We start from the raw sequence: 110,994 nt of genomic DNA on the forward strand, positions 1-110,994 counted from the left end.
ATGATTATTTCCCGCCTGCTCCGAAGCGAAGCAGGGTCCAGAAAAAGCTCCCCGCTTCTGCTGAAATAATAGAACAAGCTAAGACGGAGGCGCGAGAGCAGGCATCTATCGTGTCTCAAGAGGTGTCACGGGAATATGGAGTGCAAGCCGTCCATCATTTGGTGTCGGCATTGGGCAAAGACCACCCCGCCCTTGACGCCATACTCGGGGGAGGAGTGGAAGGTTTGAGGAACCTCCTTCCTCCTCTTCCTCCTCTTCTCCCGCGAAAGAGCACCCCGCTGAAGAGCAGCGTCGCCTCCGACACACGTATGGACGGCGAAGACACCTACACCCGAGGTTACAGCCCGGCTCCTAGCATGGACAACCCCCCCGCTAGCCAACCGGACCCAAGTGAGGGCATCCGGGATAACGATCCGGGTCCGAGCGACAACATCCTTGTAAGCATACTTTTCATACTCCTTTTCACTCCTTACCTTCATGAATAAAGATCTTACACACATATGCCTTCTTCTTGTTACGCGCAGGCACCGATGAAGTGTCGCATCCACGTTGACAAGCCTGGGAAGCCTGTAGACGCCATTGGCCGCCTGATGCCCAGACAATCACCGCCACTGGTACACGGCATTCTTATGAACGACGCACAAGTGAGGGTGATGGTGGACTCCGTCGTCAAGGAGCATCGGGATTATGCTATCCCGCTACCTCCGGAGGAAGGCGTGGATATCCTAGGCGGTTGTCCAAACTACCGCATTATGTGGCCTAGGAGCTTGGTATCTCTCTACAACCAGTGCCGGTCCTCTATGACTCCATCTCCCTCTGCCCACAAAGGTACTTCTCATTCGCCGCTCGGCCTTTCCCCTAGGATACTTTCTCCTGTCGATGCCGGCGGCGATGAAGAGCGGGCAATGTCGATGCCTGCACAGCTCAAAGATAGCTAGACCACACGGTCGGCACAGGCTGGAAGCGTCCCTCCTACCTTCTCTCTCTTGGGTGCCGCTGAGTCCATGGGTGGCCGCAAGATCGATGACAAGTACAAGGCAGAGGAGCAGAAGGCATGGGACAATAAGAGGAGGCATAAAAAGAGGGGGCGCGGCGGCAAGACCATCAAGGAGTCCTCCAATGTGACTCAAGATGAGATGCACTATGTGCCTGACATAACTGGAGTCTGGGAGGACAATAGGCCTGACATTGTCATGAAGAACCCCCGTCAAGGCCAGAGATTCGAGGACGGATCCTATTTCGTGGCTAGGGAGTTTGACCGGGTGCTTATTTACTATCCTGGAAGACCGATGGTCACCGAAGATTCCCTGCGTGCCGTGTCCAGAGAGATGCAAGAGCTTCATCAGTTCTACATGCAAGCATCAGCTGGTTCTCAACAGCATGCCCAACAGATCAATGTTCAAATCTCAAAAGACTATGGCTTCTTTGACCAAGAAACCGAGAACATTCAGGAACGTCCTATCACCTATGGTGTGGAGTTCAACGAACTGTTCCACCTCTTCAACCGCCAAAAGTTTGATATCAACCTCTTAAAGCTGTGGTCTGCCTACCAAATAAGAGAACTGCGGCGAATGGAGGTCAAAAAAGTAGCAATTCTAGACCCCGCGATGTTCAACTACGGTGACATCGGTTTTGAGCCAGAAAAGGATGCCTCTAGAACCCTTGCATCTATATACTTGGTGGCATGTCTCGAGAAATACGCGGACCACGACTTTATCCTCTTCTTCCTTAATTTAGAGTAAGTTCAATTTTATATATGGAACCGTCTGTTTTTTCTAATTCAGTCTTTCTTATACATCCTTAGATACTAAAGTTTGTTTCTTTTGAAAACAGAAACCATTGGGTCACACTACTCATTTGTTTGCCTTGATCCGTAGTGTATTACTTCGATTCACTACTTCCGAAGAAGGGTGTTCGAGGTAGGTTCTGAAAACCCATCAAATCACTCATTAACACTGCCTGGAAAGTGGTAACCAGAGGAAAACTAGCTGGTAAAGGCTATAAAGACGAGCCTCACCACAACCACAGGTTCCCTTGCCAGCAACATCCGCACGGCAGTGTGTTCTGTGGCTACTACTGCTGTCACATCCTTATAAAGAATGCCAGCATGTTCAAGCCTGAGTGGAAGGGGTCAGTCGCGGCGATGGAACAGTACTGACGGCTCCGAATGACAATGGGACACCGACCTAAATGGGTCATGTATAACATTCAAAGGGAGTTCGCCCATCTCATCAACAATGAGGTCATCAAGCCTAGTAGAGACTTCTACGAACGCGTGAAACAAGTGGTGTGTCTAGCGTTCACCCACAACATTAGGACCTAGCTTGAAATGAGATATATTTGTATTCTTTATATGCTCCTATGAAATTTTGACATTTTGTAATTATGCTTTTATGAAATTTTGACACTTTGTAATCAATGTCGTGAAGTGAGATACTTTTGTATTCTTTATATGCTTTAAATGATGCGGCTTTATATACATTTGTATGGTTTAAATGATGTGATGTGATGTGTTGTGCTGTGATGTGATGCGGCTTTATATGTATTTTTATGTGCTGTGCTGTATATACAATTCTATGTATTTTCTGTGGTTTTAATTATTTTTTTAAATACCGAAAATGTATCAGTGTCGGTCGCTCGACCGACACTAATGTGGCAACGTGACCGTTATTGATGATATATACATCAGTAACGGTTAATGCGACCGTTACTGATGATGGCACATCAGTAATGATCGTAGCAACCGTTACTGATGATACCCATCAGCAATAACACGAAGTTAGCAACGGCGGCCCCGACCGTTACTGATGTTGTTTTTCGACCGTTACAGATAAGACTTTCTGTAGTAGTGGAGGGAAAACTCACATGCCAGAAACGTGTCATGCACGTAAGGGTTAGGATCTTTAAACGCCAACTCAACGATGTGCAGTATATATATGCGGCTGCTGATTTTGTGTCGTCATCTGTCAACGGAAACAAAGCATCATGTCTTGCAAAATACTTACTCCGATGAGAGTCAAGCACGTCCGATGCAGAAGAAATGAAAGTTAAGCACGTAGATTTGGCTAGAAAAGTACTAGTTTTCTGGATCATGTATATACTGACTTCAACTCATCAGCTGTATCTTCAGGAAATAGCTAGCATGCAAGGAGTGCAGGTCCTAAAATATTCATACAAAATGCATGCACTAGCTTTAATTTATTTTGGACAAAAAAAGGTAAGTTAAAAGCCTACTGTACATTTTAATAAATAAAAGAGTTATTTAAGGCAAAACAAGGAAATGTACAATACAATTGGGAGGGGACTATCTAAAGGAGTCAATAGTCTCATTTTAGTTCTGATACCATGGAAATATTTATTTACTTGTAAGACTGGAATACGCAAAAAAGAAAATAGTATTACTTCCTCCGTCCAACAAAGAATGTCTCAACTTTGCTAAATTTGAATGCATTTATACACTAAGTCATGTCTAGATATATCTAAATTTTGACAAACTTGAGACATCTTTTGTTGGATGAAGGGAGTAGAACTAATTTGGCTTCCCCTTAAAATACTCCTAGAACCTCGAGAGTGCAGTGATACCGCAGTTTCAACAGAGCATAGTGATCATATACTTTTTCCGTCCAACAAAAAATGTCTCAACTTTGACTAAATTTGAATGCATTATGGATTAAGTCATGTCTGAATACATTTAATTTGGACAAACTTTAAACATTTTTTGTTGGACGGATGAAGTATCACATTAGTTGACGCGGATCCGTGTGTCGGAGTGTACTGGAGTTGCGCAGCTAAGTGGAGGGTCACAGGACGAGGCCGGCTAAGTGGCACGATCGAGCTGTACCACCCAACGACTATGCATAGCCAACCTAAGGATAGCACGATGTACGGGATAGATTAATAGTGGCTCGCCAACGGAGCCAACGACACACTGTACTTGTGTGTGCAATGTTTCAAATGTCGCAGGCACGATTTTCCAAATATTATATGGTTTTATGAGTGGAGGAAATGATTGGTACGTGTATTATGGGTGCATGGACCGAGTTTACACGAGACGGGACGGAAGGGTGTGTCTGCAGGTGAGGCTTCCTCGAGACAAAAAGGCCAGTAGGGTTCTAGACAACTTCGACCAAAGTGTGAGCCTCTGAGATGCCCTCTGTGACAGCCTGACAGGAGTGGAGCGAAAAAAGTTATACTATGTGCATCTCTCGGTGAAAAGTGAAAACCCTTCCAAGACGTTCGATCGGTGCACACTCGCACATCCCACGGTATAGACTCCAAATTCTTTTCGCCTGTTAGCTTAATTTATTCTGATCAGCGTCTGACGGCATTGGTACTGGCTAGCTGTTGGCTTGTTGTTGGTGCAGTGCAGGGTAAAAGATAGTCCGTATTAGCCCGCGTCCATTGGCTGGACAGTGCGTGGATCCGATCCCCTGCTCAGCGCAAAATTTCAGGTTAGTTTTCATTTTTCTCTTAACTTTTTTGTTGTTGCAAAAGGACAAAAATCTATTACAGAGGTTCGTTGGAAATACAAAGCACCTCAAACATAATAGAAGTTACGTAGAGGTCGCTAAACCACCGGACGAGACTATCACTGCCAGAACAAGCCGACACGCCGCTGTCACTGTTTCCTTACTGAAACAGGACTAACTTTGTCGATGACAACCAAAAAGTCACGGTGCATGTGTTCCTAAGGATCAGCGTCCTAGGGTCGCAATCTCCGTTGTTGAACCCTAGAATCGATCGGAAGACCTGACACCAGATCTCACCGGCGTGCACGCACAGCGAGGAACCCTAATCTCGCGACCTTGAGGGTACGATAGGAATTTACATCGGTGCTCTGCCGATCTCAACTTGGTGGACGAAATCGAGGGGAATCAGTGTCCAAAAGACCATCTCGACAACGAAGCGCCACCTCCGCGAGGACCACGCCATCTTCCACACGCCTCCGGATGGTACAAAGCACCACCGGAACGAGAGCTAGGTGGGGAGACATTATTCTATGCCGACGGCGCCGCATCGTCTCGCCGCCACCGATTCTTGACCATCGATGAATTATCAAAGCCGCTGCACGAGGAAACTACAGGTTCCATGGGTAGTCGGAGCCTTCTAACACACCCCACCGTGGAGCCAACGGGCAGGTGGGTTTTCTAGGGGAGGAGGCAACATCTATTTTTTGCGCATAATATGAGATTATGCACCACAAAATTATATACTCCCTCCGTTCAATAAAAGATGTCTCAAGTTTGTCAAAGTTTGGATGTATCTGGACATGACTTAGTGTATAAATGCATTCAAATTTAGTCAAAGTTGAGACATCCTTTGTTGGACAGAGAGAGTAATTAATTTGCATTTGAAAAAAAAAGATCAATACTATAATTTTTGGTATACTCCTGCGAGAGAGAGATTGAAACATACAACGATATGAAGTTACTATATATGCAGGTAGATACTCAAGAGCGATTTTTTGAGTCGGCTCTACAAGTCAAATAGTGCAACCACACGTTGAACTTAGTCCGGCCTTTAAAATGAAAGAAAATTTTATCCTAGCCGGCGAATCCAAGTTTTCACCAGCCGAAGAGCGCAACCACAAGTCCACAAGTCGAACTGATAGTCCGGCCTTTAAAAGAAAGAAAAAATTAGCCCAGCCGGCGAAGCGAATAATGCACAAGAAAAGAGTGGCCTTTATTTGACTTTTTTGGGAACACTGGGCAGTATAGTGGTGCGCGTGCCCCGGCTTGAATGGAGAGAAAAAGGTCGGGGAGAAAACAGCACCGAGAAAGAGAAAGATAAGACAGTGTCCGAAGCGCACACGTCTGGATGGAAGTTACTAGCAGAGCAGTAGCAGCAGCAGCAAAAGGTATAGATACATTGTCAGCCTGGGCATTCGGTCTAACCGAACCGAACGTTGTCGGTTTTTCGGTTTTTAGAAAGTTCGGTTCCTCAAAAATCGGGACCGATCGGTACCTAGAAATATTGAGGACCGAAATATTTTGGAACCGAAAATTCGGTTCAGTTCTCGGTTATACCGAACAGAACCGAATTAATGACTGACAGCACAAGAAAAACATAATTGTAAAGAAAAATCACCATATCTCTTCCGTCCTGAGGCTGGCGCCCTGAATCGAGAGAGAAGCGCTGGCTTAGACGGTAGCTGTATGGGCAGATCGATCACGATTTGGTAGGAGGCGTTTCCTTTATGGGCTTATGGCCTATTGGGCTTTGGCTAGTGGGCTGGACGGCTGGTACTGGGAAGAGGAAGAGGACGTATTTCTTTCCGGGAATCATGAATCGGGAGTCTCAGTTGAGGTGTCGATCGAGATAATCGGTTCTTCGGTTTTTTTATTGGTTAACCGAGGGTTGTGACAGAATTAACCGAACAAAGTTCGGTTCTTCAAATTTGCCGACCGAAATTTTAAACGGTTCTTCGGTTTTGGTCCAATCGGCTCCGGTTTTCGGTTTTTCGGTCATCGGCTTCGGTTCCTCGGTTGTTATGCCCACCCTGAGATACAAGTTCCTTATGGCAAACAAGCTAAGAGGAGTGAGACGTGTTTATGACCATTCGGGTCCTCATCTTTGGCATACCTACCTGACCGAAAATAATTCCAAATAATTAAGCTAAATGCATGGCAAAATGAAACAGTGAGAGTGAGTGGTGGGGAGCAGGGTCCCCTTGCGTACGTCACGTGAAGTGGTCGCTGAAATGTAGGCCCAGTCCTCTATGAGACCCACATGTTAGTGACCCTACGTCACCGTGACGTACGTCGGAGGATTCAATCCCAAGTGCTGGAATTTGTCAGGCAAGTTTCACGGTTTCGATTCCTTTCCACTAACAAAGAGTGAGCCAATAATAGTTAAAGGCGAGGAGTGATATATAAATCCCCGAGGGGCCAAAAGATGATGTATAGCTAGGTAGCTTAGCATGTCACCAAGACAACAATAGTGTGTTCGGATATATTCTTCGGCTCGACATATGCGCTTGGGAGCTGCTACCTTCTCGGGATCGATGTGATGCTTGGTATCATCGGTGGCATGACCGGATAAATCCTAGTCATATCGTCGGCATTGGTTTTTGTTGAGATGGTGGGTTCATGGCAACACGGGAAGGCGGGAAGATGTAGTGACCTCGGTGTTGGTGTACTTGACGATCAGAGACATGATCGAGTGTCACCGACATGGAGGAAGCGATAGGGTTTCGGCTGCAATAGTCCGGATTTTTAGTAGTGGCAAACCACCGGCGTGTTGCTAGGACACAACCGCTGTGGTGGTGTGAGCAAAATCCAGACCCTCTGACTTTAGGGTTCAAAAAGAGAGAAATGGACAAATGGAGAGACAAATTAGGATTCCTATTGGATAGACGGTAATTTAGTTCATCCCAATTTGTCCGGATACCCTGAATTAAGTGAACAAATTGAGATGACAAATGGGGGCTCTCCCTTTCATATGCCCATAAATAGGTGAGAATGTACGTACTATCTGAGATGCATCGGTACAAGCTAATACCCGTAAAATTGTTACAGGTAATTAAATTAGATTATCCTAACATGACTATCATAATTACTTTGATTATACCATGTCTTCTGATAGTTGTACAAATGGTAATACTATAAGAAAATAGAAGAAATAAATAAATGGTGGACCGAGATAAGCCAAAAGCGTTAACATCATGTTTTCTTTGATTTATGATTATTGTGATTTGTGACAAAGGACAAATGTCAATGTAAAATGCCTTAGATATATGACATGCACGGCTGCTTGATGTATAAATACACATGGTTTTACCATTACAGGGGAAGAGGCTGACAGTACAAGTTAAATCAAGACAAGCGGACACACACGCATGTACGAGTAATTGGCAGTCATCAAGGAGGAGTATATTGAGGAAAATCAAAGAGTATATGCTTATATAAAGACAAACTTGGCTGATCGCTGTAGTTCAAACTTGCTGCTGTGCAGTAGTGCTAGGGATTCATTAACTGCATCTCCCGGAGTGTAGATTCCAGACATTGATGCCAATGCTGTAGATTCCAGATCGCACTTCCAGGTCGGATCCCTTCAAGCCAAGAGATGTCTTGAACTTTGGCTGATTGATGTGATCTGGTCGAAAAGATCAGCGTGTTGTTCAGTTTCCGACAAAATTTAAGGGTCATGCGTGGTCAGTTCTTGAGCTTAATTGGCTCTTCACCATGTTACCCATCTGGCAAAAAAGGGGGCATTTTCATCGGCTTTGCCAGAGCTAAATGGCCAGCCTCAACAGTGTCAGGAATAACAACGAAGTGTTAATGTCAGGATATAAATGGTCAAGAGACTGAAGCGGGCATTATAAAACAACAGGTGGCGGGATGGAGAAATGGGCCGGTATACTGATGAAGTGTCGCCATGGTCGACATATGTACGTTTGTCATTTCGTCATTGTTTGACGATATTTTGTAACAAAATTCGGCACAAAATTAAATCAGCCAAGAGAAAAAAGGGTCAGCTGCATGTATGTAGCGACCAGTTGCACATGAAAGAAAAAAGATCAAGATGTGCTACATGCACGTAGTATATTATTAATCCTTTGTTCATTAGTTTGTTGTGGGTACAGGCAGGATCATCTAGGGGCTTCATCAATCGCATGCAGACATGTATGCTGCACGAGGTCAACCAGATACGTGCATCTCGATCGATCGGGTTAGCTGGCGCGCCCTCGGTGCAGCCGCGCGCCAAGTTTGTAGACGCACATACGCGTAGCCAGATAAGCACAAAGGTTAAAGGATAATGACGGTGGTGTGGAGTTTAAACGCCCAAGGCAAACAGGTCGATGGACATCAAGGGCATGCGGCCGCCCTGACCGCGGCCGGCCACGACGACACGTGCTCGTCCAAGGAGGACGTCGTATAGGAAGATGACGTTCTTCTTTCACCATGGTGCCATGGAGGTGCATGCAAGAGGCATGCCATTGTCTCCAGAGCTTAGCACCTGTCCAATACGGGGCGCCATCTTCATCAACAACCCGTCGACGTCCGCCTGAACGCCGACGTGCGTGATGGTGCGGATGTGGGCGACGTCTACATAGTGCCCACTCCACGCGGAGCGCTACCTCGATGAACAGGATGAGTTGGCACATATGTTGTCTTACCACGAGAGGCGTTCACTTGAACGCCGTCGTCATCAGCAACAGGTTGTTCGCGTCAGCGGGAGGCACCCGTTGTCCCGCAGGTCTCGTACAACTGTCAAACTTCGTTGCTAGCGGCATCCTTCTACTTGGTGTCCACTGAGTGCGTGCGCCAACTGTCTTGGCACTTCCTTCACTGACCCGGTGTCGTGCCGCCGCCGCGCATGGCGGCTTTCTACGTGGTGTTCGTTGAGACACCACCGTACATGGCGCTTGCCTTGGCGCAGTCTTCATAAACTTGGCACCAATATACTGATGCTCGTGGCGGCCTTCTACGAGGTGTCCATTGAGACACTGCCATACACGGCGCCCTGCTTGGCGCACTCTTCACCAACTTGGCACCAATATACCACCGCTCGTGGCGGCCTTCTACGTGGTGTCCGCTGAGACACCACCATCACGGCACCCGCCTTGGCGCGGTCTTCACCAACTTGGCATCAATATGCCGCCGCTCGTGGCGGCCTTCCATGTGGTGTCCGCTGAGACACTGCCACGCATGGCGCCCGCCTTGGCGCACTTTTCACAGGAATCATAGGTATGAACACAACCGCTCATGGCTGCCTTCTACGTGGTGTCCGCTGAGACACCGCCATACACGGCACCGGCCTTGGTGCGCTCTTCATCAACTTGTCATCAGCATGCCGCTGCTCGTGGCGGCCTTCCACGTGGTTGTCCGTCGAGACACCGCTAGACACGACACCCATATTGGCGCATCCTTCATCGACTCGGCATTGTGCTAGACGCCACCGCTCATGGCGGCCTTCCACGTGGTGTCGTTGAGATACCGCCACCAATGGCGCCCGACTTGATGCATCCTTCACAGGTTAGCATGGTGCCACTCCATATCATGGCGGCCTTCTAACTGGTGTCCGTCGAGACACCGCCATACAGAGCGCCTGTCTTGGTGCATTCTTCACCGACTTAGTGTCGTGCTAGACGCCGCCGCTCATGGCGGCCTTCTACGTGGTGTCGCTGAGACACAGCCTCCGATGACGCCCTCCCTAGCACATTCTTCACAGGTTGGCATCGATACACCACCGCTCGTGGCGACCTTCTACGGTGTCTGCTGAGACACCACCAAACAGGGCGCCTGTCTTGGCGCACTCTTCACCAACTCGCAGTACGTCGTCGCCCGTGGCGGCCTTCTACGTGATGTCCGTCAGGACACTGCCATACATGCGCCCGCTTGGGCGCTTCCTTCACCAACTCCCGACAAGGTCTCTTGCACCTCCGGCAACACCTACATCATCGTCTTCAACATCAAGTCTACTCCCTCATCCACATTGCCGATGGCATTCCGGCATCCAAACATCTTCTCCAACACCAATCAAGCACCGGCGACGCGAAGTCACTCCACCAACATGTCCGTGTACCGATGAAGTACATCACCAACATCACATGCTCTTGCTGGGTACCGATGAGGCAAAGGCAAGGCATTCTGTCCGGTCCGACGAGGCGGACATTTTACAGGCTAGGTACCGACGAGGCGAAGGCCACTTCATCAACTTATCTAGCTGACAAGGCGCGTGTCAGCTGGACAATTCATCATACATCAACAAGACGGCGGAGCACGCTGTTCGGCACCTGCACGGTCGAACGGTCGTGGCTTAGCATCGACGGAGCGGGATCATACCACCCCTCTCTTCCGCTTCATCACCACCATCTTCTACACCAAGCATAGGGAGAAGGCAAGACTTGAAGACGACACCATTGCAGCAGCTTAATCGGAGGTGGTCTGCAGGCTTGACCTGCGGACGTAATTAAGCGGGAGCTTTCCGAGGCCCCGTGAACCAAGAAACCGCAATCGCCTATGTCATGTTGGCCGTGCTAGTAGGCCACACGGAGCGCATTATTTATAAGGGAACTTGTAATTTGTTTCTCCATGGTGAGATTAATAAAATACATGTTTTCCTACTTTGTTTTATTTATTTGTGTACATTAGTACACTAGCACGCCCGCACCTTTTTCTTTCCCCTGGAGCGTTTGAGAAAATACACTATGCCTTAGAGTTTTGTTATTTTTCTCGCCAAACAGTCATGTTCATAATTAGCCGGGGCATTCTCCACGCACCAGAGATTTCTTTGGGCACGTTGACAATGGCAAAAATATTTTGCTGCCAGGACAATTGCGACCATGAAGTCATGAACAGACTGGGGGAACTAAAGGGTAAATGTTTTCTTTTATTACATTTCTTTGTTATAAAATATTGAAAGAAGAGAAAGAAAACAGATGGTGATACTATGACGATAATTGCCTAGCTAGAGATGGTATTAGTGTATTACTACACGTTCAGAGAAATACCCTGATATGAAAAATAAAAACGAGAAGGTACATTGCTTTGAACGCATATTTTTTTTTCAGGGAAGTTTATAAAAATTTCTGAACACATATTTAACTTTCATGTGATCTCTAGGAAAAGAAATGAATAAATTCTTCTCATATTCGTGCTGTGAATTGCTTATAGTGATGTGATCACCCAATTCGTGGGTGACATCATCATCATTGGACTAATAAAACTACGCCTTATCTAATGTGCATGATTAGTTTAGTCACTACTTGGAGCTTGGATTAGATATCTTAATGGCATGATTAAGGGCTCATTTGACCTCACCGGCAAGTTGGAGGCTTGGAAATCCGGAGCAGTTAGTTACCCCGCTCCCCGCACATAAACAACGGCATCCCAGAAACAAATGAATCGATGATGGCCGACAGAGAGCAGCCTGGGATCTCCCATGCAAGCCAGCGATCTGCTAATTTGTGTTCGGCACTTGTCAAAACAGCACTGGATGGCTATCGAAAGACAGGAGGTGACATGTTGGCCTACTTTCTTCAGCTTTTTTTACCCGCGTGGATTTTTTTCCGTAACTTTATCGGCACCGGAAGGTTCCTTAGTAAATAGACAAGAAATTAAAGGGTGGAACTAACTTCCTGCGATTCAATAGAATAAATATAGTTTTAAACTTCGAAAGAAATACTACGTGACGTATCAACTATCTCTGTCAGATCGTTGTACCTCCAGCTCAGAATGTCTTCTTCTGTGAAAAAAAAAAGATGTGGACTTTGAAGATCCCCGAAAGATCAGAATCTTTTTGTGGCTAGTGATCAAAAATAGAATCCTTGCCAAGGATAACCTGCTCAACACAAGGGTGGATTGGAAATTTCCACTGTCATTTCTGTCCTGCTGATGAATCTGTTGATCGCCGCTCTTCCCCTGCCCCTTGGCGCGCTTTGTTTGGGGAGTGGTGATGTGTGCTTTTGGCCCGTCAACAGCTCCTAAATCTGCAGCTGACCTGATGGGGAATTGGACTGCCTCCTTCCCTTCATCACAGCGGCGGCTGGTGTTATGTGGCAGTGCAGTTGTGATTTGGACGGCGTGGAAAGTCAGGAACAATGTGTGCTTTAAGCACAAATTCCCTGATGATCCCTCGTCTGTCATTTTCTTGATGTGCAACCATCTCACATCTTGGGCTCATCTGCTGAAAAAAGCAAACAGAGGAAGGCTCGAGAAGGCGGCGCTGATGCTTAAGGTGGTGATCTCTGAAGCTCTCGCGCGAGGATTTGGATGGGCGCCGACTACAAAATGACTAACCTGAAGATCAGTGGTCTATGTCTGTAGTTCTGTGTTGTTCTCCTCTTTTGGGACCCGTTGGCCCTGTTATGCAATGTGTTTGCCAGATTGCCTGCGCTGTAGGCGGTGCTAACTCGTTTCCTGTTTTTTCTTTCTTTTCTGCTTTGTACTGAACTTGGCGGTTTCTTTAATGTAAATCGGTGGAGAGAGCCCACTGATTCAAAAAATTTGGACAAATTTGAGACATTAAACATGGATCGGAAGGAGTACATCATGTACCGAGAAAAAAGGGAGTATGGTCTAATACCTTAGATCACCATACTTATAGAGTCATTTCGATAGTTATAAGATAGTTGTAGGTAACGACTGTCATTTAGGATATGTGACGACGATGTGGCATATAATAGATGAGGAGAAAGCAAGGTTGTTATTTAATTAACCAAGAGTTCCTCTACGTGTACGATAATTACCGTACCATACACACTGTATGGGTGCGATGGGCCTAGGTTTGTGCAGGGACATATACAATGGAAAAAAGATTGTAATTTTGTAGTACCGCTTTATCATACACACCTTACTTTCGTTTTACCAAGAACTCTGGCACAATCTCCAAGATGCAAAGAAAGAGAGCGACATTATATTTTCTCTTAGCTCTAGACAACTTAGACACATCTTGTTGAATGATGTGTTGCCGGTTGATGACTTAAACAATTTTACACAGAAGCTAACATCTATGCTATTGAAGATGCCCTGACAGGGGACCACCTGGCCATCTACAGCAAAAGGATATGGTGGTATGGCCCAGCCGCAGCCGGTTTATTTGGTGGTGTTTCTTCAAGACCGCTATCTCCTTGAAACGAAAACAAATAAATAAAGAGTAGCCCTGCCAAAAAGCACGAACAGAGCAAAGGCTGATGAACTGGTACAAGAGATTATTTACTTGACGTCAGTCGTTAGAGTGGGGAAAACAGAACTCGGGAAAGTGAACCACCTACGATCTACTCCGCCTATAGGGGCATAACCGAGGATATAGGGCTTCTTATTAAGCACAGAGTCACAGTACATGCACCCATGCACGCCAGGTTATTCTCTATTTGGTCGTTCCATGCCTTGCACATATAATAGGAGCTAGATCTCTTTAGACAGTAAGTACTCCTGTGCAAATAAAAAGTATGCTGTGCTAATAAGGTGCCATATAGAGATCGACGGATCAAGCGTCGAGATCAGGGCAGGAGAGTAGATTATGACTATTTGAAACGGTAATCCACCCCCAGGAAAGTAATACTAATCCGAAACTGACTCACGTACGACGTTTTTGTCGTCCGATAGTCCTACGATGCTGGGTTCGTTCGTGTCTCTGCGCTGAACCCTGTGCTCAAGACCCAGCCCATGTATGTTAATACCCAACCCATGTTTGCCACGTAGTGTCGTACGTGAGTCCGATGAAATTTCGTCGTATAGCACTTCTCATGCTAATCGATCCAATTCTCCGTGAGCGAGCAGAAAAGTGCAGAGTAGAGAGTAATAAATAAAATTGGGGTTATCTGTTCATAAATTGTTTGAATTTTTCTTAAATTCTCTGTCACATTTCTAAGCCTATGCATGGATCAAGGTCTAAACATCTCATCTGATTAACCAGAGAACAAATGTACCCAGGAAGAGTCAGCATGCATGCATGCAACAAGTAGTCAGCTAGCCAGTCAGTCAATCGAATCCAATGTCCGCGTGGCATGCTGGTACTACTACTCTGACAGGCGTTTCCCCCTAGATGGCGCTGCGAAACGCATTGCATGCATGTACGCGTGAAAGAGATCGAAGTGACTAAGCGCCCATGCGGTGTCGACTAAACAGTTGCCAGCAGGTCACAACCACCAGTACTAGCGGCCGGTATCAGAGTAAAGCAAAGCCGTCGTCGATCGGCTCATGGGCGCGCATGCGTGGCATGGCATGCACGCACTCTCAGAGATTCAGATCGATGAGACGGATCATGGATTGGATTGATGGAACCATCTGATCTGAGCGATGCCGGCCGGCTCATGCCACTCGATGGGGGCAAACCTGAAGGGTAGGCACGAGTAGCTAGCTTACACGCCTTTTCCAGCAGGGAAACATATGGCTTTAATTTATGACTTTAAACAACATACGAAGTACTGTATTTTGCAATGGTGCTTTGATCTGTCATTAGAGAGAGAGAGATGGTCCCTGATCAGTGAATTGGGTGTCGCGGCACAGCTCATTCAAGTCGGGCACAATTTGCGGTACACAGCAACCAATGCACTTGGCGGCAGTAGTTTCCTGCCGGCCGGAACCAAACCAACGTCCAACACCACAATGTTGTGTAGGAAGAAGAATTTCAAGGGCTTTACATGTCAAACTTTGTCTTATTTCCGAACAACAAAATTGCATCTGATGAGATCTGAGCTGATGTGAGGCGGCGGATCGGAACTATTTCTACAGTACAGTGTCACTTCAGAGATTCCAAATACAACAGAGTATTTTACCACAAATACTGTACACTAGGGGGCCACGTACGGGAAATAGGCCGCACAAGGATACAATCAACAATATATTAGTGTAGACGTACGTACATGGCCGGACCTCACATTCATTAATTTGCATCAACAGCAGCCAGATGGTAAGCATACAAATATACGGCCGGAACTGCACATGCCGCCTTCTAATTCCACACCTGACACATGCATCATGATGTTTTTAATCTTCACTCCGTATTTTGTTTTCTAGTCCTCTCTGCATGCATAGTGGCATACTGTTGGCAGGGTGGGCTGCCTGTACATGCATTCATGCACACACACAGAGGAAGAAGGAAGAGAGTGGCAGGGCAAGCATGCATGCTGTGGCATGGCGAAAGGACAGCTAAAACTGATGAAGGCCAAAGGAGAAGGCCGGTCGAGGCAGCCTTTTCGCTATCATATATGGAACTTGCAAGACAAAGGGCCGGCCGGGCCCTTCTTTCTCAGAGCATCAGAAGTAGGGTCTTTCCATTTCCATGTAGCCTAAAAGACTCCTGCAATCCCTTCTTTCCTGGACCAACCTTTCCTTTCCTCCCCTTCCCTTGCTCTCTTCCCCTATACGGCTATGCAAATCTTTGTGCTCAGATCATCACATGACACTGTTATTAGTTTATTACTATAGATCCATCCCTGTTGAATGATACATGCATGCGCTTATGAACAACAAGCTAAACCGGATGGAACTAGCATATATAGCATTACCGCAAAGTTGTGTGTTGCTTGCTAGAAATGGAACTCTAGCTAGACGTTGTGGGGATGTTTTTTACAAATATGTACTAATATTAAGGGTGTGGCTATTTCTCACTCTTATGATTTTTAAACAAAAGTACGTAAATTTCAGTTGATGTATCAGGGTTGTTGGGTTAAGATCTGAGGGTCATCCCCACTCTTCCATCTCCCACGTGGGATCGTTGGATTAAGATCCGATGGCCAAGTACGTCAACTGGTCTCTAATTAAAAAACAGACTACTTCTCAATAACAAAACTGTAATGTATGTTTGATAAGGTATAGTTGGACTTATATACAGTTGTAAGCTCATGGGTCTGTAGCACATGTTTGAATAATCCACATCGTTAATTGTTTTTTTTTTAGACAATCAAGTGGAGACCATCCCCACATGAATATATTTCTTTGAGAGCTATGATTACAATAGGGTGGATAGATAATCACGCCACAAACCAAATAAGCGGTCTATATGTTCTCTTTATTTTTATTAATGAGGAAAATTTATACCAGTTATAATACAAATGCGAGAAATATTGATGAGTAGTTTGAACCCACGAGGTATTTATATCCTATTTAATTTGCGAACTTAGATGTCACAAAAAAGAAGTGTCTTTTCGAGGATCTGATATTGTGGAATTGAGATTTCATGTCATACTTTGCAAACAAGGGATGAATAATCAATCTGGCTGATTAACTGATGATGGCCTAATTTTCCATGGAGTCCATCGGCGATAATTTGTCACTGAATACTGTAAAGCTGAAACAACGAGAGAGCAAAGTAACTAGCAACATGCCACATCTCTCGCTACGTAGTTATAATCACTATTAGTAGTGCTTAAGCACCGCTTGTAAGCCAACACTACACTATGTCTGCCTTCGGCCTGTGGGCTAAGGTAACCCTTGATCTTCCCAAAATAATTAATGCCATGAATGATCGACCCCTATCTATCGCTCTAATATTTAGTTTTGATAATTACTAAGCTCGAATACCTGAAAAGGTGAGAGCGCATTTCAATTTCTTCCATTCGTTTTCCTTTTTGTTGTAAGCCTTTCAATGTTCACGTTGCAAGGATTATAACTTATGCATCCTAAAGGTAGTTAGAAGCGGGCGGAAGTGGCCCTCGGGGACGGTCGACCGCTAGTTAACTAGCTAGTCTTTGCCCTTATCCCACTCGATCAGTTGATTCTTCCAAACAAAAAAAGAGAGAGCGAAAGGTCCATATGAGTAGTACGCACGCGCGGCACGGGAATATACATGGCATGCTGCACGTTGCACGACAAGACGGTATGTACACGCACGCCGGCCGGCCGGCCGGGCACACAGTCTCGATCGATTGGGCCGGGCGTGGGTGCATGCTACGACGACGCCGGCCCGTGCTATGGAGGAGGAGGAGGAGGACCACACGTACGCGTGCAACGACTCCATATATTATCTTGCTCCAAATCGAGCCTGCAGGCACGCACATGACGTGCATATATGGCCCCAACCCCCGTGGTTAGCAGCTAGCGGCTAAGGAGCTAGCTAGCATTTGCATATATACATATCTCTTCTCCCGATCGATCGTCTCTCTAGCTCGATTGATGAGCAGATACTAGGAGCCGTGCCGCGATCGAGACGCAGAGACCAGGTCAGGTCTGGTTGGTGTGTACGTACAAAGCTACTACATAGCTGGGGCGTGCTTCTACAACATGTCCTTGATGATGAGGGTTGGGACCTTATTGAGAGCCCATAATCTATCGCCGTGGTCCTCCTCCCGCATGCTGGCTGCAGCCTCTGCTCCTCTCTACACCCCCTTGCGGTTTCACTCTCCCTCCCCTGGATGTTCCGCTGTAGTACTATCTACGGTGCAAAATCTCTACCTTGGATAATAATCAGGGTACGTGTAATATAATTGGTGCAAAAACTGAGTACGTAGGGTTCAAACTAACGCAGGACGACATGTGGACATTTACTTCACTGCAGCTATAGCCTGCAGGTATGTGCTAAATGAGGTGGTTAATGCAGCATGCTACTTTTATGACGAAGATGCTCAAACAAAAACCTACGTACGTAGGTTGGATTAATGCTGATGGCAGGGACTATATAGTGCTATCAGCATAGATGGTCAATATATACGGGCAGAAAAAACTACAGGACCACTGGCCAATTAAGCTAGCTAGAGAGAGATCGATCGGCGGCAGCAAAATCTCTTCCATCCTTATTGTCTTGCCGTGTCGATCGATCCCCTCTCATCATGTAAATTAGGACATACGGAGTAGTAATTTACTACATCTTGCATCCCTGTTGGAGGTGAAGGACGTATATATATATAGTACCGTGCATACTCCTTAGTTGATTTGGCAGGTTGGACACCTTTTTGGCGATCATAAATTCATAACAGTAGCCTTTGTACGTATAGCATGCGCTGCAAGCATACTACTCCCTCGGATCATAAATTGTTGTCGAAATATTACATATATCTAGACGTTTTTTAAGAATAGATACATTCATATTTGGACAAATTTGAGTCAACAATTTAGGATCAGAAGGAGTAACAAGTAACAAGGAACAACAGTGACATATATATACGGCCCTGAGATTAACATGCAGCAGGGTGCAGCATGCATGCACATAAATAAACTCCTAAGTACCAACAAAACACACTCTCTCTCTCCTGAGAAGATAAATGGGTCGAGGAGGACACATTTTCCAGCAAGCAAGAACCCAGGCCTGCACTTGTGCCGCGGGATTCAATGCAGCAGATCTGATCTATTGATCCATTCGCATGAGAGGCAATGACAATGATATCTCTTCTCAAGTCGATGTCGATGTGTACGTACTCCTCTAGCCCGGCCTGTAGTACGTAGCTATAGCCCATCCCCACCACCACCATTGATCTCTTCCCCGGCCAGCCTCCCTTTTTCTCGAGATTAATTGTACTGCATGTGATCGAGATCCATGGAAACCCTCCAACCACATCCCAACAAGCTGCATTAAGGCTCCCTGCCCAGACAGTCCAGTGCAAAGCTCCATGGGAGAGAGAGAGAGAGATAGAGAGAGTCCAAATCCAATATGCATGCTGTGGCTTGGGTGAGAGAGTCCTGAGGAAGAGATGTATGTTGCTGGGTGATCCAGCTGGGTGTCCGGACCAAAGAAACAAAGCTGGTGGCCGGACTAGAACACAGGTGGTGCATGCATGCAGGGGAGGGTGGGAAGACCCAAATAATTCCTACCCATTTCGGGCAGAGAGATGGGCCAGGCGGGGGCCCACCGCCTCGATCGGGCCCGGCGGGGGCTGCCAGGGCAGCGAGGTCGGATGGAGGAGGGTCCCCTTCTACTCCTCTACTGCGCGCCCTGACGTAAACCGTTGAGCTCCGCCCCGTTGCGTCGCTTTCGCTTGCTTACCCCACGCCTAGGCCCATGTGCTTCCGAGAGCGAGAGAGCTCCTATCTGCCATTCCCTTGGGGTGAGAACTGATTTCGTTTTCCCCGTCCGTGACAATGACATGGGTGGGCGCACTGGGTCCGCGTGGGCCGGCCCGCTAGACTCTTGGACGTGGAAATGCTGTATATATCGACGGTGCATCTTTCTGCCTACTGCGGATGGGTACGGGAAGGGAAGACACGAACTGAGGTATATTCTGCATCAAAAATGGAGAATCGGAAGTGCGGAAGTAGATTAGGTCTCCTTGATCGTGCCCATTTGCGCGTGACATTAATTAAAATCTGTTGTTTAGGCCGGACAACAGTGTGCAGCAGTAATTTATAAAATTGTTGGTTGCTGTCAGTACTGGCCGGCGGACAGGTTCAATTATTGGCGTAATCAAACAGCATGCACTCTCAACTCCCAACACATCCACACCGTAAAAGAAATCATGTCCCTAAATCGATTTAACTGTCTGCTTGCCCTACACACATCATAAGGCTGCTCATAATGGAAATAACTTAGGTAGTAACATAAGATGCCAACTATGTATTTTGATGACATGGCATGGTATTAAATGAAGAAATAGAGGGAGACGGTAACTAGATATGTTACCATAACATCAGATAAATCAAAACAAGATGAATCTACAACCTAATAAATGACACAATGCATGACACTACGTATATGTTACTACCCACTATGAAGGTGATAACTCAGACTAGTAACATACACATGTTACTACTCTATGTTACTTCTCACTATGACCAGCCTAACCATGATAAGGAGTCAGTTGCGTGCGTAGGCCCTTTGTGATTAAAGCAAATATAAATTCTCACGGCTACTCATGCAGATGATGAGTTCCTAGCTGTGTTTTGATTACTACTCATGCAGATGAGTATACGTGGTTAGATGCGCCTTTTTCGCCATCAAGCTGCCTAGAGACAGAAAATAAATTATTTCTCCATCGGTTGGATCGGGATCAATGCATTCATGTTACTGCTCCACGCCTATTTTATGTGGCGGGCAGTGTTGTTGGGGTTTGTGAGACATTTTATTTAAGTAGGTTTACTTAAGCATTCCTCGTGGTGGAGGGTTTCCCGATTTCTTATTCAACCTTGGCAGCTGAGGCCTGAGGGAGGTTGTCAAGATAGACTATTCTGGTGGCACGCATACAGAACAAGTAGTCCACTTGGCATGAGCGGTTAGGCCGTTTGCACTTGTACAACTTGCGTTTGGTCAGCACCAGGCTACGTCGCAGGTGCGTGATTGTGATATTTTGTATATTCCTCTCCAAGTCATAACAACCCTATTTTGTTGAAGGTTTTTTATATTTAAATATCGATATGATTTTATTGACTCGATAAAATAAGGTACGACAAATCCATAGAGCGAAGCACAAACATCCTTAATGACTCATGAATAGTTAGTCCATTTTAAAGTTCTTGGAAGTCAACATCTTTAACTCTATCATTTGCATCTTAATATTACTACATATATTTCTCTAATGACGGAATCGTGGAACACAAAATGTGTACAAGTTGAACTAATATCATAGACTTTGCAGAGTGGCTTATGTTGCCCACCTAAAATGTGAGAAGAACTGTGGCCGAAGACATCCTCCACGCAAGAGAGGTTGCTAAATAACTGGTTCATCGCCGAACCGATGAAGAAAAACACATACAAAATTATGAGTTGTGAGAACCACAAGCTTCATGGAATAGACAGCTATGGACATACCTGGACAGAGATGTAGGACCTCAATTCCATGTTTCCATATGGCACCGCCAAACTTGGACCACTGCTGCAGAGAAAACTTGAACCTCGGAGAGAAGATATCGAAACTGAGAACCATATTGATCCATGTTTCGCTTGGCAGGAGAACCCACAGCAAAGGCGAAGATGGTGGACTTTTTGGTCTACCGGTGGCCAGGGTTTGTTCATGCAGGCAAAGATGCAAGTGGAATCCCACATGTTAATTTTTAAATTTTGAATCAAATTTCAAACCAAAACTTTAAACTAACAAGTCTCTAATATCCTAAAGAGGACATGAACCGAATACCGTTTGGATGCCCCACGCAGGACCGATGCCAATTTGTGGCCCTGTTCCCTTCTAGGTTTGTGGCTTATTTCTGATACACACAACGGGCCGACAAGGCTTATAACATGTCGGGCAAAAGGAGAGGGCCTTGTTTTGGAAGGCCAGGTCCATTCTCCTAGGCCGCACAGACCAATGAAGAAGCGTAGGGCCCGGTCCAGTGACGTGGTATTAATCACGGAGTAGTTCTCGCGTCTGCTCCCGTCTGGCCCAAAAGGCCACCAGCTAGCACCTTGCAGCCACATATCCACCGTACTCACCAAAGCGGCCCACGCCTGCGGCCTCTTCTTTAATAGGCAACACCTGTAGCCATGTACACGTGACATCCACAAAAGAACGTCCAACCTAAATCAAACACCATCGCATATTCTAAAAAAAAAACCTAAATCAAACCATCGCATGTTCTAAAAAAAAAACCCTAAATCAAACCATCGCAAAGTGCAGACGGGCACGCAGACCGCGTCCCATAACGCTCGTCGGTACCGGGCACTCCAACTACTCCAACTGCAACTAAACAAAACCACAGGCACGGGCCCTGAGTCCCGAATCCCTGATTTCCTCGTTTGATTGGTCAAAGCCGCCACCAACGACCGCTCCCGGTTTCGAAGCCCGCGACGCGAGACAAGATAACGCCATCGCGACAGAGCACGCAGGACACTGCCGCGAATCGCGAACACGAGTTCGCGGAACCGACGACACCCTTTCCGATCCATCCGCCGCCGCTGTTTTCTCCGACAGTATACCACAGCCGCAAATCCTGAGCCGCTTCCTTCTGTCCGTCAGACAGATTCTAGCGCATACCAGGAGCGCATCGCGGCACGGGCCGCCCACTCCGTCACATCCCAAACCAGCGTCCAGTGCCCACAGGACACGCCGCGATTCCAAACTCCGAAAGCCGGTCGGGTCCCCTTTTAAAAGCCCGTGCGCTGGACACCCCGCTCTCATCATCAGACGATAGCAAGTCCACATCCAAGTCCTGATTCTCCTCCTCCCAACTCGATCGAGCCAGCGAAAAATTCGATCCCCGATCCTTTTTACCCGCAGCTAGCGACGATGTTCCTCGTGGGGGTGGTGGCGGAGCTGCTGGAGGACTACACGGCGCTGGTGGCGCGGGTGCTGGAGCAGCTGCTCAACGACGCGCCCTTCCCCCGCCCGATGCGCACCCTCATGCTGCGGAGCCTCCCCTTCGCCGCGCCGCCGCCGCCTCCGCCCCCGCCGCCGCACGCGCTCCGCGTCACGGCCGCCCGAGGTTGATCGAGCCCCGTTGTCGTGCCCATGCTCCAATTGTGCTAGCTGATCTGATACGGAGTATGTCAATTCAGAGTATCAGACTCTGTTTCTCCTGTGTTTCGCTTCGTTTTGTTGATTCGTTTGGTGTACGGTTACTGTAAATATATTTTTTGTGAGATTAAGAGATTTTTTTCCCGCAAAAGAAAGAGATTAAGTAAAAAATTATTTCTCTGTCTGTGGATAATGCGTTGGTATTACTTTTTGGTGGATGGAACGTGACTTATTGACAAACTCATGCTTGGAAAGATCCAGAAATTTCATCCGTACAGTTTGGTGGCTGCTGACCTCTCGCGTTCAAATAGTTCGAAAGTTGAAGCGTTTTCCAAAATGTCAAAAGAAATACTGCATTCATGCACATTAATTGTCATTGATTTACTATAATTTTATACTAAATCAGCGACAACTAATATGAACCCGAGAGAGTAGTAAACTTTCATGAAAACTCAGTTTTTAAAACCGGTGGTTTCTACTAAAACCGGTAGTTTTTAAAAAAAGAATATTATTCTAGTAAAATGCATAAATGTGTGTTTTTGGAAAAGGCAATCACATTATCAATCCTTAAATATGAAAGAGCGCCACAATGTTTGCACAATAGAAAAACAAAGTGTTCACGAGAACCCAAGCAAGGGTTACACCATCGCCATCGAGTTTAGACTGTCTCCGGATTCATGCAAGGTTACAAGTGCTCACTCAGCAATCTCCTTGAGGATGAGGTGCATCACCTCAAACGCTTAAAACCCTATGTTTTGGAAGGATCATTTGTTTCTTTCCTTCCAAACTCATCATGCGGTGTGGATAAGGTGTCCATTGGCGGATTTTTTAGATTCTTCGGGAGCATGCCAATGAATTCTTCCGGAAAGGTGTTGGTATTGGCGGTTAGCAGTCATGGCCAAGTAGCTCATGCTACTCTATAAGCATATGGAAGGATACACATGTTTGATGAAGCTACAATCTCGGCGGACATGGTTGACCATCTCTGGCTGGATGTGTGTGTGCCATTGCAAATCTGCTTGTGCTGCCATCCATGAATGGCGTGGTTTTTCGTCATGAGGATCTTGTCTTGAGCGATGACAAAGCAAAGAATCAACATTTTGGCTCAATGTGTGGCTTCCAAATCTTGCCCAAATTGAAGGGGCAAAATGTACACCAAAATTTGGCTTGGTAAGCCAAAGCGGTTAAGTAGGACCCAACGGTTATCCATTGCCTAGAGATTTGGTCCTCGATTGTCATCAAGCACCATGCCCTGGATGAACCTCCAAAGGACGAAAAATTTGTGTACCTGATGGGTTGTGTCATATGCTTGAGGGAACGGCTCCACTTTTTGGTTGATGGACTCTTTTTGGACCATTATCATTCGCGTGGCAATGGGGAAATGACTTGGCATCCAATCCATGAGTGTCGGACCGCCATCCAGCTCCCACCAATCAAATCGGTAGTTACATCTTGTTTGATACCTCACAACGAAGTGTACTTTCGAAGAGATCCATGCCGGCGCCCAAGAAGGGGAGGCTAACGCCATGCAAAGGCCAATTAGGGTATGTCCAGGCAAACTGCGACCACTTGAGGCGGAGAGCACGACGAAAAAAGATTCAAGGGCAAGGGGCAATCGAGACAGGGAAGAGTGGATGATGTGTGTGTCAAGAGGGCAGGGTGCTCTTGCATTTCATTGAGAAGAATAGAGTGACTCCGTTTATTAAAAAAAACAAGACGAGAACCATACAATGCACGGCTTATTAAAGGGAAGCCACACGAAAACCTTGACTAGAAGCATTACAAAGCAAAGTCGACAAACAGGTTACAACCGCAAAAGCGAACTGCCGCCTGCTCAAACGACACCGGACATGGGACAACTCCTAACACCAAAAGAAGATAGGCAGAGCTGGACTTCTCCGGCGACCGAAGCAAAGAAGAGATCGTCCCGACAAGTACAACTCGCGCAATGGGGTGTTCCTTGCGAGTTTGGTTCTGATGTGTTTTTTTTCATGGTACAAACATACTTGAACATTTATATGCGTAGTCTTCAACTTTTTTTTGCTTATAAACTTTATTTTGAATTTCCAGTTTACACCATCAGTATATGCTCTCGGAAATAACTTTGTCTCTTCCATAGTAACCGTCTATATATATACATATGTGTGTGTGTGCGCGCGCGCGCGCTTTTCAGGAGCTGGAGCGATCGTTTCATTGGCAACACCAAGCTGCAAATTCTGGTGGCCACCGAGATCATTCTTCGGCTTGACGTGGCCATGGAGTCTCGGACGCTTTCCCCGGAGGAGAGGGGGCTGCGTAGGACTCTCAAGCGCAAGTTCCTCGGCCTTCCTCTTTGGAGCGGTCAATTGCCAGGCAACGTTCGCGGGCCCTTTGGTTGCGGGAGGGCGATGCTTGCACGAAGTTCTTTCACCTGCATGCGAGCCATCGGAGGAGGAAGAACTTTGTGTCCCACCTTTTGGTGGATGGGGTCTTGGTGGCGGGCCATGAGGAGAAGGCCTTGGCTGTGGACGACTGCCTTGATCAGCTTGAGGGAGATTTTTCGGAGGCCGAGATTTGGGCCGTGGTTAAGGACCAGGCGCTTGACAAAGCCCCTGGGCCAGATGGTTTTTCTGGGAGGTTAAGCACGATGTGGTGGAGGCCTTTGCCGCCTTGGCTCGTTTGGACGTGAGGGGGATGCAAGCCGTGAATGCGGCTTTCATTACCTTGCTGCCCAAGAAGCCGAATGCGCGGGAGGTGCGGGATTTTAGGCCGGTCAACCTGATCCACAGCGTGGCTAAGCTCTTCGCGAAGGTCTTGGCGACGAGGGTGGCACCGATCCTTCCCCGCTTGGTCGGCCTGCATCAGAGCGCCTTTGTTAAAGGGCGTTGCTTGCATGATAACTTCATGCTTGTTCAGGGCACGGCACGTAGCCTCCACCGTGCCAGGATTGATGCCGTCCTTCTTAAGCTGGATATCACTCAGGCCTTCGACACGGTGGATTGGGCCTTCCTTTTGGAGGTTCTGGAGCGGCGGGGTTTTGGCCCGAGGTTCCGGGCGTGGATTTGTGCGCTGCTTTCCACGGCTACCACGAGGGTCCTTCTCAATGGCATTCCAGGGGACTCTATCGAGCACCGCCGTGGCCTCCGGCAAGGAGACCCTCTGTCGCCAATGCTCTTCATTCTAGTGATGGACGTCCTTCACTTCATGTTGGAGAAGGCGACGGAGGTGGGGCTGCTGGCTCCTCTCGCGGCCCGAGGGTTCCGACACCGCACGTTCATCTTTGCCGACGATGTAGTCACGTTCCTTCGCCCTACTTGGAAGGACGTGGTGGGGTGCTCGTGGGTCATCGCTAATTTCGGGGCGGCCTCCGGGCTTTGCACGAACTTTGCCAAGAGCTTTGCACACCTTATCCGCTGCTTGGAGGAGCAACGCTTGTTGATTGAGGTCCTCCTTCAATGTGAGGTCCGGGCCTTCCACTGCGTATACCTTGGCCTCCCACTGGGGCTGCGGAAGCAGACGGCGAATCAGCTCCTGCCTTTGGTGGATAAGGTGGAGGGCCAGCTGGCCTCATGGAAGGCGCCTCTCCTTTCGAAGGGGGGCCGTCTCGTGCTCATTAAATCCTCCTTGACGGCAATGCCGGTCTACCCAATGATGTCCCTTGATCTGCCGGCCAAGATCATTAAGGGCGTGGACAAGATCTGCCGTGGGTTTCTGTGGAAGGGTCAGAAGGAGGCTAGAGGGGGGCATTGCCTTGTGGCGTGGCGGGCGGTCTGCTCTCCCAAGCCGCTCGGTGGCCTCGTTGTTCCCAACCTTCACATGCTGAATTGGGCCCTTAGGGTCCGCTGGAGGTGGCTGGAGCGGGCTGAGGACTCGCGTCCGTGGAGAGGGCTATCCTTGGAGAATTCCAATGAGGTCGATGTGATTTTCGAGGCAGCTACGTCCTCGCGTGTGGGAGATGGTAGGAGGACGCTTTTCTGGTCTGATCGGTGGCTGCGGGGTATTCGCATTCGTGATGCGTTTCCCAGGATTGTGAGCTTGGTCCGGCCCAAGTGGATCCGGGAGCGTACTGTCCGCGACGAGCTTCTAGGCGCTTGGCTTGAGGATGTGGGGCCAGACTTGGATGCTGCGGCTGGGGAGTTTCTCACGCTCTGGGAGTGGATCCAGGAGGTTCATTTGGAGGACGGGGTGGCCGACACGGTGGTTTGGAACTGGTCTAAGGATGGGAACTACTCGGCCAAAACCGCCTACGCAAACCTTTTTGCGGGGCGGGTGTGTGACCCGATGGCGTCCGTGGTCTGGCACACGAGGGCTCCGGCGCGGTGCCGGTTCTTTGCGTGGCTTGCCGCAAGGAACCGTTGCTGGACGGCGGACCGGCTTGTGAGACGGGGTCTTCCGCACCCGGCGAGGTGCCCTCTTTGTGATCGGGGGGAGGAGACCATCTCACATTTGCTGTTAGGTTGTGTCCTCTTGAGGCAAGTTTGGAGCCGCATCCTCACGCTTTGGGGCCATGGCGATTCGTGTCCGGATGCGAACTCCAACTTGCGTGGGTGGTGGACCTCGCTTCCCCTTCCACAGCGTGCTCGGCATGACGTCTTTTCGGCGATCCAATTGGTCTTTTAGACTATTTGGCGTCATCGAAACGATGTGGTCTTCAACGGCGCAACCCCTTCGGTGCACGTGGTCATTTCGACTATCGTGGATGAGTTGATGAGATGAATGCATGCCGGGCTGCTTAGGTGTAGTATCTTTGTGTCGCCCCATGGGGCGAGTAGGTGGCTTACTAGCACGTAGTCTCTTTTGTGTTTGGTGCCACTTGGTGGCGTTGTATGGCCTCTTCGGCGTTGTACTAGGTTTCTGAGTTTTTTTCTTTAATTGATGATGCACCTGCCGGGTTGCATTCTTAAAAAAAAAATACATATGCTTTTCTATCATGAAAAAACTTGTTCTTCTTTTGCTCCCGGTAGAGCAATCCAGGCATATGATAGAGCAATCCAGGCAATCTAATTCAACGAGCTCCCCTAAAAGGAAAACTAATTCCACGAGACAAGAACAGAGCACATTTATTCGATCTGGAACATGCTTCTGCTGTACAAAATGCTGCTAGCAACAACTTACGGAGCCATTCCTGCAACACACACACGAGCGCCGCCGTGGCAGAGTCATCGGCAAAAAACATTCGATTGAGCTCGCGGCCTTACAGCCGGATCATGGGGAAGAGCTTCTTCCACGACTTCCTACACCTGTACGCGGTGAACGCTCGCAGGTAGTGCTTAGGCGCGTCCCCGAACTTGTCGGCGTCGTCGCCGAGACCCGGCTGGTCCGCGCCCCAGAACTGCGCCGCTCGCCGCTTCCTCCGGACGGCGGCCAGCACGTCCTCCCGGTTGCATATCCCCCACACCGTCACCTTCTGCTGGTGGTAATCCACCTGAACAGAGTGTATTCCTGCAGCATAGCACGCCAATTAAGTTCACCTGTCTTCATGCCTTGCTCAAGTTCCCGTAAGCATTTACGGGATTGTATTCGTGTGTGTACCTTTCAGGTTGGACAGCGCCTTCTTGATCTTCTTCTCGCAGCCGTAGGAGTAGAGGGGCACCTTCATCTCCACGTACTGCGCCTCAATCTTGGCCCCTGCCAGCACGATTTGCAGGTCCCCCATCGGACTCTAGCTAGCTGCGGGAACTTGAACTCAGCTGAAGAATGGAGAGGGATATCAGTATAGAGGCTCAGATAAACAGCAAGAATGGCACGCACGGGGTTTATATAGACGAGCCGAAAGACGACGGTATCAATTGGATAATCCTTGCATATCCTGCCGCATGTGCGCAGGGGCCTAGTCATCGAAGGTTTTCCGATCAGGTGCAGAGATCGGTGAGTAGTGGAGGGATTACGTGGAGTCAGTGGCGGCATGTCGCCATGGACGGAGCTTTGGGCTGACGAAGTGACGAGGCGGGCTGTTTGCACTTTGCACCCATGTGAAGTGTCGTGGAAAGCGGGGAATTGGAGGGTGGGGTGGAGGCGACGGCGTTCTGTTGGGACTGGGGAGTACTTTGCTTTTGAGATTGCTGTGTCACCTGTTGCGCGTGTCACGCTTACATTGGCTCTTGGAGCTTGTTCGGTTCTATTTTTCATGTGGATCGTCTCTTTCTCATGGATCGTGCTTTGTTTCTTTCTCATGGATCGTTGGTTGGGAACATTTTCGGATCATGCTCGAACCTTTTTTTTTTCTGCTTTCAAGAATTTGCAACGGTATGTCCATACGCCATAGCACATTCGGCTCATTTCGAGTCCAAAATTTGTTCTTAGGACCCCGGCCTTTGAATTGATTTCCGCCTTAAGTCTGAAACAGTTTTTCTCCTACACCAACCACTCAAGTACTCCGTATTGTGTTAGCACTTAGCCGAGTAAGATTGCCTTAATTAAGCACATTGTGTTAGCACTATCTAGACTTCACATGCCTTGTCTGTCAACCTATTCCCCAATAATCGGACATACCCAGATACCCTGTGAAAAATCCAGGGAGAGGGATCCTGAACCCAGCCGAAGGAATTGGCACGCCGAATCACGAATCACTAGGCACCATCTTTTTGTCAGATTTCTTGTGCGGTTGTCTTTTTTTTTCTTTCGAAAAGAAGGATAAACCCTCGGCCTCTGCATCATCTGATGCACACAACCATTGTGCATTTGTCTCTACGTCAATTAATCATTTTCTAAGTATTCAAGTTTTTTTTCTAGAAAAAGTGAATACTACTCCTTACTTTACACAAAGTTTGGCGTATTTGGTTTCGATAAGCAAGACTTTGACCAAGAATTATTTTTTAATATGTATTTTATTAGCCTTATATGAATAGTTTTTTTTGGTTTCCTATCTTATAAATTACTTATTTTGTAAGACACGAAATATATCAATAGATCCGTCTTTAAAAGTTTTTCCAGATAGTTTTGGTGTCCTATGTTATATACTTCCTCCGTTCAAAAATAAATGACATGGATTTGGTCTATACAAATTCAAGTTACTAGAATTTATACAAATTCAAGTCGCTTGTTTTGGGACGGAGAGAGTATTGCAAATCAACAAAGCTATTATCAGTCAAAACATTGTCTTCACGAAACCAAATACGTCAGTCTTTACGAAAAAGGAGGAAGTACTGCGCATGAGTCTTTGTTTTCAGCCTAATTGTTTCAGGCCTTGTGGCAATTGGCAAAGTTTGCAACAGTAGCAGGAGTGTATCCCTAGACTTATGTATGTTGACTAGGCGACGTTCTGGCGTTCCTCTTGATACAAAAGATACCCAACATTGGTATTCCCTATCCCTATGTAACTATGTTGTACGTACGATGGCTCGTTGATGAGATGAGAGCAGCATGGAGGCATTTCGAACAAAACGAGTTCACGAAGAAGACGTGCGCAAAGATGTAAGCCCCAGTCTCGAGATTCGATAGAAACAATACGATGAGCCGTCAAGTCCTAGGAATTCGACCATCTATAAAGTCTCGAATGGGAAATATCTCATACCGTGCGATACCAATCGAACAGAAGAAAGAGGTAAACCGCGCCAGTCTTAACAGATACACTCCTATTATGGCCACGAAGGTGCTCGCCGCGGCGATGGCCATCACCGTCCTGGCCGCGGCCGCGGCGTGTGCCGCGGCGACGGGCGGGACAGGGCCGAGAAGCTACCTGACGTCCTGGGACGGGCCGGCGTGCACGACGAACAGCGGGCGCATGTCGAGCGTGGGGACTTGCGGGTGCAGCCCCGTCCGCTTCCACGGCGGCCACGAGTTCAACTACCGGGGCGAGACGGCGACGCTCTACAGCGAGCACGGCTGCGCCGGCACGCCGTACCAGGTGTTCGAGGACACCCAGGCGTGCGGCGACTTCGGCTGGCGCAGCATCCACATCGACTGCTGATCCTGACCACCGCGTTTCCCCAAGAACAATGAACGATCATGTAACGAGTAACGACCGTCTCATTGCACGGTGAGAAAGCTGTTTCCAGATTCAAAAGGAGAGAAACAAGGCAGCTGTTTCAATTCGCTCCACAGTCCAGCTGCACGACTACTGATAGCCAGGTTTTGTCCAGAATAAAAGTAAACGTTCTACGGGCGATCAGTCTTAGCAGAATAACAGCACGCTAAGCGTGCATCAAGCTTAGGTTCAACAAAATGTAGGCCATCACAGTTTTTTCTTCACCAGTGTCCGGGTGCCAAAAGCAACATCCTGAGTCTTGACACTAAGGTGCTACAAACTTCTCATAGACGGTAGTTGGGCCTGGATTTCTGCATATGCAACAAGAAAAGCATTACATAAGGCTTCTTGGCAAGAGCTTCTGTTGATTCTTTCTGATGAGATGTACTCCCTCCGTTCCATAATTCTTGTCTCAAATTTGCCCAAAATTGGATGTATCTATTCCTAAAAAGTGTTAGATACATGGAAGATTTCGACAAGAATTATGGAACGGAGGAAGTACATAAGATGGACCCAAAGAATCTAATAGGACCGTAGAACAGCGATTGAAGGCTTTTGCAATATACCTGAAACCTTGGCCTGCTTATATGCAGTGAGTCCATTTTCACTAAATTATCAGCAGCATCAAGCTCAATAACAGCATTGATTACTGCATTTGACAGATCTTTGTCATCACTGGCATCAAAATAGCAGCCACGGTCATATGCATCCTTTACTATCTTCTGCCAAACAGACCTGCTGTTGGACAAAGTTGTTCCATTTCCTACTATCCATAAACAGTGCCTGACAACAACAACAATAAAAATAAGTTAATCCTTCTACTGATGTTCCAAGGATCCATCTTTTCTATTGGTGTTACTCCTTCCATAAACTTCGTTGTTTTTAACTAACCAGTAATCCAACAATATAAAAGTTTTACAGCACAAGAGTGATGTTGTTGAATTCGGATTCGGAAATACTTTCTTATGATTGCAAATTATAAGTTATGAACAGTCTGTTATAAACTAATTCACTACTCCCTCCGTCCCAAATTAACTGACGTGGATTTGTATAAGAATCTGTACAAATCCACGTCTGTTAATTCGGAACGGAGGGAGTATGAAAGTTAAATATTTTTTAAACCACGACAAGGAAAACATCTTAGAGAAATCAACAGAAGTATATTTTTTCCTCATTTTCCCATGTACCCTGGAATCAAACAACCAAGAAACTTACTTAGCCCTTGTTAGAGCCACATTGGTCGCTGCATGTTTGTGAGAAACCCAACAGAACCAGCTCCGTTGCTCCTCACTGTTGATATGATAGTAATATCTTCCTCCGTGCCTTGGAAACCATCCACAGATTTCACTTTCACGGAGAAACCGTCATAGTCATAGGTATTGTAGGATTTCCTGACCTGTTCATCAATAGCTCTAACTTGAGCATTATAAGGGGAGATAACACCAACAGATAACTTGCTTCGTGTAGAGACTGATTCTGCAAACAGAAAAAGGAAAAAAATATATTATTATACAGTGAGCCAAGGTCAGGCTTCTAACTATTATGACTTACTGTACACCATAGAAAGCCACTAATTATTCAAGAAAGAGTACTACAACTAAAGTAGTAATTTAAATACAAGCATTTCGTCCAGCTTTATATACTATAGCAGTAATATTGAGGGAGTACCTTTGAACAGTTCTCTGCACTATCCGCAAAACTGCAGCAACTTCTATTGTGTTTTTAAGGCTCCGGCTATGCTTCTCGTTCATTTCATGTCCACCATTGACATTTATGAATGAATATGACCCAAATATTTTGCTTGCTAAATACCTCCTGCCATAACTCTTACTAGTGACATTGGGACCATCGGATATCTTGCCATCATAAAATGTAGAGACTGGAAACTTGCTTATACTTGGATGCATCCTGTATCGGACATTTAGAAGGTGCTTGTTATAACCCAACAAACTTAGCCTCTCAAAAATACTTCGTCCGAAGTTAGCATTGCCAGATATCTACACAATCATATGACATGTCAATACATCAGTTTCAAGAAACAAAAAATAAAGAAAGAATAATGAATGCAGAGAGCTTACTTTACTTTTCACCATTGCAGGAAGTTGGTATTCATCTCCAATAAAAACAGCCTGCCTTATGCCAGGCAGCTGCAAAGGAATTAAGGTTTCACACTCTTTGAGCTGTGCAGCCTCGTCAATAATCAGCAAGTCAAGAAGATTTGTTTTTTCAGGCTTCTTTAGCAACCGGTATGTATCCGAAGGAGGATTGTCCATGGGAACATTGTACAACCTGAAAGAGCTGGATACTGTACAGAGAATGCATTTCGTTCTTTGCAGCAGATAGAGTTGAATCGCTCGTGTGCTGTAACAAATTGGGAGCTTCAGCTCACTGCAAAGATATCTTAATTCTTGCACACACAATGATCTGGCCAACCTGAGCTTGGATTTGTTGCATGTGTTAGTCTGCACTCTGGCTAGCTCCTCAAGCCACAAATTAGGGTTACCATCCTCTTCTATCTTTCTCTCAAGTTCTTCTGACCATATATCACCATCCCAGTTTATCAAAGCATGAAGAATTTTGATCAATTCAAGCACCTGCAGCATACACTGAAAAATCTGTCCTGTGTCTGAATTTCTTGGATGATCATCATACAATATCTCAATGCAACTGCACAAATCCCCCGAGAGTTTGTTGTAATAACATCTCAAAAAATCTTTGAATGACAGTACTTGGAATTCTTCCTCCGTAGCTTCAGAACCAGACCATCCCCCCTTATGGTCTTCTTCTTCCCCAGTTTCAGACCTGTCACGTATTGGCTTGCGGAACACCGAGAGAGGTGCAAGAAGATTATCTTTGGATTTTCGATTGGAACGCAAAGGATAACGTGAAGGCACAGAACCGCCCTCCTGGTCCCGGAGGGGCATTTTCCTGTCTGTTGCATGAGGTTTTGATACCAAAACACAAGGCCTATCACTATCCTTCTTAGGGCTATTGGTTTCTCTGTTCTTCATTTCTTGAATTATACCCTCAATGTGAGACGTGTACCTGGCCACAGGATTCTCGAGAAGATCTATCAGTGAGCACAAGCGTTGCCTCCAGCCTGTAGTAGGCATGAAACATGGCAATAACCGCTCGGCGAGAGATTCAAGGACTACCCTGGAAAGATCATGGCAATCATCAAATTTCATCTTTTCCTTGTTTCCAAACAGGACAATGTCAATCAGGAAGCACGCGCTGCCATCTGAAGACTCCCGAACAAGCCTGACAATTCGAGATGCGACTTCCAATACAGCGGTATTCGTAGGTGCACACGTAAGTGTCTTTAACCCCTTCATGAGCATTGCCCACAAGATAGTGCTGATGGTTTTCGTTTTACCTGTTCCAGGGGGGCCCGGGGCCCCATATTAGTTTAAGCGAAGTTGAGTGGTTCTCCATTGCTGAGACACAGTCTGCTACTGCATTCAGCTGTGAATCATTTAGATTAAACTTGTCAAGGCCAAGGCCGTCAATTGGTTTGCGAGAGAAGGATCGGGATAATTGGGAGCATGATGGGTTGTCATCTTCCACTACCTTCATGGAGAAATTGGGCAAGTAAATCAACCAAGTCGAGCAATGTAATGCAACACATAATAATGCATCAAAAATAATAGGGGCTATGTCATTCCAGAGGCAACAAGATATGATTAGCATTACCAACATATTCAATGCGCTGATAGCATTACCAAAAGTCATGCAGACATAGAAGATATTTTGCAATGAGCCGCAATCAACTTGAGCAATGTAATGTGATACATAATAATGCATCAAAAAACAACAGGAGGCTATGTCATTCCAGAGGCAGCAAGATGCGATTAACATTACCAACATATTCAATGTGCTGAAAACATTATCAAAACTGATGCAGACATAGAGGAGATTTTGCTATGAGCAGCATGTTCACTCTCAGATTAACGATACAGCGAGATCACATGCCTTTCCATGTACCAACTACCAAGTACTAACTTCTAGTACATATATAGATGCTGATAGTACAAAGCATGGTAGGGCATAAAAAGGGACTGAGGGACTATTTTTGCATGTAAAAGAGTGACCTACCTTTGGCTTGTACTGCCACACCAGATCAACAATACCAGCACTGGACCTTTCAGTATAATTTGCTTTCATACGAAGGCACTTCCATATACGGTTGAATGTCGTCATATTTATGAGAAACACAGCAAATAATGATTCCATAGGTACATTTGTTTCCGGATCTGCTTCAAAAGGTATAGAAGATGAAAACCGAACAATACAACAATTGGGTGGGAAATCTCCATCTTCTATATCTCCACATTTTAGTACTGAACCAAAAACATATGATGTCTTGTTTTGTGTCAAATCAGACACGTCCTTTGGTTTTCGCAGGGACGTGACTATTATGTCCCCCTCTTTGGGATCATACGTCTCCCTCGACCTCTCATCCTTTGATGGCTTGGAAACCTCAAAACCGAATATTGATTTCTTATCATCAAGCTTCGCCATCTGTATTACTTCTATAAAGTTGGCCTGAGCATAACCATCCAATGACGAAAAGACATCAGCATGTATTTCTTCAATCAGAGGGCAGGTGAATGAGGCCAAGTAAGTATGTAATGACGCGAAGGTATCTGGTATCCTCTTGACCTGCGATGAATAATCTGTTCTGAATTAAAGTGAAGTTTAGCAAGCAGTCAATGGTCAGTGTGAGAAGAACATTGCAATACGCAGTTGACGACAAAGATACAAACCATTGGATCTATACTGGGCCATATATAACAACAGCGGAATCAAAAACACGATCTAGGTAAGAAATCAGTACTCAACACCAGACTGATACTAGAAAAGAAAACCAAGTATACTAAATGAACAAACATATTCCCCTCTAATTATGTTATACCTTAGTTATTGCACTTCCATGGGTGGTTTCTTCAGCCAGGTAAAGAGATTTTACCCCCAGAAAAAGAAGGAAAAGGACGCGATCCGGTTAAAAGCTGCTCATATTCAGAGTTCAGAGAGAAAAGAAATGGGCTTTCAGCTTGGCAAAACAGCGAGCACCTAACAAGCAAGCTCCAATCATTACCCATCTGAAAGAGGTAATTGTTCAAGGGCCATTCCTATAAATGTAAAGAATGCTATTTGCCATGCAACCCAACCTAATTGGTCATTAGCCACTCCTCCGACTTTAAGGTCCATTATTTACAACAGAATAACAAACAGAGATACAAGTGATTATTCATCGAAGGCCAGACGAATATACTTCGACGGCGAGTAACGGCAGTGGTCCGCGTGCGGGATCTCAGCCCTGCGAGGGTAGGGTAGCATTAGCACTGGCAGAGCGTCCGCCATTGGAGGAGCTCGATCCATCTCCTGCGGGCTGCCGGCCTGCCGGGGCACGACGCCGCAAGGTAGAGACACAGAACAAGAAGGCAGTGAGGAAGGGTATACTGAGCAGGCTAGAGAATCCATCGGCCATAAGCCCATAACGCTTAAGCATGGGCCGTCAAGGCCTCTGCCCTTGAGATTATGTTCCCAGGCGTATTGGGCTTTTGTAAAAAGGAAAAAAGAGACTCTGTTCTTTACTAAACACTCCGGAAAAAACCATGTGACATTACTGAAACAAATACGGACGACAGATCAAGAGTTGCTTACTTCAAAGAATCTTGATTAGGGTTTTTTGTTGTTGGTTTTCGTTTCAATTTCAGTCACTTGTACTTTGTTTATTGAATCAATAAAGTCAGATGTTTCTAAAAAAAAAACTAAAACAAATCGCCTCTAAAAAAAGAGCTCTTTTACGGTATCTAGAGCTGCAAAATTGTGACCCTCAGGGTACCTTTTGACCCTATTTAGTTCAACCAAATGAACTAAAATTTTAAAATGACATAACTTTTTGAAAAACTAGTTCATTTGTTTGAACTACGGAGGGTCAAATGGTACCCTGAGGGTCACCATGTTGCACCCCTAACGGTACCCCGAATTTAATACGGACCGTTTATTTGCCATGATCTAATGGTAAGTATTATTTGGTACTTCATCGTTGATCCTTTGGAGTACCAAGTCGAAAACTACCGGAGTATCATGAATCGGTGGCCAAAATCGTAATCACCTGAGACCTGAGATCTTGCTTGTTAAAAAAGGGACAAAAATTTGGGTTTGCTTCACCGGAGCCCGGCGGAGCGGAAATGGCCACCGCGCCACGATTAGGTCAACAACCCGGTGAGACCTGAGCGGATGAGGCCGCTGAGCCAAAATTGAGAAGCCGCGAGGGCGGATAGGATGAACAGATGGCAAGCACCTGCCTGCCCGGATGAATTTCTCTCTCTCCCTTATTTTCTCTTCGTCAAGAGGGCTGCTGATTGATCTGACTAATTAATCACGCGATGATTAATGAGGCTGCATGTACAATTCAAGTGATTCAACGCATCTTATCTATGCACAAATCGAACGGGTCCATGCAAGTGATTCATTTTTTTTTCCTAAAAATGGAAGCTTTTATTGATACAATCAAAGAGTATCACACCCCCGAGCTCTGCGCCGAAGCACACACAGCCACACGAGTACAGAACAAAACTCAATTATTACAACGAAAGAAAAATAAAAACTCTAAGAGGGCTCAATTGATTCATGCATCTTGTCTTCCAAAGTGCCATTGATTAATCTGACTATACGCAGGCTCCAAGTGATTCATGCACCTTATGTGTACAAATCGATCCGGTCATGTATCTTCTCTTCAAAATGGCTGCTGATTAATTTGATTAATCACGGTACCTCCAAGTGATTCATTCATGCATCGATGAAGCCCCCACCCCCCAGATTGATCGGGAGGGTTGCCGCTGTCGCTAGACTGGGCCGGCCCAAATCGGTCGTTTTTCTTCTTGTTTTTGGAATCAATCATACAAATGTCTAATTTTCCCTTAGCATGGACGGTCAGATTTGTTCGATACTCCACTGTAAGTTTTTTAAGTACTGGGGTGCCGTAAAAAAATGTCAAAAAATAACCTAAAACAAATCGCTAAAAAACTGAAGAAAAAAACTACTCTATGTTGCTTTGTTCATATGTTCGTGCCTTATGGACACCCAAATAAATCAACGCGTATAACTTTCGTATAGTCAATCTACTAATTTCCATAAAAGTACTATCATGAATCAAAGCTAAATAGGGCGGCCCGCCCAATCGTCAACAACCAGGATGCGGGTTTACTAACCTCAAAATAAGGATGATATCTGTTGCAAGAATACGAGATCAAAACCCAAAACGAGCAAACAGTGTGGAACCACGGTCACCGAGTCGGAGTGTGTGTGAAGCCAGCAGAAAGATACTATAACACAAATGTCTTGTAAAGACATTTTCATTGAGGCAATATATTCTTTGTCTCTACCTAGAGGCAATTTTGAGACAGAGTTTCATGTAGAGGCAATCTATGAGGCGATATGAAAAATGTCTTAAATATAAAGACACTAGTTGAGACATTATGGTGTAGAGACATTTTTTGAGGCATTTAATATATTGTCACAAAAGTTTGTAGAGACATGATTTTGAGATACTTGATGAAATGACCTTAAGGTATGGTTAGAGACACTGTTTGAGACACGTTTTATGTTGTGTAGAGACATTTTTAGCAAGTTTGAGATATGTAGCAGACTACTCATAATAATTTAATTAGGAGTATAAGCACAAATTGGTATTAGGTTGAGATGGTTAGGTGAGTGTGGACTTTTCCTTAAGATCTTGAGTTTGATGATTGGTCTCGACATGATTTTCTTCAATGTATATTTTTTAACACATGTCTAAAAAATATAAAGACACAATACAATGTTTTTACGAAATGTCGTATTGAACGTAGAGCCAGTATAGTATAGTGTCTTTGTGAAATGTCTAAAACAATAGAAGCGTTTTATTAGTGTCTCATCACACATAGCGACACAATATTGTGACATTGTACCAATTATGTCTAAAGTTATGCAGAGACAATTATAATGTCTCTAAGAAACAAAAATAGTGTCTCCAGAGGCTATTTCTCTTGTAGCGGAGGCATTTTAGAAGCAGCAAGCAAAAAGGTGAAAATCGGCGGTCACATCAAGCCTGAGGAGGTCCTTGTTGAAGATTTCTTCTTTGGACCAAGACTCCAAGAGAATATCTTCCTCTCCAGGAAGCCAAGATCAAACTTGCTGAGCATTCGATCGTCGCTCTTCACCCTAGCCCACTAGCGAAGCACGGCTTCCATCTTGTCCATTGCATCGTCCTCGTCGTTGCCACCCATGGCGCCGGCGGTCTCCCTCCTGCCCATTCTAGAATCCTTCCTCATGGAGTACAGTACGGTCGAGAACTGCTAGTAAGCTAGTACTCCATGGTTTAGTACTACAGTACATGAGGTCGTTGAGCGTGTTTAGCTACTGGGCTAGGGTGATGCCCGTTGTCCGTTGGAGTTCCCGGAGCAAAGTAAATGCGGCTGCGAGCGTGCGCGCGTGGGGTGAATTGTCTCACTTCCCAATGGGGTGCATCCTGAAGAGCAAATCGAACGCAAGATTTCCCTGGAAGAGCGCGATCCTACTCTTGATTCACTGGACAAAGGCTTCACGCTTGAAACCAAACGCTAGATTTCCCAGCAATCGCGCGATCCTGTACCACTGCGTCAACATCTACATGTCTACTCCAGCTACCAGCAGGACTCCAATGCCCGCGTGGATGATGTGAGTACAATACATTCAGTACGAGTAACAGTCATGGATTACAACAGGTTTGATGTGCCACAGCCATCGATCATAGCATCGTACGTACAAAAATCGGATCAGAAAAGATCGTACGTAAGGTAATTCCGAATAATAAACTGATGTACTACCACACAATTGGCAGCAGCACACACGAGCACGACCAACGACAGGATGAACCTGCCGACAATTTTTTTCTTTTCCGTCCAGCCCAGAATAGTAGCACTGTACTCCATCGATGCAGTATTCACTTCAAACCTCAGAAATCGCCAACAATGCAGTGCAAGCACTAGCGTTTCATCAAAAACAGTTTGGACAACCAAACTCAAAAACATCCCCAAAGTTGACTAACCTTTGGGGATGCACCCCATTGATGGAGTGCCAACGACCTGGACCAGCCCAACGCTTCATCAAGGCAAGATGGGCTAACGTAGAGATTGTATAGATGCAAAATTGCATAGAGATGCAAAATTGCATGCAAGGAGTATAACAGAGCATGGTTTGGCCTACGAGCTTGTATAGGATGAAGTCATTCTGCTGCCTATGTTGCAGATGTAGGCATTCAGAAATAGACAATGACCTTAACTCATCTCCAAAAAGAGCTTAGCTTAAGAGTGAAGAATCTTCAGTGGAGTTTAAGATTACTTAGTGATATCCTCTGCTATATCCTTTGGGCAATGCAGCTCAGAACCAGAAATGGTATCCCTTGATTGGGCCCCAACATCAGATGAAAGACATTTCATAGAAGAGTGGTGACCTTTCAGATCCTTTCGAGATGGTGCCTGAACCTAAATGGACACAAAAATTATGAGTTATGACAAATTTCAACCAACACTTTCAAATATCATAATCACCTCATGTATTTCAATGATAAGAATTACAATCGAAGTAATATTTCGTAAAAAAAAATCCCACCAAATTATTGACCGTAAGCAATAGTACCAACTGGATAGTTGGACTAATCGTTCAGTCATTTTATCACAGCCTGCATTCTCTTGCTAACTTTCCAAATTTGAGCAAAAGGGAAACAGATTCCCCACTAGTGAAATAGCTTTCTTCTGTAACATTGAGTTTTCATGATTCCATAGCATACTATATATATTGACCAGTGTAGATACCATATCGATTTTTAGGGCCATTTACACAAGTCTACAACGTGTTCCTAATAATCTATTTAGCAACATGTCTTTCATTTTTCAGAAACAAGCACATTCATGTATAAATGCATCACCCAGCAAGTAGAACACGAGAAATGGTCTAAAACTAATTCTGGCAGTAGTGAAAAGGGTCCAGCAAGTGAATACACAAACCCTGTTCTTTGTAACTTTTAAAGGTCTGTCCCTTTTGTCTTCAACTTTGGTGAGCTCACAAACATGCTTAGTAATCACACGAGAAATAGCCCCATCTTTATTTGCATTGAAGAAACACTGCTGATCCTTTGCATTGCGAACTAGATCTGCCCAGATAGAACCACTGCTAGATAAGGTGGATGCATTTCCCAAAATCCAAAGGCAATGTCTGTAATTAAAATAAAATAAGTAAAGCGCCAAGGTGATAAGAGAAAAGTAATAAATTACAAAAGGAACACAAGACCGGTAATGTAAGATACCTCGCTCTTGTCAAAGATACATTTGTGCGCTGTCGATTTGAAAGAAACCCTACCAGCCCAGCAGAGTTGGACCTGACAGTTGATAAAATGATGATGTCTTCTTCACCACCTTGAAATCCATCAACAGAATTAATTTTTACTGCAAGCGGCTCAAACTTCATTCTCCTCATTTTTTCTTGAATTGCTACAACTTGAGCGGTGTATGGGCTTATGACCCCAACTGTGATCTTCTTTGCAGCTTTAGAACAAGCTGCACAGGAGAAATATTTACAGTAAGATGTGCTATCCATGCTATAAAAATCAAAAGAATAGAACATAATTTTTTTCTCAGAATCATAGACATTCATTTTGATGTATTGTTGCTGATGTGTGCTAAACTATACTGGCAACCTTCATAACAAGAATAAAACAACCTTAAACATAATAAACTAGTTGGACCATATTGAAATATGCATTGCTCATTTCTGTACAAAAAAATCTAAACAGGTGCTTGAAACCTATATTATTGCCTGCTTTGTTAATAAAAAAACTCTGTTTTACGTTCTGTCTTTTCCATAAAGCTAGTAAACCTATTCAAACATCAATCAAAGTCTAGCTGAAGCTACAAAGAAATGGTACATAAACTCTTGCGACCACATATGGCCAAAAAAATTTATAAAATTTTAAAATTTCACAGGAAATTAAATAGTACAGCATGACACTAGAACGCATGCCTCTCTGGAGATTTCGCAGTATTTCCTGGACGACGGTAACTTCAATCATGTTCTTCCTGCTGTGACCAAGTTCGTCGAAATCCTCCCAACCATCTTCAATGTTGATGAAAGAGTATGGACCAAACATAGAACCTGGAAGATACTTCTTCTGATGTTCTTTTTGCATGACATTATGGGCATCTAAGAGTATCCCATCATAAAATCTGGTGTTTGGAAAAATGCTTATGGATGGATGCATTCTGTATTGCACATTAAGCAGATGCTTTTCATGTCCCAGAGAAATCAACCTCTCAAAGAGGCTTCTCCCGAATAATGCATCCTCACAAACCTACAGAGATTAAAAAATGAGATGAAATGACGCAAATGGAACCAAACAAATGGGAAAATATTTGATTGTCACACCCAAAAACTAGCCTTACTTAAAACTGTTGCTGGCAGTTGGCACTCATCACCAATAAGAATAGCATGTCTCAAGGCAGGCAAACGCAGAGGGATCAATGTTTCACATTCTTTCAACTGAGCAGCCTCATCAACAACAAGCAACTCTAGTTTGTTATTACTTGTTACTTTGGAAGAGCTAGAAACAGTGCAGAAAATTACGCTGGCACTGCTCATACAGAATTCTCGAATGGCATGTTTGGAGGATGTTATAGGAAGTTTCAAGCTACTTAATAACATCTTTAGGAGCTCGAGGCATTTAATTCTGGTTTTCCCAAGAGTTATCACTGTTTTGGAAAAAATTGGCTTGTTGGATTTCCTGGGAACATCTTTATACATGAAAATTTCCTTTATTTCAGCCCCAGTAGTTTTCCTCCGGAATGTGTTGAAATCTTCAAGCAGTTCGAGAAGTGAAATGATATTGGTGTAATTCACTTCCAAAATACTAGATTTTGGAACATGAAATAGTAACTCTTTGAAACAACTTCGAAGATCAGGATAAATAGCAGAAAATCTTTCCCTAGTGTAATACAAAAAGGAAAGTTTATCCACCTCCTTTTGGTCTTCAGAATATTGAAGGTACTGGGAATAACCATTGTCAAGAAAATCGGACAGGGAAGACAGGCAATGTCTCCATCCAGTCAATGGTGCAAAGCAAACAAGAAGCTTCTTACACGAGCATGCACGTAAATCTCTTTGAGGTCGCCTTCAACACACATGCGGTGTTTATTGCCAAACAACAGAACATCTCCTAAGCATCTTGTGTCCAAACAATTCTCTTTGGTCAACCTCAAGAAACGTGAAGCAACTTGTTTGACAGCAAGATTTGTCGGTGCACATGTAAGTATACCATGTTTCATTTTTCTCAATAACCACAAGAGCACACTGATTGTTTTGGTCTTTCCTGTGCCAGGAGGTCCCCAGATAAGGCTTAAATTGCTGCTGCTGCTGCTGATCATTGCTGAAATACAATTCAGGATGGCGTCATTCTGAGAATTGTTACGATCCATTGTGGACAATTTACTCCATATTTCCATGGTGTCGATTGAAGTAATACCCTTTGCGTGAAAATTTGCAACCTGGAAAAGCAGAAAATGAAACTAATCAAATTACAAGTTTCTTTACAGCTGTCCAAAACCCGGAGAGTATCTGTTCTGATTATGATGTGAACATAGCTGGATCATTTCCTATGCAATAAACGACATTCTTTCTTTCGCTGCAAATATTCTTTAAGAAAACAGGAACATTGATGGTAATTTCAAAATTAGTTTCTCCCTTTGTCAATACATAACCGTTTGATTTTCATCTGACAAAGCAACAAGCTTACAACCTCATCATAATTTATCAGTATCAATCAGATCGTACATACCCGCGGATAATGTACCACCTCCTGTATGAGATTTTGGTTTCTTCTGACTGTTGTGTAGTCAAGGCAGCGCCATATGCGGATGTATGATATGATATTCAGTAAATAGGCAGCAAAAGGTGGGCTCATTTTCCTATTTCAACTGGTCTCATCTGCGGCATCAATTTTGCCTGATGCTGTCATCACATACTTGGTTGGAGGTAAGTCGTCATCTTCATCGCCTCCATCAGTGATGAAAGCAATACGGTATGGCCTTCCATCGCGAGTAATATCAGATGTATTTTCTGGCATCACATCAAACAGGATAATGATATCGCCTGGATCATACCTTTCAGGTCTGTTACTAGACTTCGTATTCTTAGAATCAACCTCAAGAGCAAATTCATAACTTGCACTATTTTGTTTTTGATCGATCCATCCTATTTTGACAAAAGGCATGGTGGAAATGGTTTCCAAGCTGGACGACATCTCCGATCTCAACTCCTCCAACAATGGAGAAGTATAGGAATCCAAGTAGCTCTTGATATCAATGTGTGTGGTATCCTTTTCACCTGCATTGTGAAACCTCATGGTTAGATATCAATGATAGAAACTAATGGATATAAAAACGTGAAGTAGTGCAAAACTCCTGGTGATTGATAAAAATAGATTGCATCCATTTGTTACATTATTGCTTGGCTTCTTTGGTTCATGGTGATAGAGATGTATTGGATATGAATTTTAGCATATTTGCATTACTTTAAATGTAATGCTTCCATGATTGTTTCTAGAAAAAATGTAACATCCTTTCATGATCAGGTCACAAATGGGGAACGAGCTCCCCTCGACAATAACACTCAGTCAGCCGCACTATGAACATGCGCTCTTAAGGCAGAGGTATAAAGACAAAAAATTGGTCAGACTCGTCGCAAATTCTTCTTTATCTTCAACATAGCGTCAAACCCCTTACTATCTATTTTCAAAAGGATTAATCATTCGTAAAGTTTCTATATTTTAGGTCAAATTTGACTTAGATAGGACAAAAAGATACCAAGAAATACCATTTCTCCGAGCAGATCCTTACTAGAACAACTCAAGTACAATTGAAGTTAAATTATTGGGAGAACTACCGAAGTAGCTGAAAAGAAAACTGGAACGATCAAAATAGCTGATGTTCCGCACAGCATCTCGTACGTGAACTAGATTGAACAAACCGTACGGCCGTACAACACAATGGACACGCAAAGAACAGATCAAGAAAATCAATGGAGCAGCAGTGCAGCACAAACCTCGTGCTTGAATAGACCCTCGTTCATGACATCCTCTAGACTCCAAGACATCACCACGTCCACGAGGTTCGGCCATTCCTCAATGGCGCCCACCTTCCTCCCCGAACGAGGGCCCCTCTTCCGCCTGGTCATGCCTCCAATGCGCTACGCCTCGGAATCGACCTTGCTTGTCCCGAGCGACGAAGGAGGCGACAGCGGCGAACTGCAAGGCGGCCTCCCTCGCAGCGTTGGTGAGCCAAAAGGGGAAGGCCCGGTAAACCGGGGAAGCAGGACTGCAGGAGAGAGAGGGAAAACCGTGAAAGGAAGGGGAAACAAGAAGGGAAAGTGAAAATCAAATCGGCGCCCTTGCGGCCTTGCCCATCCTTCCTTCCTTCGGAAGCTTTTCTGTGCTTTGCCTACCGGGTCGGTGGTAGCCCTTGTAGGCTTGTACCGCGAGTCACGAGCCGCGATGACCATTGCGACTTTGGTCGCCGTCTCGCCGACTCCTTTCGGAAATATCTCCATCCGATTATCTGCAGCTGACCTAAGATTTTAAAAGTGGAGTAACAAACAGGATTTTCGATTTGAGAAATCACACATCTAGCCTTCGGGTGTTTTTTCCCATCAAATATTTTTAAAATTCAAAATAGAATATATTTTTAAACAAGGGTCTAAATTACGAGTCGTTTTCATATTTCAGTTTGTTGCAGCGAGAGCGAGGCCTTCGAAACCAAATTCTATGTTGATATTTTCCGGTTCGACGGCATTTTTATGTCTTGTGTTTGTCCTGTCTAATTTATCATAGTTTTTTTTTGCCTTGTATTGACTAACTATCTTGTGCCTCACGCGTTGTGTTTCGTAGTTGCCATGTCTTATAATATCCCATAATAATATATCATATCTTGTGTCTTCTATTAAATTGGCAACACTTATTATGGATCGGAGAGAGTATATCATAGCTTCTGTCTCGTGGATGACATGCTTAGACAGTCCCTTAATTATCCCATCCCGTGTTGGGCTGTGTCTTCTTTTCTTTATTAATCTCTAGTTGTGGCATGTAGTTGTATCACCTTAGACATGGCATCTAAGTATGAGCAACAAGGCATGACTATAATAATACTCTAGGCAGAACAAAAATGGGTGAAAATGGCACGCCTTTTGTTTTTCTTGTATAGTTCTTTTCAGTTTCTTTTCCTTTCTTCTTCGATTTTGCTTTTCTTTTGTTGATCCTTTTGGGTTTTGCTTGTACTCGTGCTTCTTGCGCTTTCTCCTTGATGATAATGAGACGTCGCTCGGCGTGTTCGAGAAAAAAATGGTAAAAAATCACATCAAAACATATTGATATGGGATATGACAAAAACCTTTAAGAATTTGGACACTGGGTTAAAAAATAACACCGATTGGATTTTCGATCTAAGAAAATAAGAAAAAAAACTCACTAGTCAAGTCACCGCATAGATGAGACTTAAGCACATCCACATATTCGAGACCCTAAGAGCAACTCCAGTCGCGCCCCCTAAAGGCCCCCCAAACGCCAAATGGGACGCCGGCGCCCAAAAACCCACCCAGCTTAGCCCCCTATTTCCAAAAATTAGTCGGTGCGCCCCAAGATTTTAGTCAGCGCCCCCAGGCCGCACCCAACTCTCGGGGGGGGGGGGGGGGGGGGGGGCGATCGAGGGCGCCGGTTGAAGCCGAAAAGCATGCGGGCCACACCCGTCGGCGAGATAATACAAACTTCCCTCCAAATTTTCGCCGACGCCCCCCTTTTCCCTCCACTTCCCCCTGCCTGGACGGCCAGTCCCACCATTTCCCCCATTCTCGCCGCCGACACCACCTCAAAGCGCCTCGCCGACGACACCACCGCCCCAAAAGACTATGCCGCCGAAGAGGTATGCAGCGCCTGGTTCCACGGCGGCCGGCAACGCAGCAGCGAAGAAAACGAAGGAGAAGGAGCGGCCGCTTGGGATGAGCACCGCCGACTGGGCGGCAGATTGTACCCGTTGCAGCGTCAAGAACGCCGCCCGCCGTGGTCGGGAGAGGAAGGCCAAGGAAAGAAAAGTCGACCTAGCCCGACAGATGGAGGCGTGAGAAGAAGAAGGCCGGTGACGGAGGCCAAGGCCCCAAATGGACCTCCAAGGAAGATGAGTGCCTCGCCAAAGCTTGGAATGTCGTGAGCATGGATCCCGTCACCGGCGCGAATTAAACCGGCAACACCTATTGAGGCGGGTGAAGACGGCGTATGATGAGCGCCGGGTCATCGATCGGGAGTTCGCGATGGTGACCCACGATCGCAACGAGTCCGGCTTGTCGCACCGATGGGGCATGATCCAACAAGCGTGCAACAAATGGCATGGCATTCAAGAAGAGGTGCGCCGGCGACCCGCAAGAGGCAGCAGCGCCCACGATGAGGTAAACCGGCGTATTTTTTCAACTTTTGTGTCGCCGATTTTACATTTGCCGCCCGGGGTCTTGTAGATGGCCGATGTGAAGGCGTGGAACGACGGCCAGCGCAGGCTTATTTTGGCCGAAGCGAGAACGCCGGCGTCGGTGCCCGCCACAGCAGCACCGCCCACACCTCTACTCTATCGGCGCCATCACCGCGCGAAACAGCAACTCCGGCCATTTCTATACCACTGGGCGGGCTCGGAAGTGCCATCAACGTCGGCAGCTGACGAAGGGGCCGAGTGATTTCACTTTTATTTAACTTGATGTTATTTTGATCGCCAAACTTGTGATGAACTTGGGCGATTTGGTGATTTGGACCGGCCTGTGAAATAGCGGCAAAACTTTGTTTGAATTGTATTTTTTGAGAACCGACGTTTGGAGGGTGCGGCTTGGTCACGACTGGGCCTGAAACAAAGAGGGGGGACGAGTGGAGATGCTCTAAGGGAAGAGGCACGCTGCGTTGATTTGGTTGGGGAAACATGCATGGCTAACGACTCACGAAGTTAGTGGTTTAATCGAGAGAGAAGTCAGGGGAAACATGCATGACTAAATGTCTCAATGAGATGCTAAGTTGAACACAGCACACAAACGAAGCACACAAAGTTGAAGCGATGGCAAACGTGGCACGTTCAAACAGGCTAAAGTTGCACCAGTTCAAGTTTCAACCCCAAAAAGGGACCCAAACAAAATATCACCACTGTGGCATTGTTCATGTTTCAAAATAAATAAAAATCACCACTGCTCCAGCCAACTAGTAACACAATTCAAGCGAGTTGCAGGGAACCCAGTGCATCGCAAATGTCGGCTTCACACCTCGGCAGCAGATACATGTCCAAAGCTGAAGCGGCCGCACCACGTCCACGACTGAACAAGTGAGCGCCGTCAGAAATGGACGGAGACGCGCTCGCGCCATCGTCCCAGTCGAAGAAGCACCGACGGTCCACGGCGTCTTGGACGCGCTCGCGCCATCGTCCCAGTCGAAGAAGCACCGACGGTCCACGGCGTCTTGGACCAGCTCTCCCCAGGTCGAACCGCTGCCGCTCAGGGTCGTCGCGTTGCCCAGGATCCAGAGGCAGTGCCTGCAACCAGAATAGAAGCCAACGAGGCAACGTACATCAGGTCGAGATTGCCATGTAAGAAAACCAGGATGTTGGTGTTTTGAACTTTTGATCAAGAACTAGCATGGCGTTTGCGCGGGAAACATCTTAAGCCTCATTATTTTGTATTGCTATGCGGTTTACATTTAGGTCGTTAGAAAAACATGATTAATCAAACCCCATTGTACCTGGAAAAGCAGAATTAATCAATCACAACCCCTATAGATGTACAAAAAAAGTACATTGTGTCAAATTTATTTTGAATTTGAGAGAATCTTTTATATGTATGTGATTTTATATTGAACTCAAGAACTGAAGGTTAGATCGTTACTAATTGATTGTAGGTGATATTAGCTTAGTATTTGTAATTAAAATTCAGATACCCATCATTTGCTGGTCTTGACCTAACAGTTGATCACGCGTGATATACGTCTAAACAAAGTTCAAGTTCACATGCAGAATTGGTAGATCGGTTGTTCGTACAAATAGCCATGTGTATGCCAAAATGTATTTGGGGTTTTCGTGATAATAAATCATAATGCAAAATTAAAGTTCTACATGATTATTCTATATCGATACTAATTAAAGTATAGATCATTTGAGCTACTCGTTTGTTTTCTATGTACAATACTATAAGATCGTGTTTGGTTCTCTAGCAAGTCATTTAGTCATACATGATATTAGTTAGTAGCCAGGCTTAAAATTTAAGGCCAAGTTCCACGCAATCAATTTTTTAGCATTAATATACATACAATCTAAAACCACATAAAAATAAAATGTTGTGTCATATTCAAAACATGATATACTTCCGAACTTGTAGGTGTAGCGTGTTTAGTTTATTCTACGTTTCTCAATGTAAGATTTTTTTAGCTCTGACTATATAGATGCATTCTGCGAACTTTACTTGAGTATATATGTGTAGTGCGGTCTACTAATTTTGCGTTTCTAACAATCAACCATGCTTGTGTTATAGCACATACAAATGACACATATGCATATCATTTATTCGTTGGCTTTTGAATTAATACAACTATAAATATATATATCTCTGTGAGTCAAATATTATAAATGTACAAAGATGTTTCCCGATCGATTATGTGGGACCCACTAATAACTCATCCCTACAATGATAAATAATATGACGGGTGGAGCTAAGTTTACTACTTAATATCCCCATGATTATTGAAAAAACAACGAGAAATAAACTTGAGAGGTCGTAAATGTTGATCGTCTAACAGAGCTAACACTAACCGCAACATATATGACCTAGGCCCTAGACCAATTTGGTGTCTCATTTAATATTGACTTAACACTAACTGCAGGTGGTCTTAATCCCCTCATAGAATTTGATGGTTTTGTTTAATATATGTCCTCTCTACTTGAGTGTATAACTATATATGTGTAGTGTGGTCCACTAATTTTGCGTTTCTAACAATCAACATGCTTGTGGTCTGGGATGCAAATTTTGTTTCCATACTGGTCTAATAGCACAAATAAATGACACACGCGTGCTTATCATTTAATTGTTGGGCTTTTGAAATAATCCAACAATACATATGTATATATCTATGCGAGTCGAAATATTATAGATATATAAAGATATTTCCTGAGTAATGTTCCCACAATTATTGAAGAAACAACGGAAAATAGACCTAAGAGGTCGTAAATGTTGATCGTATAAAACTAACTGCAACATATATGACCTAGGCCCTGGACCAATATTATGTCTCATTTAATATTGACTTAACACTAACCACATCATATTGCTCATGCCTTCGTACATGACTTGGTGTCCGACGATCTTGCTCGGCCCATTCAGTAATGGAAATCATTTTCCGGCTCAAAGAAAAAACGCATCATATTAGTTCTAGATGGTCTTCATCCCTTCTTAGAATTTAATGGTTTTCTTTAATACATGTCGTCCCGGACTCGGTTTCACCCATTTTTTATACTTTATCCGTTTCGTATTAAGTGACTAAAATTTGCCTAAAATATGAACGTATGTATACCTAGAAAGCGTCTAGAGACACGTAATATTTTGTCACATAATAACACGTAATATTTTGTCAGTTAATATGGGACGGAGAGAGTGAGTCATTTAATATGAGACGGAGTTAGTAATATTTTTGGACCTGGATTCGTTTTTCTTTGAGAGGCCACCACGTCACATGTTTTTTACTGACGTGTTGCACTTTTTTTAAATCAAAGGTCAAAGCTAACGGCCTAACATACCATGCATGTGTTGGGCTGGGTTGGACTCCGCTGGTCATCCGCGAGGACTCCAGGCGCGGCCTGGCCGTGATGCGCGTGGTCATTCGCAATCAACCTCATCTGATTCGGTTTTTTTTAAATAATTTTGATGATGTGGATCAACGTGGTGACTTTTCTCGGTACCCCTCATATTGCTTGTAGTATATAATAGATAGATAAATTCAAGATCCTGGGTGTACGTTGGTACCTTGCTCTCTCGTCAAGGCGACGTTGGCGCGTCGCCGGTTGGACAGGAAGCCGATGGATCCTGTCCCGTTGGACCTCACAGTGGACAGGATGATCACATCTTCCTCGCTGCCTTGAAATCCATCGACAGAGTTTACACGCAGAACCAGGGGACGCATTGCGTTCACGTCTCCGATCTTCCCCTGAATCGCCTCGACCTGCGATGCGTACGGGCATATGATGCCAACACTGACCCCTTTTCCCGTGGCGATACAAGCTGGATTTTGTACATAAATCACATGACAGGAGTTGTAATTGACAGAGAAAAAAGACATTGAAATATTGGTTCAGGACTTCAGGCCATGCATATGCAAGTTATACGCACCTTGTTTGAGGCTCTGCAGTATCTCCAGGATGGCGGCTACCTCGGCCATATTCCTCTTGCTGCGGCCGCGATCTTCGCTGCTGTCGATGTTGATAAACGTGTACGGCCCAAACATTGCGCCTGGAAGGTAACCACGCTCGTGCCCGCTCTGCGTGACATTCGGACCATCCAGGATTTTCTTGTCGTAGAAACTGAAGTTGGGGAAGATGCTGATGGAAGGGTGCATCCTGTACTGCATGTTCAGGAGGTGCTTCTTGTGTCCCAGCAAACTCAATCTTTCGAACAGGCTCCTACCCAGCAACGCACTGTTTGAAACCTGCAACAGATAAGATGATTCAGGTTTGTACAGAAAGCATAAACAAAGTACTACTGCTATTTCCCTGGTTTTGCAAAGAGAGAGCATCTATTGCTATGCTCAGCACATGCCAAATGTGCACATGTGCAATTCAAAAGAAAATTACTAAAAAAAAATCGAAAGGAAGTGCTACCAGTTAAGTTCTGAAGAAAGCATTTCAAAGGAAAATTGGAACTGGACCTCGCTTTTAATGGTTGCCGGCAACTGGCACTCTTCACCAATAAGAACAACATGCTTCAGTCCGGAGACTTGCAAAGGGATGAGGGATTCACATTCCTTCAATTGTGCAGCCTCGTCGATGAGAAGCAAATCCATCTTCTGGTCGTTCAGTTTAGCCGAGCCACACACGGTGCAGAAAACAAGGGAGGCATTTCGAACACAAAACTTCTTGATAGTGCCAGACTGGCGTGTGGGAGGGAGCTTCAGATCTCGCATCAGAGTCCTTGTGACACTTAGAATTGCCGCCATGTTTTGCCTCAAGGTGTGAACAATCTCTGAATAGGCCACGGCACCGCCCGCTGCACCATTGCATTTCTCTCCCGTTGGCAAGACGAAGAAAACGGCCAGTACCACTTCATTCCCAACTCTCTTCCCGCCAAGCAGCTTGCCGAAATCTTGGAGCATCTTATTGAGCGAAGCAATGTTGTTGCAGTTCTTCTCCAGGATGCAATCTCTAGGGACATGAGACGTGATTGTTCTGAAGCACCCGCTAAGCTTCTGGGAGATGTCGTGGAACCTTGACCTGACGAAGGACGTCTCGAGTAATTTCGGGACATCTTTTTGCTCGCATTCCATTGCTTGCTGCAGATACTGGTGTCGCAGGGATCTTGGATCGCCCAGAAAAACTTCCAGCGAACGCAAACATTCCTTCCAGCCCGTCAGGGGCGAGAAGCACTTGCTTAGCCGCTTTACGCGGGTGTCGAGGAAGATCTCGTTTAGGTCCTTGTCAATGGGCATGCGTTGCTTGTTGCCGAACAGCAGCAGATCGCCGTGGCACCCTCCGCCGGCATCATGCTTCTTCCTCAGCGACAGGAGGCGAGACGCGACCTGGCAGATGGCGGTGTTCGTCGGCGCGCACGTCAGGACACGGCGTTCGCTGCCCTGGTTTTTCTTCGTCGTCGTCGTCATGAGCAGCAGCAGCAGCAGCAGCACGCTGATGGTCTTGGTTTTGCCCGTGCCGGGCGGCCCCCAGATCAGGCTAAACTTGCTGCCGGTCGCGCCGCTGCTGCACTGCACCGCCGAGACGCAGCTCAGTATGGCGCCGGCCTGCGAGTCGTTGAGCCCGAACGCGGCCAGCCTGCCGGACAGCAGCGCGTCGCAGGTGCCGCTGGTGTCGAGGCGAGGCCGCGCTCCCGTCAGGTAAGGGCTCTGCCGATTGAGAGCACGCGTAATAGTCAGATGAGAAATTCAAAGGAACGAACGCCTAATGCATGCGGCGATCTAGACCAAGCTTACCTGCATGGTGTCGTCGCCGGCGACGACCTTGACGAGGGCCGCATTTCTCTCGACGGCAGCTTCGTGGTTGAGGCACCGCCAGATGCGCGCGTAGGGGATGAAACTGAGCAAGCTAACAAAGGAAGTGTAGCAGCTTACATCTTCTATCCTCTTGGACGCTCTGATCACAAAGCTACGAGTGTTGATGACACGCTTGACGTGAGCGAGGCAGTACGGGCGTCCGTCGCTGGCCGGTTCTGACGGCCGAAGCGGCATGGCCGCCGAGAGCACGAGAATGTCGCTGATGCACGGGGAAGAACCGATGCCGGCGATGGTCACGCGGTATAACGGGGCGCTCCTGGCGCCCTTGGTCATGGGAGCCAGCGACTGTATCCGGATGGACTTGGAGCAATTGGCCTGCTGCGTGTCCAAGCTGGAGCTCATCTCTGCCCGGATTTCCTCCAGCAGCGGGATCCTGAATGAATCCAGGTAGCTCCTCAGACCGAAGGACCTGTCAGGTATCGTGCTCACCTGCAGATCGAGGGAGCAAGCATACACACCAGCAATGCGGTACGTCAAGCACTCTGCATCCTGACCGGATTCAACTTGAAAAAAAGGGTCAAGATGCAGGTGGATGTCTAATTACCTTGTCCCTGAAGAGGTCCTGGGACGGCATCCTGGAGGGACCAAGAAAATATGAGGTTGACGAGCTCGTCGTCGATGTCCTGGCCGTTCACCTTCCTCGCTCCACCTTTCCTCCCCATCTCCGCGCTCGGCTAGACCTTATCGAGACACGAGACTGAGGTGGGCTCAGGTCACCGCGGTCGCTTGCCTCTCTAGCCACTACCGTGCGTGCCTGGAGTATAGTATATGTTTACTAGTGCTCGGGCACTTTACTTAGCATTGATCATGATGCATGCTTCGCTGTGCAGCCGCCAATTGCATCGGCCTACCCAAGACCAAGATACTGCGCGGCACGCGTGTGATGAACGAGGCGGCAGTCTGCAGCTGCTGGGCGCCTGGGCTCCCGCTCTCGATTGCTTTTCCGGTTTTCCGATAGAAAAATAAGAAAATTTAAACAAGTGCCAAGGTCAGCACTCCTTGCGGGACCGGCAGAGGCAGAGCTAGCGCCGGAATCGAACTGTTTGGTCCGAAACGATCTCTGGAGTGATCTCGTGCGCCTACAGGATCACGCTTCCAGGCCCAAGGCCCAACAGCCAAGCTAGGGAAACAGAACAGATAGATAAACCATTGATAAAAAAAAAGTAGGACCAGCCGTTGGAATCGAACAGATCGCATCGCTGGAGGAAAAAAAAAACAGTCGGACGCTTCTCTTCGTTTTCTAGGGCACGCGCGGCTCCAGAGCTTGCAATTCGCCGCGGGAGTGCGCCGGAGCTCCGGCAGGAAGGTGCCCCTACCCGCGATAAATCCGTCGGCCGCACCGGACTTGTTGCACACACAAAGTACATACTGCCACTGCATGCCACCGCTAAAAAAAAAACTTCCACTGCACGCCCATGATCACACAAAACTGCTGCATTCTCACTAGTTACTTAGTACTACCTCCCCAGCTCACATGCTCTCTTTACTAAAAAGAAATAGTGAATAAAATGGGTTTAACGAGTTCAAATAATCCCAAACGAACATGTCAATCGAATATTTTAGAATTGGCTATGTATCTAAATTTTCATAGAAAAATGAACTGATTTGTATCCGCGTAAAAACAACAAGAACGAGGGAGCTTAAAAAACCCTTGATTTGGTTTTTTGTACACATATTGAAACGAAATTACAGTCTACATGTAATTCTCGGTCATAGCATGCGTGGTCTTTTTCAAACTATTTGACCCTATGCGAAAATGTTTTTGTGTTCGAGAAGCATGTGGTCCCTAGATAACTTTGCACTATCACGAATTTTTATAACCATAAGTTGATAAAGTCACACAATTTTTTTAAGCAGCCGATAAAATTTTAATTCTATGTGGACTATGTTGTGCATTACAAGAACCCGAGTTGCAGAAAGAAAATGGTGTAGAAAATGTGCAACGGCTCTACAACATGCTTCTACAACTACAATTTCCCATAATTCCAAAATACATAACTATCCAATTTCTGTTAGATATAAAACCACCGCTCCTCTTGCAAACTAAGATACATGATACTCTGTTTCCACGGTTACATGACAGACGACATATATGTATGAGTGATTGAATTACAGAAATTACATTCATAAGCAAACCAAAAGGTATGGTATGAGGATAATGCACATCTAGCAAACTTACAGGCCATGTTTTCTTTTTTTGGAAACTTACAGGCGATATACAACCAAATTGGATAGCTGCACATTACATATTTATGTGCAACTTTACTAGTGTAAAAAAAATGCATATCTACCTCTACATTTTGAAAAATAAGCAGCATAAAATATTTTCAACTCTAAGTCTTATATCGTGTACAAGTTGGTCAAGTCACTAGAGAAATAGCGATGCATCCTGTTGCCCCTCCCCCCCCCCCTCCCCCTCTGAAAGTATAGTACCTCTTCTCTCGAAGGATGTAATCATTATCGCTATCTGTGAGTAAAAATCTTCTGTGTGCTAGCCTTCAGGGTGAAATAAATTCTGGGTATTGGTCAACTTAAATTTCAGATTCCATCGATACTTTAGAACATTTAATCCCATGGACTGAACCCTGAACAGGACAGACCGTGAAATTGTGGGGAAAATGCATGTTTCCAATTTATCCGGCTGTTAGGGAGCCAGAACATTCGCAAATCTTGTGGCTCTAGAAACCGGTTGCAGTTTGTGATGTTTTCCTTGAAATGCAATCAATCACCACAAGTTCAATTTCGCCTTGGGAAATCTGTTGGTAGCTTTCATGATGTCTTGGACCCCAATTTCGCCTGCCAACACTTCAGAGCTGTAGCGTCACAAGTTAACCGGTGGCTGTCCAATGGCCTCGAGCTACGTGGAGCAAGCGCCTCCAGGAGCCAAAATGAGGCCGTGGTTTCCCTAGTTTCGCCCCCAAAATTTGAGCTTCTTTCACTTGCCGGGTAACTGCACCTCCACGTCATGGACGCCCTGGAATTTCTACGGAGAACTCACGTGGCCAGATCCCACCCGTCCGAAAAGGACATTTCCACGAGAAAGACGCAAGTGAAAAAAACGGCGACACGGAATCTCCTCCACTGCAGGATAAGGTGCCTTCGTCCTGAACAGAGAGAAGTTCCGCCATTCCCAACCTCCAGTTTGCATCGTGATGGCGGCCGCCAAATGCTACTCGGACTGGCCTCCTCTCCCTCCTCTCCATCCGTCGAGAAGAACACCGCCCAACACCTCCCTCTGCACGATCAAGCGGCAGCTCGCATCTTTCGTCCTGCACTGCTCCAGGTCGTGCGCTTCCCCTGTTCTCGAGCCCAAGAATTTCACCGATGAGCTCCAACCTTTGTCGTCTCCGGCGCCGGCGCCGGCACCGCCGCGGGTGTCCCCGCCTCCGGACGCCGCGAAGCTCGGTATCTCGAACAAGTTCATCCGCGGGCTCTGCGGCGACCGGCAGACCGAGCAGCTCGCGTTCGAGTGCTACAGGAGGGCGCTGCAGCAGCCGGAGTTCCGCCCGGACAAGAAGACGATGAACGTGCTGACCGTGCATCTGCTCAGGGCCAAGCAGTGGGGATCGCTGGAGCACCTGGTCGAGGATTTCGGGGCCTACGCGGTGCTCCCGGAGAGACGCACGTGCGCGCGGCTCGTGGCGAGCTGCGTCAGGGCGAGGAAGTTCGGCCTCGCCGACGCCTTGCTCGGGGTTCTCGAAGGCAAGAAGGGCGCGGCCGCCGCCGTGTGCTTCAGCTCCGCGATGCAGGCGTACAACAAGCTGCACATGTACCGGAGCACGGTGCTGCTGCACGAGCGGATGAAGGCGTCTTGCCTGTCGGTGAACGCCGAAGCCTACCGCGCCGTGATGGCGGCGTACGGGGCGCTGGGCGAGCCGGACACGGTGGCTTCCCTGTTCAAGCAGTACAGGTCCCGCAAATGGTACCCCTCTGAGAGCTGCCTCGAGGCATACGCCATCGCCTGCGATGCGCTGGGACGCGCAGGCAGAGCCGTGGACGCGCTCAAGTGCCTGCGAGAGATGGAGGCGGACGGCATCTCGCCGGATGCCGCGATATACTCTTCAGTCATCGGGTCTCTGGCAGACGCCCGTGAAATGGCGTCGTCACAAGACCTGTACCACGAAGCCTGGAGGAAAGAGATGCTGCGGGATCCGGACATGTTCTTGAAGGTGATCATCATGCAAGTCGAGGCCGGGCTACTGGAGGACACACTAGGAGTCTCCAAGGACATGAGGGAGATCGGCCTGAGGGTCACCGACTGCGTGATGTCCACGATCGTCAATGGCTTCGTGAAGAAAAGAGGCTTAAAACCAGCCATCAGAGCTTATGACAAGCTGATCGCCATGGGATGTGAGCCTGGCCAGGTCACCTACGCCTCGGCGATCAACGTGTACTGCCGGCTCGGCCGTAGCGACAGGGCGGAGGCCGTCTTTTCGGAGATGATCGACCGGGGATTCGACAAGTGTGTGGTCGCATATGGCAACATGATCTCCATGTACGGGCAGATCAGGAGAGCGTCCGACGCCACGAGGCTGCTGGCGCTGATGAAGCAGAAGGGATGCGAGCCCAATGTGTGGGTCTACAACTCCCTCCTAGACATGCGCGGCAAGCTCGGGGATTCCAGGCAGGCGGAGAAGATCTGGAAGGAGATGGTGCGGCGCAAGGTGCAACCTGACCGGATCAGCTACACGGCCATCATCGGCGCGTTCAACCGGTCGGGAGAGCTTGACCGCTGCATGAATTTCTACCAGGAGTTCAGGGAGACCGGAATGAAGGTCGACCAGACCATGGCGAGTCTCATGGTCGGGGTGTTCTGCAAGTCCAGCCGGTTCAACGAGCTCATCGAGCTGCTTAGAGACATGAAACTGCAAGGCATCAAGCTGGACAGGAGGCTGTACATGATCGTTCTGAACAGCCTCCGAGAAGCAGGGCTGGAGGTTCATGTGAAGTGGCTCCAGAATTATTTCAGTTCAGTGGAGGAGAAAACTTGATTTCACCACTCCTGGAGTTCCTGATACTCATCTTCAGCATCGGAGACGGAGAGCATAGAGAAAGGCAATGCTCTGCAAATTTGAAGCAAAATAGGTAAATATTTGGTTGCCTCTATGCCCATTGAAACTACATGCCTATGTTCTTCCATTCCGAACTTCCTCGAATGGCGGAAAATTGACACTGTAAATTGTATTGTTAGAAGATGCAAACCTTGTATCAACAGAATGGTCTGATTTGTCGGGTAAGGTGTATAGCTGAATAATTCTGCATTCATCTCAGAGTTGAGGATACTCTTGTACAGTTGTAATATAGCCCACTTTGGCAGATGTAAATTTGTATCTTCTGAACGTCTGAACATTCCACATCTGCTCACATTGGGCTTGTTATATTCTCTGGATTTGAATTGATTTGTGCAAGAGCAGTACTTTGAGTTAGTTATTATGCGCATACCGCTCACAAATAGATTGACACACACCGACCACGCGTACAGGGGAGTTTGATGTTTGTAGGTCCATTTTAAACTGCGAATGGCTATTTACTCCCTCAGTCCCATATTAACAGTCGCAATTTTGTCTAAATTTATATCTACACACTAAAACATGTTTAGATACATGGGAATTTAGAAAAAATTGTGGCACTTGATATGGGACATAGAGGGTAGAATTTTAGATGGTGATGGGTTGTGATTAGAACTACTGCCTAACAAGTATCTTTATTCCAGTACCTTGTCTCAGGTTTCTATGAAGGTTTCATATTCCCCTTTCTTGAAGGGGCTGACGGATGAGCCAGCTTTTCTTCCTGATGTAGCCTTTTCTGTTAAGAGCAGTGTGGGGTTTTGTTTTGGGGGGATACGTGGATTGGATCTACACATCTCAAACATCAATTTCACTCTTTGTTTCGAATTGCGCTTAATCGACATGCCTCGGTGACTGACATACTAGGCTTTGATCCTCCTTTTATTGAGTTCCGGAGAGAGATTATCGGCGCACGTTTAATAGCCTGGGAGGAATTATGTGCAATTCTTGATTCATTTCATCTTGTTGATCAACCTGATTCAGCTTCTTGGAAATTGTCGCCGTCCGGGAAATGTCCGGTGAAATCTCTTTATAGAGAGCTCATCAATTCGGAATGCCAGTTTCGTCATAAGATTATCTGGAAAGTTAAAATGCCATTTAAAATTTAAATCTTTGCTTCTTACTTTAGCCGGGGTGTTGTTCTGATGAAGGACAAATTGGTTAAAAAAAATTTAGAAGGATGCAAAAAATCTGCTTTATGAATCTATTCAACACTTGTTTTTTCAATGCCTTATGGCGCGTCTAGTTTGACGATGTCTTTGTGTCATTTAATTTACCCCCACCGTCTTAGTTGTTAATATGTTTGGACGTTGGCTTGGTGGGATCAGCAAGTCTTTTAAATCGCTTATCCGCGTAGGTTCTACGCGATTTTTTGGTTTATATGCAATTGCATAAATGATATTGTGTTTCACAACAGAAAATTTCAAAAAAAAAACAGGTTGTTCTCCAGACGTTCACATTGGTGAAAGGATTGGTGTGTACGATGGTATATGGGCACAGAGAATATACGCTTTAGCGACGCTCATCCCTTGTTCTTTCGCTTGGTAGCTGTAATGCTGCAAAAAGTTATTAGTGAGTTGTACGGGTCGCTTCAGGACAACGTCCCTCGCTTCGCTGCGTGGACTGCCGGAAGGGAAAGAAACAATGCATATAACAGGCAGGCGAGAGAAAATAGCATAGAACTCGTCGGCAAAAACAACTAATTATCTGGGAGACCAGGACGCCCGTGACCGACGATGTGTCATGCGCGGTGTAGGGTGTTGTCTTCATGGCATCCCAAACTCCCAATTGCTATGGCCGAGCGGATTGATGCCAACATGGTTCCCTTGCCACCGGTGCACGTCGCCGTATGCCGAATGCCAAGCTTGTCTGTGCGGGACGGCGCTTCGGTGACGTGCTGCCCGTGACTTCATAGTCACTGGCAGGTGGGCCCGGCCCCACGCGTCGATGAGGGCGCCTCCGTCTGCCAGTATCCCTGCCGGTGCCGGCCAAGGACACCAGCGCCTTCGCCAGTTCGACAGCCTTGTCCGCCCGCGCCCGTCCATGGTCGGCCTACAGAAAACCAACTTGCGACCGCGCGCCGTTGCTCCACGTTGTCGTTATCGGCTCCAGCGTGCCGCTGAACGAGGCGCCGGTGCCCGACCCACGTGTGTGCGTCATTGCGTGGAGCGCGCGTGTCCGGGATGGATTTACAGTCAAGTCAAACGTATTTAGAGATCAGAGTGATCTTTGATATGAAATCTGACAAGTATAATGCACTGGTGATGAAACTGAGCGCAACAGAACAGATCTGCACAACGTGTTTTTGCTCAGTTCTCTATTTACATAACGTTTCCCCCCCGGGTCATTGCCGTGTCAAAATCCACGGAACAACCGCACCCTACTCTTATCAGAGAGTTCAGAACACGCGACAAGCGACACTTCGACGGATGTGATCTGTGGCCTGTGGGTCAACAATCTTCTAAGCAAACAGCAGAGCTCCTCGCCCGGGCAACCCCTCTGCCCTCGCCGCCACCGGCCGGAGCGTCAGCCCGCTCGGCGCCGCCGCGCTGCCGCCGAGCAAGGAGATCCGTCCCCTGGACACCTTCTTGAATCCCGCGTTGGCGGCATTGCTGTTGTGGCAGCGGCGCGACGGCCGCGAGAAGCGCCTGCGGTGCGCGTCCTGCAGCCCGACCCCGCAGCTCCGCGACGTCTTGAGCCGCTTCTGCAGCGGCGGCTTGGCCAGGTCCTCGGCCAGGCCGCCCACCGCCGCGAGCGACGCAAACGACTGCGACTTGCCGTCGAAGAACTTGGACAGCCCCCTCCTGCACGCGTCAGAAAGAAACAACATACCATGTCAGATCACAACTACCGAGATCTGACAAATCTTTTATGAAGAAATACGGTGTTTGTGCGATCACAAGGGACACCAAGGTGACCGAGCACGTACTTGAGCGGGAGCTGCGACATGAGCGACGACATCTCGAAGTTGTCTGTCGATCCCGACGAGCTCGAGGTCGCGTCATCATCAAGCTCCTCCGACGAAGACGAAAAGGGATCCATCGCCGATGTCTCGGACTCCGACGGACACCCGATGTCCTCTTCCTCCTCTTCCAGCTGCTTCTCGCAGGCGGCCGCCCCCATCCTCCCGTCGCTCCGCGGGAACAAGACGAAGGCCTCCATCTCCCGATCTCCCGATCACACGAACGCAGCGCACGCACCAAACGATCGACGCAGCGCAACGACAGACTTGCAGCACCCAGCAGAACGGCGTGTGGAGAAGACAATGTGGGGAATGCGGGGTCTATAAAGGTAACGGGGGAGCAAGAGGATAAGAATGACGAGTCGTAGCCGGAGGGGAATGCGCGCGGGACGGGATAAAGAAGCCTGTTCGTAGGAGAAGAAAAATTATATGATATGATGATAAAATCCGGCGTGATGATTATCTGAGACTCGGTGGAGTGGGTTGATGAGGAAGAGGATAAGGCCTACACGTACGTATTTTCTTGCACGGCTTTGCGAGGTGCGACCGGTCTGTGTACTCTCTGTTCCCCTTCCCGCAAGCGTGTGCCGACCATCCCCGTCCAGCGGTCAGTGGAGCCGGGGACAGGGGTGATGGTGTATAACCTTGGCTACGTATTTTGACCGTCAGATCCTTATCTCATGGTCAACGGCTCAGATCGGAGATCCGGTCGAATCGGAAGAAAATGGTACAGCGACTGGTTATCTGTTGACAATGCTTCAATGCTCGGATTGTATCTTCGTAATATACCAAGTGTAGAGATAAAAGTCGCTCGTGCCATCGGGTGATAATCTTCAGTAAGTTATCGTTGTTGAATAGGCTTATTCGAGTTTTGCTTCGAAATAAGTACGACAAGATCATGAAAAAAAATTCAATTAGTCATGATAAAACAGTCAAAAAAGATTGAGCAAGCTAGATTTCTACCAAAATAAACATAAAACAATGAAAAGAAAACTCATGGATCCAACAATTACTTCAGCTTTCTTATCATTGCTAACCAGGAACACCATTTTTTTTGCGCAAAACTCTTCGTTTAGTATTTATATCTATACTAACCGAAATGCTCGTGCGTTGCAACGGGACAAAAAAAATAAAAAATTGTACACTTGAAAATATGCATTTTCTGATAGATCTCACATATCAATGGTACATTTTTTTTCCTTTTCTTCCTCTCGTCACACCACCTCCGCCGACTTGTCTCGTGTGGTATAAATACAATGTTACAAACATATTTTTGCGAAGGCTCAAACATCAATTGCATTCAGATTTTTGTACATTATATATTCCTAATTCAAGCAATACGAAAAGTAATCAACCTGCACTGCCTCTCAGTCCTACCCGCAGGAGTATCACTTGATCTGGACCAGTACAGCATGTTAAATTGAGGTTTATTAATTTCAACACGATTAACTCAATTCTTGGATACAGCAAAAAAAACACAAAGTTCAAAAGCTATTTTCAGGAGAGATGAAATTGGCATTTGTAAACTCGTGCATAACTGATCACCTCCATCACCGGTGCAGACGTGCGCGTGCCTGCAGCATCCGCATGAGGACGGCCTCCTCGGCGGCGGCCTGTGCCCTAGCCTCAAACTGGCAGCTGGCGACGGCGTCCATGACCTGACGTGGCAATCTGCGGCTCGGGCAGACGAAGTTTCCGACTGTCGACGAGACGGGGGCTGGCCAGTAGTATGTACTCGGCAGCAGGTACTCGATCGAAAGCTCTAAAAAATATTTATAGATCGATAGATGGGTGGATATTTATAGATAGATGGGTGGATATTTATATTTAGCAGTTCATATTGTTATATGAAGCTTATGTATTCTTCCGTGGATGCCGTGAAGCTTATGTATTCTTCCGTGGATGCCAATGAGTGGGTTCCAGTCTAATTCGGTGCAGGTAACGGGCTAGACTGCTTAGTAGGTCTAATATACATGCAATCTTGGGGGACCCACAATTTTTTGGGAAGTTTGACAGACGACGAAGAGAACGGTTCGTATTTTTTAGATTGGTATAGACTACGTATCTCACATCACCATCAACCTGGCAAGATTTCATGTAGCGAAACTAAAAATATGTAATAGTTGTGTTCGTGTCTCGCAATTCTAGAAGGACCGACCTACCAGTCAATATCTTGGCCTTCGGCGAGACAATTAATACCATAACAATAGAATTTTTCATTTCCATGAGGCTGATGAACACATCATTGAAACCAAAGAAACAAGGTTTGGCTCTTAGTCTAAGTTTGTAGGTTTAAGTGTCAAACATACTCGTGAACGGAGCCTAACTCAGGTGGCTTGGTTCCTTGTGGTGGAACCAGCCCATCCAGGTTCAAGTCCTAGACTTGACATACGGGTGTCACATTTCCCTGGATTATTTCAGGATTTAACCGGCGTTATTCTTTCAGTGGTAGGCTGGCTCAGTCTTTCGAAGGTGCTCATAGGAGTAGGGTGTGGGGTGAGCTCAGTCTTTCGAAGGTGCTCATAGGGGTAGGGTGTGCGTGTGTGCATTCGTAGGGATAAGTGTATGCGCGTGTTGTGAGCCTCTGCGTTTGTACCGTATTCCTCAAAAAAAATTGTCAAACATACTCAAACGTTTTTGTCAAGTTCTCAAAGTCAATTTTGATTTTACTAAATCTCCACACTTATTATGTATCGGAGAGGGAGCATCATTTCGTAATTAGCTATAAAAGTTATATTTTTGCCTCCTCAAACGTTTTTGTCAAGTTCCGCCACTAGTCACGGTGTTGGGTCGGCATGTAAAAACGAACTCCAGAACTTTGAGTTCTGTGTATGATAATTTTGCCAAATTTGTAGCTTTAGAGAATATGGGCAGTGAACTGAGCTACCTCAGGTGGTCTGGTTCTGGCTCTAAAAAAATGGTCTGGTTCCTTGTGGTGCAACCAACCTACCCAAAATTCAAGTTCTAGACTTGACATGGGTGTCACATTTTCCTGAATTATTTCAGGATTTAACCGACGGTATTCTTTTAGTGGTAGGTGACGTACTCGTCAACAGCAAGGTGCCTGCAGTGATTTCGTCAATCTCTCAAAATCTGTCGACCCAATCTTTCGGAGGTGGTCATAGGGATAGAGTGTTCGTTCATAGGGATGAGTGTACGCGTGTGTTATGTGCATTTGCATTTGTACTATGTTTATCCAAAAAAGAATATGGGCAGATAGGCGGATCCATAAATCATTGCAGCGAGTGCAAAACAAGCATGATCCCGAAGGGCCTAAGGCCGAAAAATTCATTAAGATGGAAAATGTAGAAGGGAAACAAGCCTGTTTTTCTTCGTGGAATTTATTCATAATTATCGATACGTGTGGCAATAAGGTCAACAACGCTTAACAAAAAATAAGGTCAAACTGCGGAGGCAATAAAAATGAGAAGAAAATAGAGGAAAGGCGTTGGGTGCGCCAGATCAGACGAGTATTCGACTGTGACGACCAACTGCAATTACGTGGCTCAAGATTGTGCAGTTGTCCACGTCAAACTCCAGGCTGCTGATGTGGCTCTCGTGGCTACATGGTGCACCTCGTTCGTCTGGCCCGAAAAAGTGTACTGTGCACTAGACGGGCCTTGCGCCGACGCATGTTTTAAACCCTGATCAACATCAATAATTCAATATTAATCAATCATTATCTGATGCTAAGCTCCCATTTTTTAGATTAACTGAGCTCTTAATTAATGCTAATCATGTGTTTATCACTTAAATGAGTATATTTACATGCTTAGTGTAATTATTGCAGGATCTGTGCGTCTAGGCACAATTTCTTCATCTTGGAGGGGGAAAAGGAAGAAGACCAATTAAAGCATCAACCACAAGTCCCTAAAGGATCTACTTGAGCAGATATGAGATAACTTGAAGGGTTTACCTGCAAAAATTTCCAACCACTCCATCCTTTAGCAAAAAGGCAGCTTCCTGCCTGAGGGAGAGAGGGGGGGAGTCTCGGGAGAGAGGAAACCAGAAAAAGATAGGAAGAAGAGAGGAGAGAAGCTCCATTGTCATGGTGATGAAGACCTGAAGATCTACTTCTTCCCTGTCTATCTCCTGCTTCCCCTTCACCAGCAAATCGACGACGTGCTCTGGGGTTTCATCGGCGACCAGTCCAACTCTTCCCTGTCTAATCCTTGCTTCCTTGTTGTACGAAGTTCTAATCTGAAACCCTAGCTCTAATCTCTTCCCTTTCCTGCTAAACAGTGCTTAGATCAATGTTGTTGTTGCTTGTCTGTGATAATTGTTGCTCTAGTTCTTGTTTAAGTTGTTGAATTCAGTTTCCTTGCAGTAAATTGTTCTAGTTCAGTTTGTAGTAGCTGTGATGTTTAGATCTTGTTGTTTTCCCTCTAATCTATGCTCTTCCTTATCTAAAACAACTTGCTTCTTCCCTGTCTAGATAATTTGTTTGCTGAACTTCTCTGCTATACTTTAGTTTGTGTTAATTCTGCAATTTTATTATCCAAAAACAACTAAAAACAGAGGATCCAGTAGCTTTTAATGTTTATTTCAGTTCTGAAATCTGCAACAACTTTAAAATTGTGAGTCTAGCTTTGAGAATTAGTTGGAATTCGGAACTCACTCCCTGTGGAGAACACGACATAAACCTCAATATTTGCATCAATCAAATTGGCGCCGTTGCCGGGGAGTGATTTTGAGTGCCAACTTTAGTACCAGAGACTAGTCCTTTAACCTGTTTAATTTCTGTTGGTTAGGCTTATTTGGAAACTAACCCTTAATTAGTTTATTAGTTTTGTTTGTGTGCAGAGGAATTGTTTTTTTAAATGCAGGAAATTGTTGAATGCTCACAAGAAGTCAGAGGAGAAAGATTTTAGAAGGTTCAGATTGCAGGAAAACTCTCAGGCAGATCAGAGAGGAATTGAGGCAATCAATTAGCAGTAGTGCAGTATATACTGAAATTTCAGATAGTGCTTCCTTTGACAGTGAATCTGAACAAGAAATACCAAAGATGGGAGACACAACTCTAGTCAGAGATCTTTGGATACCAAATCATCAGAATGTTGCCGCTAATGTCTCACAGCCAGTTATTGAAGCAAACAATTTTGAGTTGAAGCCTTCACTTATCAGTATGGTGCAGCATTCTCAGTTCAGTGGCTCAGCTCTGAATGATCCACATGAGCATATCAGTTAGTTTTTGGAGTACTGTAATACAGTTAAGATGAATGGGGTACCTGCTGATGTCATCAAGCTTCAGCTATTCCCATTTTCATTGAGAGATGGTGCAAAACTGTGGCTCAATGCTCTGCCTGTCAGTCAAAAGAATAGTTGGGCAAATCTGATGCAAGCATTCTTTGAGAAGTACTACCCCCCAATGAAAGCAGCAGAGTATAGGGATAAGATAAATAATATTGTGGAGTTCAATGATGAGAGTTTGCATGATTCTTGGAATAGATATCAAACACTGCTTAGGCTGTGTCCTCACCATGGATTAGAAAGATGGCTGGTTCTGCAAACATTCGATAAGGGCTTATCTCCTAGTACCAGATCTTATGTTGATTCATCAGCTGGTGGAGGAGGAATTATGAACATCTAAATGAAGCCTTTACCTTGATTCAGAGCATGGCAACTCATGATATCCAGTGGGCAAGTGGGAGGTCAGTAGTTCCTCAGAAGTCAGGAATGTATCAGATATCTCCAACAGATTCATTGGCAGCTCAGATTGAAATTATGAACAAGAACATGTCATAGATGCAGGCTAGTATTATATCTTCAATTAAATATGTGGGTTCAGTTGCATCTTCTGTTGCTTCTCAGCCAGTTCAAGTATGCAGCATTTGTGGAGTGCCAGGGCATGATGGTGAGTGTGCAGGGTATTCAGAATCTTCAGCTCAGTCTATATCAGAGGTCAATTATGCTCAGTCTCAAGGCCCTTATTCTCATAGTTATAATTCACAGTGGAGACAACACCCCAATTTATCTTATAAGAACAATACCTCAAACATCATTCTCATCCAGTGTATCACACCCAGCTCAACAGCAACAGCAACATCCACCCAAGCAAGAAGGAATGAATGCCTTGGAGAAGTTGATGGAGAAACAGATGGAAATGATGGCTAATGTAAACAAAACTCAGTTAGAAATGTTGAGCAGCTTAAACAACACAGTGCAGAAATTAGCTAGCAAGATGGATGAGTTTTCTGTTGGTAATCCTTCAGGAAAATCAGAAACCAGATTGCCAGCTCAACCTGAAGCCAATCCAAAAGCTCATTGTGGAGCTATTGAGTCTAGTGAAGCTATCACTACAAGGAGTGGTAGAGTGCTTGGCCCTATTCTGCCAACACCCTCAAAATAATCCTATGTTCCCCCACAATGAGAGTTTATACACAGCAGGTTGATGATGTGGTAAAAAAAGGAAAGGAGACAGTTGTTGAGAATGAAAATGAGATTGACTCAGATGAAAACTTGCAGGATCAGTCAAGTTCATCTATAAAACCTCAGCCTCAGATTAGGTTGCCATTTCCAGCTAGAATTGAGAAGTCAAAAGAAGATAAGCTATATGCCAAGTTTCTTGAAAACATGAAGGATGTTCAGATTACAATACCTGTCCTAAAAGCAGTTCTGCATGTGCATATGTATGCTAAGTTCTTCAAGGAGCTGTTGACTAAGAAAAACAGCATTGATGAACCAGAAATTGTCACATTGACAAAAGAGTGTGGTGCAGTAATTTAGAACAACATGCCACCTAAACTAAAAGATCCTGACAGCTTTGTTATTCCTTGCACAGTAGGCAGTAAGAAGTTTATTGCACTATGTGATTTAGGATCTTCAGTTAGTGTGATTCCTCTAGCTATTTGCAAGGAGCTGAAACTTGGAGAATTGCAGCCTACATCTCTCACTCTTCAGTTAGCTGATAGAACACTTAGGAGACCAGCTGGAATTCTTTTGGATGTTCCTATTCTTGTGAACAAGTTTGCTTATCCTGTGGACTTTGTAGTATTGGAGATGGAGGACAGAAGTGAAGCAGTGATTTTGGGAAGGCCATTCTTAGCTACAGCAGGTGCTTTAATTGATGTTAAGGGAGCAAAGTTAATTCTGAAATTTGGAGAAGATGAAATTGTGTTTGATATGAAATACCTAGCTCATCTACCTCTAGTTTCTGAATAGTGTTTTACAGTAGATGCTATTGACAGATGTGTGACTGAAGTTTATGAAAAGCCAACTGAATACTCATTGCAGAAATCTGAGGTTGATCAAGATGTAGACAGAATAAAAGAAGTTCTGGAAGTCAGTGTATCTGAAATTGCAGAAGTGGAGATAGAACAAGTGGAGAGCAGATTGGTTTCAGTAAAACTTGTTGAGATGAAGACATTGCCAGAACATCTCAAATACATATTTCTTGATAAATAAGAACAGAATCCAGTGATAGTTAGTGCTGAATTAACTGAAGAAGAAATAGATTGTTTGCTGAATTTGTTAAGGAAGTTTAAACCTGTGATAGGTTATTCTATTGATGACATGAAGGGGATTAATCATGTGGATTGTATGCACGGAATATTTCTTGAAGAAGGGAAGAAGCCTACCAGGCAACCTCAAAGGAGATTAAATCCACATCTGCAAGAGGTTGTTAAGAAGGAAGTTCGGAAATTACTTGCAGCTGATATAATCTACCCTATCTCAGATAGTGAGTGGGTGAGCCCAATTCATATTGTGCCCAAGAAAAGTGGAATGACAGTTACTGAAAATGATAAAGGGCAATTAATACCCACAAGAACAGTGACTGGATGTAGAATGTGCACTGATTACAGAAATCTGAATGAGGCTATTAGAAAAGATCATTTCCCTCTTCCATTCATTGATCAAATGCTTGAAAGGTTGGCAGGAAAGGCTTACTATACTTATTTAGAAAGATATTCAGGGTTTCTGCAAATCCCTATACATCCATCTGATCAAGATAAAACAACATTTACTTGTCCATATGGGACATTTGCTTATAGAAGGCTGCCTTTTGGATTGTGTAATGCTCCAGGAACCTTTCAGAGGTGTGTGCTTTCCATTTTCTCTGAATTTGTAGAGAATATTATGGAGGTGTTTATGGATGACTTTACAGTTTATGGCAACAGTTTCGAGGACTGTTTGAAAATTTTGGAGAAAGTTTTGCAGAGGTGTCTTGAAAAGAATCTTGTGCTTAATTGGGAGAAGTGTCATTTTCTTGTGAAAGAAGGAGTTTTACTTGGACACTTGGTTTCAGAAAGGGGAATTGAGGTAGATAAAGCAAAAGTGGAAGTGATATCAAGATTACCTCCACCAATCAATGTTAATGGTATCAGAAGTTTCTTAGGACATGCCGGTTTCTATAGAAGATTCATTAAGGATTTCTCTAAGATAGCTAAGCCCTTGACCAATTTGCTAAATAATGATGTGCCATTTGACTTTGATGAAAGTTGTATGAATGCATTTATCAAGCTTAAAGAAGCTCTTGTCTCAGCTCCAGTAGTTCAGCCACCAGATTGGAATCTGCCATTTGAGCTAATGTGTGATGCTAGTGATTTTGCTGTGGGAGCTGTACTAGGGCAGAGAAAGGACAAGAATCTGCATGTTGTATACTATGCTAGCAAGACCCTTGATGATGCTCAGTCCAACTACACAACCACAAAGAAGGAGCTCCTAGCTGTGGTGTATGCATTTGACAAGTTCAGACCTTACTTGGTAGGATCAAAAACAGTTGTGTACACTGACCATGCTGCCATCAATTACTTGTTGAACAAAAAGGAAACAAAGCCTAGGCTAATTCGTTGGATATTGCTGCTGCAAGAGTTTGACATTGAGATTAAAGATAAGAAGGGGACATAAAATTCAGTAGGAGATCATTTATCAAGAATTGTCATTAACAAGAAGGATGAGGTCAAGATAGATGATAGTATGCCAGGAGATCAACTAATGAAACTCACTCATTATGTACCTTGGTATGTAGACATAGTTAATTATCTAGTTTGCAAATATATACCTGCAAATTTGACATTTCATCAAAGGAAGAAGTTCTTGCATGATTTGAAGAATTACTATTGGGATGAACCATATCTGTATAAGCACAGTTCTGATGAAATAATAAGAAGATGCATACCTCAAGAAGAAGCTCAGAGTGTCATTTATCACTGCCATTCATCACCCACTGGTGGACATGCAGCTGTCACAAAAACCTCAGCAAAGATTTTGCAGTCTGGATTCTATTGGCCATCCATCTTCAAAGATGTGCACTCATTTATTCAGAAATGTGATGCTTGTCAGAGAACAGGGACGATGTTAAGGAGAAATGAGATGCCTCTGCAGGGAATTCTTGAAGTAGAGTTATTTGATGTGTGGGGAATTGATTACATTGGTCCATTACCATCCTCTCATGGGTTCAAGCATATCCTAACTGCTGTGGATTATGTGTCAAAATGGGTAGAAGTAATACCAACAGTACATGCTGATTCTAGAGCTTTGCAAGCTTTTCAGAACTGTAATTTTTCCAAGATTTGGAGTTCCAAGAGTTGTGATCAGTGATGGTGGAACTCACTTAAATAACCAGCAATTTGAGAAGCTATTAGCTAAATATGGAGTTATGAGTCATAGAATGACTACACCATATCATCCTCAAGCAAATGGACAAGTGGAGCTCTCTAACAGAGAAATAAAACAGATCCTTGATAAGGTGGTGTCTAAATCCAGAGGAGATTGATCCACAAAACTACCAGATGCATTATGGGCATATAGAACTGCTTTCAAGACCCCAATTGGGATGTCACCATTCAGACTGGTGTATGAAAAAGCTTGCCATGAGCTTGAGCATAAGGCATTTTGGGCAGTAAAGAAGTTGAACCATGATATGGAGGCAGCCGGTGAGAAGAGAAAGTTGCAGTTATGTGAATTGGAAGAGCTAAGGCTTGATTCCTATGAAAGTGCTAGAATTTACAAGGAAAAGACCAAACAATGACATGATAAGCACATCTTGAGAAAGGAATTCAAGCCAGGACAGCTGGTATTGGTTTATGATTCAAGATATCATCTTTTTCCTAGGAAATTCAAGTCCAGATGGTTTGGTCCATGTGTGGTGCAGAAAGTTTTGGGAAATGGTGCATTGGAAGTTCAGAGTCCTTCGAGGGGATATTTCCAGTAAATGGGCAGAGAGTCAAGCATTATTATTCTGGTGATCCAATCTTTGAACCTGATGCTATGTCTGAAGAAGATGAGTTGAGGCAAGAAGGCCTTGACAGTGAACAACCAACATGAGCAACTACAGGAACAGGGGTCAAGCTAGTGACCATAAACAAGCGCTACTAGGAGGCAACCTAGACGCATTTTTGCATTAAATAAACATTCTCTTTTTTTTAAAAAAGCGATGTGGTTTTATGTTTTTTTTTCTTTTGCTTTTTAGGAATAAATTGTGTAAGGGATGCAGCTTGGAAGTTAGAAGCAAAGAGGACGGGAGATTCAGAGTTGAAATGCAGAAACTTGGCCTGACAGTGTCAAAGCAAATGCCTTGGTGAGCTGTTTCTGAACCACATCTTGCTGAAATTTGTCATTGATACTTCATCTTTGAGTTAATTGTTGGCACTGTGTGAACTCTTGATTCTTAAATGTACAAATTGCTGTTGAGAGCTTTTTCTGTGCTTGTTAATCCTGTGAAAAACTTGGCTAAGTATTTAACAGATTGTCTCTTTATCATACACTGTTTTGAGTATTGTGTGATAATTTTGCTTGGATCTAGTAACAATTCTCTGATTGGTTAGGTTGCAAGTGCATTGTACCTTAAATTTCCTTCATGGTTTGTCTATCACCCTGGATTCATTCTGAATTCTCAAAGTTAGGTTTCTTACTGTGAAGATTGGTACCTCTTAGAACTAATAGCTAAGGATACTGTAAAGTTGAACTGGTTATGGGGCTTGGTTGTATTAAAAACAAATTTTTCATCAGCATTGCATCCTTGCATAATGAGTGGCTTTGTCCACATGTCATGGCATATGCATAATAAGTGGTTCTTACCACATTGCATAATAAGTGGTTGATCCACAATTTCATAGCATACCTGCATAATAAGTGGCTTGATCACAATTACTGGCTCTACAAAATGTTTTGTTCCTAAATAAGTGGCATTGCCACATTTGCAGTCTCAAAAAGAAGAAGAAATTCAAAAGAAGCTGGTTCTGAATAAGTGGTGAATACTCCCACAGTGCATTGCATTTATTTTGCATTCATCCTGTTTGCCAAAACAATATGTCCATTTCCTAAGTTCCATTTGATACTAGTTTCATAGTTTAAATTTTAGCTTTCCTTCAGCCTGAATTCAGTGGTGATAGCTTAGCATGAATGAAGGGTCTGGCACACTGTGTTTGCAAGGTTACTACTCAGAGAAATGCTCCTAGCTAAGTTCCAAAATTATTACTCAATCCATTGTATTATCTGGAGACTTCTTGTTTTGGTAACTTTGCTATGATGTTGATTCTTAAATTTTGAAGTTTTCACTTGAGGACAAGCAAAAAAATAAGGTCAAACTGCGGAGGCAATAAAAATGAGAAGAAAATAGAGGAAAGGCGTTGGGTGCGCCAGATCAGACGAGTATTCAACTGTGACGACCAACTGCAATTACGTGGCTCAAGATTGTGCAGTTGTCCATGTCAAACTCCAGGCTGCTGATGTGGCTCTCGTGGCTACATGGTGCACCTCATTCGTCTGGCCCGAAAAAGTGTACTGTGCACTAGACGGGCCTTGCGCCGACGCATGTCTTAAACCCTGATCAACATCAATAATTCAATATTAATCGCTAAGCTCCCATTTTTTTAGATTAACTGAGCTCTTAATTAATGCTAATCATGTGTTTAGCACTTAAATGAGTATATTTACATGCTTAGTGTAATTATTGCAGGATCTGTGCGTCTAGGCACAATTTCTTCATCTTGGAGAGGGAAAAAAGGAAGAAGACCAATTAAAGCATCAACTACAAGTCCCTAAAGGATCTACTTGAGCAGATATGAGATAACTTGAAGGGTTTACCTGCAAAAATTTCCAACCACTCCATCCTTTAGCAAAAAGGCAGCTTCCTCCCTGAGGGAGAGAGGGGGGGAGTCTCGGGAGAGAGGAAACCAGAAAAAGACAGGAAGAAGAGAGGAGAGAAGCTCCATGCTCATGGTGATGAAGACCTGAAGATCTACTTCTTCCCTGTCTATCTCCTGCTCCCCCTTCACCAGCAAATCGACGACATGCTCTGGGGTTTCATCGGCGACCAGCCCAACTCTTCCCTGTCTAATCCTTACTTCCTTGCTGTACGAAGTTCTAATCTGAAACCCTAGCTATAATCTCTTCCCTTTCCTGCTAAACAGTGCTTAGATCAGTGTTGTTGTTGCTTGTCTGTGATAATTGTTGCTCTAATTCTTGTTTAAGTTGTTGAATTCAGTTTCCTTGCAGTAAATTGTTCTAGTTCAGTTTGTAGTTGCTGTGATGTTTAGATCTTGTTGTTTTCCCTCTAATCTACGTTCTTCTTTGTCTAAAACAACTTGTTTCTTCCCTGTCTAGATAATTTGTTTGCTGAACTTCTCTGCTATACTTTAGTTTGTGTTAATTCTGAAGTTTTATAAACAAAAACAACTAAAAACAGAAGATCCAGTAGCTTTTAGTGTTTATTTCAGTTCTGAAATCTGCAACAACTTTAAAATTGTGAATCTAACTTTGAAAATTAGTTGGAATTCAGAACTCACTCCTGTGTTATCCACCACATAAATCTCAATATTTGCATTGATCAAACCCACACACACTGATGCCCGCACTGCAATGTTCCTCGGTCCGTCTTGTTCCACGCCCGAATCCCATGTCTGTCACTGCCACAGGCCCATGGCCCATGAGGGCAGCCCGCCAGAAACTCTTCGCGTCCCAGTGAACTGGAGCTAGGAAGAATCGTTCATAGCCGGACAGGCGGACACGTACCACACAGGCTTGCTTCAGATCCAATGCTTCAGCTACATTTTGCGTTCTGAACCGAAGTACTTCGCTGTGGCATTCGATATTCTCAGGCTCGTGTGCAAATGCAACGTACAAAAGCGTAATGACCGCCGGTCCTGTAGAAATATACTACGAGTACCATCTCATCAATGCCATCCACTAGTACTACTACCTCGCCACCTACATAACCGGATCTTGCTACCCGCGACCGCCCCAGTTGACTATAAACAACATGGGATCGATCGATGTCTCGGGCACGGCTCCATCCAAATCAGGAACACCGCAGCAGAGCAACCGGAGCCGGGAGCTCCCAACATCTGGATATGCGTTCTACCGTTGTAAAAGTACAGACTACGGCGAGTACCCCACGCTGGCGTGAGTCGCAAGGAGACAAAAAAGGAGCGGCCACACCACCTCACATGCACGGGTGCCGCGTCCTGTAAATCCAAACCCCGTGTCCGCCGTTCGAGCAACAACAAGAAACAAGGCCGTCTGGTCCATCGTCACCTTTCTACACGGCACCGAGAAGGCTAGAATCGAGATGATTGAAGGGCTGAAAACAATTGCCAGATGACTGTAAATTCAAAGAATGAAACTGCAGACTGGCTCTGTAGACTGTAGAGTTGTAGAGTGCAGGCAGGGGGCTATTATAATTTCATGACTTCTGATGTGTGTCACTGTGTCGACGGCAAAACGCCTAGTATGACCGATACCCCTACAGTCAATCCGACGATTTGCCCAGGCATCAGAACATTTTCAAGCATCACCACACTTTATGAACCCCTCTCTCAAAAAGAGTTTACAGGTCTATTTCACCAAACATGTCAATGTTAGTACGCCCGGCTGACCAGCACGATGACATTTGATGGATGTACCTACGAACCAGACCCTGCTTCATGTTTTTATGGCAAAATTCGAGTGACCATAAATTATCTCGTGCATAATGCGCCTGATATTAATCAGCTCGTAGCCTCTCCAAGCTCCAGCTCCACACAGTATTAACAAACAAAAGCTAGTTGAAGAAGAAGAAAAAAAAAGCAAGCAAAAGCTACGAGTACTCAACAAGAAAAACTGCACTAAAAGCACATAAATAAAGCCAAGAAGACCCCAGAACGTGCAAAAGCCGAAGCACTGGCCTTGGCCTTGCACAGCTGCACGGTTCTACACTTCACCGTTCACACACTCTCCCCAGCTTTCGCTTCACTCCATTCCGTTCCACTGAGACATACGGACGAACACCTGGGGGCCATGGCTCCCCCGCTCCTCCTCGTCCTCTTCCTCCTCCCGGCCCTCGCCGCCGGCCACCAGCACCCGTCCTCCTACGGGTCCTCCGCTCTCTCCGAATGGCGCCACGCCAAGGCATCCTACTACGCCGCCGACCCCGAAGACGCCATCGGTAAGCATAATGCTCCCCTGGCTCTTTCCCTTGGTCATGGCCATCTGCATCCAAGAAACAAATCTACCAGGCTGTCCTTGCACTTCTAAAATTCTTTGTATACATGCCCGAAGCATTAATTTCTTTCCTTCTTTCGGCGTCTGCCGCAAAGGAAATTCCAACAAACCGCACGCTCAGTTACCAGAGTTTCTGCTCGTACAGTTCCTGAAATTGCTTCCGTTGTTCTGGTTCCAACCACATGAACGTAATTGATTTGTGCTTTGGAATGCGGCGTGCAGGCGGGGCGTGCGGGTTCGGGGATCTGGGGAAGCACGGGTACGGGATGGCCACGGTGGGGCTGAGCACGGCTCTGTTCGACCGCGGCGCGTCGTGCGGCGGCTGCTACGAGGTCAAGTGCGTCGAGGATCTCAAGTATTGCCTCCCGGGCACCTCCATCATCGTCACGGCCACCAACTTCTGCCCCCCCAACTACGGGTTCCCGGCCGACGCCGGCGGCGTCTGCAACCCGCCCAACCACCATTTCCTCCTACCCATCCAGGCCTTCGAGAAGATTGCCCTCTGGAAGGCCGGCGTCATGCCCATCCAGTACCGCCGGTATGCGTGATTCTTAGCTGCATCCTTTGCTAGTTTGCTTCTGTCTGACTCTAGTGTACGCTGGTTGTTACGGTAGATCTGAGGCTAATATTTTTCAGTTTCCTAATTCACTCTGCGTGGAACTGTAAAAGTGACCTAGAAATGCATTGGTTTGCGTAATGTGGGGATCCCCAAAAGGCTGAATTGCAAGTATCCGTTGGTGAGGAGTGTCTGAGTATGGAGGGAGGAAGTGGACCCTCTTCCAGTGTGGTGAAATTCTGTTAGGGTTCGAATTGGGGTAGTTTTATCTGCTATAATGTGCCTTAGTTTGCCCTTTGATAAGTGTACTGTCATGTGTCACCAAAAGGTGGTCCCGTGCCTCACATGTCAGTGACACGCGGCATTTATCAAGGGGTGAAATAAGACCGAGGATTTCATCAAATCTCCTTTAAAAAAAGGTAGAAAGAGCTCTACCTTATACATTGGAAAAACAGTCCCAGAGGACAGGAGGTGCATAGAACCAAGTATTATAGTAAGGTAAGAGGAAAGCGCCCAGCATTGACTATCTAGAGGATCACATGCTCGATTTGCATGAGAAATACTGTAGTAATAGAGTTCTGGTTCAGTATAAGCATAATGACTTCTGTATCTGCTTCAGTTTATTTGGATTTGTCGGTAATATGTGCTGGGTTGGCATTAAAACAGATCTATCATCTCGATGATGATAACCTGGTGATTTCTAGTAGTTGTCGTTCTTAATCTTGCTTAACAGCAATGCTTCTTTATTCCAACATTCATGATTTGTCCAAGGTTACTAGAGTGCAGAACCGGTAGGCTGAGCTATGATAACCCATATGAAGTGTAAAACTGAAGAAGCACCTCATATTTAATCATGTATTCTGGTTTTTTTTTAACAGCTAGATTGTTTTTTATTGCTGCTCAAAGAATTGTTTGAACAATATTCATGGAGAGGCTCGCAGAAATAGTCCAGGGACGTCTAGAATTGTTGATCTGCAGCATAACACAAATCTAGCAGATGAGCATCGCCAAGTTATTTGCTTCTCAGGTTACATGAGGTGCCTTTAGTACCTGGTCAATACCAAACTGGCACATTCATTGTAGTTGTCCTCATATTTTGTGTTTGCATTAGATATTTATGCCGGCCGGTACTCATTGAGTAGCTCTTTGGGATCCTTTAAACTTCGTTGTTTAGGTCTTCATTAGCTATTGTTTCCAAACTGTCACTAATCGGCTTAGGTTGTGCATACTCTTCTTGTTTCCCAACCAGTTGTGGTGGCACATTCACTGTAGTTGTCCTCATATTCTGTGTTTGCGTTAGATATTTATGCTGCTTGGTACTCATTGAGTAGCTCTTTGGGATCCTTTAAACTTTGTTGTTTAGGTCCTCATTAACTATTGGTTCCAAAACTGTGTCATTAATCAACTTAGCTTGTGCATACTCTTCTTGCTTATTTAATAGTGACCAAGATACAGACAAAATACGTTCTACTAACACTTCTAATTCACATCTGTAAAATCAGGTACTACGCTTGTGTCATTAAGAATATATGCTATACTGAAGTAGCTGTTATGCTTGAAAAGTTTTTTAGATGTATAAATAATCTTTACATGGGTCTAAGTTCGCAGTCTAGCTGTGAGGTGCATCTGCAAGATGGCTTCTTAGGTGACGGATTAATACAATGTACTATTATGATCCTAAGAATTTCATGTTTCATACAACAATTGGCCTGACCGTCTGAGGGCATTTGGGATTAATATATTCATCCTGTTGTGCTCAGACACTAAACTATGTCATTGTGAGTTTCATCACTTGTTACATTGTTCCTTGAGTGTTAAAGCACGTGGCATGATTTTCATGATAACACACAAATGAGGACAAATGAACTTTGTTATATCATAATATATGTTAACATGACGAACCAAAGCAAAAAAATAGCTCAGTTTTTGGCCGAGGTTGATATGTTTTTTTATGAACAGCGTGAAGTGCCTTCGTGATGGCGGTGTGCGGTTCTCTGTCTCCGGGCGGAGTTTCTTCTTCACAGTTCTAATCAGCAATGTCGGTGGTGCTGGCGATGTAAGTTCAGTGAAGATCAAAGGAACAGACTCTGGCTGGCTCTCAATGGGCCGCAATTGGGGCCAGATATGGCATATCAACTTGGACCTCAGAGGGCAGCCAGTGTCCTTCGAACTCACCTCCAGCGATGGCACGGCGCTGACAGATTTCACTGCTGTGCCCAAGAATTGGGAATTTGGCAAAACATACACTGGCAAGCAATTCCTGCTCTAGAGGAGAATTAACAAATAGTGCATTACAGTTACTTATTTTTGTGTTCATCCTACGAGTTGGTTGCACTGTATATCTCCGAGGAACAAAATTATTAGGAAAAAAAATATAATCTCTACTGTATATTCCTCCGAGGAACGATATGATTATTAGAAAGAAATCTGTTCAGTGCAGAGCTTCAGATAGAATTGTTCCGAAGATTTAAGACGCCTACAAATGATGCATCTAGTGTTTCAAAGTTGTAACTCCAGAAGCTTGATGTACCACCAAAACATAGAAAGACATGTTCAGTATCTTGATTGTATATCTGTATTGATTATTGAGAATGGATTTTATAGCTGTATTGTTACTTTATCCTAGCACTCAAACATGTATATCTACGCAGAATATGCATGTGTCCAGCGTGGAACATACGGACGTCACATTGACCACAATCTGAGATGCTTTGATTCGCTACCCCTGAGAAGTCAAACCAAAATATGACACCCATATTTAGCAGAGGAAGGCAAAATTTATGTTGTATCTCTTCAACAGTTTGTTGTTCGACGAGTAAAGGCTGGGATGAGATAACATAAATACAGAATCATGAGCAGCCCAGCTAAACGATCTCAAACCTGAAATTGAACAAATCAATTGACAAGCTCAAAAAACAAATCAACACGGCAGAATTGGTGAGTTTAGGATCGAACAGATTTCATTAAACAGAAATACACAACGAAGTACTACATCCTTCGGAACACGGAAGCAGGAACACAACTACACACGACACAGGAGTAGTAGACCTAATCTACGACGGAACATATCACACAAATACTAAACTGCAGCCCCACGACCACCATCCACCAAATCTAGCCTCCGAAGCCGTAGAGGGTGCGGCCCTGGCGCTTGAGCGCGTAGACGACGTCCATGGCGGTGACGGTCTTGCGGCGGGCGTGCTCGGTGTAGGTGACGGCGTCGCGGATGACGTTCTCGAGGAAGATCTTGAGGACGCCGCGGGTCTCCTCGTAGATCAGCCCCGAGATGCGCTTCACGCCGCCCCTCCTGGCCAGCCTCCGGATCGCCGGCTTGGTGATGCCCTGGATGTTGTCGCGCAGGACCTTGCGGTGGCGCTTGGCTCCGCCCTTGCCCAGCCCCTTGCCGCCCTTGCCGCGCCCAGACATCGCCGAAAGCCCCGCTCCTCTTGGCTGTGTGAGATTTGATTTTGGAGGAAGAGAACTCGAAGCTTGGGATTGGATTGGGGATTTAGGAGTAGGTGGTGGTATTTATGGGGGGATTTGAGAGGGAATGGCGAAATTTGGGGGGCTTTGGGGCGCGAGGTGGGATCTAGGTCGATCCGTGGGAGGGTGGCTATGGAACGTTTGATTGGGATCCGAAGGGCGAGATGGGTGGGAGATTGGTCTCGCGGATCGGTGACCTGGCAGGGGTTGTGGGGTATCCGCGGAAATAGAGCAGCAGGCGTTGGATTGGATTCAAGTTGGAGTAGTTTGGACCGGGCCAAAGGAACAGAAAAGAAGGCCGGGCCGCGTGATATGGGCAGTAGACCGTGTGGTATCCAGTATCTTTCTGTTTTTTCTTTTTTTCCTTTTTACTCCTGAGAGAAATAGGTCCATTCTCCATTTTGCTTGGATTCGACCAGACGGACTATTTTTACTCTTGTAATTTTCAATCGGTGTGGTGGCGGATCACCTTCACACCGTGTCATCCATTGATTCGATACAAAAATTTGACATGAAATGTACCTGTATTATTATTTCATCGAAGATAAACAGCATTGTACCCTAGTTTAAAAATGTAGTGTCGTACCTCCGAACCAAAATAAGTGTCACAGTTTTGAATTAGGCTTGCTTCAAAATTAGGTCAAACCTGCGACACTCATTTTCGATCGTAGGGAGTATAATTTTCCATTCAGCAACTCGACGAAGAACTAAGGATATACTTTCAGGTTTCATAAATAAAGCATACTGCTCCCTCTGTCCTACAAAAGATGTCTCAAGTTTGTCAAAATTTGAATGTATCTAGACATGACTTAGTGTATAGATGCATTCAATTTTAGTTAAAATTGACGAAATCTTTTGTCGGACGGAGAAAATAATAGATTTCATCAAGAAAATAATAAAGGGCATTGTCGTGTGGCTTGGGTGCTGGTTTTGCCGGCCAAAACACCTGCCAGGTCACCCTTTCAAATCTGAAGTTCCACAATGATGCCCTCTGAATCAAAAGGTTGTGGTTGGAGAAAGATGGTCCCTTTAGAACTCACCTCAAGCGACACCAGGACGCTGAGCGATTTCTGTGTTGTGCCTGAAGATTGAGAATTTGGGGAAACATACACCAGCAAGCAAGTCCTGCTCTAGAGGATAATTACATGATACCAACACCTTACCTCAGTTTTGTTGTAATTTATGTCTCGGGGGAACAAGATTATTTGGAAGGAGGATATCATCTCAAGTGTATATCCCTCTGAGGAATGAGATGATTATTAGGAATTAATCTGTTTAGTGCAGAGCCGCAACAGTCGTTCTACAGACTAAATGTTGAATGTACCATTTGAAGTTTAAGACTCTGATACTTGCTCTTCGGAGCTTGGATATGCCATTAAAAAGTTAGCTAGATTGCATATTTGTATGAGTACCACGACATAAACATCCCCAGGCTGCAATTTGTAAAGCTGCATGATTCATTCAACTCTGAACTCTGAAGGAAGACTTGATAAACAAACGAGGTGCTCTTGAGTCTTGACTGAACCGAACAACAAAATGTTCAATCTCGTCTACAGAATGCAGAGTGTAAACGACATGGAAGAAAGAAAAATACAGATTCAATCACGGTATGGCATACTGCCCAGAAATTTTTGCAGCGCAGGAATACAACCTGAAATCTGAAATCTGAAACCGATAAGTGAAATTGACAAACTTGGAAGATAGAAAAGACCGTGAAACTGAAATTGGCAAGGTGTAACCATGAAACTGACAAAAAAATAGCTGCACAGAAATGCGACCTTAAATCTGAAACTAAACAGGTGAAACCGTGAAACTGACAAGCTCGGAACACAATTGGTGAGGGCTCATGATCGGAACGCTTCCATTGAACACGAAGTATTACAGCCTGCCACACACAAGAAGAAACACAACGCCGCACGCCGCCGGAGTAACTCCCATCTACCACAAGCACATATCACACAAAGTCAGAACACGCTCCTGAAGAACTAAAGCTCCACAACAACCATCCACCAAATCTAGCCTCCGAAGCCGTAGAGGGTGCGGCCCTGGCGCTTGAGCGCGTAGACGACGTCCATGGCGGTGACGGTCTTGCGGCGGGCGTGCTCGGTGTAGGTGACGGCGTCGCGGATGACGTTCTCGAGGAAGATCTTGAGGACGCCGCGGGTCTCCTCGTAGATCAGCCCGGAGATGCGCTTCACGCCGCCCCTCCTGGCCAGCCTACGGATCGCCGGCTTGGTGATGCCCTGGATGTTGTCGCGCAGGACCTTCCGGTGGCGCTTGGCGCCGCCCTTGCCCAGCCCCTTGCCGCCCTTGCCTCGCCCAGACATGGCCGAGAACCTCGAGTCGTTCCCCTCTGCTACACGAGATTTGAATTTGGAAGGAGGGGAATTGGAGCTGGTGGGTGGATTGAGTATTAGGACTGGGCGGGGGTGTATTTATGGGGGAGGGTTCTGGAGGGAAGCCCGAAATTTTGGGGGGTTGGAGCGGGGGCTGTGTGGGTGTGGGTCGATCCGTGGGATGGTGCCGACGGGACGTTGGATTGAGATTGGAAGGGTGAGATGCGGTGGGAGGGTGGTCACGCGGATCGGTGACGTGGCGTGGGATGTGCCAATATGTTGAAATAGAACCGTCGCGCTCGGAGAGAACGCTCGGGCCCAGGATAGCGTGCACATCGGCCTAAAAGAAAAGAAAAAAAAAAGAACCGCGTACATATCCCCACTTGGCCCAGGATGCCGAAGTATTTTTTTCGTTTGCACGATCCGGTGCGTTCGACCGGGCAGACGAGAGCAAAACCAGCTGAAGTGACAAAAAAGCAAGCTGAAGTCAGTGCTACTTGAAGCATGTGTGGTTCTGTTGATCGGTATTCAACGTGTGAGTTTGTTTAGGTGGTTTACGTTGGTTCAAATATGTGGATCATCCACCTTAGTTATGCTGAAGCTGGAGCTGATTTCTCGTAAAAGATTCTACTGGCTGATAGAGACTGCGTGCTGAAATATCTATATAAATCCACGTCACTTATTTCAGAACTGCGGGAGTAGATGAACATGGTAACATACCACGACACCGATCACAAATTCATACATGTGGTCAGACTAATTGTGCAGGGTGAGTAGTGTCGGCGAGTATCAAGTTCATGTTGATCTATCGAGATCGGAATTTGGACAAGGGTTGACAACCTGTGAAAGTGAATGAGACAATGTGAATTTGACACGGGATGATTGAAAGCATGGAGCGGACGAAGTGTCGAATCTCCTTCAAGTTTCATACAACAATTGCAATTATGTCACATGGATGTTGTCAGATATGGTGACTTTATGATCAATGTGTGATGTCGTTGACCGGATATTCTGAGTAGTTGGAAACACAAGACGAGAGAGTGGAAGAACTTAATTTTCACGGGAACGTTGAATGTTAATGAAGAAAGAAAGGAAATACAACTTTTTCCAAGGACCTTCGAAAAAAGGAAATACGTGCAGGTTCATGACTAATGGTTGGAGTCCAAGGTATATGCAGGTTCATCCATGATAAGCCATAAGGATATATTCGCTAATATGGACTTTGTTGAATATGTGTACTATTAGGACTACATTTAGACTTGTAATTAGTGCAGGGTTAGGTGTTGAAATTGAACACGTTTAACCTGAGACTAATATATAAAGTCACTGCTGGTGTCCCAAATAGACTAGATGGATATCGGTAGGCCATGGCGCGGTGGTCTAACGCGTCTGATCTAAGCAGGAATCTGTCGTCGCTTGAACTTTGTCAATTTAGTAATTTGGGAGGAATATCTGTTAATATGCCCATGACTTCGGAGAGTAGAAGTGATTGTGGACAGAGTCAAAACGAAGAACACACAACTTTTACGGACCGGTGATACAAGAGATCTTTTACCACCGGCCATGGCTGAGTGGCCACAGTCGTCGTTGCCTCACGGACGAGTAGAGGGGCGAATCTAGTGTGGAGCCAACTGACTCCTTCATTAAAAATGTCAAAATAATATCCTTCTATATTAAAAGGTGTGGCTATTTCTCGGTCGCTTGTTTCTTAAGAAAAAAGGCTTAGATCCGAGTCGACGTGTCACAACCGTTAGATTAAGATTTGATGCTCATCTTCACGCTCTCATCTCTCATGTGTCATCACTAGATTAAAATCCAACGGCTAAACATGTTGACTGATTTCTAGTTAGAAAACAAGCGACCGCCCAATAGCAAAATCGTATAGACAATGACATCATTATCAATATGTTTGGAAGAATATATTTTTTGGAGTGGTCATATTTGAAAGAATGATAAACGGTAGAGTGACACAGTTTTTTTTTTTCTAGTGTTGGCCCTGACGAGTAACGATGGCGTTCCATGAGGAGATTGCCAGCAAGCAAGCAGGAGCGTTTCTTTTTTTCTTTTCTTTTTTTTAGGGGAGTAAGCAGGAGCGTGTGAACCGCAGCCTGGCTCACGGGCTCAGCGTGTAGGATCGTGCATGTGGCCTGGCCCAGATCAGGGGCGGGGTACGGGCTCAGCACGTTGGCCCGCTAGCATCTCGGTAGTTCGATAGGCCGCCGTTGCCGCACGTTTCGGCTAGCTCGTCCGGCCCGTCGGTCGGTTACCTACCATCTGCGGAGTAGTACTCGGCTGCGTGCGTCGCACCGGTTTTTTTCTTCTAGAATACGTGGATCGCAACGTTTGGGTATATACTAGTGGAGTGCCCGTCCGTTGTTACGGATCAACAAAAGAGTTTACCTTTAGACCATTCCACTACGACCACCTTGCTATCCTAAAGATGTTGAACTGTCTGTTGCTCATCCTCAACTCCCGCATGCCTGAACTTCCCCCCGCCTTGATGCTCTGCCTCGGCCGCCGCACATTGCCGTCAAGGACCTCGTCACGGTGCTCTCCACAGCTCCCGACTTCTCAGTTGCACATGGTGAGCTCCTTGTTATCCCGACCATCTTTCCCCTCTCTCTGTTCGTTGTAGAGCAAAGCGTCACGCCCTTCGTCGTCCCGCGAGTCCGCCACTGGCAACGAGCTGCCCCAGGTCACATATTTTGAATCAATCTTCTTGACAAGTGCCAGCGCCATAAATTTCCAACCGATAGAACAATTTCACTTTACGGATAAAAATGATTTCATATATAACACATGTTCGTGATAATACATCCTGAATGCAAGTAACAGATAGCAAGCAAACCATTTTCATCTGCAAAAAAAAGAAAAAAAAAAGGGTTGTCTTGTTTTGTGAAATAAGTACCCCAGGATTATGATGTCTTGAATGCACAGGAGAACTTGAACTGGCACCAAAAGCAAGAACTCCACCATCTTTCCTTTACAACTCTAGACATATATATATCAATTATCTTTGCACTTGAAACTATTTACTCTTGATTTATTCCTCTTCTATTCTTTCCCAGAACTGCAATCCTCATATTTACACCAGATAAATATCATAAATCAGATAATCAAAAAAGGAGCAGCGAAGAAAAAAAAATCCCACAAAGAACACACAAACAGAAGCATCACCTTGCTCTTCTTCACACAACTTCTCTAACGTTTGAAATAATTTGAGACACTTGTTATGGATACGAGGGAGTAGCATTAGCAAATCATACAAGATCAATTCTTAGTTTTTTTAGATAATGTTATCAATTTTTAATCAACAGCACACTGAAACAACCTTGGATAGGAACAAGGAAAACTGGATAGGAACACATCAGGCCATTAATAAGACCTCCCAACCAATGTATTTATGCTCACTTCAGATGATAACAAGCCTCTTTAGATGATTATGGTCCACTATAATCAATACGATTGAATAATATCTTAAGACCATGTCTTTCATATATATATAAACAGCTAGCTTGTCAAAATTTCATATGAAAAGTACCAAGCATGTGTTTCTCTCTCACTATCTTTTATCTACCCAACCGATTTGTGTAGTCCCTTTTAACCAATTTTTTGTGCAAAAGAGAGCTGAACACCACTCAATGAGTTTAACACAAAATTAGCATTGGGAAAACAATCACGGTAAAGTGGAAAGGCCTGACCCAATGCAATCAAAATTATGCATACAAATTACGATCAAGACAGGTGAAAAGAAAGGAGCCATTACTGTTGGCATCTGTCAACGTCATGTGCCGTTGTTCCTCTTTTTATGAAGTCTGAACTTTTCTCTCCTCTGGTAGTTACTCCAAAAACATGCAGTTCTGCCATCCTTCAGACATTCAGGGTAGAAATTTATGTAGAAAATGCATGGTAACCAATAGAAATTTATGTGCTAATGTGGTCAGATTTGATCACCGTTCACATGAAGCATCACCTGTGGAAAAGAAAAATTAAAATTAAAATGGAGTACCAAAACTTGGATTTAACCATCCTACATATACAGAAGAGTAGAAAATTAACACTCAAATAAGCAATGCATATCTACTTGAAGAACTTACACGCCATATACGATATTTTCTCTAAAGAACTTAGCTTCGAATTCTGTACCACATAATATGCACTATCTTTCCTTCCAAAAGACCAACATGAAATGACATGCAGCTGAGTTTTAAAATGAAACAAATTTAGCCTATAAGTGTGCATCCACCTCCTCGACCATGTGGCTTAGGATAATTCTCCCACGTCCCTCTACAAATCCACCCAACCCCACAAGGAAAAGAACCCAAGTGCTTGCTATCAAGGTTGGTTTCTAGATATACTCTGTTTTTGTACCTAAACATGTCAGCAAACAGAAAAACACATAAACAGCTATGTCCCTGGCTCTACGTGAATAATTTTTTGAAAGAATAAGATTGTCTAGACAGCCATGCACTTGTACAGAAACTTGATCTCACACATATATGCTACTCCAGTGCATCCGTTTCTCTGAACCAAAAATTATAAGCCTGTTGCTAGTTGTACCACACTACAGATCTGTTGTACTGAACAAGTATACAACCAGAGCATAGACATATGAAGCAACAACGCCTTAATTATATCAAGGATTTTTGTGACCAATTGCAGTTCTCAAATCAAATACAAGCTTGTGTAGTGTGTACGACATACATACTCCCAGATTTTACTCTTTAATAGAACTAATGATTTTCTAATTTGACACAGCCTGCTATTATACACAAGGCCTGAAACTGATTTATCACCAAGCCATCCAAGTGGTTAAACAACAAGAACATAAGCTTTCTTTACCTCTGTCCATTCTTTTTCTCTGAAGCTTAAATTCTCAAAGGTTAACATGCACTCTCTCCCTCACTGGACAAAATTTGTTTAAACAACAAACACATAAGCGTAATCACCTAGGGATGCTGCTAAACCCTCCTAGCTGTCGGACATCACGAGAGCAACCTGCACTTGCCGCTAAACCCTACTGCAATAATGATCACAAAAAGGAAAATTTAGACAACAATTTAATATCTGAAAGTACAACTTACCAAAAACTTGTTCGAGTTGAGAAAATTATGGCATAAAAAATGGTGCCTAACCAACTCCCAAAGCTGTCCAGTTGAAGTGCACCAAGCAGGTGATGATCTAGTACAAGTAGAAGAATTGTCGGTTTCTGTTCCAAAATTGAAAATAGTGCAAGATTTCCACTGAAGGTGAAGTAAACATAACCCAAATCTGTTATTTTTCACCATCTGACTGGACAAACAAAAGGAAGTTTACACAAAAGGGGAAAGTGCATTACTCAAAGAGTTAGTATCTCTGCGTCTATTTAAAAAATTTAGAGAAATGCACCAGCAATCATTGCTACTCTAGTATTAATCCTTCACCTACTTTGTGTATTTAAACAACACATGTGGCTATACCGGAGGACCCACGTTAAGGCCCATGAGGGCAAATGCCCCCACTTATTTTTTTGGTCCAGTAGCATATGGCCCATATTACAAGTAAATGCCCCCCACTCAGCCCATTTATCCATTTTTGCCCCCTCTAAAATGTTTTTTTTCTGGGTCCACCCATTAGGTATACATACCGACATATAGTTCCCAGGGCGAAGTTTCAGCAGGTTGTATAACAATCAATATTTGAGCTGGTTGTTACCTTTCTCTCCTGTACAACAACCAAGTTTTAGCACACGTTTATTATTTCGTATCAGCTACGTGTTCATGATTAATAAGCAAAATGTTCATGATTATTATAACATCACAGGCACATCAGTACAAAAAGATTGAACTGACAAAAAGACCTATTCTTGCTGCTAACTTACTGAAGATGGGGTCGTTGATGCTGCCTGTGATGATGAAGCGTGGAGAGAGCAGCGGCGAAGGATCGCCGCCTTGCTGCTGCCAGAGGTGACGACGCGCGGACAGAGAGGCACGGAGGGGCTGTTGGCATCGCTGCTTGCTAGTGGTTGTGGTGACGACGCGTGGTCGGAGAGGCGGGCGAGGCGTCAGAGTAGAGGAGCCGGAGTTGGCCGGTTCGGGGCGTGGCGCCAGGGCGGCGGCCCCGGATCTCGTCTACGGTGGGCGGCCGGGCAAGGCTCAGCGGGGGCTGGGTGCCCGGAAGCCGGGGCAGCGGCGCTGGGCTGGCGGGGCGACGGTGGCGCGGCTGGTTGTGGAGGCGTGCGAGAGCGGCAGTGGGTGATCACGGGCGGTGGTGAGGGGCTGGTCCGGCGGGGGCGCGGCTGCGCGTGCACGGGGAGGGCGGCCGCGCCGGGGGAGGGGAGGGTGCCAGCACCAAGTCGAGGGAGACAGATCGGGCAAGGTTTTTTTTTGTGCGGGATAGATGGAGCTTACGCTGGGGAAGATTTCTTTCATTCTTGCGATCGAGCGGGCGGGCGGGTGGGCTGACTGACGGTCGGACGGACCAACGTACGTACGTACCAAACTGCAAATTAAGTAATAGTAGTAAAGCGACGCTTTGCGTTCATATAATTGCCCCGTGCTCCAAGAACAACATGACAATCAAGCTTAACCACTCACAACGAAAAGGTGCTTGAGAGTTGAGACCTAGTTTAAGTTCATCCATAAAAGTCAAAGACGGACTCAGAATCTTTGATCGAGTACGTATATATACTACAGTACGTACTGACTAGAATCGTGGCACATGGCTATAGTTGGATCGACTGCTATCGGCCGAGGGGGACAAAGCTACTATAGCTAGAGTAGAGCCGAGGCCTCGGTACGTGCCTTGAATGATAGCATAGCGTCGGTCGTACCTGACCACCGCTAGTTTAAGCCGGAACGGATTCAATTGGCGATACGTCCTGCACCTACCGTAAACTCGGGCTCACATGCATGGCCGCTTCTTCACATGTGCCACCGTTTTGTCCTGCCACTTGCTTGCTCCTTGCATCCGTCAAAATTCCCGTCAGGGACACGAGTCCGCCATAAACTCCATGCATCCCCGCGTACAGGACACGAGAATATACGCCCGGAGAAAGATCTTTCAGAAAAAGAACACGCGTGCCCGAGTTCATTGCATCCGCTTGCAGCTGTACAGTGTTTCTACATATGTTGGTCGGGGCGAGCGAGAGCGACTTGCATGCATTCTCGACGGCGGCGTCGCACGCAGAGCCATGGTTTGGTTCGTAGGAAAAGGGAAGGAGGAGCCTCCGTGGTATAATTAACCCCATGTCCGGCTGTCTTTATCCCTCGGGTACCATGCTGCCGTGCCGGCTGCGTCCTTTTGCTCGCCTTTTCAGCTGAATCAAGGGTGTTTTTGCTGACAGGCCACAACTACCAACCAACGACTTATGGTCGTCCTCAGTCATCATATGAGTACATCACGATGAGCCATCGTCAGCCTGCCCTTCTTGGGTAGGAGTATCTGCCAACAGCGGCAAAGAACCCCGTGACAAGTTTTGGGTTAATTCCGAGTGGCACAACCTATTTTGGTACAGGCAGTGGCCAGTGCCTATAGAACATCGTTATGACCGTTAAGGCGTTAACTAAGCAAACATCTGCATTTCGTGAGCAATTCGACCTAAATTAGTTGTTAATCACTATAGAATGCAGGGAAACTTGCATAAAAAAATAATGCAAGGAAAGGAACCTAGACTACAGGAAGTGATGCAAAGGATTTCTGCCCACAAGCTGACACGGAGCTCACAGAACGAAGACGCCTGCCTTCATCTGTTTCTGCTTCCGCCTGTGCCTCGTGTGCACGAAAGCAAAAGGACAAAAGCTCACCTGCCACTGCCAGCGTCTCTCTCTTCCTCCTCTTGCTGCAAGAGACACCAATCTCCTTTTCTAAGCTTTGCTCGCTCCATATTTCCTCTTCTCTTTCTTCTTTCATCCTCTCCAGTCTTCTGCCTTCTCTTTCAGTCGCTTCACTGCCATCTTCGGCATTGTGTCACTTGCGAGCAAATACCAGTTGTTTGAGCCAAATCCTAGTTGTTGTCAACTGGTTGCTTCATCTGACCCTTTTCTCCCCTTTGCCTGCAATGGCTGGGAGCTTTGATGGGAGGACGCCAACAAGAGGTGTTGAGCAGGTTGAAACAGTTTTTTTTCCTTCTCCTTGTAGCTCCCTTCATCTCGAGATTTCTTCGTCGTTTTTGACTTTTTGGAATCAGAAAGCTCGGAATGGTTCTTCTGAACTCTCATCATTCCCTCTTTTTTTTTTTCTTCTGAGCGTGGGTTCGGGGGATACATTCTCCTAGTACTTAAAAACTGACCTGATTTAGGAATTTATCGTCCGCACATTCCACATTCCAGGGTGGAATGCGCCGAGAATTAATGTGATCTGACGGTTTACCTCTCTCTATGTTCAGGCCATTGTTGCTCTGAAGAAGGGCGCACATCTCCTGAAATGCGGCAAGAGAGGAAAGCCCAAATTCTGCCCGTTCAGGCTGTCTTCCGTGAGTAACTCTGGTATCTCTTGATGTATAAAGATGAGGGTTTAAATTTGGGAGTACAAGCCCAATTAGCTACGCTGTTACCAGAGACTACTCGTTACGTAATGCCTTGTAATCCCTAAAAAAAGTTACCTTAATGCCTTGTAATCCCTAGAAAACCTAATTGATCTTTGCTCTTATAATGTTAATAGGCCAGTCAAATTGAAGTATGGAGCGTCGTGTTTTCATTTCAGTTTACAATAATTGCTCGCTGATAAACCTATAGTCGGGTAAAACTGTTATGTAACTGAAAATCTACCTTCCAGTCATGGCAAAGATTTATTTTTTCCTCTCTTTGCAGGATGAGAAAACATTGGTATGGTACTCCAAAGATAGGGAAAAACATCTGAGCTTAAACTCCGTGTCAACCGTAATTCTTGGACAGAAGACTGTATGGAATCCGTTTAGCCCTGAACAAATTATCATGTTTGTTATTCATCACATATCACTGCTATTTCTAAAGGTTTCAGAATTTTACAGATAAACTTTCTACGTCAGCGCTGGCCAGAGAAGGAATATCAATCCTTGTCACTTATATACAGAAATGGCGAATGCTCACTGGACTTGGTATATCCCTTGCTAGATATTATCTATCGGATTTCAGTGCCCATTTTTCTCCACATATTTTGATAATCATCTTGACCCAGATCTGTAGAGATAGAGATCAAGCCGAATGCTGGCATCTTGGCTTAACAGCCTTAATATCAGCTCACAGTCCATTTTCATCAGTTGGGTCAAAGAGCGGTAGGCAGATAACCAGTTGCACAAATACTCCCCGCAGCTATATTCAGCGAAAGAGCAAGCTATCAGCTGTGCACGACACACCAAGGCACAAACAGGTTTGTTCTAGAACTTACATGATGCTATCTAAGGGAACTTTATTTTTATTTCAGAAAGGTTCATGTGGCAAACTATATTTGGTTGTATTTTCGCTGGTTTATCTGAACTTTAGACTCAGGAAATGGTCAATGGAGAAGCACAAAATTCTAACGTTCTACTGAGTGGTATCAATTGCATCAAACCACCCTTTGTCCAGATAACATAATAATTGGAAAAGGTTATTAAACGTGATCTGCAAATAAATTAATTGACTTGCCTCCAAACTCTATTTTCACAAGGAATGGATATCTAAAGTTGCTCATGTACGTATGTAGACATTTCTGATCTGTGGTTCTCTTTGAAATTCTAGGCGTTCTCAATCAAATTGTAATATTTTTCTTGAGATTGACGCTTAGCCTAATTTAATTACTTCTTGAAGGTATATCCATCGTATGGGAGTCCTAAGATGACACCAAAAGATTTCTTTGGTAGTTACCTTGATTGTTCGGAAGCATTATTTTACCAAAGACAGCAAACATTTTCTGATGTAGACTCTTACCTGGAGAAGCTTAACCCCAAGGTGACGAATCCGGCAAGACATGGTCTGAAGGACATTTTGGTTGGTAACAAACATAAGACACAGATTACTCAAAAACCTAATCTGAAAACATTTGAAGTGCCCCGGGCAGCATGCAGATTGGATTCTCTGAATGATGTTTTTCTCTGGGGCGATGTTCTTGGCAGTATGTTAGACAGTGAAGATATTCCAAAGGCCCTTCCGAGGTTAGTGGCATCAACCACAATGCTTGATGTACAGAGCATTGCTTGTGGGGAGAATCATGCAGCCATAGTCACGAAGCTAGGGGAGGTCTTTTCCTGGGGCAATGAGAGTAGCAGGACATTGGGACACCAAATAAATGACAGTGTCTCGTGCCCTAAATTGGTCGAGGCTCTTGCCTCTGTACATGTGAAGGCTGTTGCATTCGGATCAAAGCACACCTGTGCAGTCACGGTTTCTGGCGAACTTCTTGAATGGAGCGAAGGAGCTCATAGGCTGGGTTTGTTGAGTAACTGGTACGAGAGGAACCAATGGTCTCCCCATAAATTGTTCGGTCCTATGGACAGCATTTCTGTGTCGAAAATTGCTTGTGGCGAGTGGCACACAGCGATTATAACATCTTCTGGTCAGCTATTCACATATGGAGATGGAACATTTGGTGTTCTTGGACATGGGGATAAACAAGGAATTGCTCGACCAAAAGAAGTAGAGTCCTTAAAAGGGTTAAGAGTGAAATCTGTGGCATGCGGGCCATGGCACACGGCTGCCGTTGTTGAAGTAACAAGCAGTTTCAACTGCAACGCTCCCAGTGGCAAGTTATTCACATGGGGTGATGCAGATAGAGGGAAGCTAGGTCACGCTGACAAAAAAATTAAGCTTGTACCGACCTGCGTCGATTTACTCACCAGCTATGATTTTCTTCAGGTATCCTGCGGGGCAGCTCTGACTGTTGTGCTTACTTCTACTGGTGTGGTATTTACCATTGGAAGTTCCAAGCATGGGCAACTAGGCAACCCACATGCAGATGGTGAATCTATTTGTACCGTTGAAGGAACACTTAAGAATGAGTTTGTTAGAGAGATATCATCTGGTTCTTCACATGTAGCCGTGTTAACTTTGAAAGGACAAGTTTTTACCTGGGGTAAAGGTGCAGATGGGCAACTTGGTTTAGGTGACTATGACAATAGGAGCTCTCCTACTTTAGTAGAGGCACTACAAGGTAGGCATGTTCAAAGTATAGCTTGTGGCTCCAATTTTAGTGCCGCAGTCTGTTTGCATAAGGGTATGTCAGTAAAGGACCAATCCATATGCAGCGGATGCCAGATGGCTTTTGGTTTTACTAGAAAGAAGCACAGCTGCTACAACTGTGGTTCCATGTTCTGCAATTCCTGCAGTAGTAACAAGATTGCAAAGGCAGACAAGAACAGAAGATATCGTGTTTGTGATGTGTGCTTCTGTCAGCTACAGAAAGTCGTGGATTCTAGCAAATTCAAGCCACAACCAAAGATCAGCAAGGGAGACATGTTTAGAGCAGAAATAAAGGCATATACACCTAAACTGTCACGTTTATTCAAGGAAGCAAACCTCATTGTAGAAAAGATGGCCGCAGTACAAGGTCCCAATCAGAAAAATGTGGATTCTGCCATTCCAATTCAAGAAAAAACTCGAAGATGGGGCCAAGTTGAGTGTCCTGGTCAATTTGTATCTGCACGAGAAAATTTCAAGCATCAGCCGATATCAAATAACCAGATGCACAGTGTATCTTTTTCCCAAAGAATGCATGACTCTGTAGGGCTGAAGGTTGGCAACTCTTTGCGACGGTCTACTGATAGCCAGAAAGAAGAATTGACTATGACGGAGACGATGCTCAAGGAGGAAGTAAAACAGCTTCGCTCACAGGTAATTCACTTATTGTTGGTCAGCAATTAAGCTCCCCCAACCCCGCCACACCCACCTATCCCTTTGACAACTGAAGAAAGCTCATGTTCTTGTTGCTGTTCAAGCAGGTCACTGCTCTTGGAGAACAATGCCAGCAGAAAAATCTTATAGCCCAACTTTACAAACAAAGACTTGATGAGACATGGTTACTTGTTAGGGATGAGGCGGCAAAATGTAAAGCTGCAAAAGATATCATAAAGGTTTTAACCAATCAGGTATGAGCTCAACGTAATCTCGTTCCATGTTAATGATGGTATCTGTTCCAGTAACAAAGAACTAATATCACTGCATGATATCTCAAAAGAAAATACCACTGCATGATGCACCACTCCTCCTTGATGTTTGGCTATTGTAAACTGTGCAGTGTAATGCCTTGTCAGAAAAACTTTCAGTTGGACAACAATCAGGAAACTCAAAGATCACACCTAATAGCGTCCCAAGACGAGCACCTTCAACAGATGTCGTTGTGCCAGCAGATGGATCATTCAGTCATCATAATATCGCCAGAACATTTGACAGCGATGGATATACCACGGAATCAAATTCCACGGCTGCTCCAATTGATGGTCACCAGAATATCGCCAGAAAATCTGACGGTAGTGGATATACCACAGAAGCAGATTCCACTTCTGCTCCAATTGATGGCGTGATCGAGCAGATTGAACGTGGAGTGTATGCTACACTTGCTGTATCCCCAAGCGGACAGAAAGACATAAGGCGAATGAGATTCAGGTGAATCATATAAGGCTTTATGGTGGTTTTTGCTGATTACCTGTTGTTTTACTTGCTTGCTGATAACGTGTTATTGGTTATGCAGTCGGAAGCATTTTAGCGAGAAGCAAGCTCAACGCTGGTGGGAAGAGAACATGAGCAAGGTATATGAAAAGTACAGCACCAAGAAAGCGGCTACACCATCTCTGAACTGCCATTTACGGTGACCAGCACAAGAATTGTACATGGGGGTAACCGGTGCTACCAAATTGAACAGACCAAACTGAACAATTGAGCAGTATTCAGCAGGTAGGCGCGTAGCATGAAGCAGCGGGAATTTTGTAAACTGCATAGTGATCTAATCAACTTTGCTTTGTACAATGCGCAGTTGAACTTACTGTCAATATGCTTCCACCAGGAAGAACTGGCCAACTGGGTGGCGCCATGGTTTGTTCCGTTTATGTACAGATTCCGATAGGTTTGATGTTGATGAGATGGGAACGCAAGGGTTTGGATATATGGTTCCGGTTAGAATTTGGGTTGTGGGCCTGATCAACCAAAGACCAATTTTAATAAATTCTCAAAATTTCAAAGGACCATTCATGAAGTGGGATGAGGAGAGTGTAAATGGGAATATTCTCACCTTACTAGTTTAGAGTGAGTGAGACCAACATATAAGGAATGTTGCTTCTCACCTATTGAGCAAGTGAGCAAGCGAAATCCCCACACGCGCTCCTCCGCTTGCCTCGTCACAACGCACGCGCGCGTCACGTTTCGTGGATCGATTTCGAGCCGTGCCGGTGCGGGGCCGGGATTCTTATTTTTTTGTCACGCGCGTGAGGTATTTTTGGAATCTGTTACGGATGCGTGCAGATTTTGTGGAGTCGGTTCAGGTTTCCTAAACCGAACCGATCTATACCTGCATGATTATATATACAGCCGTCTCCTCCCTCCGATCGGTACGCAACACAACCAAGCTAGAGCTTCGCCTTTCTCTTGCTTTTGTGCCGTCATCGTAGTCTACTCCATCCCGAGCGCCGGCGTGCACCAGCGATCGGGAGAGCAGGTCTCTAGAATCTTTCGCCTTTGCGATCCTTTACGGGAGAGGGCGAATAAGGTTTTTGGGAAGCGCTCCGCGCGACTGCTCGCTTTCCTGCAACCACGGGTTGTCTGCCTTCTCGAACCAGCGGGTGCGCGACGCGCCGCCATCTTGTTCGTCAACAACTTCGTCAAGCGAACACAACATCAACGGCTTCCTCTCCACTGCAACAGTACGTACACCGTAATTCGATCTACCGTTTAGTTATGATCTGGGAGATTATACTATTATTGATTGTGCTGTTGAATACCTCTAGTATATTCGAAATGCATATGGTAATTGTTGCTGTCGTCATGATCTATATTATGAAACTAATACAGCGCCCGTGCGTTGCCACGGCCTCTTAAACATGTGCACACGAAAATTCATGTTTATACAAAACATAACAATATAATTGGACATTCATCAAAATGATCTCGGGGCTGATGCTAGCAGCCGCAGCCACAGACATGGCACCCAGTCCACACCGCCTGCCGGCCGTGGCTGGCGTCAGAGCACGGGGTGGTGCAGTGCACGAGGAACGGTGGATAGCGCCGATCAGTCCTGGACCCCTTTGCTCGTCTCTTGCACGATAATCTAATCCGACGCCCGACGGTGGCCCGGGAAGGCAACGCTGTGCGAATAGGAAAAAGAAGGTTCGATGGAGTGTAAGGAGACACGAAAAATCAGAACATGCACGGAAATTGATGCACGGCGGACGACAACGAAGAAAACCTTCCTACTTTTATTATTAGGGATTAATCATTAATTTGTTATTTTCAAAATTGCTTAATTTTCCAACGGTTCCACCCTGAGCCCTTGAATGGAATGACAATGTGTCGTTGATCTGTCTGCTCAAGAGAGCAAAGCTGATATAGATCAGTTCTGAACCGAATTCCTGTCATAATGGAAAAGCATTGTACATGAGAATACGGTTTCTGTTGCGGCGGAGGACACATCGCAGAAGCAGAATACAAACCCTTGAAATCCCCAGAGGGCACAGGCGACCGCCCGCGCGTCTTCGCCGACCACCGTTAGGCGTTAGCCCCGCCGCCGCTCCTTCTCTACTCTACTCCTCGTCCTCTCCATCCCCCTCGCATCCGCATATTCCGGTCGCCTCATCTGGCGGGTCCTGCAGTGCGCGCGGTCTCTACGCCGCCGGCGCCATCGCCTGCTTCCGCCTACCGAGCGCCTCCGCTAGCAGCGCCACGAGGCAGCACGTCAGCGGTAGGCGTCTCGTCGTGCATCCTCGGCTCCTCGCAAAGATTTCCGAAAATCCAGTACCATGGTCAGAGGGACACAGGATCCGAAGGAAATCAATTTGGATTCCCCACGCCCCACGGGCCACGGGCAGTTCTTCAGCACGGATCTTAAAGCATTTTCGCCCTCCCGGGTACAGGCCTTCCCAGAACGGTAAAAACTAGGCTGCTTTTCATCTCAACAAACTAAAACTAGGTTTCTTTTCATCTGCTAGTTTCTGATAATTGCGATTTCTCCGAACCATTCCCAGTTCCTGGGCGGTAAAGTAATCTTTGTTGATGTTGCAAAGCGAAGGTCTGGAGTCTGGGCTCCAAATTCACTGCCAAATCAGATAGCGAATTCGTGTGGGTACAACGCATATGAGAGAATCCGTCAGGTTTAAATGTTCACCCGTATTGTTGCTAATACAAAGAAGGGTTTGACAACCAGTTTCCATCTAATTCCATGCATCTAGTACATCACAGCATCTTGGTACAAGTAGAAGTTACTCTTGGCATGCTTAGCATTTTGCATGTAAAGGATGGGTTTCACCTGTTTGGCATGAGTTTCTAAAGTTGATCCATCAAAAACATATAGTAGTACAACTGAATAAGGCCTTGCAGCATTTCTGCTATATTTGTCATTGTTTTACAGATAAGAACTGTATATTTTACATCAGTGCAATCCTACTACAATTGTCCCAAAATATAGGCCATCATTGACCTCTGAAACTCCAACGTTAAGGCAAAATTACACACACACTATCTGTGAGGGAGTATGAAGACACAAGATCCACAGCTGCTCTTCCATTTGTGGAAGACCAACGTAGTTTCAATCTGCCTCATGAGTAACTGAAGAACAGCCTTTGTTAAGTACAGTAGTCATTTATGCTCAATATCACCATCTATAGTAGCGTTGTGACAGTCAGGACTTAACAATTACAAGCACAACCTCGTCATCTCTCCATCTGCCTCCTCGCCGGGGGCCTGTGGCTGTACCTTGCTTTCAGCTGCACACCTCTTGTATGGCATGAATCCTCGTTGGTGGATAGAGTTTGGGCTCACATATTTTCTGAAGCCTGCAACAGGTACTATTGTGTCATCATCGCCATTTGCTTTTGTACAGGATTCAGCATAATCTGAACACTGAGTTGTGGTTTCAGGCACACTGCTGGATGTTGTGTTTGATTCTGCCAGTGATGCTTCCCTCCGCGTAAGTTTGTATTCAGCTTCAGAAGGTTGCTGCTGATGTTGTTGATCTGAAGTTACAGGCTTGGGGTTTGACAGCTGGGGGTAAGGCACACTTCCATCATTGTAGCTGAAGAAAACTGCCCCTTGGGGAAGATAACACATAAACTGTTGCATATTTGTCAGCCATGGGTTCCATGTGTTCTCTTCTGATGCACCGTGGGAAGAAAACTTCCCAGTTCCACTGGTGGTTGTCTCAGCTGAAGCATCCAGCTCCATTTCTGTGACAGTCTGCATGTTACAGAGGTTTGGCCGCTGATGTGAATCATTGACCACAACTCTCTTCCCAAATAACTTAAGGACTGGAGCTTCGGATGTGTCACACACAACTTCTTTGGAAGTATTACTGCCCTTGACCTCCTGAAATGCAAAATTGATGAATTCGTTAGGATTGAAAAGTTAACGCTTCAGTCAATTTGATCGTATTGTCAAGTGCGTTATTGATCATATTGTCAAGTGGGTTGAAATATATAAATTACAAGATACCAAAATTACTGTCAATAATGCACAAAGACTTGTTGGTGCATCGATATGGTGGAGAATTATCGGACTTAAGATCAGGTACCCCACATCTACATCCTTGCAAGATATAAAGACGATTTGCTTTGTGTGGGATTACTACTATGTCGCTGAGAAAGTACCTCAGCATCGGTTGGTGGCACTTGCACAGCGAACTCATCCGTTGCTATGCTTGAAGTGGGGCATCTCTCTTCAATGTCAATCGTCGAGGTATCGCTGTCAAAGTTCTCAGAGCCAATCAGGGATGCGGTCACAACAGATGTCGGCGAACCATTCACCTGCTCACACAGGGTCTGCTGCATCTGCAGCTGAGGCTTCTGAAGCCGTGGGAGTTCACGGGCGAGATTGCCCGATGCACTCCTCATATTGCACGGGTACGGGTGCACCGACTTCCTCTTGGGCCGCGGCGGAGGGATCTGAATCGCCGGCGCTGCGGCGCCTGAGCTGTTGCTGCTATCCCCGGACGATTCTCTGATAACCTGAACAAGTTATGGCATACAGCAAGTCAGAAACATGGCATCGACACACAGCATGGATAGCATCTGCTCTCCATGATTGAGCGGCTTACATCGGCTTGCAAGCAACACAACCCATGGATTTTACTCCATGGAGTATTATTTTCCGAGCCAGATGAAAGGGGATTTTGTACAAGAGAAGGCTATGAGACCTTGGAGAAGAATTTCTGCGCGTGGCTCCTGATCTGCACGGCTGTCTTGGTGCCGATGTGCTCTGCGGAGTCAAAGCGTAACCTTGTCAGATAAGGCCTGGTTAATCGGATGCTTTACACATGGCGGCTCACGGAGCTTGTTGAAGGTGAAAAGTACCTTGTATACGGCGCCAGGCGCGGCCGTGGAGATGCATGGCTTCCAAGAAGAGCTTGTGTTCGTCCTCGGTCCATTTCTCCCGCTGCTTCGTTATCATGTAAGGCTTCCGCGCCTTGGGGACTCGCGCTTCGGCTAGCATGTCGATGTCGCTGGAATTCTGAGGATTCCTGAGATCTTCCGTGATGTTTTGGTGCCCAACTTGAGCAGCACCAGGTCTTTGATCATCTATCGCCTTGGTTTGCTTCAGGGAGAAAAAAAGGAACGATTCTGTTAGACTCGATTTCATGGGGATACAAATATCTAGCATATTTTCTGCAAAAGAAGATATTTCCAACAAATATCTAGCATATTTTCGTTGGGAAAAACAGTTCCTTGACCATGCATCTGCCGTGAAGGAATACTTCATCCAACATGTTTTGCTCTACTACTCCACGAAACGATCCAGAAGAAACTCAGTTGAACAGAACACCATAAAAATAAGATTAATTACCTCAAAACAAGCCATATCTGCAGACTCTTGAACACAAATACTACCAGCGAAGCCAAATCCTGCTGCAGCAACAACAAGGCTACCACGAAAAGAAGCAAAGTCACTAACTCCTAAAATTTAGTTTCCAGAAGCTGTTTGATGAGGCAGTAGGGAGAGAGCAGGAGGCTGTGGGGAGAAGCCAAGAAATGAGGCGTGCGTTACGACCAGCAGGCGGGGGAGGGGGAGGAGAAAAAGAGCGAGGCCAGGGTGCCACGTCGGACAGGATTTTTGTTCGCTTTACGCTTTTCCGGACCGCTTTTCTGACCTCCCGCAAATATCCTAGGGAGAAAATCAGGAGGCCGCTCGATTCTTGTGGCTCTCGCTGCTTCCCGACTACTCCTACACTTCTTCTTTTTTCCGAAAAGAAGACTACTCCTACACTGTAGCGAGCAAGCCACAGCAGGTGTAGTAAATCGGGAGGTCGCTCGATTCGTTTGTTTGGCAGCAGCGAGCCAGCGAGCAAGCCACGGCTCAATCATGCTACGTGGTGGGTGTTGAGTGTAGTAGACGTGCAGGTGTAGTAAATCCATGTGCTTTCGTGGGGTTGCACGAAATAACTCGGTGCTCTTATCCGTCTATCCTTGTTCTCTCGCTTTCCTTTGGTGTGGCTGTGGTGTGTTTTACCGATATAAGATCAAAAGTTGTTAGGACGTGTACAATGGGGCGACGTCAGCCTTCTTTTAGCGATGTCACATAGGATAAAATCTGATATGGAAGAGAGAGAAACGAAGAAAAGGAACAAGTCTTTTTTTAATTAAGAGATAATCTCTTCACAAAAATGATAAGTCAAAGATAAATCAAATTTACCATTGTACTAGATTTCACTTTTTCTTAACATTTATTTAGTTAATTTATTCATCTAAATATTAATTCTAAGATAGAACACTAAGAGATAACCCATTGTACAACATATTTTGTTGTCTTTTCTAATTGACGTGGAATGCCTAAAATAAGACAGTTGTATCAACCATTGTACATGTCCTTAGGCTAGTATGCTAAAGTTCTGAAGCTGCTTTTTGGTCATCAGTTACACTAGGTTATGTACTTCCTTTTGGTGATAAATAAACAATGTCCTGCCAATTAGAGAAAGTTTTTTTTACACCGAAATAAAGTTCTCTTTCACAATATATAGGGTAGTACTCACTTTAAAAAAAAAAAGAAGTCGACACTCTAAACTTTGAACACCATTATACGAAAAATATAAGAATTGAGCCTGCAAAAGGTAATATAATTGTGTTTGTCTGGCAAATACTCAGATCTCCTGTTTATACTAACTTTATTACTCTCTCCGTTCCTAAAATACTTGTCGTTGTTTTAGTGCAAACTTAAACTAAAACATGGAACTGAAGGAGTATATATTTAGCATTGTCTCAAGTCAAACATTGTCTACTTTGTATTAAAAAAACAGCAACAAACGCAACACCAAACTGCTGTCACTGCTAATATTTGTTGGTGCTTTTATCTACAGTCAAAGTTAACCGTAAATACACGAACATTTGGGAAACTATCGTGTTTGCAAAAGTGCGAGCGGCTGAAACATCAACCTCACACCTTAACACAAGCGAAGACAAACAAGGAAACCAAAGAATATCTACGAGTTCCCCCCTCGAGAAATATCTTTGTTTCTCGATCTGCGAACAAATATCTCGCCTTCAGATCACACGTGAACTCCGAATTTCTGACCCTGTCGACCTGCCGAACCGATTCTCTCCTCTCTCGCAGATGCGCTCACCTTTTTCTCTTTTCTTTTCTTACCCGGAAAATGCATATTCGGGTCGCAATATTTACGCCGCTTGGATGGATAGAAAAGCGCAGGGGAGCTTTCGGGTGGCTGCCGGGGCCTTTTGCTCGCTTTTTTGACACGTCAAAGCCAGCAAGCTGGCCACGGACCCTGGCAGCTAGCTGCCCAATCCCACGTGGAACCGCGCTGTTTGGCGCACTTTTCCTTCCACGACCGCGACGGGCCGGGCGATCCTCGTCCACATGCTCGTGGAGTCTTGGTTGGCACCGCGAGCGCGAGAGAGCACACTGGAAATTTTGGCAGCCACATGTTTGCTTTCTCCCGTTCGAGAAGAGGGGTTTGGGGAGAGACGTGACCAGGGGGTGGGTGGGCCCGCTTGCCAGATGCACGACGCCAAACCTGTCGCTTGGGTTTGTCGCAGCGGCAGCAAAGGGAGGAGGAGTAGTGTGACGCCAGCCGCCAGAGACGTTGTGCCCACCACTGTCCAGACGCTCGTGGCATGTGTCGAGTGTAGGAAACTTGTATATCCAGGTATTTATCCGTTGGCGTCATGGGTGTGTGTAGTCTTTTTCTTTATCTTGAGACTGTCACAGTGTGTAGTCGTTTGGTTTGCCTCGATGCTAATTTGCTGTAGCGGCGAACGAGATGGTTAGATCTGGCCGATATTTCTGACCTCGGCAATCTGCAGACTTTATTTCAGCTTCACGAATTGGTCCATGCTCCATGCGTTGACTTTCCTGTGATCCTGTTATTTTTGACGGGCTACCTGTAATCCTGTTATACTGTATACTACAGAGCTGGTTCCTGAATTATTGCTCCTGAATCAATTGAACGCACTTTATATTCAGAGTTGCCGTTTCTAGTCCAGTTTAACACGGCCGTCTGAATCAATGAACCCGTCATCCTAACATCCATTCGTGAGTCGTGACCGGATAGGATAGCTGGAGCAATAGTCCATCCTTTTTTTCTTTTTTTCTTTTTGTGAGGGGCTATAGTCCATCCATTTAACACAGCGTGACCCCGGGCAATAATTCACAGACACTTTAATTGCCGTCTTTAGGTTTCAGATAGAGACACCTCCCAGTTATGGTTGGATGCTTGGATATGCTAGCTCGGGCGGTTACGTACCCTTGCGACCATGCAGGTAGCAGTACAAGGTTGCTTCACACAAAGTGGTTACATAAAACCCGATTGAATTGTGCACAGCTCGGCACAAAGCAACGCTTTTTGCATAAAGAACATGCCTGGGCACTGGCTAGCGAGCAGTTGGCGGGACGCACGCATCTACCTCACCCCGGTGTAACAAAGGTCGCTAGTTCTGTATGGCCCCACCACTAGAGAAGAGAGCGTGTGGCCGAGAAGAGACGAGACACAGGGAGAGGAGCGGAGAGATCTCGGTGCTCTCAAACAAAGCCAAGCCGGATACCACCACCCATCTGCAACGCCAGATCACGAACGGAACGGCGATACATGTAGCGGACGTTGCGCCATCCAGGCTTTCGAGTAAAGCTTGGAAAATGAGGCATGAACATCTGCCTGTGGTAAAAGTTCTGTTCGGTGGTATTCTGGAATCTGGATGGTCGATGCCCTGGTGGTTCCTGCCGACTTCTTCCATCAGCTTTTTTTTTGTTAGGAGTACCATCAGCTTTTCTTTACGGTACTACTGCTGGAGAGTTTCAAGGACACGTGGATGATGGACTTTGGGCCTAATCCAATTTTCTATTATTATTTTCGTTCCAATGGCCCGTGACATAATGTGCTTCGTCAATCGGCCTGTTAGACCCATTGTTCTGGGGTTAGTTAAAAGCAAAAGCAAAAGGCCCAGTTTCCTTTATGCAGCTTATCTCGGTCTGGGCTATTACACGAAGATGATACTCAAACTCAAAGTGAGTAGAACCCACTCGACCACTCGGTCGGTCGGCCAGTCCAATCCTGGGCGCACAGTGAAGTTTGGCTCCAGAATAACTGCAAGATTGCTTCCGGGAAATGTAGCCGTCGCAAACAGGGAAATTTGGTTCCTCGTGCGTTATGTTTCTTGCATATTGTTAGGTAAGCTTTGCCATCCCGGCAGGTACCTTCCGTTACCTGTCAATTCAAGGGGTATCCGGACATTTGCTCTTAAAATCCCAAACACAAGTTATATGGCGTTAGCTACTTAGCTTGATTTCGTGTTTTTGCTCGGTAAAAAGAAGGCCTTGATTTCGTGTTTGTCTCACCACTATGAGCGAACATGCTTAATTCTAATGAAAAAGGTGTATTCTAGAAAGAAAAAAAGTCTGATTTGTTTCGACGGGTGGTGTCCTCTGCGCTACTACCATCCTTCAATATGCGGATTTTTTTTTTCAAATACTCTGTTACAGAACTTTTGCTTGTAGATGTCGTTCAATAGATTACTTATTTCTGCACAGAAGGCACTAAGCCCAGTTTGTTATACAGAGCTCCGATCCTTCTCACCTGTTTCACAAAAAACCACACCTCATCCTATCCATTGTGATACCATCAACTTGAAGCAACTACTTTTAGTTCCCAAACCGTGCCAAAAAGAAGTGAGAAGCTACATGCAGCACGAATGGAATTAAACATCGTATGGCATGTTATCCAAACTGTTTGAACAAGTGTACACTTCTAATGCAACATATATACAACTACTGTAGTACATAAGTATATCTCGTATCCCGTAGTGACCACGCCCACCGATGATCACCTTCCCGTGAGGGAACTGGAGGTCACTGAGCAGAAACTGGGCTGCCCTCCCGTGAACAGCACACCGACATCTGGTAGCTCTATTTCCCGCTGCTTGCCTGACGGAGGCCAAACAAACGCAGGTTTCTCCGACGGGGGTTCCGGTCCCGGAGCTCCACCGATCACGACTTGCACCACTGTCCTCATGGACGGACGCTCCCTCGGGTTCGGATGGCAGCACGCCAAGGCCAGCCTCACCACACAATCCACCTGCGCCTCATTGTACGCTCCTCCAAGCACCGTGTCGGCCGCGTCCAAGCTTTTCCCCTCGCCATAGAGCCTCCAAGTCCAATCCATGATGTACATGGGCGTAGCGTGTCGCCCTCGCCCGCTTGACTCGCCACGGTCGTCGTTGTACGAAACAGAGCTGCTGGGGCTCCTCCCGCTGACAACCTCCATGACGAAGACCCCAAACGCATATACGTCTGTGTCGAGGCTGGCGCGGCCGGTGAAGAAGGCTTCGTACGCCATGTAGGCACGGGTGCCTGCCACCGCCTGTGTGGAGTGGTGTGTCATGCTGTCATGCTGGATGATGCGGGCGAGGCCAAAGTCGCCCAGCTTCGCGTTGTACTCCTCGTCAAGCATCACGTTGCTGGCCTTGACATCCCTGTGCAGGATCCTCTTGCTGCTCCCGTGATGCAGGTAGTCGAGCGCAGATGCCACACCGCAGATGATCTTGTACCGGCGATCCCATGTGAGCTCAGGAGCAGTAGTCCTGGCACTGGCGTACAGGAGCTTGTCCAGGCTTCCCATGGGAAAGTATTCGTAGATGAGGAGCAGCTCGGCGCCCTCGTGGCACAAGCCGATCAGTTTGACGAGGTTACGGTGGGAGAGCTTGCTTATTGTGTTCACCTCTGCGACGAACTCCTGCTCTCCTCGGCTGGACTTTTGGTTGCTCGTGGACACCCGCTTCACGGCCACCTCCATGTTCATCCTATTGATGTAGCCGAGGTAAACAGTGCCAAAGCCCCCTCTGCCGAGCTTACGGGTAGGACTGAAGTTGGACGTTGCATGCCTGAGCTCCTTGAGCTTGAATTTGACCGGACCATGTGCATCTATCATTTTCTCCAGGTTGCGATAGGCGAGCCTTCTCTGGCGTGTCAGCCTTCTCCACATGAAGAGCACAACAAACAAACACAGAGAAAATATAATCAAGGCAGCGAGAACCAAAAGCAACTTTCTCCCATGTCTTGTTTCATGATCCTCTATTGTGGTGAAGTTCCAGGACTTTATCTGGTTCAGTTGGGTGAAGGCGCCCGTGGAACCTGCGAAACCCAGATATATGTCTTCGTCCAGTAGAAGTGCTGATAGATTAATGTACGCAGATACTTGGGAAAAATACTGCCCACTTGTGCTGTACTGGATTAGAGTTGCTTGAAACAACATTGATCTGCCGTTGTATTTGATCTCGACCCATACATCAGACCCACTTGAGAGGAGGATGGACTGATTACTGAGAGACTGTTGCCGAACAGATTTGATGCTGTTGAAGTCGATGCCAAAATGGTTGTTGTCAAGGTCGTCCTCATAGTTCTTCCTCGTGTCGAATTCAAAGGCTATTATTCGGTTCTCCACGGAGCCATCTGTCTGGTTGTTGCACACACCCAGCCACTGGCCACTGCTGTTCTTGGGCAATGATGGATTATTCGTGAGTATGAAAGCCAAACCTTCTCCAGCAATGTTCTTGTCCCATGGGAGGATGTTGAGCACAAATTCTGTCCTGAACGATGTAACTGCTGTGCGCTTACTGTTCCACAGCTTGAGGGCTTCCCTTGCATACACCACTCTTCCCGACCAGTGGCTGATGTTCCCGGTGCTTGGAGTGATATGCAGGGAACCATTTGCGATCGTTGAGCCTGTGCTGAAATTGAAATCAGCCTTATTGGTTGTGTCGAAGCTAGGGTATGTGAATTGTAAGCAGCTGCAGGTTCTGCCCAGGATGACTACAGCAGCAGAAGCTAGCAAGGAAAAGCTCAAGGTACTCATGGTATTGAGCACTGTAACAGCTAAATGGTTGCTAGCTTCCTACAAACGCCCCAAGATGCGAGTCTGATATTTAGGGTAGAAGTTGAGAAATATGGAAGATGTAGTCAATGGCAATCGCATACAGCCGGAGATAATATATCTCAAGCTGCAAAGAAATGGTCAAAATCAGATTAAAAATTGTTAGTTGCAGGAAAAATGTCAGAGAACACAGCCAAAAAAAAGTTCAGAGAATAGGTGCTACGCAACACTCACCATCAAGATCTTTGACTATGCAATCATCTCTCTTTTATTGGCCAGAGACAGGTTAAAAGAGGTGTATCCAGGAGGAACCACGCGGTTGTCGAACAAGTAGAATAGTGACATTAACATAGAAATAATTTGGATAGAAAATCTGTTCAACAAGTCCTTTTTGATAAAGCCTTTTTTTTTGCGGGGAGATAAAGCCTTGTTGATGCAGATTGATGCAGAACTTGTCTGCAGAGTTCTTACAACTTGCAGGTGTACCACGATGAAGTCAAATGACACACGCGTTGGCAATTCAAATGTTTGCAAGTTAAAATAACTCGACCAACCAAGCAGCAGCACCTGGTGGCGCTGTTTAAAGAGCACCAAGAAATCCGGCAGAGGCGGAGCTAGGATTTTTGGTGTGGGTGCAGAGTGCAATTTTTCATTACATCCGAAACATGAAGATTCACAATAACGACTAGTAAGATACAAATTGTTATTTAGTTAAATTATAAAAGGTGCAATTTAACTCTACAATACTCCGTTGCTAGGAATAATGGTCTCATCCTTCACCCGAACAAAGTAACTAGTACTACCAAGCAGTAATTTAAGTATTGCTCCCCCATTCCCCATTTTACTTAACGTATTCTTCACATATTTATTGAAAAGCAAACACTCAGCGGCACTGGAAGCAGAATTCAAGCAATCAATTGACGAACCGAGGGATGGTCCCATAATAGCATAATCAATGGGTCAGATAGAGGAAACCGCCGAAGAAAGCTTACATACTCGCGGACTTGCAGATAGCTGGCTTGTACGAATATGATAGCCTTGCGCAACCGGCCGTCACCGCTAGACGCCCAGAACTCCGGCTGGCTGCCGCTCTGCCGCCACGCCTCGCGCCGTTGCCCGCAGCTGATGAGCGACGAGGCGACTGCAGTTCGTGCCCAGCATAGGGACAGGGCCACAGGAGCACGGGTGGGCGTCTGCGACTACAGTTGAAATCGGAAGAGACGTACTGCATCTCGCCGTGGCGGTTGGCCGCCAGTAGTCGTTCGCCGCCTTGCCGACTTCCGGCAGAAGGGGGTGTGGTTTTAGGTGTTGGACGCGGTCAGTTGGGCTGAGAGCACGAGAGATTGAGGCCTTCGGGAGTTCAGGGGGGATTGGCACTAGGCAAGTAACGGGCCGGGGCCCGGGAGGCAGCCCAAGTGGCGAGTTGGGATTCACGGGGCGCAGTGAAATCAATCCACGGTCTCGGAAAAAAAAGGGAGAGAGAAGGACTTTCATACGGAGTACTAGGAAATTTGGAGATTCCATTTCTAAGGAATTTTTTTTATAGCTTGTTTGATTTGCTGGATTTGAAGCCGTTGGAATATTTCTACGGGCTAGCTTGCATGCTATTCTAAAGGAATTTTTTCACATAATCCTTTCAACAAACACTACATTTTTTTCTATGTGCAATCAAGCAACCTTTTTTTTTTACAAACAGAGACCTCTCCTTCCGGCATCAAAGGAAACTAAGTGTTTGATAGATAAATAGTGCCGCACAAACAAACAACTTCTTATGTATTTTAAATTTATGTAGGATTCAACGTGACATGACATTCAAATCCTATATTTTTCTTATTCCTATGATTTTAAAATCCTGAGAATCAAAGAGGAAGAAGGAACAGACAGCCTCTTGACCTTTCCTTTTTCTTTTCCACAGAAAACCACGACCTTATTAAGGACCAGCTCCTCTAAGAAATACTCGACATCATAGCTAGAAGAAACAACTAAGCTAAGTGCTCTCTTGCACAAAGACGTGTGGATGGACAGAAGGTTGAATTCATGGAGTTAGGATCTACTTGATCGACTATAGACATAACTTTTTTGCCATGAGGCTACAGAGATATTTTACTCTTCAAAAGATAGTATGATTCGAAGCGACACTACACCACGTACCAAATTTGATGGCCCAAAACTGCCGGGAAAATTCCACTTAAAGTGACAATTTAACTGCCGGGAAATACATTAGGAGGCACTTCAACTGCCGTGATAAGTCAAGAAAACAGGGCAGACAAACTGCCGGCAAAGTTAGCAATCTGTAACGGCAGATAAACTGTCGGCACAACCTATGCGAGGCAAGTTATCTGCCGGCACAACCCGCTATGACAGGTAGGGCCATCCAATCTAATCCTATATGCATGACCCTCGGTCCCTCACCGAACCCCATCTCTCTCCCATCCGATTCCCCATATCTCTCCCATCTTAGGGTTTCTGCCACTGCTCCCCAGCATCGCCGCCACCGTGACCCCTTCGCCACCAGAAGCTGCGCCATTGGCACAGGCACAGCTCGTAGCTCCGTCCTCGTAGTCGCCGGCCCCACCCCGAGGTCTACCCGAAGCGCCGCCCTTACAACCGCCGGGAGGCAGGGCAGATGGTCTGCCGGCAAAGAGATTTGCCGTCAGTGATATAGAGGTCAGCATCAACTGTCGGCAAAAATATGTTCCTGGCAGGCAGTCTGCCGGCAAAAGTCACTTTTCCCTGCAGTTTGACTGTCTCCAAAGCTGGGACGTCGGGTAGTGCAAGTGACGGTGTGGCCGCATTATGGTTGAAAGATCGGTATGGTCGACTAGAGGGGGAGGGGGTGAATAGGAGACAAACAAAATTTAGTTTTTCTTTTTTTTGAAAGATACAAACACTTAATCCTACGACTTTCTAGATTCTCTAAAGTGAATGCAACCCTAGAATGAAATGCAATAGCCGAAGCAACAATAAATAGTAAGAATGTAAAGGGGAAATGATATCACACGTGGAGACGAAGATTTCACCGGAGTTCCACCTATTGGGATCGGTGTACGTCCCGTTTGGAGGAGTACTCTACCACAAAGGTAGAGACGCCACAAAAGCTCACTCTATTCTCCAACTCACCACACCACAAAGGTGGGATGAGTTCCACTAATGGCTTCCTTGAGGGCGAATGCCGAACCCTTACAAACTTGATCGGAGCAAACTCCACAAATCAATTGGAGGCTTCCAATCCAAGCCCAGAGCTCCTCACACACCAAGGGAGAGCACGAGGTGACCGCTTCTGTCTAGGTTCCCGACAACCCAAGAGAAACGAAATCCACAAAGAAAACAAAGGGAATCAATTTTTTGACTTGGTGAAACCCTAGAACAAGATCTTCTCGTCCAAACCTCAAAGAATCAAGAGTTATGAGTGACTAGAGAGGGAAATCTTAAAGATTTAAGCTTGAGGTGTTCTTGAGGTGAGTGGGGCTGTTCTTGGCTGCTTGCTCAGTCAACAGGCTTGTTGGGGATGAAGGGGTATATAAGTGGGTTCCCAAAAATCGAGCCGTTAGGCACAAGTTGGGGTAGGCCGGAACTTTCGCTGAATAGCCAGAACTTCCGGCTGACTGGAAGTTCCGAATATTCACCGGAAGTTCCGCATATTCCCCCGGGACTAACAGAAAGCACCCGAAGGTTCGGGCGGAAGTTCACCCGGAACTTCCGCCGCCTGGAACCCTGAGAAGCCAGAAACACCCTCAGAAAAATGTTTTCTTCACACACCTTTTTGACTAGGCTTTTTAGTGGGTGCAATTTGGTGTAGATGTGTACGTGAAATTGATTCACCCGTTACGTTCCCTTGTGGATCCCCTTTAATAGAACGGATGTCTTACGACTCAAATCAACCGAAAAAGCCGTTAAACACCACTACGCTTTTTTCCTTTTCGAGGGTCCACAATACATCTTGTGTCGAGTTCTTTATAAAACCTGAAATGATTAGCACAAGATTAGATAACAAAACACGTTGTCATCACCACCAAAACCACTTAGGAGAGAAATGCCCTTTCAATGGTTTCTTCAACTTTTGTCCGTGGAGTTGCTCAAGACAGCGTCACATCTATCTTTGTCTATTTCCTCTGTATTTTCTGTTAAAAGTGTGGTTTTGAGTGTGTATGACCTACATGCGCAAAACTCTTTCGATTTTAATCTATACCAATATATTAAATTGGACTTGGTGGTGATGGTACGGTCGCAGCCGTACGTCACTTCACCAAAATTACGAATTTGTCACCGCTGTCACCACTTTTAATCCCGAAGCGTTTTTTTATCCGATTGATTCTAACCACCGCCGTACGTTACTTTCCGCATGACCCTCTCACGCGGGCACGCGGTCCGACCCCTATCCCCTCTCCCTCTCGCACCTATCCCCTCGATCCATCCTCCCCGAACTCTTCTTCCTCGCACCGCTCGATCCGCCTCCTCCACGAAGTCCTACTCATCCCTTCATCGCCATCCTCGCTCGTTCTCCATGCCGTCGCCGCCACTGCTCTCCCCCGCCACGCCGCCCTATCTCCAATCCTTCTCCGGTCTCTCTACTACCGATCTGGCCCGCGCGACCACTCCCGTCTCCTCATCCCCTGCCCCGTCTCCTCCTCCCGAGTCCCGAGGAGACTCGATCTGGGCATCTGGCGGCCCAGC

The 110,994-nt window shown here is 45.6% G+C and overlaps 13 protein-coding genes, 1 long non-coding RNA gene and 1 pseudogene across 18 annotated transcripts; 6 read left to right on the plus strand and 9 right to left on the minus strand.

Annotated features, from left to right (window-relative positions):
* Positions 1-22,350: 22,350 nt before the first annotated feature.
* On the plus strand, positions 22,351-22,899 carry LOC100845464. The gene has a single exon (XM_010242005.3). It carries the CDS (start codon positions 22,535-22,537, stop codon positions 22,733-22,735), a length of 201 nt encoding a protein of 66 aa, XP_010240307.1. The 5' UTR covers positions 22,351-22,534; the 3' UTR covers positions 22,736-22,899.
* Positions 22,900-27,781: 4,882 nt separating this feature from the next.
* Positions 27,782-28,757, minus strand: LOC100839776 (heavy metal-associated isoprenylated plant protein 28). Its single transcript, XM_014895534.2, has 3 exons — positions 28,630-28,757; positions 28,274-28,431; positions 27,782-28,183 (listed from the first exon to the last, which is right to left on the minus strand). Exons 2-3 carry the CDS (start codon positions 28,395-28,397, stop codon positions 27,936-27,938), a joined length of 372 nt encoding a protein of 123 aa, XP_014751020.1. The 5' UTR covers positions 28,398-28,431; positions 28,630-28,757; the 3' UTR covers positions 27,782-27,935.
* A 1,479-nt stretch (positions 28,758-30,236) lies between these two features.
* LOC104581414 (antimicrobial peptide 1) lies at positions 30,237-30,650 on the plus strand. Its single transcript, XM_010228928.1, has one exon. It carries the CDS (start codon positions 30,237-30,239, stop codon positions 30,648-30,650), a length of 414 nt encoding a protein of 137 aa, XP_010227230.1.
* Positions 30,651-30,712: 62 nt separating this feature from the next.
* On the minus strand, positions 30,713-35,086 carry LOC100845768 (annotated as a pseudogene).
* Positions 35,087-39,405: 4,319 nt separating this feature from the next.
* Positions 39,406-42,899, minus strand: LOC100846072 (probable helicase MAGATAMA 3; the record flags this gene model as incomplete). The annotated part of the gene is made up of 5 exons (XM_024456072.1): positions 39,406-40,219; positions 40,742-40,949; positions 41,041-41,290; positions 41,754-42,081; positions 42,744-42,899. Coding segments are annotated over 5 exons (1,089 nt in total), but the record flags the coding sequence as incomplete, so codon positions are not given.
* Positions 42,900-43,685: 786 nt separating this feature from the next.
* LOC112269316 lies at positions 43,686-45,266 on the minus strand. The gene is made up of 2 exons (XM_024455807.1): positions 44,826-45,266; positions 43,686-44,108 (listed from the first exon to the last, which is right to left on the minus strand). Exons 1-2 carry the CDS (start codon positions 44,899-44,901, stop codon positions 43,696-43,698), a joined length of 489 nt encoding a protein of 162 aa, XP_024311575.1. The 5' UTR covers positions 44,902-45,266; the 3' UTR covers positions 43,686-43,695.
* Positions 45,267-48,137: 2,871 nt separating this feature from the next.
* Positions 48,138-53,774, minus strand: LOC100846377 (helicase SEN1). Its single transcript, XM_024455806.1, has 6 exons — positions 53,603-53,774; positions 52,978-53,487; positions 51,703-52,890; positions 51,168-51,483; positions 50,805-51,059; positions 48,138-48,328 (listed from the first exon to the last, which is right to left on the minus strand). The coding sequence occupies exons 1-6, from the start codon at positions 53,630-53,632 to the stop codon at positions 48,291-48,293; spliced, it is 2,337 nt and encodes a 778-aa protein (XP_024311574.1). The 5' UTR covers positions 53,633-53,774; the 3' UTR covers positions 48,138-48,290.
* Positions 53,775-56,114: 2,340 nt separating this feature from the next.
* Positions 56,115-58,471, plus strand: LOC100840486 (pentatricopeptide repeat-containing protein At5g13770, chloroplastic). The gene has a single exon (XM_003580335.4). The coding sequence runs from the start codon at positions 56,211-56,213 to the stop codon at positions 58,047-58,049; it is 1,839 nt and encodes a 612-aa protein (XP_003580383.1). The 5' UTR covers positions 56,115-56,210; the 3' UTR covers positions 58,050-58,471.
* A 1,860-nt stretch (positions 58,472-60,331) lies between these two features.
* LOC100846683 lies at positions 60,332-61,627 on the minus strand. The gene is made up of 2 exons (XM_003581518.4): positions 61,054-61,627; positions 60,332-60,928 (listed from the first exon to the last, which is right to left on the minus strand). Exons 1-2 carry the CDS (start codon positions 61,284-61,286, stop codon positions 60,586-60,588), a joined length of 576 nt encoding a protein of 191 aa, XP_003581566.1. The 5' UTR covers positions 61,287-61,627; the 3' UTR covers positions 60,332-60,585.
* Positions 61,628-75,164: 13,537 nt separating this feature from the next.
* On the plus strand, positions 75,165-78,683 carry LOC100840788 (expansin-A10). The gene is made up of 3 exons (XM_003580336.4): positions 75,165-75,451; positions 75,730-76,045; positions 78,023-78,683. Exons 1-3 carry the CDS (start codon positions 75,304-75,306, stop codon positions 78,330-78,332), a joined length of 774 nt encoding a protein of 257 aa, XP_003580384.1. The 5' UTR covers positions 75,165-75,303; the 3' UTR covers positions 78,333-78,683.
* A 302-nt stretch (positions 78,684-78,985) lies between these two features.
* On the minus strand, positions 78,986-81,974 carry LOC100841093. Its single transcript, XM_024456073.1, has 3 exons — positions 81,567-81,974; positions 80,587-80,627; positions 78,986-79,591 (listed from the first exon to the last, which is right to left on the minus strand). Exons 1-3 carry the CDS (start codon positions 81,871-81,873, stop codon positions 79,178-79,180), a joined length of 762 nt encoding a protein of 253 aa, XP_024311841.1. The 5' UTR covers positions 81,874-81,974; the 3' UTR covers positions 78,986-79,177.
* A 7,655-nt stretch (positions 81,975-89,629) lies between these two features.
* On the plus strand, positions 89,630-94,996 carry LOC100842512 (PH, RCC1 and FYVE domains-containing protein 1). Of its 2 annotated transcripts, XR_001404643.2 has the most exons (10): positions 89,630-89,968; positions 90,248-90,334; positions 90,672-90,761; positions 90,851-90,937; positions 91,018-91,209; positions 91,629-93,647; positions 93,755-93,901; positions 94,051-94,418; positions 94,504-94,706; positions 94,786-94,996. XR_001404643.2 is itself a non-coding variant. In XM_010228931.3 (9 exons), the coding sequence occupies exons 1-9, from the start codon at positions 89,921-89,923 to the stop codon at positions 94,622-94,624; spliced, it is 3,159 nt and encodes a 1,052-aa protein (XP_010227233.1). In that variant the 5' UTR covers positions 89,630-89,920; the 3' UTR covers positions 94,625-94,996. The 2 variants fall into 2 exon arrangements, 1 of the variants encoding a protein (XP_010227233.1); XM_010228931.3 differs by having other exon boundaries at positions 94,504-94,996.
* Positions 94,997-96,395: 1,399 nt separating this feature from the next.
* LOC112269410 lies at positions 96,396-97,425 on the plus strand. Its single transcript, XR_002961249.1, has 2 exons — positions 96,396-96,888; positions 96,986-97,425. It is a non-coding gene; the product is annotated as an uncharacterized LOC112269410 (long non-coding RNA).
* Positions 97,321-100,071, minus strand: LOC100842816 (protein REVEILLE 7-like). The gene is made up of 5 exons (XM_003580344.4): positions 99,795-100,071; positions 99,305-99,545; positions 99,148-99,209; positions 98,603-98,959; positions 97,321-98,321 (listed from the first exon to the last, which is right to left on the minus strand). The coding sequence occupies exons 1-5, from the start codon at positions 99,807-99,809 to the stop codon at positions 97,653-97,655; spliced, it is 1,344 nt and encodes a 447-aa protein (XP_003580392.1). The 5' UTR covers positions 99,810-100,071; the 3' UTR covers positions 97,321-97,652.
* Positions 100,072-104,078: 4,007 nt separating this feature from the next.
* Positions 104,079-107,554, minus strand: LOC100821179 (probable L-type lectin-domain containing receptor kinase S.5). 4 transcript variants are annotated; one of them, XM_024456114.1, is made up of 2 exons: positions 107,317-107,554; positions 104,079-106,172 (listed from the first exon to the last, which is right to left on the minus strand). In XM_024456114.1, the coding sequence occupies exons 1-2, from the start codon at positions 107,549-107,551 to the stop codon at positions 104,275-104,277; spliced, it is 2,133 nt and encodes a 710-aa protein (XP_024311882.1). In that variant the 5' UTR covers positions 107,552-107,554; the 3' UTR covers positions 104,079-104,274. The 4 variants fall into 4 exon arrangements, with proteins under 4 accessions (XP_024311882.1, XP_003581567.1, XP_024311883.1 ...); XM_003581519.4 differs by having other exon boundaries at positions 104,079-106,447; positions 106,555-107,446; XM_024456115.1 differs by having other exon boundaries at positions 104,079-106,447; positions 107,317-107,431.
* Between the last annotated feature and the right edge of the window lie 3,440 nt (positions 107,555-110,994).

This window comes from Brachypodium distachyon, chromosome 5 (assembly GCF_000005505.3).
Source record: "Brachypodium distachyon strain Bd21 chromosome 5, Brachypodium_distachyon_v3.0, whole genome shotgun sequence".
In the NCBI taxonomy this organism is placed as follows: domain Eukaryota; kingdom Viridiplantae; phylum Streptophyta; class Magnoliopsida; order Poales; family Poaceae; genus Brachypodium; species Brachypodium distachyon.

Bases quoted from the DNA above. Each gene is read 5' to 3' on its own strand.
- LOC100842512 (XM_010228931.3), top strand. From the start codon at position 89,921: ATGGCTGGGAGCTTTGATGGGAGGACGCCAACAAGAGGTGTTGAGCAG. The intron at 90,335-90,671 runs GTGAGTAACTCT...CTCTCTTTGCAG, and splicing joins GCCCGTTCAGGCTGTCTTCC to GATGAGAAAACATTGGTATG. The intron at 90,762-90,850 runs GTATGGAATCCG...AGAATTTTACAG, and splicing joins TAATTCTTGGACAGAAGACT to ATAAACTTTCTACGTCAGCG.
- LOC100841093 (XM_024456073.1), bottom strand. From the start codon at position 81,873: ATGTCTGGGCGAGGCAAGGGCGGCAAGGGGCTGGGCAAGGGCGGCGCC. The intron at 80,628-81,566 runs GCTAGATTTGGT...CTCAATCTTCAG, and splicing joins CACCCTCTACGGCTTCGGAG to GCACAACACAGAAATCGCTC. The intron at 79,592-80,586 runs GTGAGTTCTAAA...ATCCCCCCATAA, and splicing joins GCGTCCTGGTGTCGCTTGAG to ATACCACCACCTACTCCTAA.
- LOC104581414 (XM_010228928.1), top strand. From the start codon at position 30,237: ATGGGAAATATCTCATACCGTGCGATACCAATCGAACAGAAGAAAGAG.
- LOC100842816 (XM_003580344.4), bottom strand. The intron at 98,960-99,147 runs GTCTCATAGCCT...TAACTTGTTCAG, and splicing joins CGCAGAAATTCTTCTCCAAG to GTTATCAGAGAATCGTCCGG. The intron at 98,322-98,602 runs GTACTTTCTCAG...TTTGCATTTCAG, and splicing joins TGCCACCAACCGATGCTGAG to GAGGTCAAGGGCAGTAATAC.
- LOC100840788 (XM_003580336.4), top strand. From the start codon at position 75,304: ATGGCTCCCCCGCTCCTCCTCGTCCTCTTCCTCCTCCCGGCCCTCGCC. The intron at 75,452-75,729 runs GTAAGCATAATG...TGCGGCGTGCAG, and splicing joins CGACCCCGAAGACGCCATCG to GCGGGGCGTGCGGGTTCGGG. The intron at 76,046-78,022 runs GTATGCGTGATT...TTTTATGAACAG, and splicing joins ATGCCCATCCAGTACCGCCG to CGTGAAGTGCCTTCGTGATG.
- LOC100846377 (XM_024455806.1), bottom strand. From the start codon at position 53,632: ATGCCGTCCCAGGACCTCTTCAGGGACAAG. The intron at 53,488-53,602 runs GTAATTAGACAT...CTCGATCTGCAG, and splicing joins AGGACCTCTTCAGGGACAAG to GTGAGCACGATACCTGACAG. The intron at 51,484-51,702 runs GTCCAGTTCCAA...TATCTGTTGCAG, and splicing joins CGGCAACCATTAAAAGCGAG to GTTTCAAACAGTGCGTTGCT.
- LOC100845464 (XM_010242005.3), top strand. From the start codon at position 22,535: ATGTTCCTCGTGGGGGTGGTGGCGGAGCTGCTGGAGGACTACACGGCG.
- LOC100839776 (XM_014895534.2), bottom strand. From the start codon at position 28,397: ATGGGGGACCTGCAAATCGTGCTGGCAGGGGCCAAGATTGAGGCGCAG. The intron at 28,184-28,273 runs GTACACACACGA...GCTATGCTGCAG, and splicing joins GGCGCTGTCCAACCTGAAAG to GAATACACTCTGTTCAGGTG.
- LOC100840486 (XM_003580335.4), top strand. From the start codon at position 56,211: ATGGCGGCCGCCAAATGCTACTCGGACTGGCCTCCTCTCCCTCCTCTC.
- LOC100821179 (XM_024456114.1), bottom strand. From the start codon at position 107,551: ATGCAGTACGTCTCTTCCGATTTCAACTGTAGTCGCAGACGCCCACCC. The intron at 106,173-107,316 runs GTATGTAAGCTT...ATTTCAGCACAG, and splicing joins AGCTATCTGCAAGTCCGCGA to GCTCAACGATCGCAAATGGT.
- LOC112269316 (XM_024455807.1), bottom strand. From the start codon at position 44,901: ATGGCCGAACCTCGTGGACGTGGTGATGTCTTGGAGTCTAGAGGATGT. The intron at 44,109-44,825 runs GTTTGTGCTGCA...TTCACAATGCAG, and splicing joins AGGGTCTATTCAAGCACGAG to GTGAAAAGGATACCACACAC.
- LOC100846683 (XM_003581518.4), bottom strand. From the start codon at position 61,286: ATGGAGGCCTTCGTCTTGTTCCCGCGGAGCGACGGGAGGATGGGGGCG. The intron at 60,929-61,053 runs GTACGTGCTCGG...TGACGCGTGCAG, and splicing joins ATGTCGCAGCTCCCGCTCAA to GAGGGGGCTGTCCAAGTTCT.